This window comes from Lipophrys pholis (genome assembly GCF_963383615.2).
Source record: "Lipophrys pholis genome assembly, chromosome: 20".
Classification (NCBI taxonomy): Eukaryota; Metazoa; Chordata; class Actinopteri; order Blenniiformes; family Blenniidae; genus Lipophrys; species Lipophrys pholis.
Window position 1 is genome coordinate 9783768 of NC_137648.1, and position 117399 is coordinate 9901166.

Sequence of the window (117399 nt, forward strand, 5' to 3'; positions counted from 1 at the left end):
TCTTTTTAGTAAGATGAAAGGGCAAGCTCTCCCTTCTATTAAAGGTGTTTTTATAAGAGGTTTTTTTATCACTGGACTGTAAACCAGAAGGGCACCTGAGCAACAAGACTGTGGTCAGGAGACGGTCTGAGCAATGAGCCGTGGGCTCAGCAGTCCCTGTAATCATCATACTCACTTAAACAGCAAGAGTGACTTTGATATTAAAATTTGTTTGGTAAAGTCAAGAACGCTGGGAGTGTTGAGAAAAACATGAGCTCAATCCACAGGGGAAAAGCTGTCCAATTATTTAGAGACAGTTTAGTGAGAAGTACTTGTCCTGTGCTTTTAACAGACCACAACTGGAAAAGCAAATGATCAATTAACGAATCTGCTACCAGGAAGAATGTATTCATCTGATTGTGATTCTGTGAAATGCCTCCCCAGACGCATCTCCCTGCTACGGAAATGCACCTTTTCATTTTTGCTTTTGCTATTTGCACATAAAGGTCAAAATCAAAGGTCATATTAAGTAGCAACATCCCAATTTCCCAGGAACAATCATTAAAGTATTATCTAATCTAATCATATGAAGGATTCGCTTTAATTGAGGAAACAAAGGGATGATAATTTAAGCCCAAGTCTTTTCCGGTGTGGCAGCACAGAAGAGGATTTGTCTCCCACTGATGAGTGCAGGGACAGTGATTTGAAAATGAGGTGACGGGAGTTGACCACGAGCAGTCACCCTTTAATCTGGCGGTGTTTTCTATTTGTGTCAGGCAACATGTGTTTCTCATGATGGGACCTGACACCTCCCCTGCAGCAGCATGGAGCGCAAAGAGCGACAAAGTGGCGAAGCTACAGGCGAAACAATTTCACACAGACTGCAAAGGACGCACTAATCCAGAGAAATATTTTAAAATAATATGCACCTTTGGGAAAAAGGTGCATATCGAGAGGAAAAACTCACTCTTGACTACATTTGTAAAATCAAATTTTCTCCCCTGCTCTCACTCAGTTTGGCTATTTTGATTTCAGTGCTCAGTATCTGCTAAGTCACTTTGACCAATGCATACACTGCGTGTTGGGAACTTACTTTTCCCCAGGCTGAATGTCTGGGTGAAATGGATTTACTGTTAAGGATTAATGAGAAGGGTATTTACCACATTGTTAAAAGGTGACTCAAAAAATATGCTGACTTCATGTGAAAGTAGAAAAGTCCCAGCTTCTGCTAACCATCAACATATTTCACTGCATTTGTATAAGTAATCAGTTACTTTCTGGCACTTACACAATAGCTGAAGTAAGAGTGAAACAGACAAGTCAAAAACTGAAACTGTTTAATATTCTAATGGCTTGTCAGATATTGAATTGAGCTCCGGTCTTTGCTTGGCGGTGGGCCCCTCCAGAATGGTCGAAACACCCAATGGCAGAGGTAGTGACGTACATATGTGCAGCAGCAATGAATCACTTGCAGACAATGTCTCGCTCACAGCCTGATATGTTTGCAAATGCTCATTCACTGAATACACCACTCGTCTGGTGTTAAACTGATGTTGAATAATTAGTGTGGGTGTGCACAATAATGCAGAATATGAGCCAGTTGTGCAGGATTCACCAAAATGTACCTCTACTTTTGGAATGCATCAGCAACACGTTTTACCTTTTTAATTTTGCTTATTTCTACATCATGAAAACATATTTTCAACAACAAAAAAATCACAACAGTTTTTGTGACTGAGGGTTTATTTTGCATGCAAAGTACATTATTGTGTGAAGAATTTGTGCCTCAGAATCTGAAAACGCAATCATTTACAACTTATCCCGACTAAAATTTCAATTTTGAATAATTGTCTGTTAGCATCCACGAGGCTCTGCAATTATTTTTATCCAACTCAGTCAAGTCAAAAATGCCGGCAGGTGTGGCACCTAATGGGCCTGTTCTGGAAGCACACAAGTAGACGCTCGGGCACGCGCGCACACTCACATATGACTCATCTCATCTAAACTAAAGCACTTTGTCAGAGGCGTCCATTCACGTTACACCCATGCAAGAACGCGCAGACTCAATCGGAGCTTGGAGCGCGACACTTATAGTGAGGGTGGCTATATAAATCCATTCAGCATCTAACCCTTAAGTAACTATATACTTGTTTCTTTCAAGAGGTGAAGGAGGGCGGCATCTCGCCAACTACCTGGCAACCTAAGAGGCTCTACTGGACCTCCTCTAAAGTCTAAAGGTATGAAAAGCTTCATCAGTTTTACTCTTTTTTACCACTCTGTCTACATTCTTTCTTTACTATATCCTCTTTATTTCTGACAGATTTAAAATCTATTCTGTTTTTTTTTGATCAAAGCAATCTATATTTGAGATTCAAGGATTTTAATTATTCAGAGAAAGGTGCTTACGGTTCATGAAATGCATCTGTGTTCTGCTTTGGTCTTGTTTTTATGACCAATGAGCACATATGAGGATCCATACTTAAACTTTCATCCGTACTAAAACATAAATCCGAGTTTTCTTTACGCGCAAATATTCCTCATTAGTATCAAATCACGCAATATCTACTGACAGTACCCCTTTAGAAATACATTAAGTCCTTCACAAAAACATCCCAAACCATATTTAAGCTTTATCATTGACAGTGGTGGTTATTAAAAAATATTATCTCTGTCAATCTTTCGTGCGTAAAAGTGTTTTTACGCAGCACATTTTATGGCAGATTAAAAAAAAATCGCACATTCAATTCATCCCATAATCTCTCTTTTTTTTTTCTTTTCAGATTCCTGTTGACATCCTGACATGAAGCTCAATTTACTTGGTACCACCGTGATTCTGCTAGTTGCCTTCTTACCGCGCTACGAATGTCGGGCTATTGAAAGCCCTGGCGGTACCCTGCGCGTCCCAGCCCCCCAAACCCAAAACTCCCAGCAGCAGCAACAGCAGCAGTCTGGTCCGATTCTGGAGCGGCTTGGAGAGGAGTATTTCATCCGACTGGGCAACGGGGACTCTAACTCTTTCCCATCAGCATCCATGTATCCCGGCGGATCTCCTGCCATCTACAACAGAGCGCTACAACTCCAGCTGACGCGGCGTCTTTTGCAGGGGAAAGTTGGGAACATCAGGGCGCTTATAAGCGGGTTCGGAGACCGCGGAGATGACTCGATGGAGAGGGGAAGAAGATCCGAAGATCCACCGATATCCCTGGATCTGACCTTCCACCTGCTCCGGGAGATGATGGAGATGTCCAGGGCGGAACAGCTGGCCCAGCAAGCGCAAAATAACAGAAGGATGATGGAGCTCTTCGGGAAATGAAGAACTCTTCCCTGTCCGCCAAAGATCTCCCATCCATTTCTTTTTCTTTCTTCGTTCCTCTCTCTGTCTCTCTCTCTCTCGCTTTTTATTCTTATTTTTTTATTTTTTTGCATTTCTACCATCAGCACAAAACATGCTCTGTACAATATAGTGCTGCTTTATCACTTCTATTGTTTATAGCTTTAACCTCAAACTATGGAGCATAAACGGGCTCGACTTATACTGAGCCGATTGTACCTTGCCATTTTAATGTTGGTGTCAAACTGTAGAATTACACCATTTCTTCATTTTTGAGATGAATGCTTTTGGTTAATACATGAATTGCATTGACAAAAGTGGCATTTTGTTTTAGATTACAAATCACTGTATTCATGATATTTATGTTTGTTAATAAACTTATGTGCAACCAGTCAATTTTCTGTTGGGCAACAGAACGTCTTATATCTATATTTTTTAATAAAAAAAAAAATAAAAGCAATGTTTAAACTTCTCTGTGGAAATCCTTACATATCAGGTAATATATATAAAAATATTCACAGTCGCTAAATTTAATGAATTGATCAAAAATATGTGCTAATGGTTTTTGATACATGTATTTTTAAACTTAGACGGAAAACATTAGAAGCAGTATTACAGTTCAGGGTGAAAAAAAGCAAACGTGGTTATAGAGAGCCCAAATGGCCACAGCATCTTGAATCATGCCTACACAGATATTGATTGGATATCACAGAAGGGAGAGGGTTTTTTTTTTGGGTTTTTTTCTAAGTCAACCCAAAAATTGTATATGGTGTAACCATGGCATTGCTCTGGAGCCAAGTCGTGGGTTAACAGTGTGCCTCCTCTCTAACACTGACAAAAAAAGCTTTCAAAGCAACAATTTGCCAGAGATATGAACAAGCATGCTGCAGGGGCGCCTGGAGTCATGCAGGTAAACATTTGTACAGCATCCTTTCTTCTAAACCTTTAATCCTCAGGAGGCATTCCCCATTATACCAGCGGAGGCAACCACAGATGCTACACTGATCGCTAATGAGTGCAAAAGACACAGTGTGTGTGTGTGTGTGTGTATGTGGATGTTGATCCCTGACCCACTGTATCAGGGTAAACTAAACAAGAGCTGTGGCTGTGAGTCATCCTGTTTGGCCTACGTAACAACTTGGGGCTCAGTGCTGCATTGAGCCCACTTGTAAACTCACAGTGAGCGCAATAATTACTGAAGACTCACTGGCAAAGCACCTCAGTAGTGGATTTATAAAATGCTAGGAAACATTGCAGGGCAACAAATAAGATAAGACTGACGATGTACGCCTCGATGTAGCCTCTATAGCGAACAGTATGCATCAGGGCTTTTATTAACCCACAGCAGGAGTGGGTTCCAGGACTGTGAGAGCCGCCTCTAAGCAGGGTGCTAATCTCCCAGCTGTAGTTCCTTTGACGGTGGATAGAGAGACAAGGAGAAACGAAAAAATTATTGAAGCCATCGTAACACCAAAAGATTAAACTATATATGTTGCATTTCATAAAAAACAGTACTCTATGCATTTACTCAAATCGCTTTTAATGTCACATAATGTGTCATATATACAATAAATCTGCATTAGTTGATTTGTCTGTAATAGGAAAATATATCTGTTATACAACAATGAATAGGACAGAAAACATAAGCAGTTACGTGTAGGAAATATTGAAATGTCACAGCAGTAGTTTTTCACACTGATGCTGGACCTATAAAGTTAGATCAGTCATAAAAAAGTATATGGCAGGGAGAAAAACCCGAGGCCCTCCTGTCATGCACTCTAATTATCTCGTCTAAGCGGTGAGTCGCAAAAGGTCAGCCACATAAAAAAAATAAAAAAATGGATGAATTTGTCAAAATTCAGGAAATAACCAACGGGTTCTCATTGCTAGTCGGTCAATAAATCTCAGAAGGAAAAAGAAGACCCCAAACACATGTTTAATGAGAGAAAACAGAAACAGGATGTGTCAGGAAGCAGTGATGCACGATGACACAACAAATGAGAGATAAGGAAATTGAAACTTCTGCCTCTTCCTTCAGATCTACCTCCCAACTCGGGGTTTCCCTTCGGCACAGATCTAAACTTGTCTCACAGTTCCCCAGTCTGTGAGGAAATATATCGCAACTGACCTGAAATCAACATCTCGGAGCTACAATTATCATGCTCCTGGTTTAGGTGTTGTCTGGGCTGCGGGCTGACGGCTAAGTGGAGGCAGCACTCTTGGCTACGCCGGGGGAGGAGCTGATCTGCTGGGGGGCAGGAGACTGAACAGAGGTGGCTGAAACGCCACCACTCCCTGAGACGGTTGGAGCCCCCTCCCCTTCCTCGGCACCTGCCTCTGCATCCTCGTCCTCCTCATCTTCGTCCTCATCGTCTGTACAAGGAGAGAGGTGCTCTGAGTTAAAACCTACAAGGCTGAGGTCCATGTAGTCATTTGCAGCCATGATGAAACTCTGTCCCATCACCTTGGATGAAGTCGAGGCTACGCAGGGCCGTGCGCTCTTTTTTAAACTCGACAGTGTAGTGGTCCATGCTCTCGTAGCCGCGCTCGACTTTATCCAAGTGTGCTGTGGTGGATGCGTCTGCAATCCTGCGCACACGAGGTGCAAACAGCATTATTTATAGTCGACAAGGTGGTGCTTCTCAAATATGTCCCATCTGTGACGTTTGGCACATTTACAGCAGTCATTTTAGTATGCGAAGGTTAAAGATAGGGATTAGCAACACTTCACAGATTTACTTTCCACAGCTACCGAGCGAAGGTGTGACTTTGATGAACGAGTGCTGAGGATAACAAAACATGCAAACCATAAAATGAGGAAAGTGATGTTTTCCATGACAAATCAGTGCATAAAAACATATACTCACTTTTTAAGGAGAGGCTTTGTGTTCTAAAAGAGAAAAGAGACCATTTTCTTTTTGTGCATAAATAGCACACTTGTAATGAAATCATGTATTGTCTATCTCAACATTTTTTCAACTGTATTTGATAAAGGCCTTGACCTGAAGAAATAACGCCATTTCAGATTCCTCCATAGTCTGGATGCCCATCTCCACAATTTTACAGCTCTCATCCAGGTGATCTCCATATTTCCTGGTCAGGCCCCGGATATAATTCACCTTCTCCTCCTGTTCGACTGTCACCTTCTGACTCATTTCCCTCTTCTTCTCCTCCAGGATTGAGTAAAGTTGGTCAAACTTTTCACACACCAGCGTTTTCTGTCGGCGACCATTTTCCTGGATGAAAAGAGACAGAGACGTCTTAAACTCCAAAAGTGATAATAAATCAAAACAGTTGTAGAGAGGAATGTATATGAATGCATCTTCAGGGTGGCACAGAATTTGAAAACAAGGGAAAGTAAGTCAATAGTTAATGTTCGATGGTTGTGCTCTACAAAAATCCTGTCTTGTATTTGAGTGGCGGTGGAGCCAATTGTCAAGAAGGGGCAGCAAAGCTCAATCAGCATGTCTGTTCTGAGTGACGCCACTTAAGGAGGACACGATGGGGGGACTTGGGCCACTCCAGCTTCCTCTCTGCATATCCAACTGTGGCGCCTGAATCACAGGGACGCTGTCTGTTCTCCTGCCATCAATTACACAGGCCCTTTTTATTGTCGGTGTTCGTGCGCCAGACACAGGATTGACAGTTACATGTTGGAAATACGAAGGAAAAAAACTGAAAAAAGTGGCGCTTGAAGCAGGCAGTGGCACCAAATCGTACATTTTCCCCTCTTTACTTGTCTGTCTATATCTCACAGACTGTTAAAAGCAGCGAGAGTGGTGGCGACAAGGACACTTTATATCAGTTTGTACGTCTGTACAGGTGCATTAGTGAGTGTACATTAGTGAGTGTGCAGAGTGACGCTCGCTGAGTGAGCGGCCAGGCAGTGCAGCAGTCGGACACTGACCTCTATAGCACGACAGGCTTCCTCCAGCTGACTAATGATGCCTTGCATCCTGTCGTTGTGGCCGACCATCATGGCAATCCCGTCACCCAGCTCTGTCTGGGGGACAAGGACACGGCAGACCGATTACTGACTTAAATCTTGGATACATTAGCAAAAAAAAAAAAATGGAATAACATCAGAAAGTCAGTCAAAAAATTTTACTTTTTTAAACGCTCACAATATAAGAACATTAATTTAAGTGTGATGAATTAGAAAAAAATCTGATCTTTTAAAATAGCAAACGATTTTGGGATGTATTATATGACTTATCATATCACAACCCTGGTGTTTAGCATTGCATTCTGTCTTGTCTTATGTCTTCACGGTTAGGTTTGTCATTGTTATGAGATGTTTATTCCCATTTTGTTTCCTTCTTTTTTTGTCACATTCTTGTCCTTGATATCATGTCTTTCAATTCCCAATTAACCAACATGTGGTTCATTAATGTCCGGTTCATTTCTTCTTCGTGGAGCGCTGGAGCTGATCCCAGGTACATCCTGGACAGATCCATCACAGGACAAACACAGAGAGACACACAGGGACGCACCTGCATATGCAGATAACAACAAACGATGTTCATCTCATACAATTTCAGTAGTAGAAATCGTTTTCCCTGTGATCTCGCAGCTCGCAGTATTCAGAGCCTCCACAGAAAAACCAGCCCTCACCTTCTTTGTCTGGTAGATGCTGGTGATCGGCGCCACCTCACAGTCTTTGTGGGCTCCGAAAACCTTACACATGGAGCATGTGGGCACACCGTGGGTTACGCAGAAAATGTTGATCTTCTCTTCTTCGTGAACATCGCACATGGGCGTTTCTTCGTTCTTCACCGGCGCCGGCTTGCTGCTGTTGAGGTATAATGAAAACAGTTGTATTTTCCCGTCACGCCACACATTTGGCTGCATACTGATGTGACATGTCATGCCAGTTTGATAATGTCACCGTTACACATCTCAGCAGTTTATTGGCGATCTATCAGTCAACGTCGCCCTACACACGGACTACCGGCACTGTAATCAATACTCCTTTTTGCTGCGTAGTACACAACTGTGGGTGCAAGTCGACAATGATTCCTGCACTATTTCTCTTTTATTAACAGCTCAAACTCACAGTGTCATGTATATTCATCCCATAAGAATTACCACTAAGTCTGACTATCCATAAAAGAGCCTCAAAGACCTGATTCAGAGGGATGTGGAGCACCCTGAGTGCACAAGTGGAAGTGTTGTGGATCTTATGTCATACAGGCCTCTTGGCTGTTCAGTCAGATCCTGGATACATCATGTTTGCAGATGACTTCTACTGAAGCATCTCGTCATCCACTCCAGCCCTCTGACTCAAAAGCCACTGGCATTCGGGCCACACCACGAACTAGTCACAACAGAGACTATCCATTCCCTCGTTCACTACAGCCGTTCACTTGCCCCGAGGGCAACTCTGAGTAGTAAACAAACCCCAATGCCGTGGCAATTTTCTTTTGTGTTTGTGTAAAACGAGGATAAACCAAGTGTTCGTCTGGTCTGTCTCACCTGCTGGACTCCTGTTTGAACATGTCAATGATGTTCTCCACCAGCAGGTTCCTCTGCAGGCCGTAGACGCCGTGCCTGTCCAGAACCACCTCATGTCTGCAGGACGGGCATCTGAAACGGCCACCAGACGTGAGTGAGCCACTTCTCGTTGGAAGGTATGGGTTTGAAGCCTGCAAACAATGACAGTTCAGATCCTAAACAAACAGCACCGGTTGATTGATCTCTGTCAGAAAAAATAAACAGTTTTATTGCAGAGCTATGAAATGTTAATTTGGTGGATTAACAGCCCATGAAAATATCCTCATTACCAAAGCTCTGATTGATGATTCACAAGGCTTTTAATGCAGCGACAAACACATTTAAATGAGTAACTCCAAGGTCTGAACATTTTCCAATTTGTCTTGTAAACTAGTTGTTAACTCAGCCAATAGATATTGAATTGTTCTAAATTGTGACAACACTTCAGACCATGACCCAAACAGTGACTGTTTTGCTCTTTAATAAATCAGAAATGTAGGCCAGGCCATGTGATATAAATATCAACAGTGGAACTACCTGATCAATGGACAGTAATATATATAACTCATTCAGTTAAAAGACAGTTTTCTCTAAATATAAATGCCATAGAAAGATGTGAGTTGCTTACCTGGAAAACATCATTAGCACATTTTCTGCAGAGATTATGCTGGCACGGTAGGATGACCACAGGCTTTGTAAACATTTCCAGGCATATTGGACAAATCAGCTGTTTCTCCAAGTTGTCCATGGTCTCCGATTTTGGCAAACAATTCTAAACACAACAACAAGAAAAAAAAAAAAAAAAAGACAAAGGAAAAGTGTGTTTGTTGCTGAAAGCAATCGACTGTGGACCCGCTGTCTGGCTGAAAAGTAGGCCTGCTGTCGTGTCCTCGAGGGTGTAGGCTCCTATCTCGCTGGTGTCACGTCTGTTTTTAGCAGCTTCTGCTGTCACGTCAAAGGTTGCCATTTTTACCCTGCCCATATTTGAAACGGAGCAGGGTAGTACCGAACAGCTGCCTGTCGGCCACAGCTTCCTCTGTGCTGCCCTCAGGAGTGACCTGATGTCTGGGCGGTGTGGACATTCAGTGATTCCGGCTTCTACATTGGGAGGATGTTAAAAAGATCCTCTTCAAATATTTAGCCATTTAACAAGGTTTATCCACATATACAATATCTAGGTCATTGCCCCTTTTTAATCTTTAAGTAGCCTGCACTATGTAACAAAGTAATGCAAGTAACTATAGATGATAGATAATAGTTAGATTAATAGATTATAGATAATAGTTAGATTATAGATAAAAGATTATAGAAAACTATAGATATATTGCATTCCATACAGTATTGATGTGCTTGACTCAGTATCACTTGACTCAGCTCAACTTTACATACTGTAAATAAGAGCCAAAAAAACCAGATTGTGTTTTCCCCTTTTAACAAAAAGGCTGAGGACCTGTTTCAGGTAGGAATGTCTAGATATCATTTTATGGCATTTCTATACAAATGTAAGTATACAGTTGTCCTCAGTGGTGACTTTCATTTGTAGTTAAAGTCGGATATTGTTAAAACTAACTGTAACGCCAAGTTTCTCGGGCGCACGTGCTCACCTCGTGATAGGTGAGTGGATGTTCGGATTTTCGCTCTTTGAAAGGAGTCGAATTTTTTTTTTTTTTTTTTTGGGTCAAACAGCTGTTCAGAAGACTTTCTTATTTTATGCATATTGACCACTCGATTTATTTATTTATTTTCTTTTTACATTTTTAGACCAAATTTAGGCTAGTTTTAATTAAAAAAGTATATATCAAGAAATAAGGAAAAGCTTGCTTCTACCGATTAGTTCCCTATCGTTTATGTAAAAGAGTCGTTCCTTAGGCTCGACTCATTCATGGGCTCAGAACTACACATCTCCTGGAGAGCGTGGGAGATGATGTGGACTTATTTACTTTGATAATAATGCCGATTATACCCGAATGTGTCACCCATCAACTTAAAGATGAAAAGGTAAATTATTTCACGTTCAACTTTGTAATGTATGATATTGTACAAGGGAAAATGCTGGCTAGCATTATGCGCATGGAGTTTATCCCGTTCGCACGTGAAACCTATGTGGTGCTCGCGAGTCACCGCCACCATTGACTATCTCGTGCTTTAGAGAAACTTGGCGTCTTCTTTTTCTTTTCTTTCTCCGTCATGTTGGGCAGGGTAAGTTTTCTTTATATTCGTGCACCTAACTTTTTAGAGCGTTTGTGGGCCTGCTAGCTTGTACCTTTGCTTTTCAACACACACTCCAACGCAGCTAAGAGACATTAACAATACTCAGGTGAAGCATTGTTTCCTAATTAATACAGTAAGCACAGGATGCATCTCTTTCTCGTGATGAATAGATGGTAAACAAGCTGTAAACAAGTTTTCACTTGTGCAATTGAGCGTCTAAGTTTCTTACAGTTATCTTAAAGTCGTATGTTGTGTGTACCATTCATCTTGTTCGCTGCAAATAAACAAGTAGTTAAAAGAAGAAATGAAAAATAAATGTAAATGTAACGTTTGCGACGTCATTTTGAAGAAAAAGAGAAAAAGTGTACTGGAGAATGCGGGCATCGATCCCGCTACCTCTCGCATGCTAAGCGAGCGCTCTACCATTTGAGCTAATTCCCCATACTTCACTTCAATGACGTCATCCGTTTATAAAGTCGTCCGATGCACCGCTTTCTCGTTATGTTTTTATGCATTGCAGCTGCACGCGCATTCTGATGAGTTCTGAGATAATTAAACAGGCATGAATCTAAAAACGCTGACTTTAATCAGCTTGTTAGGTCTTGGTGTTTTTATTTAGCATTATAAACACCAAGTTGAGCCGCTGCCTCAGCTGTTATTTGAAGCTCAGAGTTCATGTCTCAACATGAACAACTTGGATAAGGCAAGAAAAAAAACACAGAAAACCACTTGTTTGGTGGAAGTGAGCAGGCTCGCTATAAATAAATAGGCATGACGTCATACCTGTGCCATATCTCCCTTCGATAGCTCAGTTGGTAGAGCGGAGGACTGTAGAGGTTGTATGGGTATCCTTAGGTCGCTGGTTCGAATCCGGCTCGAAGGAGAGTCATTTTTTTCCCCCCTTAGTTTTTTAATTTTGCCTTTTGAAATCTTTTTTTTATTATTTATTTTTTATTTTTTTATACAGCACAATGACTGACATTGAGGACTAATTGTGTGTTCAGTCATCCGACATTTAAAAGATTGGCTTAACAATTGATCATTTTTAGCTTTTCAAACATGAATTATTGTGACGTTTTGGTTTATTTGGTGAAAATTCTCACAGATTTAATGTCAAACCATGTTCTTGCATTTTTTTCACAGTTCAGTACTACTGGGCAGACTGGTGAGGAGAGCTGGAGCAAAGGTCGACACAGACCTGGACTTTATGGTTTCAGTAGCCGAGAGAAGGACCCTGGAGACGATTCTCTTCATCCTGGACAACACTCAAGTCCCTGTCTGTGAGGATCCGGTGTCCTCTGCATGTTAAATGGAAAAAAGACGACAATTGCAAGCACTCATGTTCAAAAGGGAGATCATTTAAGATGATTGCTTTGGTGTCTGATTTGCTCGCCACTCGTCATGAAAGCAAACAGCATAATTTGATTTGACTGTCAAATGAATTACAACTGCGCCGCTCTAAACACGTCTCTGTGGAGGACTCAAAAAGGAAAATTAGCAGTTGTGTGGAGGACTCTAACACACGTCACACTTTAATGAAATGTTTTCATTTATAATGGAATATTTTTTTTTTGGGATGTATGTGCAGCGGTTCCATTTTACAGTATTCATTTAAAAAGACGTAATTAAACAAGATTCTCTGCTGATAGGGTGCTTATATTAATGCATGAGTGCTTTTATGTAAGTGAAGGCGTTTGCATTTTCTGAATGTCCCCACAAGAATAGATACTTGAGGCAAATCCAAAAAGGTGATTGGATTTTACATAATTGATAAAAGCATTATCAGAAGCGTTTTAGTCAGATTGTGGAAGATGGATCCACAATTTTTTTTCTCTCTACAGTTTTATAGTTTTCTAACCAATCCTATTTTTATTTGAGTAAATATGGTTATTATTTATTTTTTGTGCAAGTCAGAGTTAATTATTTTTTTACATTTTAGATCAAATTGAAGTTGGGTCACTAGTGTGTCAAATTGAATATGTGAGATACCTGGTAGATTGTGTTCAACTTTGTGTAATAATTTAATTTATTCCAGAGGAAAAGAGGCATAAAACCAATCCCGACACACCTTGTGTGTTTTTTTTTCCATCAGCCTTCCTGCCAACTCTGTTCTCGCTATAGTGAGGCTCCATGGATATACACACCGTCCACAAGTGCATCAGGAGCAGTGAGTCATATTTAAACATCTTTAGACAGATGATTTCAGTGTGAATGGATAAGTGTCTCTATTGAGCTCCAATATGTCTCTTCTCTTCCTTTTTAAGAGTCCAATCAGGTACATGAAGACTGCAAGTTTTCAAATCCCAGCGGTAAGCACACGCATTTCTACTTTAAAGGTTAAAATTAAACGTGGAATGGAAGCTGTTCAATTTGTACCTGTGAAGTTGGGCGATTACGTGATGTTTAAATTCATGCAAATGCGTACAGACAGACTCATCCATTTTGTCACAAGTGTCACATGTGTTTTACAGTTTTTCCACTTATGCTGATGTGCTTTAATGTGATGCACTACAAATGATCATGTTTTTTTTAGAGACTTTGCAGCCTGTGGGCACAGCATTTTTTTTTTTTCAGTTTAATTAGTAATCTTTAAAAGACTGAACTAGTATGATTACATATTCATTGACAAAAAGCAAGTGCTCTTCCTAAATGCTCAAGCATTTGGAAAACGCCTAAAAGTAAATTCAAATGACATCAATTAAGATGTTCTTTTTGTTTGAAATGTATTCATAATTTTTAAGCCATTACTGTCTGACTCATAATATTGGAGTGCCTGTTGGTAAAAATTCAATAAAGGTCGACAAATTAAGAGCGCCATGGAGATTCTTTGGAGATGAAAGCCCACCATGAATGAGAGACAGTGCTGCTTTTGACGCGAAAAGCTGCTATTTTAAAAGAGCACAGTGTGAAACTCCTGCTCCCCTATTTTGCTGCGCGGTGCGATGCGGTGCCTCATGTATATAGTAAAAGGGTGTGCGAACACAGCCGAGGCCACATAATACACTAGGGGGGGTATTACACACGTGCACACACAGATTTTAACACACACACATGGACGTCTACGAGCTCGAAAGCAAGATAAAAGTGTATGTGAAACTGAAAAAAGGATGCCATCTGCTCACTTTATGAATATTTCAGTTAGGTGGAAGTCATGTTGTATTCATGCAGATGGTAAGCAGTCACAGTGTAGAACGTAAGAAGGCCCGTTATGCAGAGTTTGTCAGAAATATCTATTTCTGCATTTCCATGTTTGTCCTGACGTGACCGGCTAAGACTTTGAGGCAAAAACTCTGATGGCGTTCCATAGGATCAGATCCAGGTGAGAAGTAGCACAGATGTAAGTTTGTTCTTACATATAAATGATTGAAAATGACGACCATTAATCTGTATTTGTACTGATAGGAATACCTGGCTGTGGAGTCATGTGTTATAAATGAAAACTTAGAATTAATTGAAGTAAATAAAATGGAAAAAAAGGTAAAGATGTTTGTGTGTAGATTATTCCCTTTTCTTTTTTTTTATAAACTGCTTTTTGGCAATAATTCTTAAATCAAATTAATTTGTCTTTTAAATGTTGATTTGATAAAGACATTTGTAGGATGGGCAGCAGAGCTACTACGTTGGTTGTGCTCATGAAATTCCTCTTGGTCGTTGCAATGCTTCCGACTGGTTGTCTGCATCAGCCCAGCTTGGAACCTCCGACACTGACATTGTCTTATTCTAACAAATGGGCCATAATTTTGGGACAGAAGATGTGAATGAAAACAGGACGGTCATAGAACAGTGTTGATGTTGCCCAGAATAAGTTTCACTTTGGCTGAAACAATTTATCAGCACTCATTTTATTGACGCACCTCCCAGGAAGAGCTTGTAACGTTTATATCAATTTTGTTTCTGGAGGAAAGACCAAGTGGTTGAATGAAGATGAGCGTTTTCCTGCCGCCTTATTTAAGAAATGAAATAAAATAAGTATTCTGGTCACAACAACCACATGAAGCCTCATTCCTCACTGGAAGCCCAAGCTGTGGTGTATTATAAGGCAAGACTGTACAGCCATGTATTAAAACACATCAACCCACAACAATCAGCTCACTATAATCCAGCTGAAGAAGAATAGCCACTGTGAAAGCCTGTCACAGATTTAAAGTAGCCTAAAGTATTGCCGCAGGCAGATCTGTGATGAATTCACAACGAATTCAACTTGAATCCTCACACCTTTCCAAGGAGTTCATTCATTATGATATACTCGACATATTGTCGAGTTGATTAGAAGAAAGATTGAAAAGCCACATTTCCGCACAGGACTTTATGTAACGCCTTCTCCCATCCCGTGACGTAAAAGAGACGTCAGCCTGCTTGAACAGACGCCACTGCAGCTCGTGGTCATGGGAAACTGAGAGGTGCTCAGCATTCATGTGCTTGTCTCAGCCTGGTTTAAACCTCGTACCCTCTAAATCACAAGAAGCAGTGTTCTCCATCTACACCCTGCCTAGGAGCAGAAAGAAGCAGGTAGTTTCAGCAAATAGAAATTCAACATTTACACTTCAAGAACTGACTGTGTAAATGAGAATGTACTGAAACTACAGAGTCGTGGCATTAATATGAATTAATGGCCCTGTTAAGCTCTATTTCACTTGTTCAATAACTTGAGGACTGGGAGCCTAAAAGAAGAGTATAGACTAGAGAGATGATAGAAGTATCATTGAGACATCGTCATCATCATCATCATCATCATCATCATCATCATCATCATCATCATCATCATCATCATCATCATCATCATCATCATCATCATCTTTTATGCAGTCAGTGGTTCTTGCCATCATTTTATGCCTCATTTTATAACTTGTGTGTGCAGCAATTGACTTATCCTGCAAATCTTGACATGTGTGTCATGCAAAAGAAAAGAAAAAAAAAAACAACCTCCACAACAAGAGGTATTTGTCCCTTATAAAAAGCAGTATTACTGTAAGTGTGTCTTGGAGCTTTTATTTAAACTGAGAGACCAGAAAGCAGGATCGCCAGTTTTAAAAGGCATCGCATTGGCTCCCTGTGTGTTTTAGAGTGGATTTTAAGATTATTTTAATGGGGTTTTTTGGTTGTTGTTTTTTTAAGTCTAAATAGTGTTGCCTTCTTATCTTACAGATTTACTTTTATCTTATGAATCATCGCAAACCCCTCAGGTCCTCCTGCACCGGCCTTTAATGGTTCCTTTCGTTAATAGAAGAACCTGCGGTGATGCTGGTTTTCAGCATTACAGCCTGTCGGAGAGCCGAGGGCTGCAGAGGATGTTCATGTTTTTAAAAGCAGGCTCAAGATCTTCCTTTTTAATAAGGCTTTTAACTAATGTCCATTTTACCTGTTGCAGTATTTTAAAAAAAAAATTATTCTTTGATATGTGTATACATTGGCAGGGGGTGGGTAGATGTGTGGGTATCACTCAGTGTTTATTTTGTTTTAAACCTCTAAAGCACGTTGTGCTGCATTTTATTGTACTAAAATTGCTATATAAATAAAGTTTGATTGGTTGATTTAAAGCTAAAATATTTCAGCACATAGTTCACAATTTAACCCTAAAGACGCTCCAAACTGGCAAATTGTATTATTTGTTAGACAGTAAAACGTTAGGGTCCTCAAATGAAACGCGATAACAGATTTCAATCACTGAACAATGTGCAGATCAGTGGAGATGCAGCTCTCTCTGTGAGGCTGGACGGCCGACTGGTCTTTAACATGATGGAATGCTGCCATCTAGCGGTTCAAAGAGGGAACTATATCCGTCACGTTCCCCGCCGCATACTGACGTTATTACAGACGTCACTACGGGAAGAAACCGGCTGCGTTTTAATTCATGCTAATTTCAGTAAGTCGATTGTGGATCATGGTGATGGAAGGGAGAATAAACACTCCAGCAACACATTAAAATAATAATAAAAAATTCTAGGTGTAAATACTTGGAGATCAATTTGTAAAATGTTGTAGTTCGTAAATTTGTTAAAAGATAAAAATAAAGAAATAAAATAAATAAAGAAAGAAATTAAAAAAATTTAAATTAAAATAAATATATATATATATGTACACACACACACACACACACACACACACACACACACACACACACACACACACACACACACACACACACACACACACACACACACACAATACCTGTTCACCTTTGCAAAAACAATATTCTCTTGATTTGCACGCACACGCGGTTCTGATCCTCCATTGCAGGAACCCTTTTCCCCACAAGGTGGCGCTACGTACACGCAACAACACACTGCAGGGGCCACATCCAGTTCTTTGACGCCAATTGTAACAAGAAAGCATAATAACCTGAACTATACCCATAACTACAGTTTATTTTGTGTCTTTTAGGGCAGAGAAATGTGACTACATTCTGACAACATTTACTTTTGCATCAGTGACGACCTGAAACTTTGTTTTCAAAAACAGGCATCTGATTTTCCCTTTACCGCATCACTTCTCAAGTCTTAAGATTTCATCAATTCACCCTCACAGCATGGATTTCACATGGACGCATTCAATTAACAGAAAGGCTGTTAGGTTTCACTGCTGTTTTGCTGCAGTTGGGTGGTTAAGTGTAAGTCTCAGTGTGAATATATATCTGTTAATCTTAGTACAACATGTGCAGTGGATACATTCGAATAGGCTTTAAAATATGCAATTAGTATCTTTTTTTATATCATTAAACTTTTCACTATCATGAAAAGGCCAAATTTAGGCCTGTGTTGGTCAACATGCTGTATGTATTATAACCCTTCTTGTAATGGTGTGTCATAAGAAATAATTATTTGCTATTGTTCAGTCTCAAGCTTAAAAAAAAAACAAGAACAGAAACTCTGTTTAAATACATCAAACACGTACGCAGGCATGCACATATGCGCATTATGGTGCGTCTGTCTGTCTTTCTGTTTATGAATATGCACAGTTAATCAGTTTGAAGATAAGTACAGGTGGAAAATTGCTTCACGGCTAATGAAGGAAAACATAATGACCTGCTCTCAGTGGCGTCAGAGGGTAAAAGATAAAACAATTAGGCGCACCGTGGTGGATTGTGGAGTCTACTGTGAGTTTTCAGAAAGAGCGGTGGAGGGCTGGGGGCCTCTCCAGCATCCACAGCACCTGTCACCCCAAGGGGAATCAGCAGGTATCCTGCTCACCTGTTCCACCAAAGACTCCCGAGGATGACGCGCGAACACTGAAACACACCTGCTGCAGAGACGCGCACGTGCTCAGGGGTGTGTGCTACTTTTGTGTATGTGGCAACAAAAATTTTTTTTAAAAAATGGCTGCAGGAGAAATTAATTAGTGGAACTGCCTCCCAAATCATTTCCCCTGACGTGTACTTAGATGAGTAGGTGTAAAATATGTGCTGTGGTGTGCACGCACATGTGATACGCCACTGACACAGTTATATGCCAGATCAAGCAGTTTCAGGGTTGTCTGGCAACAGCAGGTTTGTAAACTGAATGTAAAGACAGAACCACCCTTGTGTGTGTAGCTGACTCTGAAGTGTCTGTGGCAGATACCTTTAAAAAGCCGTTTGTGTCGGGTTAGTCATTTACACAGAGTTAAAGTAGCTGTTAATATTAAATTAAAAGGTTTTCAATGTACTCTCAGCCATAAGGTGTTTCAACATTACAGAATTAAAAGTTTATAAGTAATAGTTGTTGTTTTCCCACTTTTGACTGTTTAATTTAGTATGAGAAGCTGTAAGCTACAGTCAGCAGGGTACTTTTTTTTTTTATAAATGATCTTCCTCTTCTGAACAAATCCCCTCAACAATCACTGAAAAATGTTCAGTACTATGGGAGTTTTCAATTGCTGCAGGTTTGTGTGTTGATGACACGCACAAACGGAGAACATTGAAACTCCACAGAGAAAGGCAGTCTCAAGCTGGCTGTACTCTTGAGACACTTAAAAATATCTTAAAACACAATCTCTTCATAATACTAAATCAAACGATATTACAACCAGCTAAAGTTTGCCGCGGTGATACTCTTTCCATTCCTATCAGTCTACCACTCGTTTGTTATAATGTGAGACACTGTTGCCTGAGTTGCTTGGGAAGGAGGCAGGATCTCTTTGTGGGGGGCATCATCGTGGGCAACTACAATCAACCCCATGGAAGTGGGGAGGGAGGGGATTATGCCTGCATTGCCACAGGGCCTGACTGTTGCCATGGCACATCACTTGTTCTCCTGTTCTCTGGCAAGTCAGAGACTGTGAAAGTGTCCTGGATGGATGTTGGCAGTTTCTTTCAAATTGAGGGGCTTATTGGGGATAGTTAGAATGCAGCTGGAGCTCAGCTGCCCTTCATCATATGAAAACATGTGTAATGTGTAGACCTATGGTGCAGGAGTAAGAAATCCAAACACTATCTGAATATCTCAAAGTCAACTTTACAAGTGTCTGGATCAACCACAAGCGGTCCCTTGTGGCAAATCGCCACCGCTTGACTTGGATACATCATTTTGCTGTTATTCCCTATGCTGTGTTTCAAACTACTGGTAAGTCTCAGTTCCCAAGTAGTATGAGTCATGAGAGGAAGGTAATCACAGGCAATGATGTGGACCGCTGCAGGGCAAGCCCCGTTGTGGAGGAATACCCTTGAGAAAGTCCACGCCGTCTGCAAACGACTGCTCACATAGGTCTTGGGATCGCCCTGGCCTCACAGCCACTCAGAAAGGCGCTTTCGTCAGCTGACTCTGGATCATCCAATCAGCGCCCGTCTTGCAATAGCTCCCTCCACGCTATTGGTCGACCGGGGACAAGGACTTTTTTTTTTTTTTCTTTTTCACGCTCGCTCCAACAGCACCATCTCTGGCAGGTGGTGTGCGCTTAAAAAGCATACAGTAGGCTAATGTTTAGGACGGTAGGTAGGTAGTAGTAGGGAGATAAAAACACTTTCCATTGTTGGTTTGGCATTTTTAATTTAATTTTTAATTTATTTCTATTTTTGGTTCGGTCGCGGTGCGTTGCGTGCCATGAGGCTTCCTGTGAGCCGAGCGGAGTCGCAGTGAATGGGATGAACGTCGGGGTTCCCCTCTCAGAGACTGACACCCTGGGCTTCACGGTGAATTAAACTGCTCCTTCGCCATGCAGCTGTAGAGGAAGAGGGGCAAAAACAGACGGAAAAGCCCTACATGTTGATTATATTTCGCCTCCGTTTGGCTGCGAACGAGCGAGAAACCACCCGGCCACGGTCCCACATCCTGGAGCTGCCTCGCTCCGTTCAAATGATATGTTGGTGACATTTTTTGGAAGTGATCGTGCCTTTTGTTTTCACGCCGGGATGTGCTTCTCATATGCGGATTTGTAAAAAGACCAAAAAAAAGAAAACAACCAACAAACGCCACGGAGCCCCAAATGAGCGGACGCGTTTCTCTGCTCCGAAAATGAGGAAGCGATTTCATAAAGACCCAGAAAATGGCAAGAAGGTCTCGTCGTCCGTGGGCCCGGATCTGAGTAAAATGAGAAGGAAAGGGGCAAAAGCAGCAGCAGCAGTATGATTATTTTTTCTTCTTCTCCCCCTCACAGAATGACACCAAAGGAGGTGAAACGGAGGAGGTAGAAGAGACGCAGCAGCATCCATGAAGGCGATCTGGAAGTTTTTGAGTCGCTCATAATGAACAGAAATACTTTGCAGCTCAATATCAGATCGTTTCCACAATTTTGAAAGATAATTTTTTTTCTGCTTTACAAAGGTTTTTTTCCCCCCCGTTCTCTACTCATCAATTTTTTTTTTGCATCATTTATCTCTTTATATATATATACACACACGCATATATAAAAAAAATTTTCCCCCTATATTTTTGATCTGGATCCAGCCCTGACTATTCAATGGAAGTATGTTATCAGCTACCGGTTTTGCCTCTAGACAGGCCGGTTCCCAAGCATGTCCTCAGCCGGAGGGGAGCCATTAGTTTCAGCTCCAGCTCTTCTCTCTTCGGGGCCCCTGATCCGAGGCAGCTGTCACAGGTAAAAACAACAACAACAAAAATTCATTTAAAAACAACATTACGCTCGTCTTGGTTGTGTATGTTTCAGCCACACTGTTGGTTGACTGTGGGGGATTCACACTGGCTATGAATACCTGTTTCTTCTCAACAAATCTATGAATAATTCAGTGAAATCTTGCAGGTGGTCGCTGGATACCCCCCCCCCCCCCCCACACACACACACACTGAGCACAGCATATTCTTATCTCTGAGACCTTAAAACACACAGTAAAATATCTCGCCCAAAACCAACTTTGTGTTTGTGCATGTTGCTTCCATATATATATATATATATATATAAAAAAAAGCCCTTCCTGGCTTACACTTTCGCCAGCACTACCAATGTGGTGCTGGAGTGTATCAGCTCACTTCTGGGATTTGTGAGAATGAACGTGCCACAATGTTATTTATGTTAACTTCCCTTGACACATTGACAGAAACGTCAATCATTGAGTCACTCTTAAGCTTCCTGCATTTCTGGAGTCCTGAACGTGCAGCTTTCATAAGCCGGCCTTTTCTGTATTTCACCTGCTATGTGGTAAAAGGGCAGAAAGGGTTGGCTGCAAGACTACATTTCATGTCATGAGTTCATGTGCTGCTCCACTCTTGTTTGCACAAAATAACTGGCATTGTGCTACAGTCCGCCTCTAATGCGTTGCAGTAATTTTTGAGCGTGTGTCTCAGGTGATGTCCTCACTATTAGGTTTTTGTTCCCTGTGCACGCACCAGCTGTGAGAAGAGGTCTTCCAGCATCAGAGAAAAGTTGCACACCAAGTCAATGGACTTCTTTTCCGCAGTGTTACACTTTTTACATGGCAAAACATCTTTTCTGCTGCTTAAGTATTTTTGCACCAAAGCCGCAGGGTGCATTACTGTGTCTTTTGATCACTTCCTGCGAGTTGCTCATGAACAGACACTCCCACAGTGTTGCATGGCATTTCTCAACCCATTAACGAGGCATTAAGTCACTGTGTTGGACTGGTTGAGCATCCTCTTCAATGGGTTCTCCATTAGGCCTTTGTATAGGACCCTGCTCCACATAACCACCCATGTGTGTCTGCTTTCAACCCACCACCCATCCTGACAGACGGGCTGCTCAAAGACTTAACACATCCTCTGGTCCATCAGAGGTGCATTCTCAGTGGTCTTTCACTTTGGTGTCAGTGTTTCTCAAATGATGTCATTGCGTGTTGGATACAGTTTCCACATATCCTCTTGATCATCAATTCCTCTTTTTCGCCCCCTTAGTTGTAGCCACTCTATTGTTAAAATATGTGTCAGTTAAGAAGATGTGTAGAACAGTTTCCAAGTACCTGAAACCATCCTTGTTTTTTGCCCTGTGCTTCTCATCAAGAAGGGTTTACTGTAGAGCTCCCAAAACTAAAGCAAAAACGGCATCTAAGGTGAATTGTTCATTGTATGCAGGCAGACACAAGTTCAAAGGTCTTATGACTTATGGTCGGGTTCAAGACTTGATTTAATTGGCCAAATAATTCCTTCTCATTCACCACTTTGAGGTGTGCTTTTATTGTTTACTGCTGTGAAGATGGGAATTGCGGTATAGGACAATTTCCAGTAAATAATCATGATCTCAAGATGTTTTATGGAAACCTTGTGAAATCACACACTTTCACATTCTATATGTTGTGCAAATAAAAAGCAACAACGAACAGGAAGTGACAAATTCAACATGTACAACTGCATACCGTGTTCTATCTGCTTTTTCCTCCCGAGTATTGGCAGAATTGGGCAAACACACTTGCAGGCATACAGTGCTGTCACTCAGCCTTTGTCGCTGAGCAATTACACTTCTACAAATATTGTGTTTTGGGCCCTATTTATGACCATAAGGGTGCATTTGTCCTTGGTGGCTGCTGTGTTTTTGTGTGTGGTTCTGCAGGCCTGTTGTTTGTGGAAGCAGAGCTGGACTACCATTGCAGAAAGAGGCAGTTAGGCATGTGCCTGGGCTCTGTGGGCAGTGGTTTGGATCACTGCCAGACTCGCAGATGGCCGGAGTCTCAGTCTCTTTTCTTTCTCTGGCTATCTTGTTCCGCTCACTCACGAGCTCTCCCTCTCTCTTTCTTTCTCTTTCTCCTCTACACTCCCCCTCCCCTTCCCTTGCAGATGAAGACATTTCCTCTTGTAAACAGAGAACGAAAGAGTAGGGTTGAAGACACAACGGAGTCTCAGAAGAATATGCCACTCAGTGGTTGTGGAATGCTTATGATTGGGTGTAAATATGTTGTTGAAGAGGCGTTTGAAAACAGCATCAAATAAATGGGCTCATTTATCCATGACAATGCCTCTATTGTTTCGAATACAATGCACGTTGGTTGTTGATTAATTCCCAAAAGTGAGGTGGAAGATGAGTTTTGCATAAATATAGTGATGTGTGCTGGTTCACTTTGACTTCTCATGAGAAAGAGAAGTGTAAACAGAGGACAGAGGCAGATTAGACTGGTGCAGCATGAACGGGAAAGGAGTAGGACACAGTGAAGAGTCATGCGGTTCTCATTTAAACGACAAAATATATGTGTAACATACAGAGTGGTCGGCAATACTGCACACAGAGAGAGATGATACACATTGCAGGACTGAGTGTGTCTTTGTGCTTTGGTAGTCTGTCTTGATGTGGTACTGTTTGGACACAGTTGGGCACAGTCACATGGTTGTGATGAGGCCGTGTCATTTTATAGGTTAAAAAAAAACCCCAGTAGAGATCTAACCATCAATAAACAGATGCACAGTATTGACGAGCATTGTGCCGTCACGTGGCTGTTTGTGATAACGAGAGGAAAACGACATCAAGTGGAAACACCAATCTGCTGTCGGCTCAGTCCCTCATATCACAGCCGGAGATGTCATCAACTCACCTCACATCCACTTATTTACCTCTTACATGATTTGCTGTATGAAAATAAGTGTTTGCTTAGGGATGCAACCTGGCACCGCCATCCACACTGTAGATGTTTCTGTGTAGGGCTTGATACAGCAATACAGTACAGTGCCTCTTTCTTAGGGAGTTACTCTGTTGATTTTAACTGAACCGATAAGGTTTTTTTTTTTTTTTCCTTCTGTGTGTTGCGATCGGATTGACGTAGTTTCAGGATGTGGTAAGAATGCTGAAGGAGCCGCTCAGACTCTGAGCCTGGTGTTTCACAATCTTTCACAAAAACTTTAACCCCTGCGCTACCTAAACACAGGTTTTCTGCTGATTGAGCTGCAACACATGGTGCTGAATATCACTTAGTGGAGAAACAGAAGCCAAACCCTACATGCCGTCTTCTTTCAAACGTAAGCAATGCCCTTGTTTCTGGGCTTGTCTGTCCCTCTGCGAGGGGGGCCCCCTCTTATCACATGACCATTCTGTTTTTGTGCTGCGGTGTCGAGTGCAATCGGCCATGAGAATGCACTTACGCATATCAACACACCGACAGACACGATGTTAACTCCCCTAGATGAATATTGGTCATATTTAGTCTGGGTCTTTACACGTGTGACTCTAAACTGCAAGCGGGAGAGTGTGACTGGTTTCAAACTCCAGACAGAATGAACTGGTGACCTGGGCTTTGTTTGCCTTCCGAAGAAGGTTTTTTTTGGGGGGGCTAGAAGCAATTAGAGCCTGGGGATGATGTTCGAAATGAATGAAATTCCTGTGCAGGGTAGACGGCCTGTGAGAGCATGAAGCTAAAATCCTTCCCTTCCTCCACTCCTCAGCTCTACTTGTTTCATAGTCCACTGTTAAAAGCCCATGTATACAAGGCCCTTTAAAGCACTCAGTATTAAAAAAAAAAAAATAGGCTCAATCATTTTATGACACTCTACCCACCAATAAAAAAAACAAACACTGGTGGTAGGTATATTGCTGCTTGACGAGCTTGCTGCTTTGCTCAGTGACAAAACTCGCCGTCATTTTCTGCCTTGAGGCACCGGGCCAGTTCACCCCGGGCCTCTCCTCAAACCAGCAGCCCTCTCTGAAAACCTTGGTGCAGCTGGAGTGTGTCACACTGGACAGCGTACTTATAAAACACTCTTCCAAAAGTGTGTGTGTGTGTGTGTGTGTGTGTGTGTGTGTGTGTGTGTGTGTGTCAGACAGCTGGTTGCACACGAATGCATACACACACTTTCACTCCAAACCGACCCGTGTTTATGGCCTAGCACTCAGTTACTGGAATGTGCCGTCCCACACAGCACAGCGCTGCAAGAGGTCGTAACTCAGAAGGAAGCTTTCAGTTTATGAAACTTCGATTGGTCCAGCTGCTTTTATCTTGGGAATTTACATGCACGTGTGTACCGTTTTGTTGATGATACCTCAGTTTACAGGAATACTGTTCACTTCTTCTTTTGCTTGACCTCAGTTGACGTGCAGAAGGAAACCGGCCGGTCTTCGGTTATGACCCGACGTTTAAACCTAATAAGATAATAAAGGCCTCCTGTGTTTGAAACGAGGAAGTGTGAGAATGCATTTCTGTCCAGCCGACCGTTGAATTCCATTAAAAAGTCTTTGACCGACAATATCAGCTCAATCTCAAACGTCATGTTTAAAAAAAAAAAAAAAAACTCCACTGAAGAGTTTGACTTGACGTCTTTGCAGCCCGTCTAAAACTAGTCCTTCAGCAAGCTTTAGGAATAAAGGAGCTGAGGTGGGGACAAAAATGCCGACATTCGTAACACCTCAACTAGCAGAGTTTATCCAGTTTCCAGAAAGGTCCCTGGAGCACACATTTGTGAAGCCTTTGTGAAATTGTTAGCATCTATTTGACTAAAGTAGCCAGAAAACGAGAAACATTGAAGCCCCGCGGTTAGTCAAATAGTTAGGACATCAGGTCCTGACCTCAAAAACCCAACTCCGGTGACCTCAGGCGGTGAGACGAAGCTAAGATAAGGAACCAGAGCCTTATGTAAACGAGCTTACGGGGAATTGCAGGGAGCACAATGGGTAGACTGTTATGCTCGTGGTAAACTCCAAACAAAACCAATTTGAAACTGAGTTTGCTCTCGGACTGCTGCAAGCAAAAACCAACAGCCCGCAACTCAAGGTGTTTGCTTAAAGAGTCCTGATGCAAAAGAGGTTTTGTTGAATTTGAAAGCTTTCACCAAGTAAATGAAGAGAATCAACATCGGTTGGAGTCATTCCTTTAAACCAGTTAAATGTTATTGAATAGCCTGTATATCTAAGTCATTGTGAGTCCAGTTTTATTTTCTGTTAAATACGTGCTTTCATGTTATCGTGGTTACCCAAGCTTTGCACTAGTTTGCTTGAAAATGTATCCGTGTGTTCATATACACACTATAAACTTCACTTCAGCTTGGTCAGTTGTCGAAATAGCCCCTCCCAAAAAACATAAGCGAGGCAGACTATTGGAAATGCCTCCAGCTTGGTAGCACTGCAGACTACAACTATAACAATGACAATATAGGTAAAAATGAACAGCACCTTTTGATGAGGCCGTACTGTTGTACGATATCACGTTAGATTGTATGACTCGTGAGCGTATTATTATACATTCAATCTTCACTGTTATAACAATTACAGTTGCACAATATATAAATTCTGAATCTTAATGTTACTATGAACCAAAATGGATAATGGCCAACAAAGAGGAGATTGGAAGAAATTTGAATCTCAAGGTTGCGGGTCAAATGGTCCCCATCAGTGAGGCTGAAGAAAGAAGTTCCTCTGTCTAATGGTCGCTAGATCCTAATTTTTATAATAATAAAGTTGATGGAAAAATTGAGCATATTCACCTGTTAGATAAAGAAAGAAAAAAACTTTATCTGTACACCCTTGTCATTGTTACACATGTAGAGAGAGTTGAGCTTGATTGTTAAACCAATGTTATAGAAAGGCCTTAGCTGGTAGCGGGTGAACACTGTCTGCAGCTTCGTGGTTGGCTTGAAGCAAGTTGGTTAGAAAGAGTTTTTGTGTGGCTGTGTAAGTTTAGAATATGTTTGTAACTGTCGGCCTTGGTTTATTAAAAAAAAAAAATAAAATCCAAGGTGCCTTCGAATTCTTCAGTAACGTCTGATGCCAAGTGATGCTTATGAACAAAATACAATAAAATGTGGTTCACCATTATTGTTGATACAGAATGTCTTGTGTTTGAGTAGCAGCCACTCAGGACAACAAATAAAAGCATGTTTCTGTCCCACTCGGCTGTGAAGCATTTAATGTCAAAAACACAACGCACGAGGTGGCTCAGGTTCTTGTTGGACCATGACCAGAACCATGAGCACAAGGTTTGTGTGTGTGTGTGTGTGTTGGTGGTGCAAGGCGTGGCAGGGGTGTGTGTTGTGGGCTCGCCGTTTCAAGGGTGAAACATGACTTTCCCCACCGTTTGCAGCAGGAATGTGACATTGACAAAGTGCACTGCTTCTTCCTTACAAGCTCACAAGGGAGTGCATGCCAACTGGTGGTATGAGTGTGAGTGTGTGTGTGTGTGTGTGTGTGTATACGTGTGTGTGTTTTCAGCAAACTGGTCAAAAGATTTTGCCCGGGCAAGTGTTGGCAGGGCTGGTCACTCTTCGCTCCCAACAACAGAGCCAGCATTATAGTTCCCACGCACGTTACAGCCAATACTATCTCCCTTACAAACACACAGTCCCTGCATACATACACACAATCTATAACGCTCACACTAAACACCGGTGCCGTGTGTAAACACAGACTCTTGTTGACACTAAAATACAGCCTTCCACGTTACCCACCCTGAGTCAAGCTGTTTGCTGGCCGGTAAAATATTAGCTTTGGATTGGTGGCTGTCAGGAGCTTAGAGGACAGACACTGTCAGGTGTGTGTGTGTGTGTGTGTGTGGATGGGTGTGTGTGTGTGTGTGTGAAGCAGATTCACTTTAATCCAAACAATATCAAGTACTAAGTATACAAGCGGGTACATTTGTGTTTGTGGTGTGACCAAACTAGGTTGTGATCATGTGGTCCCAGACGCTGGCTTATGGATAGTTCTATCAACGCCGTGAACTGGACTTTATTTAGATGTGAAAACCTTTTTTAATCCTAGAAGAGGAGTTGGAGGAACCTTAACGGCCGAGTGAAGGACCGTTGGTGTTGCGCAGAGGTGAACTATGTTGGCCATCAGTGAGCCAAACATAAGTCTTTGTTTCCTAGCAGTCTGGCGTAACGGCCGGTCGGTCTGATAGCGAGTCCATCAGTGAACCGACCCACCAGTTATTGCGGCTCCCCGCGGACTGGGTAACCTTAGACGAGGGTAACCCCAGAAGAGAGAGTGAAGAGTTGGCCAGGAGGAGAGCCAGGATGTGTGGAGTGCACAGAGAGGTGAGCCAACACCTCAGTGTAGCCCAGAGCAGCTGTTTGTCGGCAGAGCAAATATGTAGTTACCACAGTCATAACCGCGGCGGCTACTACTGAGCTTGTGACGCCACCAGTGCAGCTGCCTCCCGCTCCAGGATACAAACTGGATATTCTGGCAGATGCAAAGTTTTGCCGATACTTCCTTTCACATTTGGGAAATATTTTTGCCATTTTGTGGTCAAAAATGGTCTTTACTGAAACAGAATATATTAAAAGTCGGTTTATATTTTATTGTTGATTGCCAAATCTCATTTGTTGTAAAAAGTTATTGAAGGTTTAATACACATTGAATGTTTTTAGTGCATGGTGACTGATGATAAAGCAGAACATTTCTGTGACTTATTGAGAACAAATGTCTTTTTTTTTCTCTCTCTATTTGCATAACATCATGTGAACAGCGATATCTGTATATACATTTAATCTCAGTGGCGAGCAAAGTGGTACAGCAGAAACGTGTTCTCATTGAAGATACATTTTATAACTCAAAATATGAGAGAGAAAGGAGAAAGGAGAAATAAAAGTATCATCTCCAAAATGCATTTTGCTTCAAATATCCACAGACTCTAGCAGACTTTCTGAAATTGTTCCATTCATACATAAAAAATGTCTCAAATACACTGTAGTTATTGTACCGTCTAATCTGTCTTTCAACTCATTGTAACATGAAGCAGTTGGCTGTGATACCGGCAGTAAATAAAACAATGGCGACCATTATAACAATTATTTGTTGGCATTATGACCTGAGGCACATCTGCAAAGATTGGAATCATGATCCTTCTGTGAAGATAAATGATCTGGAGGGGAGCATATCCTGTTCTCAAACCTCTGCGTACTTGTCAGCATTGATCGGGTCTTTCTAGATGTCTAACCTATCTGCCTAGAATGCTGTCTTTTTATACTATGTGCTGATAACGCAGCCACATGGTTGCGTATCACAAAGACATTAGAAATTTTTGGATTGCAAGAAGATGTTTATCTGATTTGCTGAACATTGCATGCTGGTTTGTTCAGTTTTTAGATTTATCTTTTCAGCGTTTTTGGAATTGGTTGTACCATGTCAAACTCGCCGAGTGGTTTGTGTGTTATCATTCTCCAACTGAGCGCAAGTGTGTGTCTTTTGCATTAAGAAAAGCCAAACGGTGAATCCCAGCACAACTGCACATTGACGATATTTACAAAACTGTGATAAGTGCTCTCTAAGGTTGGCTCATCATGCTTGCTCTGCTTTCCTCTAACATTTATCTTTTTGTGCTTCTTCAGTGTGCACTGTCGGTTAAAAAACATCTAAATCAAGTGTCCAAACCTCGATTTAGATCAACTTTTACTGAATAAACAGTCAGCAGATGGTCACTGAACTTGGCAGAGTGAACATTTCCTGAAGAGGTTTTTTTGGAGAATTAATTTTAAGAAACATTTAATCTAATACAAATCTTCAGGAAGGGCATTGACTTGTAATTCAAACAAATTAGTTTAATTCAAAGCCTAAACATTTATATAGGGATTCATTATTAGTCATGTCAATATAATCCATTGTGTTCCTCCAGTCAATGTGTTGAATACAGTTGTGTGAAAGGGAAGATTTAATGTCACAAACAACCTCTCGGGTGGGAGCTCATTGATTTGGATGGGATTCAAAATACATTCTATTTATGGGAAACCGTGTGTGTATCCACATGGCACATGTGTTTCTCACATGACTGATGGCAGAGCCGTATCGGGCCGATGATACAGAGCTGGAACATGTTTATCAGTATACCAGCAGCGTCAAACGGTCACACACACACATACGCAAACACTGCAGATTAGGACCAACAGTAGCAGCATGACACCACCCTGCACTTACCAACTTCTGTGTATACTTTCAAATGTAAAAACCAGGCCTGTGTTTTTCAGGCCTCTTTGGAGGGAGATGGGGCTGTTTTCGCACACATCAATTTTGAGCTCAACAATCACCAGAAATACCTCATTATGCTGCTGTAATGATATAATTCCAACATGGTATTGACCCTTGAATGTCTGTTGACGATGTCTCTTTCTGTTCAGAGGCGAGGGGCCATCTCCTACGACAGCTCTGACCAGACAGCGCTGTACATTCGTATGCTAGGTAAGTGTTTCCCCATCCTCAGTGCATACACACGTGCATTTCCAGTAGACTCGCATGCATCAGGAGGTTTATCTGCTCCATGATCATGTCCATTTCTTAATATGCACAGGCTTAAAAAAAAAAAAAAAAAAAAAAAGCAGTGAGATGGAAAATGGATGGATCAGAAGTGGACTGATGGATGTAGATTATAAAGAGATGGGGGCACACTAAAGTGCACGCCCAGAATCCACTCAATCCCTGGCTTTTTCTTTACATTTCTGGGTCACATTAGGTTTATGATGTTCATATCTGCATTGTTGAGTCCTTGAAGTTTCATCAGATTTGTTAGGAGTGCCGGATTTCATTTGAACCCTGAGCAGGCAAAGGAGTCTTTCGCTGTGTGTATTGTTCATCTACATGTCTCTGTGTACATACTGCATGTATTCGTTTGCTGGTAGTGACACTAAGCAGGATAAGCAGTTTAGAAAATGGATGATGAAGAGCTCATTGCCCTGCAGGGCAGATGGAGTCAGATGCATCGAGGAAGCAGCCAGATCAGCTTTGGCTTTCTAATCAATGAGGTTTTTGGCGATAATGTTGCGATTAGATTCTCTCTGTGGACCTGATGTTAGTCCAACAACATTCACTGCTTTACGTCACAATTTTTATGGTTTAGACCAGTGTCGGGAGATTCAGTTGTAAAAATGCTGTGTAGTAAAACAATATAGTTTCTCTTTGCTCTTTATTATTGACGGGAAGAAAAATCAGACCAGGAAATTTGGCCCCCAGGGTTTTTCTGCTTCCTTGGTGCTCTCGGAGCTTCCCTGCACTTCAAAAACCACTGATGTAGAAGTTACCCAGATGTTATTCGGTCTTTGTCAGATATCTGATCTGATCTGACTGTCAGTAACTTATTGTGGCTTAAAATCTGTGGATTTCTGTCATAGACGACTGTTTTCATGCCACCACTTACATTGCATCATGTGACCTCTGCTACTACTCTGCTATCAAATAACAAATGATACAACGATCAAAGAGACACTGCAACTGCGCCAAAACAATGATTAACTTATCGCCATATTTCAGTTTTGCATAAATGCTACGAGAACAAATACTCCATTCAGTGGGAGCTTTGTTTATTGGTTCCCTAAAGGCACCAGCAGTGTATGTAGATGACAGGATAGTGTTGTTGTTCTTGCGTATAGCCGCGTGCAGTCAAACTGTCAAACTCAAGTTTGTGAATTCAACTTTGCACAGTGCAGCAGAGAATAAACTTAAACAACTGATAAAAACATTCGTTGGAGCATTAAAGCGAAGAGATTTGAGCAGACAGGTAAAAGGACAAATTACTTTTCAAACTGACTGTTGGTTATTCCCAGTTTAGCCTGATCATTATTGGTCTGCTGCCACACCTGTATCCTCTCACAGTAGCAGCAGTTTATCACTGAAGGAGCTTTATTTATATATAAAAAAAAAAAATAATAATTTTTACTTCACTAAGTATGATGGCAGTCTCATACGTCACTGGCAAAAAGCATCTGTCTCCGTAGATTTTATATTAAATTGAGTGTGAGGAGAAGCACGCTAATGCAGACTGGTGTTTGCCTGAGCCAGGGTTCAGTCTGCCAAGTTAATGCCGATGTGCTTTCAAATAGCGGGACTCGGAGCTTTCGCCACATCAGTTATAATGACATGACCTACATCCACCCCAGAGCGCCAGCACTAATGCACTGTAGGGGAAACATGGACCCTGTGACACTCAAAACACACTAATCACATAAGCGCGCACACATGTGCCGAGCACCAGCACATGCATCTGCAGATGTGACAGATGCATACAGACAGATGTGGGCTCACGCTGCAGAGGGTGGATTATTGGGATTTTTATGTCATCATTTCTGTTTTTGCACGTGACACGCCGCAGATTCAGTTCCACTGTCCACATTCAAACACTCCTCAAACATGCAGCATGTTTAAAATGAATAGTAATTCTTAGTTTTTGGTCTATTGATAGGAGCAATATTCAAACAGCTGTCTGCAAGCAAGTAACACGCTGGCCGTGGGAAGACACCTGTGTGACTGCTTTTTAATCTTGATGCACACATGACGCAATCTGGCGTGCCATGCTGGAAACGTATCATTGCACCGTTCAGCACCTTCATCAGCACACGCGCAAAATAGCTTGCCTTATTTTAGACTGTTGCCTTGAACGACACAATAGCATTTTACTGTATCGGTGTCACGTCATTCGGCTCTCACTGCTCCTGACCGCAGTCTATAACCAGGCCGGCCGCCGTCTTTCGGCAGCCTGGAGCGCTCTTCCTCTGCCTGACTACTAAAATCAGTCATAGATGGATTATAGATTTCACTCATTGGTTCAGAGTACTAATTGTAGACCAGACTGTCCTGACATGGCACTGCATGCTCACCCATTTGATTGACTGGTCTGTTGAATTTCCTCTTCTGGGACTGTGTGTTTGTGTTTGACTTTGCTTGATTGTGGAGAGTACACTCCCGGCCTGGGTTCAATAAAATTTTCAAAACACATCTTTTGCTTGATTTGGGAGTAACAAGACGATGGCTTTTACCACAGCAGAGAGTTTAAGTCCTGTTTAGTGTTTGTAAAAGCTGAGACACAATTCAAGGGTTTTCCGCAAATCTGTGCACAGTGAGCGTGTATTCACGATGGTATTGTGTTGGATTGACTGATTTTTTTTTATTATTTTTTATTTTTGTTTTGTTTTTGTTTTTGTCAGCAGTCAACATCTACTGTTTCGTTGGAAAAACTTGCCAGATTTCTAGAAGCATTCACATGAGTTGCAGCACTTTTCAGTTGAAAAATTAAAACATGAAACAGGACAAACTGTAACAAAAAAACCCAAAAAAGTTGTTAATTCTCACTGTGTTTGAATAGTGGCAGAAAACCAGAAGTAGTCTCGGCTTAGAAGGACTGATGAAAGAAACTCTCTGTGACGAAAAACACACCATCTGCCTAAGACTCTTGGAAAAAGGTTCTGTTGGTGCTTTGAAAGTCATTTGCGTTAATCGTCATGTGGTGAAGCCCGTCTTCATGGGACTCTGGCAACATAAACTACCAGATGTAATCAAGTTTTGTAAATACTACTTGGCCGAGGAATGTATGAATCTTGAGGAAATAAGTGCTGATTTCTTCCAGGAGATGTGAGAGTGAGAAGTCAGGTTGGGTTTGAACCGGAACGAAGAAGCTCCCACCCGTACCTGTGCATCGACTTCCGAACTCTTCACAGTAAGTAGGACTCGCTGACCTTGCGCCATACCAGGAGACTTCAAGCATCGACAGAGGCCGGTCTTCTTTATCAATTGGTTTGCGTGCAAAACAGCCGCTCACACATTGAAAGGAAGCTTCTCAGAAAACGTGAAACATTTACAAAGAAGCAGAGTGAGTGTGTGTGTGTGTGTGTGTCGACATTTTGACCTAAAAGTAATCCTACCTCACGCTGACGTGTTTCCGGATCGCGGCCACAATTTGTTCGGACACCGTGCCTTTGTTGTGTGTGCGTGCGTGTGTGTGTGTGTGTGTGTGTGTGTGTGTGTGTGTGTGTGTGTGTGTGTGTGTGTGTGTGTGTGAGAGACCACTGACAAAGCATGTCTGCAGTGCGATCCCAGACGAAAGGCTTATGAGTGGGCGGCTGTGTCAGCAGCGACTGTTTGTATATCGCTGTGTTGGTGTCAGATCCCCACCGAGCTTGTCCGAACCAAATGGTTCTCAGAGGCTAATGAGCCTTTTTGAAACGATGCATCCTAGAAATTGTTGCCTCGCTCATGTGTTGCAACTTCTGTAAAAAAAAAAAACGAAACGGCAAAAAAAAGAACAACCCCGATCTGTGTTGTCTGTGTGTTTAGCACGGCTGGGATGGGGATCCACACCGGCCAGTTCTGGTCCTGAGCGGCGGGTCCACAGACTGCTCAGCTTCCAGAGATACCTGCACTCGTCCCGCCTGCTGAGTGGACTCCCCCAGCAGATCCCCCTCCACATCCTCGATGAAGATTACACTGGACAGGCCAGAGTACGTCGGCTATATCTTATACAGCGACGCCACGAGAACACAGAAGTGGACCATCTGTTCAAATTCGACTTTGCAGACGCCGCTTCTCAAACTCTCCTCTTTCCCCTCTCTCTCGCAGTGCATGCTGGAAAAAGTCGGGAACTGGAATTTTGACATTTTCCTCTTTGACAGATTGACAAATGGTTGGTAAAATATGATCTTGGATTGTAGTTTTAAATGTCATGGTACCATAGGGTATGCACTGATAATAGAGGAGTGCAGCTCCGACTCTGCTTCAGATTCAAAGTTTTACCACTAGTGCCATCTGTTGGAAGGCGAAGAAGAGTATTAGAAATCACTTCCAGGGAAACGCTTCCACTGAAGCAGCGAAATAGATCGGAAAACGACACCAAATGCAATTAAAGTTTGACAAAAGTGGAGGAGTTGTGAATATGATGTGGCGGTCTTCATATTTTTCTGATAGGATACAGTTTGAAACATACTATTACATACTTTAGTCTATATATTTAATTTGCCCTTCAACGATAAGGGTCCAACGACAAGCAGATGGTACACTTGTATACAGATGCAGAAAAAAAACTGCTTAGCTGAAAGTGTCAAAGCGAACCCTCAAGGAAAGAATAACAGGGGCTACATTACTGCTTAAAGCTAAATTCTCTTTTGCTAAGACAGTACACAACTTACCAGGGTTATCATGTGATTGTTCCCCTTAAGTGGATTGAGTAGCCACAAAAAGATAAAATGCAACTTAGTCAAATTAAATAAGTTAGAATTCTGTGAGTGGTTTCAGGATAAATAAATATTCTTTAAACCTCATGAATTTAATACCACAAGTATACTCTGTAAATAACCACAGAATAAAATGATATTTTCTTGTTTTTCCTGTTTTTGGAGGATTTCGGGTCCTATTGAAATGTTTAATATTCTAAATTGTAAATGGCTCTTCCCCGAATGAAAGGGGAAAAATAATATTGTGCATTCAAATGTACACCTATGATTTACTACCCTCAATAAACATGTACTTGCTTTAACTTTGAACTATTTACTGTAGTTTAGGAAGAAACAAAAACTAAACAAGTGTGTTCAATACGGATCGTATGAATTCAATGAAGTAAAATAGATGGATGGTATTTTAAAATGTGTCTTCTCCCGCTCAGGAAACAGCCTCATCACCCTGACCTCCCATCTGCTGAACCAGTACGGCCTGATAGAGCTCTTCCAGCTGGACATGGTCAAACTCTGGAGGTTTCTGGTCATGGTTCAGGAAGACTATCACAGTGGCAACCCATATCACAACGCTGTCCATGCTGCAGATGTCACCCAGGCCATGTACTGCTACATGCAGGAGCCCATGGTGAGGCCGGCAGGCGAGGTGTTTTTGCAGCGTTCCGCTCCAGGTTTCTAGCAAGAGCCGACTCACAGTGCAACCTTCTTAAATCCCCAATCTAACCAGTGAAGAGTAATGTTTCATACCTGAATGCATGAATCGGCAGTTCTGAAATGACTCCAAGAAGCCATGTTCGGAATTTGATCAGCTTCGTTCTATTGCTTTGTTCTGAATGCAGCTTGCAAAGTCTCTGACCTCCTACGACATCATACTGGGACTCCTGGCAGCTGCAACACATGACCTGGACCATCCCGGGGTCAACCAGCCATTCCTCATCAAGACTGACCACTATCTCGCCAAACTCTATAGAGTAAGACCACAAACTGTCCTGTGTTACGGCCCCATAAAGTACTGTACTGCAGTCAATGCCTAAGTGGCATTTCTTTTAAAATTGTTTATTTTTCATCCACAGAATACCTCAGTACTGGAAAACCACCACTGGAAGTCGGCAGTGGGTCTGCTCAGAGAGACTGGACTCTTCTCCCATTTGCCTGCTGAGGACAGGTCAGTCTGACGTGCAAATGTTTCACACGTCGCCTAAAAAACGCAAACTGTGTCGCACATTGTTCTGGAGAGCTCATGTTATAGAGTTATTCTGATAGAGCTTTATGGGTCATATTTTGTAAAAAAAAAAAATATATATATATATATATCATTTTGTTAACTGTATGATTCTCTGTCCTCAGCCTGAACTTGGAGAGGGAATTGGGCTCCTTAATCCTGGCCACGGACATCAGCAGACAGAATGATTACCTGTCCAGGTTCCGCATGCACCTGGACCAGGACAACCTGTGTTTGAGCAACGCCAGCCACCGTCACTTCATCCTGCAGGTCGGTCACCTGCTCTGCTGTGCAAACACACGAGGCCAGCGTCTCAACAGAACAGAGGGTTTCTCATTGTCGTTCTCACTGCCGCCCCCTACAGATGGCTCTGAAGTGTGCAGACATCTGTAACCCCTGCAGGCCCTGGGAGCTCAGCAAACAGTGGAGTGAGAAAGTGACGGCAGAGTTCTTCCACCAAGGTGATCCATCCACTGTTTACTCCCTGTCCTTTTGTCAAACACTCAATGTTTCTTCCCCTTTTGTTTATGTTGCGAACATTTTAACTGAACAAATAACAGTGAACATGCAAATTAATTTCTTTGATTCTGGTCCGTTCATGCAGGAGACATTGAGAAGAAGCACAAACTTGAAGTCAGCCCAGTCTGCGACAGAGAGACAAACTCGGTTGGAAACATTCAAATCGGTGAGTGCGACAGCTGCGCTTGGACGTTTGTTGCATTCGCTAATTATTTATAGCCGGTATTTTGAACTCCGCCTATTCTGTGTCTGGCACCTTCTCGCCCCCTTCAGGCTTCATGACCTACGTGGCGGAGCCGCTGTTCGCAGAGTGGGGCCGTTTCTCCGACACGCGTCTGTCCCAGACCATGCTGGGCCACATGGGGCTGAACAAAGCCAGCTGGGGCGGCCTACAGCGCGAACAAACGGCCGCCTCCGAGGAGGCGGAGCCCGGCGTAGCTGGCACCGCCACGGAAGACGCCGCCGTGGCTGCGCGTGGGAATGGTGACACGGCTGCAGGCGCGGGAGGAACCAGCTCCAAAGAAATACCTCAGGGAAGCAGAGAATCCTGACACTCCTCGTGTGCCCTTTCACCTCGACCTCCTGACCCCTGACTCGCGGCCTCGGGGCCTCGTGGACACTGAGGGCCTGCAGCCCCGCCCCGTCTGATCCTAACACCTTGTTTATGTTTTGTTTGCTTTGGCCTCCCATCTTGATAAACCACTGATTTTATTTAATTTATTTAATTTTAATTCCTCTTTTTGGCATAGAGCAATACATAGATACCTCATTTGGCTACTGCTGTATTTTCTTTTATTTGCTTTATTTGTTTTATTTATTGGTCCACTGTAGTTTTGGCATTACTGACTGAAAACACACATCTTTGTTGTGGGCGAACCTAAAGGGGAAAGCAGTATGAGAACTGAAGAAGACATTTATTATTATTTTTTTTCCCTGGTATTTTGAAGTGCCATTTGAAAACAAAGATTTGAAGAATGATCTGAACTGACCGAGACAACTGGAGTATTCAGACCTGACGCCCTCCTCGGACTCTTTGAGTAATGCCGCGTTGCATTTGTATTGAAGATTCTTCCTCATGTAAAAACAAACAAACAAACAAAAAAAAAATGTGACAAGCCCAGTCCTTTTGCTGCCTCTACGAAGACTGTTTACGCATCTTCTCGTTTGTTGTATCTTTTCCCTCGAACTGAAGCGAATCACGTCGGCTCCACGGTTTGCCTTTCGAAGCACAGATGTGAAGAACCACTCGTATGAACTGTCATCCCACTGTTGAAGCCATGAGCAGAACCTTATTCAAACACACCAGATGCCATAAAACGACTCCACCTGTGCAACAACGTGTTCTTGCACTCCCGAATAACGGCGGTGTCGGACATGCAGCTCTTGCCTCGGCGACCTGTCCGAGACACCCTGAGAAGGTATTACTAGGGACGATTACTTATTTTCTAGTGGCGTTTCCGCTTCACCCGGTCCCGGTTGAACTTTGGGTTCCAGCCTCCCTCACCAGACTCGAGACTGTCCAGTCACTGCACATGCATCTCACCTGCAACTCCACTCCACGCAACTCCACTCGCTCAGGGTTTTGCCAGTCTCTTTGTAGAGGGAGGTGGGATAAAGGAAGTGACTGCGGATAACGCAAGGGTGGTTTTTTTTTTTTTTGTTTTTGTCTTTGTTCTTTTTTTTGTTTTGTCAGCTCGGATCTACTGAAGGAGTCTCCCTCCCCACAGAATGTCTCTCACAGCCACATGAAACCTAAAGGACTGCTCAACTGATGCCTTATAACTATGCACAAACTATGCTAAGTGACCAAACCAACTCCTTTTCCCATCAAGTGCATGGTGTGCTTGTCTTTGAATGCACTGTCCGATCCCTTTGCCTTTCTGTCGTGAGGAACAACTCCAGCTGTCCTTTCTTATTTTTTCCTTTCTTTCCTTTCTTTTCTTTTTGTATGGAAACAAAACGATCGAATGAATTTGAACATTCCATTTCTTTGTGTTTGGTTTGTCGACTTTTGATTCTGTATAGTGGCACAAATTGTGTTTTGTGTTTGAAAGATAACAGGTGCTTTTCTTACTTTAGCTGATTTGTATTTTGCTGTAAGTGCTGTAAGACTGTTGATAAAACTGTTTACAATTTGTTGCGACAGCCATTTTTGGGAAGACTTCAGTGTCGAGCCAGATTTTGTAAAGGCTTTGCTGTATTGACCCTTTTTGATACATGCCTGTTGCAGTTACGATTTGAATAATAAAACCTGTTGTTGATGAATGTTTGACTTCTGCATGGGTCAAATATGCAGCGGAGGTGAGAAAAGTCTACATTTAGTAGTTTTTCCACCTCATTTTTTAATTTTTTTATATTCCTTGATGACCTGCTTTGTCCCTGTAAGTCCCTCAATGTGAGCGCGCAAAAAGATTTTTCACTATCAACAACAGTAGTTAAGTCCACATATACACTCTTAAAGTGGTTCATTCAAATAAATCAAGAATAGAGCAAGATAAAAAAGCTAAGCTGTGTGTATGTGTGACTGTTTAAGTCGGTGAGAAACGGTTGAAACAAACCAAAACTATGGTAGAAAGAAAAAGGAGCGGAGTGGTGAGTTTCAGGGCAGCAGCTTTGTGAGTCCTGCTGAAAATCAGTTGATAAGTTAACGGCTCTGCTCAGGTCGAAATGTGGCTATGGGAGGAAATATTTCCCCTTTTAAGGTGATAACTTCATACATCTCACTGAAATATGACGTTGATGGCTGTGTTGATGCTTTTAATCTAGTCCATCACCTGGTTCATTCTCCTTATGCCTAAACCTTCCAATTCTTACCATGTATTCGGCAGGCCTTCCCTGGGCGCCAACAAGCTTAAAATAAATTTTAAAACAATTTATTGTAATCGTTATGAAGACTAAGATGTAAAACATGCTTTTATTGCAAAGCCATAGGTGTAACTGTTACAAGGCTATATATAAAGACTTACTAGATTATTGAAATAAAAATTATTTACCTGGAACAAGAAGAATTCTACATGTTAACTATTACGGATCCCAGCAGTTAATGAAAAGGTACTTTGTGAAAAACAAAGTATAAGTGTGGACATTGGGGGGGTAGAATCTCAGCGAGGTGAGGCTCACTTAACATAATGAACGTGACTCATTTTGGAAAAGGAGTTCAGACGATCATGTTAAAGGGCTCAGATTCAATGGAATGTAGCTTTGTGACTAAAAACATTGTAAGATTTGATAAACTTCTGTACCAGGATTTCCTTTGATTAGTTCCCCCCCCCCCTCCCAAAAAAACACTCGGGTTATCAGATAAACCTTTAGCAGAACACAATAATTATGTTACTAAGACAAATGGAGAAATTCTTATTCTGATGTTTGATTTTTGTTCAGGCAACTTAGAAAATACAAACATGCCCTTAAAGGGACAAATAACTCCAGTTAAAAACAACAAACTGCCAGTGATTCAGCTGAAAGCTGCATCAAATCAGATCAGAACAATGACACACACTAATCCAATGAGAGCAAAGAAACTTTTATTGAAAGATTTGACATATCAAGTTTTTTGTGTAAAACAAGTCTAAAAACTAAATTTGACTAGTGACACACCCAGTCCACCTTCCCTTGAAATTCACAGTCACCTCATAGCAGCAGCTACACGCACAGAAATGACAAACGGGCAGTCGACCACTAAAACCTAAATATTGCCTTCAAATTCATGATTCAAAGGAATCCACGCAGGCTTCTAGATTGAGGCACGGTAACTGAGATGGCTACTGGCACAAATAAAAACACCTTGTATTCCTTTGGGAAAGGGATTATTCCGGGTACCTTAGGACCCATTACGCCTGTTTAAATACAGTTAATGCAGTGTTAACCGACAATGACGCCACACAAGACGTGGTTTTCAACAGAAGGAAACGGAGGTAGGCACTGATAAAGTAACAAAAACATCACCCCCGTACCATCAACAACCTGCAAAATTTGAGTTCATGTTTCTGTGGGGACTCGTAACAAGCAAAAACTTGCAGGATCGTAGTGGAATGTCTTTGGCTTTGAAAAGTGAACCACAGACGAGGAAATCATTAATGAATCACACTTGGATGCATCTTTTTGAACCAGAAAAAGAAAAACGGGGTATGGGGGGGGGGGGAGAGAGACTGGATCTGGGACAACAGGTAAAATACTGTGGGAACGATAATGACAAAAACTAAGAAATAATTAAATCTGTTAAAACTAAATATTCCACTTAAACTTCAACATAAATAGACGGGTCCTCATCATTAACTGGTCTCCCGAGTTCATATATTGCAGCTCATTGGTCCACATGTCAAAGTGCGCTTATCTTCAGAAAGTCTTCGGCTTTAAACATTTAAAAAGGAACAGATGAATGACACAAGTCTAAACTCCCAACTAACGCCTGAATGCAGTAATGACATTAAATAATTATGTAGTGTTCATCAGGGCTGCGATCGGTTCTGAATCACAAACATGAACAACAGAGTTCAGGTTTAGGCAACAAAAATATTATCTCATGCACGTAAAACAGAAAAGCTGATATAAGTTATGAAAGTGCAAAAAAAAAAAAGAGAGACTGGCAGCATGATCGCCACACGAAACGCTGCGAGATGACTGATGATTGGGGCAGCCGGTCGAAATCAGGCAAAATATCCTTCGTTCCTCCACACAAACGAGTCAAAACGGCGCCAGGAGAGCGTCTGCGGACCTCCTTGACCTCGAGTGTGAATTCACCAGCTCACAGCAACTTTCTCTTTCCAGCTGGCTTCAACATGTGCTGCCCAAACTGGAAGAAACAGTGACAGTTTTAAAAACAGGTCAAAAGTAACTGACAAAAACAGACGTAATTTAATGATATTGTATTGTTGTTGTTTTTTTAGATGCACCGGTAGGTTTTAATCTAGAATAATTCATCAAGCATCTCTCACCAGAGGCGTCTCAGCTCCGGGTTTGGCTTCTGGCTCAGGAAGTGTGAAGTCGTCCTGGTCCTCTTGTCCGCTGTCGTGTCGATAGCGGTGAGCAAACTTGCGTTTCAGAGCTTCAGCTATGAGCGCTGCAGCGTCTGCCGGCTCTTTGGACTTCACTTTGGCGTTGTCTTCAACTGGACGGCTGCAAAAATACACACAGAACAAAGGATTTCATTTGCATTTTATTTACACGAGGCCCAAGCAAGTATTTATTGATTGATTGTTTTGGTACTGTGTAATACTGTGTCTGTCGGGAACTTAAATCTGGTCAATTAAACTTGTAAAGTTTGCTGTAGTTAAGTTGGAACAGTCTTTACAGCAGTATCTGATGTAACTAAATGAGCCTCCTTCACGTCTGATCTTGAGGCCTACCTCTTCACTGATCGCAGTTTAACTTTGCCTATGTCCTTCAGGACATCAAGCATGTTGGGAATCTCCGCTGGCTTCGGATCCACAACCGTTTGGCCCCCGGCCTTTTTCCCTTTGCGCTCTTTGATCAAATCAATGGCTGAAAATGTCCGCTGCAGACTCGGAGGTGGTGGCAGCGGGGGAGGGGGCGGTGGCGGTGGGGGAGGGGGCAGGTTGCCACCGGGTGGAGGAGGAGGAGGCACCCCTGTGGTCGATGTGATGGCAGGTGGTGAAACAAAGAAAGAACAAGCTCAGTAGCTGCGACTCCAAACCACTGCTGCCCTCTAGAGGACACAGTCTATTACTACAGCAAAACGAAAAGGCTGTTTTGCAATATCAAACAGGACAAATATATACATCTCGAAACCTTTTGTTAAAAACGTACCTGGTTGAGCATTCCGTTCCTGAGTGAGTACAATTTGTGCTATTTGAGCTCTGAGTTTTGCAAGTTCAGTCTCCAGTGCGCTGATCTTCTGAATGGCCTCGTCGTTGGCTGCCGTCGGTCCCTGTGGATCCGGAGCCGCCTGATGCAGGCTGGGCAGTGACCGTCGGCGTGTCAGAGGTTTTCTCTGAGAATCAGTTTGTGTCCGAAACATGAGCCCAGGTTGAATTCTGGACCTGTTGTAGAGGAAACATTTAGCAGAGATAAGAAACATGATCACCTCGGTTAGAAACTGTTTTTTTCTTTTGGATTATTTTCTGGTCTTACCTCGGCCTGCCAAACAAGATTCCATCATCATCATCGCCATCGTCCTCATCTCTGTCAATCCAGGCGACATCGGCTAAAGAGGCCACCAGGCCGCCCGGCCTCCTGGTGCTGATTAGGACTCCAGCATCCTCAGTGTATGGAAACAGCTAACATGGAGGGGGAGAAGCCAACATTCAGGACAGATCACACAACACATCAACACGTGTTACAACGTATAAAGTGAGAGCTAGTAGGTAAAACTCAGCAGTTGAGAAGAGAGCAGTCGACACCAAGAAAGGCTACACATCGTTTTAGAAGTGTTCAGGTGACTCAGATCGTCTGTCATGAGCAACAAGCTGTGGAGAGTAGCTGAAAAAAACAAAACTGACCTAAAGCAGACACACTGCATTCCTCATAGCGAGGGAGGGCAGCTGGATATGGAGGAAGAAAAGAGAAGAGACAGCAGAGTGATAAATAGAGAAGGAAGAATAAGGAAAGCAACTGAGTTTATACAATTACATTCCAGTGAAATCAAATATCTCGGATTCCAATTAATACAGAACATGCAAGACACTGGCTGCAGTTACATGGAGCACATGCGATCAGCTTGAAGAGATTAATGATCTGAATGACATAGCATCATGGAAACACTTCTGATTGGATTGTTCCCACGATCAGATGAGGTGGTGTAACCCCGTTACTGATGGGATCAGAACAACACAGACATTTGCAGCTTTGTGCACGTCTTTCTTTGAGGCCCCCTGCCACCATTCCTCTTGTGGGTTGGTCGATGTCAATGAATGTGTGTGTCTGCGTTGTTCTCCATGCTTGCACTACTCCACGTTCTGTTCTATTCAAACAAATGACACCAATGATGATCAATCCCTGATCGGAGATCTTTTTTTTTGAAAATGCTAAATATCAGAAATAATAAACACAGCCTTCAAAGTGCAAAGCATTATGGGATTGTTCCACTGACCAACTCAGATTAGATTCTGTACGTGGAAACGTGCACATCAGCCTGATTACTTCAATAATTCAGACGGCGGCAGTGACTTTCTTCACCGTGTTTATGGTTGAGGAGTGAAAACAGGAGAAGCAAAAGGAAAACAAAAGATGAGGAGTTCACGTGAGCTGTCACATCGCAGTGGCTCCAACGGTGAACGAGCAGAAAAAGAGGAGACGGGACTAAAATCATGCAAGTATTATATATACATTTAAGAAGACAAAGCCGACTTTATGGCATCTTCTCCAAGCATCCAAAACAACACAGTGGTTTGTTATGAATAGAAACAGGCAGACTATAAGTGACGATTGTTTCATTCCCTTACCTGAAAATGAACCCGTGGGCAGGGCTTAATGGGAAGATTAGCAGCTATTCTCCTCACAATACTTCGTGAGGACCCATAGGGCTTCGCTGATCCGAAAGCCTGCCAAACAAGAGTGATCAGCAAACTTTCAAATGCACTTCAAATTCTGTCACTTAAACTTGAAATATTGTTTTCGTGAATAATGTTCACTCAATGGGTTTATGTGCCTTGTGCTTTCTCAAGTTCTCGTAAGGGAGATCAACAAGGCGCTGATATTCATTCAGAATGGCGGTGATAGCTTTCAAATGCAATTCATGTGACCACCTTTTCCAAGAACTCCTATCTCAGTAGAGGCAAGAGAGGTTTGCTCATACAGGAACATTCATACGCAGGTATGAGTCAATTGAAAGTGCTTTGTGAGAAGTTGTAAATATATTGAAAGGAACAGTAAAATCGGGTTTTTCATTAAAAACAAAAAACAAAAAAACCCTTGCATTTAAAAAGCAAACAAAGCAAAAGCTTAATATTGTAATAACAATACCTACAATCCTAGCAATAAGTTAGATATCTATGTCACGATGGCGTTGTAGTGCACAGAAGTGTTTTGGACCTCGGTGTGTGTCAAATGTCCAGAATAAGCAGACAACTAAAAATTGACTAAAGGCCTCGATGGTAAGGTACAGAAAACGCAACAGTAGTTTGCAGGATGTGCAAGAACACAGTGAGAGTTTGTACAATGTGCACACTTTGCAGGTAGCAACATAAAGGGCCAACGTACCAGGTCCATTTCGAGCCGGGCATTGTTTTCACTCATATCTGTCGATGTGTATCAGCAGGGAAGATGGGCAAATGCCTCAACATCATTACCAAATAAGAATCTAGAAAAAATATAAAAAAAAACACAAGTGAGAAAGTCATGTGTGACCAGCTTCTGATGCAAAACTATGATAAACGTGAGATTTACCCTCTAGAATATACCTGTGTAATTTTGCTCTTCGTGAACCATATGACATGGTAATATTGTTTGGAAAATGTGTCCTTCCTCTAATTCTAGGATTATTAATAAAAGATAAAGAGTTTTAGATTTAACCAGCAAAAGATGCATATTACAGACGTAAAAGACGAAACAATGGGACTATTTATTGTGATCATGACACGAGTAACAGAAAGTTAGGCCAAGTATGGTTAATTAAAAAAACAACAAAAGAAAACATATAAACTCGTAATATATTAGGTCAGATAACAGAGGCGGAGAAACTCTTTGTATCAGTAACCAATGTTAATGTTACGCTGTTTGTTTTGCACTTAGTAACTTTGCTACTGTTTCCAAACTAACGTTTAGAGCGGCTTCGGAGTTCGCCTTCCAACATTTACAGAAAATACGCGCAGTTGCGACTAGTTTAAGTCCAAACTTAAAGCTTGCTGACGGATAAACTGGTGAATTTAACCACTAATAACTAGTAACTTTAGATCAGCGCGCAGAGGCTAGCGGGTGCTAGCAACGGTTAGCATTCCAACGTAACCAAAACAAAGTTATTATATTAGTCTGAGGCAGACAATCTACGTGAACAATAATGTTTGATAGCCGGCCCACGCTTCACAAGTTTAAGTTATATTCATGTTCAATAAAAGGCTGTGAGTGACTTCAGAAGATAAACTTACCGGGCGGGCACTAAATGTTTCCACCTTGTCAAGCCGACGCATCCACAGCAGAAGGTGACCACTAAGTGGGCGGAGGCTTGGAATTGTGTTTTTGGGATTACGGCACCGTGTTTTGTGATTGACAAGCAATTTAACCAATTATATTTCGACATGAAAATAAATCTTTGATGTGGTTTGCTTTTCTAACTGTCAATCAAGTTTTCTGGTCCAATCAAATATCAGGAAATCTATGTACGTTTGTTATCTATCACTACACTTCCCGGTGGCGATTGTCACTCGTTTGCTGTCGGAACCCTCGTGGAAAGCCGGGATGTCCCGGATCACAAAACAGCTGCACCTACTGCTGTGCTCCAGAACCCAAACACGGCGCACGGCCGCTAGCTAACGGAGTGTAGTGAAGAAAGGGACACAGGCCCGGCTTTAGGGAGATTAATTGTCTTTAAAGTAATACATAACACGTCTGTTTGTCGTTGCGAAGCTGTTGTAAGTGCTGTCACTGAAGGCGGCCGGGGTTGTCCCGTCATCTTGGTGAAAAGTGCCAATAAGGTATGCCATAACAGTGAAGTAGCGCTCACTAGCCTAGCTTAGCTCCGGAGCGTCTGTACCGCAGGGCGTGATTTAAGGTGAGGCTGGGGGTCGTGGAAACTCTCTTTGTCACAATTCAACATGTTTTGCTTTGTTTACGTCTGTTTGACAGCGTTTGGAGTAAACTATCAGCGTGTTCAGGCATAACATTAACATTTACTAACTCTAGCATGCTAAAGCTATGTGTTAAATAGCCACACTGGTGAAATAAGCCAATTGAATAATAGATTGACATTGTCAGATTGTGCTGTGAATCTCCATATTCTGTGATAAAACATTGACTCTACTTCAAGAGAATGTTGGAATGTAGATGGTAGTAAAACTCCTTTATTGCACATGTCATTGACACCAATTATAGTAAGGTGAAACAGTTTTTTCCCCAGTTAGTTTAGAAAGACTATAGATAATAGATATGATCAGTAAAATTTGCCTCTTTAATTTCGGGTTGGACTACTTTTAACGGCTGTTTTTTAATCTTAAATTGTAATTTTGATTCACATTTTATTTGCATGAAAAAAATCTGACCGTCTTTATGTTTACTATTATTGTTCTTTTCAGTTTCATTTTGTATTTAGTGTACATTCTAACCCATGTCATATTGTTTCTTGCTTATTTCATAATTCTCAGACTTATCCAATCCTATGTTTATTTTTTAATTAAATATATTTCGGTTTATCTTGATATAATCAGACACTGTTATTGAACTTCTTAAGTTAAGTTTATAAATTATATGAGTTTATTTTTACTTGGTTTTGTGGTTACTGGTGTCATTTAAAGAGAAGTTTTCACTGTGTAAAATATGTTTTGGTATTTTTTCTGAATTTACTGATTGTGAGTTTGAATATATTCTACAAGTGCTGCAGGTTTGGTTAAAGCAGATGCCTTATTCAGAGTTTCTACCTTAAAATAAGCTACAGTTTATGTGTAGAAAAACACAAAACTAGACATTTGCTGGTTTCAGCCTGTGAAAATTTGATTTTGTCAAGAGTTTTAAATTTTACAGTGATGAGATTAAATATAGAGATTACTTGTCATGTTTAATTTTTTCTAATATTTCTGTTGAAGGAAGAGGTTGGTTTGATGAGTGTGGCCACAAGAGGAGCGGCACCATGAGTGCGGAGATGGATGCACTGACGGTGGTGAACCAGCTGCGGGATCTTGCCGCTGACCCTTTGAATCGAAGAGCCATCGTAGAAGACCAGGGCTGTCTGCCGGGTCTCATCCTGTTTTTTGACCATCCTAATCCACAGGTTGTCTACTCGGCACTATTGGTAAGCAGCATCTATTGAATTGTTTTTTTTTATGGGTTTTGCTCTTATAGGAGAACTATTCGCAAAATAAAGAGAGTACTTTTGGCTTGAAGACAAATAATCTGTAAATTTCCAACTCTTGTTATTCCGTGAAGACATTTTTCATTCAGTTTCTTTGTCCCTTCATTGCTGTCCAGCAGGATCACAGCAGGTTTTAGTGACAGCTTCAAGGCCATTCTTTTACCTCAACTGACAGGTGGTGCCAGCCACCACATTTTTAAAAAGCACAGTACAATGGTGACATCTGCTGTCTGTTGTGGTACGAACACAATGCATAGTCTTCATATAACTTCCTCTACCGGCTTTCTCCACAGTCACTCTTTTGTCCCGTACACGACTTGTTTTGTCCGTGCACTTTGAAGTGGCTTTATGTAATACTCGCTCCTTGACAGTAATCTATGAAGTGCAAACACCAAGTCACTCCGTGTGTATTTATACTTGTTACGTAATATTTTGCCGTCGCACACACGCGCCCATTTTGAAAGTACTCTCATTTTTAATATCGCAAGGTGTCTTTCAGCTATTAGCAATGGGTAGATAACAGTTACCCTTGTCCTTGCAGGCCGTGCGCTACCTGGCAGAATGTCGAGCCAACAGGGAGAAGATGAAGGGCGAGCTGGGCATGATGCTGAGTTTGCAGAATGTCATGCAGAAGCAAGTTCTTGTTGCACACACACACACGCACACGATGCATTTTTCTTCATATAAAGCCTTAACCTACAGTTTCTATCATTTGCCAGTCTGCAAAATGTCCAGGCCTGATGGCATCTTGTTGGCCCTGTCAGGGTGAATGATATCACTTATTTACAATCCAGTGGCAAGGCCTAAATACCGTTCATGCATGCTGTAGATATTAATGGATGACATTAGCTTCTAATACTCCCAATGAGTTTACTCTTACACTGATTGGCCATAACATTATGACCAACACAATAGGAAGCATCTTATGTTTTTTGGATTCCTCTCACACCTGTAGGGTAATCTATAAAGGAAGAGCAGCGTCATCGTTTGCTTTGTCTTTGTTTCTTTTGACAATCAAGTCAGAAGTCTTCAAAATGATTAATGAAAGAATGAGTTCAACCTTCCAAAACATCACAGACACACAGGAAATCATGTCGCAAACGTAACTGTTAAAAGCTTTGCCTTCTGACCAGTTTGTTCCCTTTCAAGCAAACCTGTCATTGTTTATGGAAGATCCTACGAGCTTAGTAAAATCCTCAAATGGAATAACTTCTCGGTGTCACCTTTCTGACCGGTTGGTTATTAGTGAAGCCACGACTTTATTCAGTGTGTGCGTGCCCATCATAAGACACTGCCATTTCTCTTGGTTTATAAAACGTGGCGCTTTGCAACCAGCAGGTTGTTCCATGTCTGGGATTGGTCAGATATTTATGACGAGCAGAGGGACAGTCTATGTATAAAAACAAAACATTTAACGGCACACTGGTTGTTTCCTTTGCTGAAATGAGTCATGACGGTGTTGATTGTTTTTCTTTCACATGTCTTTTTTCCCCTCTGTAACTCAGAATGTGAGACAACTTTGACTAGAATTTCAGATAACATCCAAACCCTTTGTCAACGGCGAAAGAACAAAAATCACAGACAAGAAAACATTTTTAAGGATGTAAATCAATGTGCGTGTCAAATTTATCAAATCAGATATGTAGAAGTTAAACATGTACTCTGTACTTAAAACACCTTGCTGTATTTTTTTATGCTTGGTGTTTTAACTCTATTATATCATATTAAACATTGCTAATAATTCACACATTCTGCGTCACCCTTAAAGACTCGTACTTGAGACAGCTAATTTCACCAGCAGGTCTTTGTTAAAACTCTTCCTCCTGCGGTGGCTCTTTTTCCAGCGCTGCAGTCAGTCCGTCACTCCAGCCTGTCAGACTTGCTCCTAAGTGGAGCCCTATGGAAGTGGAAACAACTTTTTTTGGCTCACAGTTCAGCCGCCGTGTCTTTGTGTGGAGGTCAAATATAGCTGGACAAAGTGGGAACACATGGCTGAGGGGAAGTGTTTAGTGAAGTTGCACAGAATAGGTGTGAATGTAATTTAGTATCCTTCAAGTGATTAAAAGTATGACAGTTGACGAGCTGCTGCCAGCCTTTCAGCGCACACAGTGTGAAATAATTGGATAAATCAGCCGATTACAGTATTTAGTTTGTCGAAAGGCTGACGAGCTTTCAGTGAGGTGCTGTAGGAAGGTTTCCTGTGGCGCTGTGGTCATTCCGCTCCCAGAGGGCAGCTATGCCAAGCAGCCAATGTCGAATATGTTTAGTAAAGGAGGAGTGACATATAAAACGGTACAGGCCTGCACTAGTAACCCAGATCCCTCTTGAAATATACAATCTTGCAGAACAAATGCAGACGATGTTTTGTAGCTTCTATTGAGAAAAACTGCTGCTGGGATTGTTGCACACAGAAAAAAAAAAAAAACTTGACAGAAGTGAATAGAATTATATTTCTGTTATTTTAATTGGTAGCATATATGTTGAGTTCCACTCAATAGTTTCAGATAATTATTTGCACGTCGAACAGACAGAGAGAGTTGGAGAATAGATGCAGGTGAGGGCAGGGAGGACAAGGCCGGTCAAACTTGTCGATTCAGGTCAAATCCCACAGTTTGACAACATGGAGGCCCAATGAATTCACAGGCAGCGTTCACACCATCTCCTTGTGAGGTCTGCAAGCTGCAGGATGTCCTTCACTTGTTTTTTCTGTCAGATATCCTAACAAGACAAAGTTACAGTTTACAAGCATAAATTGACCTATTTCTGGCTTCACTAGGTTTATGTATGACAATTACAGCGTGTCAGCATTACCAGGTGCTATCGAGAATATTCAGTTGAGTGGCACTGAGAGCCTGCGGGCATAAATCACTTTTTGCAAAAATATGCTGAAGTGTAGGACGTTTCCTTTCTTATGACGGGTTTTAATTTCTTTTCCCCTCACCCACAGGAGCACTTCACCTGGGGAGACCAAACTGCTGGCCTCTGAAATCTATGAGATCTTGCAGTCGGCCGGTAAAGAAGAGGCGGAACAAGCCGAAGCGGCGGCCGCCTCCTGCCGACGTAAAGCCCAGTTTTTCTTGGGATCCAATAACAAGAGGGCCAAAACTGTGGTGCTGCACATCGACGGGCTGGACGACTCGGTAAGCGTTTGCCGGGTTTTGGCACGGGCCTGTCGCTCCTGGACGCACGGCGGACGCCTGTTGATGCAGGAGAATTTCTTTACAGTTGAGCGTGTTTGCAGCTGTCATGATCCAACTGTTGCCAAAGCTTCTTCGGGGTGTCTGTCTGGCATATGATTGGAAGGCAGAGGGGTCAGCTTGTAAATGTCAGCCATTGAACAGCAGGACGCTCAGATTGAACCTGAATGCTGCTCGGCAGGAAGCTTGCACCTAGCCAGATTACATTACAGCAGACAGACGGCCTCTGGTGGGCTGCATCCCCATCACTGTAGGTGAAACACGTAACACTGGCAGCTGGAGACCCTATTTATGTCAACACTGCTTTTCAAAAACATGTAGGTAGAAGGTAAATGTTATGGTGTACGTTTTCTCCCCTTTCAACACTTAATGTTCTCTGCAGTTTCAAACACGGCCTGAACCGTTTCCTACTCCTGACTTACCACTGCTTTTCGTCTGTTGTTAGACCCGAAGGAGCCTGTGTGAGGAGGCTTTGCTAAAGATTCGAGGAGTCATCAGTTTCACCTTCCAGATGGCTGTCAAGAGATGCGTGGTCAGGATCCGCTCGGACCTCAAAGCCGAGGTATGAGTTTACAGATCCAATATTTTTAATCAAGATTCTTTGTAAAAAAAAAAAAAAAGACAATAAATGACATCTGTAATGTTGTATGTAGGTCTTGGTTGTTATCAGCTTATACAGTAAGTTGTGTTTCATTGTTATTTGCACTGATGGTTGTTTTTACTATTGTTTCAACTGTTTTTCATAAATAGAACTTGTATCTTATTTATCAATTTATTATTATTTTTTTTTTAATGTATGTTTCCTATTTACTATTTATTACAAACCACTTCAAGTGTACATGTATTATTTCTGGTAAATATATATAATTTGTCTATAAATCATCTTGTGCCTCAGGGAATGTTTCCTGATTCAAGGTTTTTTGTTGCTTGACCAACAGTAAAAGGCCAAAAACTTCAAACTGAGATTGTTTATGAAGGTTTTAGAACGTACACTGATCTATGCTGTCAGTTCAATATGTAGGCTTTGTTACTCATGTAATCAAAGCACCAATGTCCAGATTGAAAAACATTAAATATTAGTGTTGGTACCAGAGGCACAATATCTGAAGCCAGATATTGTCCAGTACAGAACAGTTGAATGAGTAGAAATACTGTTAAGCATTGCAAGACAATTTTCCCAGAGTTCATGTTTGATATAAAGATACAAACTCAAATAAAAAACAAACTAATTCTTTCCCCACAGGCACTGGGAACGGCAATCAATTCCACCAAAGTAATGACGGCTCAGCAGGTGGTGAAGACAGAGAATGGAGGAGAGGTAAGTGCAGCTTGAAGCAGTGACGGAAGAAAGAGGTGGTCAGATCATTTATGATGGCTGAGAGATGTTAGAAATGCAGGGCAGTGGTTCTTGAGGTGCAGTGTTGTTCACCACTGAGCTGAAGGGAGGCTGTTAATAGGTCAGTGTGCTGCCTGTGTGTTGTGTGTATCTCTATACAACGCTGGCCCCCTGCCTGTGGCTGAGACTTATTCACACTGACGTGATTAGCTAGTCACATCTCTGCCTTCGCCCGCGGGCTAACTGTGTTTGTCAAAGACAAGATCAGGCTTTGCCGCATCTTTTTAACAGCTTCGCCACTGTGGAGCACTTTGCTCAGTTTAAACAGTGGCTTCATTTGTAGAAATTGTACTTGAACTAATATTTGAAGTCCCATACAGGTTGCGTCAATGCTTTCAAGAGACAAAGGGAACATTACTAGTTGTAATGCAATTTGTAGCCAGCAGGGGGCAGGCCTGACTCAGTCATTTATTTTACAAGAAACTGGCCATGATTACAGTAGTGTGAAAAAGCTTTACAATGATGACAGATTCTATTCCTTTATGACAAATTCTATAAGTTTATATTAATAAAGTTTTTTTTTATTATTAATTCCTTGTTTTCATACAGCTGATAGTGCCATTCCAGGAGGGCTCAGCAGTACTGGTAGAGGAGAACACAGACATCCCGGACTACCTGCCTGAGGACGAGAGTCCGTCTCAGGAGCCGGATAAGGCTGTCACACGCGTAGGATCTATCACAGACGGCATGGGTTGGCTCAGCACGGCCGCCAACTTCCTGACACGCTCTTTCTACTGGTGACGACTTTCCACCTTCCTCTCTGTGCTCCCGTTTTGTCAACGATACAATCCAGCTGCAGCCTTAGCTTCTCACAGCCTAGTCCTGGACTAAACCCAGCCTCACGGGGCGACACTAGCCTAGAGCCCTCCACTCTGTGAGGCACACAGAGCACGGTGTGCAACAAGTGCTGGACTGCTGAGCGAAACCTGCAATAACCTCAAACTGTGTGTGTATATATATCTCTCTATATATATATATATATATATATCGAACAACGAATCCACTGCTGGCTGTATGTGCACAACCATATACTAGCTACACTAGTGTCTCCACAGACATAAACAGGGGAGTCAAACAACTGAAACCAAATAGCTTGCCACAAATGTGTACGACTGTTCAGACTGAGCTTTCACGTGGAAGGCGCATTAATTGTGAAGCCCATGAAAATGACAAGATTCTTATTTTGGTGCATGATTTTGGTTTCTTTTTCTTTTTTTTTTCTTCATCATTTGATTTTAATTGATTTTTGACTTGAAATTTTATAATTTCATAATTTGTCTTTGCCCATTCTTTTTCCCTTTTCCCCTCCCTACTTATATTTTTTTTAGCATGCCGTTAATGCTTTTTGTGCCAATTTGCCCAATGCCTACGTCTGTGATTATTGTGCGTGCCTTTTTGACATTTCACCATAATTATTTATTCATTAATCATTCAAATGATTTTGTAGCGAGCTCCAAGCATGTTTGATGTCTGTCCTCAGTTTTTAGCTCAGTGAAGGTTTAGTCGAAATAGTAAATAGACACCAGCAAGAGGCCGCAGCTCACCCACCCACAGGGTCACGTGTGTTGGGACTGCATTGAAATCTAAAAAAACACGACAACTAATAATTGGCTTGTTATCTGATTTATACACAATTCTGCAGTGTGTATAGTTGATTTTGTTGACCATCTTCATGCCTACAATGTAATAACCATGCAGTAATAATCTAATGTGAGCTCTGTCGTGGTTGCGACTGGTCGGGCGGCTCCCTTTGTCGATTGCACAGATTTTAGGCTACCTCTGCTTCCAGCGTCCCGCCTCACATCAGCATTACTGTAGTTTTAGTGAAAGCTCTAGGTCAGCATGGGAAAGACGAAACCAGTTAGCAGCCTGCTTTGTCCAGTGGTTCCCAGTGTTACAAGGAATCTCAATGACATTTCTACGTTGTTGCTGCTGCTGCTGATTCCGTAGGTTAAATTTCAGTTTATCCTGCAGTGTCCTTAAAGCATTTCCTGTTCATTTGGTGCACGCACACACGCATAGAGGACTCACGGATGAGCAGTATTGATTATACTGTAAAAAAGGATGTGGTTATGTACAGCTTGTAAATGGTGCCTGGTTCCCTGAAATGTCACACGTGAAGGATGTTTTCTTTTGCTCTTTTACTGGTTTGCATCGTAGGTCCCAAATTAGAATATGAAGTCGTAGCAGCTGACGCCAAGTCTCTCTGTGAGGGATTTTCTTTTACTTTAGAACTTAATCCTGTGACTCAATCCAGGTTTAATTATTGTGACCCACGTGAGTGTCAGACAATTATTCCACACACTGCTGACCAGGCGACCTTTATTCCTTTGATGGGGCGGAGACGTCACTCTTGGTTGGAGTCAAACAGAGGAATGGCCCAGAATAGCCTGAACAACATGAACTGGTTGTGGTCGTCCCCTCAGAACACCAATAATAATTTTTTAATGTTGTCATCATAGCTCAGCAACAGCGAATGAAATGGAGTTTCTAAACAAAAAGGTATTCTAATTATTCTAGTATTATAATTTCTTTGTGACTTTTTTTTTTTCCATTTGTCAGAGTGAGGAGTCTTTGTGTTGCAGCCTGATTTTAATATTTGTTTTCTCAGCGCATACTGGGAAGAAATACTTGAATATTGTTCAGGCTTATCCTCATGTATTAATCATTGTGTAAATGCCCATGACTTTTAGATTTACCACATCTTTACAACACACACACAGCCGAGGTCTTTAGGCTAGAGCCTCAAAAAATGTAACTTCATATGTACAGCGTGTCAGCAGATGTAAAATAATGTATGCAAATGTTAAAACTGTAGATTCCCTTACACTCTTAAAGCAAATGATCATAAAACTTCAAATTGAAATTGGTTGTGTTTTTTTTTTTTTTTTTTTTCCCTTTTCTTTTTTCCCCTCCCTCTCCTGATTCCTTCATCTTCCTGACGTGTGCAGCGCTCCGGACCTCACTTTGTCAAATCAAATCGCTGAGGGCAGCAAACATTCCTAACAGGGCAGAGAAGAGGGAGAGGCCAAATTCAGTTTTCTTTACTGGTGCATAAGTGAGGTGCCCCAGGGCGATCCTGTGGCCTGCACACCACTTCCCCCAGCCTGGGTGCTGGTAGGCAGGCAGAGGCAGCAGCCAGCCCCAGCTGGAGGCCCTGAAGCCACTGCTGCTGCTGCTGCTGCTGCTGCTGATGCTGAGCCTCCACTGAAATGCTGTGCCAAGCTGAAGAGAGGGGCCTTCACTTAGCTGCTCCATCAGCCAGATGGGTGGTGACAAGAAATTATGTTTAGTGTTTACAGACCACTTTTGATTTTCCCGAGGCCGATTTTACTCCAAGCGGTTGTCCATACTGACAAAGTTCTCCAGAATGAAGGGAAGATTCATTTTAAGATGCCGAAAGTATATGTATAAATAAAATACATTTTAGTGTTTTAATGTTAAATCAACTGAACAAAAGTCATAGAATCTTTGTAGTGAGGTAACCAATGGCAAACGTATTTATTTAGTTTTGTGAAACTTTTCATGATCAGTGTAGTTTTTCACTCATTTGTCATGCAGCGTTTGGCTTTATCATCATCCAGGAGTATGTTTTGGTTGGCATGCAGAGGCTCTACAAATACACGACAATGGCCCTGAACAGTTTTTACTCGGGGACATAAAGTTAAAAGAACATACTATAATTATTATCCATTTTCTGCATTTTCAGGTGACGGCGCTGGAACTGATCACATGTAAATATAGGCGAAGGCGCAGAGCATACCCCTGGCATGCCTGGGACAATGATGTGGGGGTAACTGATGTGCAGACCAGTTTAACCAGCATTTCCTTATCAGAATATTAGATAAAGTCATGAAACAACTGTTTGTCTTCATGAGTACATTAAAAAAAAGTTTGCTTTAGTTTCTTAAATTTATCCCATGAAGGGAATTACAACTGCATAGTTCTGATAAGCATGTTTGTAAAATTCTATTTCTGGATGATGCTCTTGTCCTTTTTATCCTGCAGATGGAGCATTTTGGCAGGTAGTGAAACGTTTTTCTTTTCTTTGTAAAGGTGTTGAATATGTATTATAAATATAAATTTTGAAAAATATAAACAAAATATATACATACCTTTAACCAATACCCAAAATGTACAATAACTGAACAGAATGAAGGTTAGTATTTGGTGACTGTTTGATTTACAAGCTGCCATTTTTTTTTCTCTCTTTAGAATTTTTGATCTTACAGAGACCTTGCTCCATACATATTAAAGAATGAACTGCTCATCCTCTCGAGATAAAATCCTGATGAAATCCCTCCCTCTCTTCCTGTGCCCCAGACACAATCCACCCTATTGGGAGAGACACACACTCCGAGGGCCCACAATCTTTCCCCGAAGTCTTAATTTTACATTTAACAAAATAGACAAAAATGAAGAATGCTGCAGTAGACCGGGGGAAACAAAGCGTATTTGTTTTTAACATTTAATGACAATCTATTCAAAACAAGTATGTAAATGTGTAAAATGCAACAAATGTAAGATCTTAATGCTCTGATATGTCAACATGATTATCATAAATACTGAACGGTCTCCACACTATATATCCTCAAACAAAAATTGTTGACGTTTTAGTATGAAAGTTATTCCTTCTAATGACATATTTGTCTCTTTTGCCCATTAGGTAATAGTTTATGAGAAACTTTCTGCAAATACATTAGCATGCAATAAACTGAGGTCTGTACATATTCTTTCATGTTTATCACAGTTATGCTTGCCTGGGCCGAGCTAATTGCTCACGATGAAGATTGTTTCTAAGAACAATGTTTGGAGTTGTAGAAATCATGAAAGAAGCCAGTGACTGACTCCTCAAGTTCACATTTCTCCCACGTCGCCACTAGAGAGAGACAGTAAGCCTGACAAAGACAACAGATTCTAAAGTGTGCAGTCCACAGTGTAATCTCATCACATCTGATGGAAACACTTGTTTGTAATTAGATGACCTAAGATGATTATTGAGAGCTCGTACTGAAGCCACGTTTCCATCTGGTCGGTTTGAACTTGAACAGCAACCGTCATAACCATCATCAGACCACCGCCATTAACATGCTTTATTCACCTCAGCCTAATCTCTGCAGACCTAACGCGACTAATGCAGCCATAAGGTTGTTTTTACTACTTAATATTGTGTATCCTTCCTTTCAGTGCCCGGACACCAATGTTAAGTGGTTTTCCCTTTTAAATGATTTTCTTCAAGGGTTCATGTGCTGCCCTGTAATGATATTTCGCCTCCATGAAGTAGTTTTGGCACATAAAGGGATATCAACCAGAGAATATACGTGGCATACACGCTTCTCATTTTCAAATTAAAGCTTGAGATAATTTTGCTCTTCTTTCCCTTTTTGATAAGCTGTATTGCAATTGCTCCCTTTTCTCATCTCCACCCATCAGATAGAACATAATCAGACTGTCCTGTGCACACGTCTCTTCCGCATATCAGCCCAGTTGCATATATGTGTATAAATGTGTTGTCACTATCACCCTCCCACCTGTGTGTATTTGCATGGTTAATCTCCATTGGGGGAGGGGCCGCTGATAGAGGGGGGGAGATAGGTGCATCTCGCGGCCCTATAGGCCCTTGAGGAATTTTATTGGAGGTTCGGCTCCTAGTCAATGGGATCAGCAGTAAATCCCGCTCAGAGTGTGGCAGGAAATGATGTGACTCCGGCAATTTATGTCAAATAACTTTTGAGGATGTGTGAGTGTAGCGATCAGCGCTACCGGGATAACAATAACTCTTCTGCAGGGGGCCCCAGTGAAGATTTAATTGAGACATTTTTCTTTATCTGGAGCGAAGCGCTGGAGCCGTGTTGTTGTGTAACGAGATGTAATGTCTCTCTTTATACGGGGGTCAACATCCAGGATGAGGGAAGGTCACGGACTGACTGTTTGAGCATCCAATTTGCTCACGTAATACCCGCCCCACAGGGAGCTGGGTAAAGACACAGAGTATTAACTTACACAGTTCACATATCACAGACACTACGAGTCCCCGTGTGCCAAAGGTATATAATGCATCTGTGTTAGTTCACATGTGTCCTTTGTGAGTGTGTGGGGCAACAAACATATATAGAGAGAGAGAGGTACATCTTCATCATAGGAGCCTCTTTTTATGTTTCATAAAACCTTTGTTTTTATAGATGGAATAAATACTTTACTTCTTTAGACATCAGCTGGAGCAGACTATTAGTGTGAACAAATATGTGGTTAATGATGTCATTTTGCTTTCCGTAAATACCAATTTACACCAATTTACAACTTCACATGTGAGTTACAACCCGGCAGCTCTTGTCGTTCAAAGCTTGTAGGGAAGTGATAGCACGGAAACACTGTAGATAAAGATATTTAGCTGTTACACATTAATTTGCAAGTTGTCTTATTACAAGTGTCTGGATCATTTCCTGAAATAAAATTACAATCAGACCAAATGTTTTCCAGGAAAAGAAAGCAGCACAATCAGACCTTATTAAACCCACTTGTGATCACAAGACAGACTGACCACAGAAAACATACAGCCAATAATTTTTTGTTTATTACTGCAGAAGCAAGCACAAAAAGGTCATAGGATTAAAATGTTCCTGTAAACAGCACAATCACATTATGCAAGTCACCATATTAAAAGTGTATTTCCATGCACAGATATAAGAAATGCTCTGATCTTATTTCATATAAGAATAAAAAAAAATTACATAGTGAATTCACATTTTTTTTCAACAATTTAAAATGACATACACATCCCCAGTATGTACCTCATGCAACAAAGAGACAGATGAACCATAGTGATGCTCAAGTGTTATTATTATTATTATATTGATAGTTGAATTGCATATGATGCATTCATTATCATTAATTATCATGTTATCACAGTGTTACTTGGCCTAATGTATAACAATGTAACAAATTTCAAACCGACATCAGGTTTTGCATGTGACATTAATTCACACAAATAGTCTTAGCAGTTTTGAATGTGGTGGATCTTAAATGTTATATTTAAACTACAAAACAGTATGCTATTAAGACAGTGGAGACTGTATTTTACTGCATGTAATGGATCACCTCTGTACACTTGCTGCAGTCAATGTGTAGAATCATTTGATTATATTCAATCTGTGGAAAAAAACACAAGTGCTGATCACTTTATCTTTGACTATGTTCTGCTTTGATTTGGACATATTCCATGCGCAGTGTATAGGATGTGCATTGTGTCCCTTTGCGTGCCTCCTCTCCTGCAGCAGCTTGCATGGGGCCCTTGATGAGATGCATGCACACACAGGCGGCTCATAATTGTGGCCATAGCTCATTATTGTCCCCCGGATGATTTGGATCTGCCGGGGGGAGGCTCGTCCTCTGACACTGCCGCGTCCGCCCGACCACAGCCACTCCAACCGCTGATTGGTGGGATGAAATATTGCCGGCGAAAATTAAAAGGTCCCAGTGTCAAAATAATTCATGATATGCATATCTTCCCGGCTTGATGAAATCGCTGATATCTGGATTAGACGGATAATAAAAGCGATCGGGGCTACAGTGGGACTGTATGAGGTGTCAGGGGATTCTGGATTAAAGGGTCAAGACACAACAAGTGTGGGCGTGCGTGCGTGCGTGTGCACGCGCAGCCACCCCTGTCAGGTTGTGCACGGTGCAGTTCACACAACCCAGACCTGTGATTTGAATATCCGCTGTAATTGTCCCAAAACGGCTCATCAGTGGATCTGCCTGCTGCCATTAGGGCCCAACAAAATGGTGTGACATTCAAATTCCCCTCAATGACAGGTTATTAGAAGCCCCAAGCAGCAGGCACATAATTAAGCACCGTAACGTTGACCTGTAATATGAAGTGATGGCTCAGTGGTGGAGTGGGCAAAGAAAGAAAAAAGGTGCTTTGTTCAATCACAAGAGATCTGGCATTTTTTGTGTTTTTTTTTCCACGTGTGGAGCAAAGTAATCGTAAAAAGAAGACAGCTGTCAGTGTAAAACCCAACTCAAGATTATAGAAGCAAATAACACAGACTATGATTTTACAACAAGGGACAAAAAAACTGTAAGCCAGATGCCATGGCAACTGCTGTCACACATTAGAAACTGTGGCATTACTCATCAAAACTGATCAAAAGAAGTGATGAATCCCATCATTTCTGCCTGAAAGTCCCCTCTCCTGTGAGATCATAGTGGTTGTACAATTTACTTATATTTTTTTTGTGATGTTAGGCAGTGTGAACAAGTCGCTCGGTCCAAAAAAGGGAAAAACAAACAACCTGACAAAAAAAAAAAAAAAAAAAGCAAATGTGTGACTTTCATTAGTGACACCAAAAGCCTATTACACAACTTAAGACATGCTGTCTGAGGCCCCCGCTTTCCCCTTTAGAACAAGTGGACGTTGTGATGAGCAATTGGACCCATCTGCTCTGCCCTCTCCTCCAACTGGTGTGTGAATATGATGTAGTCTGTAGGTGCCACTTCCAAGGCGTAATATAATACCAGTGGTACCTGGAAGATTTCGCAGCAAGGGATAAAGTAAATTTTTTTTGCATATCTGACTGTGCTTCTGAGGTCAGTAGTTATCATGTGTCTTTATAACACCTCAGAGCTTTCTCCTCTGCTGTTATAATTATGCATTTAATGAGCTGTTGAATCTTGTAAAACAATAAGTGCACAAGTTTTATGACCCACTTCTGCTTCTTTAATTGAACTCACCTTCACTGCTGAGGCAAAGCGAGTCTTCATGTTAAAGTGTAGGCCAGAGGCCTGTGTAATAGTGGGTCTGTGGCAGGGTTGTTGAACAGAAGGTCTGCACTTCCCTCCCTCCTGCCTCCCTCTATCTCGCTGCCTTTCTCTCTCTCTATCTCTCTGCGAGCCCCCCTACATGCCCCCCTTCATAACGGTGGCAGATGGCTGCAGATGAATCCCTCATAATCATGTCAGGACGGCTCCTCCGATCCCAATTCATCTCTTTAAACACATTTCATCAGACGGAGAATTACACAAAGATAAAGGCGGCCGGCAGACAACAAAAGCACACAAAGATTGTCCTTGCAAACAAGTGTTCCTAGTCCCTAACACCACTTAATCATTTGTGCTCCTGTTATTGCTCCTCACCCTGTGTGCATTCAACTCTACCCCATTTTCCTCCTCCGTCTCTTCACTCTTTATTTATGTTTTTCCATACTGTTAATTGTCTCCATTCCCAGCAACTGTCTGTCCTTATTAAGTGTAAATCTCTGCTCTCATCCCTGTCGCTGTCATTTTTTAAAAAAGAGACAGGTGTGTAAAATCCGTTTCTCTCCTCATTGAGTCTCGGTTTCTGATGGCTGCCCCTTTTGGAGGAGTGATAATTTGCCACAAAGTGAATTGTGCTCCCCCCCCTCTCCCTTCCCTCCCCTGCTGTGACTCTTTGTCACCCATCCGCATGATGCCGTTAATTGTGGATCAGGTGAAGTTTGTCTCACCTCATTTCAGGGCCATGCTCTGCTAGGGCCATTCTCCCCACTCAAAGGCCACATAATTTCACAGCCTCCTACTTCTCATTAATCCCTCCTGAGTGGCTGCTCTCCGAGTTCCAGATCACAGATTTGTTTTGCTCTTGTTTTCTGACTCGCTGCCCTCTCCGCCCCACCCTCTCCTCTCCTCCGCCTTCATATTAACCCCTTTAGAGCGACCCCCTCCTCGACGGCGTGCCAGGATCTTCACTGTTCACTCCTTCCTCCCAAAAATTCTTGCGTTTGTCAAACATTCGAGAGCCAATTGTACATTTGTCTACTCTCTCATGCCAGGTTGCCTGGATTTTTTCTCTATACAACACTCTTCTTCTGTACCTTTTGGGATAGACTGTGCTTTTTGAATAAAGTGCATGAACAGGCGTCTGATTGCGATGCCAATATCACCTCTTCTTCCAAACAACTCGACACCCGTCTGCATGGTAATTCAACTGACAAAAACCTGCCATCTCCAACCTAATAAATATCCAGTGACAATTTGAAGAAAACAATAGGAACTGTAGGAAAAGCTGTGTGTTTGTGTGTCTCGGCACATGTGCATGTGTGTGATCAACACGACTTCCTCATTCTTTTCCCGCTAAACTTTTTTTTTGTTGGTTTATAAATTATTCATGAGAAAAAGCTGAAGATCTCTCATTATCATAAAATAACAATTTGCTAATTTATGGAAACTCCTAATTACTTGCCTTATTTGCCATGACCATATTAAATATTCATAAATATGTGATTATTTCTTTGATTTGACTGTCGTTCAGTTTAATCTACTATTTTTCCCCAACAATAGCCGTGTGCCGGCTTGTGCTGTGCGTACCAACCAAAACAAAAACCCAGGAGGGAACAATGAGTAATATTCTGCATTCATACCAGGAGCCTTTTTTTTTTCACACTCTTTAATTTCAGTACACCTTAATGATACATTATCCATATGCTAATTTCATAGCTTTACAGTTGATAATGAATTCAATCTCTTTATATATGGAAAAGGTTTCTGGATATTGATGTTTTATGTCACATTGTGAAGTGATCCTTTAGGGACCGATGGTGCCAAAATTAAAAGTTTCAGCAATGAATTATGATTGAAACCTAAGAAAAGGAAATGCTTCCAACTGGTGTGTTTGCCTGAAAGTGCCGGAAAAAAACACGTAACACAAAAATGAACAACAGGGTATAATGTGAAATGACAAAAATGCCTCGTAATGCACAAAACATTGCCTATAGCAAGCATTCTTGCTGAGTACAAAGAGCTGAAGCACAGACTATACAAGTTCATAAATGATTTTGTGGATGCAGCTTCATTTTGTTGCAAGTCAAAATCAGAAATGCATTCATTCATTTGGCTCCCATCCAGAACTAATCATTTCATTTTCCATTCTGTTGCCTGGAAAGCCAACGTTCACTCCAATTCATTTTGATTCACTCAAAACTGAAAAAGACTGAGAGATTCTATCTGTGGTTATCTCCTCTTTTCATTGCAGCAAACAGTTGTCAGAGGAAGTCTCAGCCAAGTTCTTGGGAGAAAGCAGAGTCTTGGATCCCATCTGGGACGACTAGATGAGGTCTCTCGCTGTCATCGCGTCTGTTGTCAAGGCTGGATTTAACCTCAAATTTATGGCTTTGTTATATCAGAATTAATTACAGATATTTCCCCCCAAAGTGAGTGACGTTGACAAAAACGCTAAGCACAGGCAATTTAGCTCTATTTGCAGATTAATTTGGGCCCACCTGTGATGCTTGGTGTGCTAAGTAGGTACATCAGTTTTAATTACAGACCTCACAGAGTGGGTTTAGTTAAATTACAGTATTAATTATCACATTTACCAGATATCAGAGTGACAAACGGTTTAGGAGGCACACTTCCCTCGAACCTCCTGTTTCTCCAGACAATAGCTTCACTTTTGTCCTTCAAGCAACCTTCACACAGGTGGATGTGATGAGCGGCTTTGTTTCTGAGAGACAAGTGTTTGCATCGAATTACCACAAGTGGATGGAACGTCTGGAGAGCCAAAATAAAACGTCACGCTGTCTCACCATGTGCTTAAAATTAGGCTCAATATTTGGAAAACGAGGCGAATGCCTCGCAGCTATCAAAGTACTTACTCCCATTATAAAAAGAGAATAAGTGGCCTTTGTCCACATCATTACCCTCTTCATTCACTCGGCTACATTAATCTCTTCAAGGATAATATGATTCATGCTTGACTGCCACTTCACCAGTCTACGTCTAAAAGAGAAAATGGTAACCTTTGACCCTTGGGATCATTACAAAAAGAAGATATATAGAATATGACTGAACCGTTTGAGACATAAATCTGCGTGTTTATATGAGGCTGACATTATAGCTCAAACAACGAAATAAAACTGGAAGCGGCTTTTTCCATTGGCTACATCGCCTCGGCAGGAAATATCTCACCTCGTAACCTCTTTCAACACCACTATAAACCTTGTTTGGCTCATTTTAAAGTACAGAATAAATGATGATGTGTTCTTAACAAAATACAAGTCAAATTCATACAGGTATTTGACACTGTGTGTACATTGTATATATTACTGCTCGACGCTTCAGTTCTTAGTTGCGTAGTAGAGCTTTATAATGTCTTTGAACTTGTCTGGTTTTGTTTGGTTGTCAGTAACAGATTCTTCTTGTCTCTGACCTTGCTGACATTTTCTTGAACTGCAAAAACTCAGCTCTATTCGAGCATCAAATGGTAGAGAAAGTGAAAAAATGGTTAAAGCATCCAACGATACATTACGTTGCCCTTCAGGTGGCAAATTTCTAGAAAAGGAAGTGAGTTGACAACTGATTAAGCTTCTACATATCTGCTAATAATGAGTGGTGTGCCATAAGGCGACCCTAAAAAAAAGGTAATATGAGAAAATCTGTGCTCCCCGGACTTACATGGGTTTGAGCCTACCACGTACAACTTGCAATTATTTTCAAGCTTTAGATGAGTTTGTTGGTAATTGATGGTTTTTAAGTAAAGTCAGCCTCATAATATTCTGCCAACAGATTTGCACTAAAATGCAATAACAGATATGAGCGATATTGATAAATCCATCAAATTGCCACCATGAAACTTGAGAAAACAGTAAAGCATAGCGTGTTCATTAAAATCTGGAGTCACTTCCTCTGCTCAGTGACACCAGCGCTGTACAGAGGTTCAGGGGAGAGCTGAAACGGGTCCAAGACTGGAACTGGAGAGAGAAGGTCCTCATTTAGCCCTTGGCTGATGTTCTCTTCCACCACAGCACTATATTAATCATAATCACGCAACACCATTAGACTATGTCATTCTATTAAAGAAATCACATTATCATACATTTCATTAATTAAACTCAAACCCGGTCCATCTACAGGCAGAGACGGAGGTGGGAGCTATGTGGGGGAGTCAGAGGGCAGGACACTTCACCACCCCTCTCACCATCTCTCCAAAGTGAAATCAAGGGGACAGATTTGCATGTCACGGGTTCCTTGGGAGGGGTGCGATATGGGCTCAGACAATAGCAGCTGATGATGGAGGCGGAGGCAGAGTGGGGAGTCCTGGAAATGGCAAGATCCTTCTGACAAGTGTCTCCACATTGAAAGAAAGCAAGAGGAGGAGATGGAGGAGAGGAGAGGGATGACCTACTCTCTCCTCAGATGATAATCACTGCCCGGGTCACAAGGCGATCTTGAATGATGCGATGAGGATGCAGGCGATTTGTTGCCTCGGTGCTAATACAAACACACTTTGAGTGGCTCTGAAGAGACACTGGCGCATCTGATACCTCTTGGAAAAAGTAATGCAGACTCTTTTCCATATCTAGATCATGCACAGACTCACTATTGTTCATCCTCTGTAAGCAATGAGACACATATCTGTTGTTTAATGTGTATTTAATGCGTCACGCACATAAGTACACACACCACATGGGCTTTTAAGACAGCGGCAACACAGCTGGGATGGTGAAACAACTCAATGATAAAAACTGTTTATTATACGGCCTCTTGTGAGGGTCACCTGACAACTTCAGGTAGGAGGCGGCAGATATTTCAAATTGAAATCATCTGTTTTTAAATGCTCACTGATCAAAAGACAAGTTAGCGGCAATGTGTTATTATTATTAAAAAAACACATACGAGGAAGTCAGACATTCAACCAAAAATGACTCCTTGAAGCAAGATGAAGCAGTTGAAGCTCTGTGAGTGGGGCTTTCATTGTCACACACGTTAAGATCCTCTGCTTAAAAAACTTCTTTGCTTCAATTTGTTATGAAATTGTACGTTTTTCGAGCAGACTAAGCCAGTTAAATGAAATGTTTAGTGCAGCTTTCCAGATTTGTTTTAACAGTTCACCTTAAATCTGTAGCTAATTAAAAAAAAAACCCAACACTCTTTAACTTCATTCTGTTTTTTTCCTTTTTGTTGTTTCTGCCTTTTATTCTCGAGAACCCTCTTCCCTCTTTTTTACTCCATCTCTTCCACCCTTCCTCCATCTGCCCGTCTCTCCCTCTGCCTCTCCCTCTCTCCGTCTCTCCGGGTCTGATTAGCATGTGTAGTGTATGTTCCGTCACGCTGTAGTGTTGACCTGTGCTGTCATCTCCCTGATTACCTCCCTGATTCACTTTCCTTGTTTAGTAATGTGCAATCAATCATAATCAATTAGCCAAAATGTTGAATCATTAAAACCATTATCATTAATTAAAATAATTATCACTTTCTGCCAATGCTTCATTACCAGTGTTGTCTAACGTGTCTGCCACACACCAGACTTTTCAGCTCCAGCTTTTATTTTCTTCTTTCAGAAGTCAGATTTATAAAGTTCTTTTTAAAGCTCTGTTGATGATGTGTGCAAACAACTACTGATTGCTTTCATTTGTTAATAATAATTGGACAGTTTCTATTATTCTGGAAAAGCTGAAAATGATATGGCTAATAATACAATGCAAAATTGTTAGTTTTACACTTTTTGAACAGCTTTTAGGGTTTTCCTGAAAGTTGGAACGTCAAGTCAGTCTGAAAACTTTCTAACAGCACAGAAGCAGCTCCTCCTGACATGAACTGAAGTGTTTTCTCACTGTCTGCAGGAATGTGCTGTCTCTTCTGCAGCATTTTTTTTTTCTTCCTCTCATGCTTGACCAGAAACTGTCTTTCCTTGAACCTCAAACTGACTGCAGCCCTGCTCTTTAAAGGACAGAGCAGAGATGAGACAGGGAAGCCTTAATGATGTGTAAACATCCTGGGAGTAGCACTGAGCTCGTCTAAAAAGCCCTGAGGGGGAGAGAGAGAGCGAGAGAGAGATAGTCAGACAGACACGCAGCTCACTTAGTTCAGCACAATGCTGCTACCCGAGCGGTAATTCCAGACGATTGTCAGCCTGCTTCTCCTCCGCGTGCCTGTTGAAACCTGGAATAGACCTGTCACTTACTAACCCTCAATAATTGCTCATGTCGAGAATTCCTTGAAAGCGGGCTGAAGACCCTGAGGGTGTGAAGGGTGCAAGTGAGTGTATGTGTGCGTAAGGGGATGTGCAAGTCCGTGTGGGCGTCTGTTTTTTTCCAGCCCAACCCACTGGGCAAAGGAGGGTCTCCTCGCTCCCCTGCCCCTACACTGTGGAGGAGCATCGCTCACTGCCACCTGGGGAAAGCAGGCGTCTCATTGGGGTCATGCCACCCACAGTGGAATGTGAGTCAAAAGGAAATGGGCCTGAACATTGCACAGTATCCCCAGTCTGAGCTCCATTAAGCTAGGCACGCTCACTCTGGGATGGATGTCCATTATTACGCGGAGCACAAGGACCATCCATTGAGCCTGTAGTTACACTGCCTCATGTCCTACATCACTACACAGGAGAGGAGAATAATGAACTTTTAGGGGCCATAAAGAAGTTTTGTATTCCGTGTGCATATTTCAGTGGTTAAATAAGGCTTGACTCCTTGGTCAATTAAAATAATCAGAAGAAATCATGCAACGATCCTTCAAAGCTTCACCCTGAACCGATGTCACTCTCAGTAGAGATGTCAGTCTTTCTCGGCTCTGTCGATGCCCATGGCACTGCCCATGGCACTGCCTGGCGTGAAGCGGGTCCTGCAGAGAGGAACCAAGGAAAACAGGCTGCGAGTCAGGAGGGGTCTCAGAACATGTGGCATCCATTTTTTTTTTCTCCACCAAAAGGATCCATGATCCTTCAGCGAGGCCCATCATGCCCACCTGATTACATTATTCGCAAATGGTCTCCAGGAATGAAAGTAATTGTGTCTCATTAGGAGCCATGTGGTGTGACAGGAAGCAATGGAATCAGGTTCACTAAAGGAGGGCGGAAGAAATATCTTCAAAAGCAACACATGTAGTGAGTTTATTAGCACATACTCATAGAATTAACCCCAGAATGATATTCAGGATTGAAAATATTTGAAGAATTTCTGTCTGTTACAGTAAAAAGGCATACAAGTGATACAGTATCCCTGCAGTGTAACAACAGCACTCACTACATGGCTTCTTGAGAAATAGTTTAACAAGAACAAGCAGACAGAAAAAGACAAAAAGACATCCTACTCGGTCCTGGTTGCCTCCATCTCAGCCTGTTTATGATGAAGGGCTCTTTTTGGTGTGAGAGTGAAAGAGACAGGCTGGGCTGGCTGTCATGTCATAAAGGATGCAGTCAGAGAGAGCAGACATGATTTCATGGCTAATGATTCCTGCACTAATATCAGTGTGGGCTGCAGAGGGGATAACCAAGTTGAGCTGTCTTAGCTCAAATGATTCAATTAGGCCAGCTGTCCCTATTTGTCATGGCTCAACTGGCTTCTAGATTACCTTTCCAGAGTGCAAACGTGCCTCTGCATTGAACTTACCAGCTCGACAGTTTCACTGAAAAAAAAAGAGCAAGAGAAATAGAGAAAGGGGGGAAAAGAGCAATGGAGGGGAAGAAATGAAACAAAGAATGCAGTAATAACCACATTATCCACTTAAATGCTGAGGCCAATTACAGAGATAAATGTGACTTTTTGTTTTGAGGAGGAATCCTGTGAAATCAGAGTCTCAGGGCATGCTAGAGTGACCGGAGAGACGCTGCATATGGATATATGATCCACTAAAAGCCCAACGGCACAGACAACGTGAAGGTCAACAGAGCAAGAGGCATGGCTGAAGGGTGGTAAAAATACACCGCTGAACTTCTCAAGTAGCAACAACCACACAATTTCTCTTTCCCTGTTTGTCCAGAAGACTTCGCTGTCATTAATTTGACAATATTCTTGGCCTGACTCCATGACGGAAATGTTCAACGACACTGAAAACTGCAGCTGAAATCACGCAGCGCTGCTTCCTCTCGACATCTCTGATTTTTGTGGCTCGGGTCTCAATTAGGACTGTGATAAGTATTAAATTCAAAGAAGCATTAGAGTCATTAGTGTTGATTGAGCTGATGACTCCAAGGGCCATGTCTTCTTCCTCTCACTTTCATGTAGTTAATTTTAAATTTGTGTCAACTAACCTCATCAGATGTAATTAACACAATTGTCAGTTTGGGGTCAGGGAATAGAAGACAAGGTTCAGTGTACTAAAATGGTAAAATATCTCATTTATTAAAGGTAATTAGTTATGTTATCTTTATTAGTGCTGTCACTTTTGCCTTATTATGGCACCTATAAAGCAAAAGAGCCACTGTATCTCAGCACCGCTCGCAGCGTAATGATAGGTAGAGTTCAATTAGACATGCCTATTTACAATTCAAATAAATATCATCCCATTAAAAGCACAGGCATTACATGCTTTGCGGAGAGTGTGCTCAATGCTTATGTGACCATGAAAGCACAAATGATGTTTCATTTTCCAGTCTGTCATGGCTAAACAACAATAACACATTACTGCTCTTCACAGAGGCAACAGTAATACAAGAAAGAAAAGGTTTTATCTATGTGGGAGACGCCTCAGCAGCCTAATGGGACAATACTCCTTAAAGATGCTCTGTGTACTTCCACTCTACTTATGCTCTGATAACAGTGACAGTGGAGATAATGAGATAGCACTGCTGTGTACATCAGAGCAGCTTCCTATCCAAGAAACTAAGAAATATGAGGAAAACAACATTCTTCATTTGTTAAGCTTCCCATTAGTTGAGTATGATTTTAAATTCCCTGTGAAAACTGATACAAAAAATATTTATTTTACTTTTTGTCAGTGATGTACAAACCACAAAAAACCACAATATGAAATTTGCATAATGTGGGAACAAACTACTAAAAAAGATTAAGCATCCACTTCTGAGTTTTTGAGTTTCTATCATTAAATGAGACTAAAAAGCTTTTAAGACACCTATTACATCTGTCTTCTATACTGCTTTATGTAGTTCAGGGTACTAGTTCACTGTACCTGGAGAAAAATATGTAAAATTCACACATGAAAGCCCCAAAGCCCAACCTGAACTTGGACTGAGAAACGTTCCCTATGAACTGAGAGCGCCAACCACTTCACCACTGTGTGTCACACGCAAGTCACAGTTTTCTTTTCTGTAAAATCATTTAAAATTTGACACACAGAAAACATTGTAGCTGCAACTTCTTGCTATGCTACACAGGCGAGAAAACCATCTGACCTTTTTTTTTTTATTTTTTTTTTTTAACATCCATCTACATTTTACTTTTAAATGTTTATATCTTTCCTTGTGATATTTTCTGTCATCTCTAAAATCTGAACGGTGAGTTGGTTCCTCTTATAATTAGTTTTTTGCATTTTGACTATGTGTTACGCCTGCATATCTGAATCTGAATCTACCTGATGAGTTTCAGCCCTCAGACTTCTGCATTATATTAATGACACATTTTATTTTTTTTTTAATTAGGGGAAAAGACAAAAATTGAGGTGATTTTGAAATACACTATTCCAGGGATCCCAGAGAATGCATTGCTGTTCACAGTTTGCTGTGCATTTATAGAGAGACGGCAGTTTGTTAGTCCAATCATTTTTGTCTCTTCTTGAACGAAGGCGGCCTCATCTCCGAACTGTCACGGCTCTGACTGGGATCAGCCTTATTACTGTGATTGAGAGAACAGGCCTTTGTGGCAAAAAGACCATCCAAAGGGTGTAGAACGATCACATTCATACAAGCCAGTTCACACATTTGTCTTCGTTAATCCAATTCGGTCGTCTTTTGTCAGTTTTTCAGCTGAACAGTTACACTGTTGTACAGTCAGTGAAGACATAAAAGGACCAGAAATAGCCAGAGGTCACAGAAGTGATGCAGTAAATAGGAAAGCTTTATGTTGGTAGCGACAGAAGTCACCGGGGTGCTGGTGCTTTTGACCCTGTTTACACCAAGAAAGTGACAATAGTGGCATTTATTTAATGAATTATAAATTCCTGCAGCCACAATCACAAGAGTTATTTATTTGAACATTTGTGGGTTGTTGTTTTTTCCCTTAATGTAATTTAATGAGAAAATCTAATTTTCACTTTTTGGTTTTCCAATTTAACCTTTTTACCTCTTTTATATAAAAGGTAGATTGCTCAGAAATTACCGATTTCAGATTAATTTAGCATATGCTGTCAGCATGCTATTTTGCTGTTTAGATCTTTACCACTTGGGCCAAATAGTGACTAACACCCAGACTTGTCAAGCCCAAGAATACAGAACGTCATTACTGCCTTATCTTTAGAGATGGAGCGAGGTGTCGATGACACTTCTGCTGCAGGCAGGCAGCAGCTGAGCTGTGAGATGTCCTGGCACGCTGCACAGTCTTCCTGGCCAGAGCTGTGGAGCCGAACACCCAGAATCTTTACCTTTTAATTGCAGGAAAATTTGTCATTATACTGATTTCTCCAGTTGCACTTAGAGAGGAAAAAAACCATCACATATATTTTTGACTTTCTTGTTTGAATGCATGATAGTTTCTCATTCAGCTAACCTTTCAGGAAAAATATTTATTTGCTTTCTTGCCAAGAGTTTGAACTAATATTGAACTCTTCAGGTGTGTTCAGTGAGAAAGCAAAACAAATTTCCTCCTCGTATCATTTGAATGATTGCTTGATTGGAGGTGTCGTCGGTGTTGATTCACCCTCTAACATCTCCATGTGTACTTGAAGCTGATTTATTTCTCCAGGGGACACTGCAACATTTTCAGATGGGTCTTTTTGTCAGTCCGAGCCTCGCTGAGCAAATATGCATCCAGCTACTGATTTATTTCAATCAAACTGCCACTAGATTTTGTGATTTGCCTGAGCCCACAGCCAGAAACATTGGAAAACATGTAGACCAAAGTCTCTATATGCAAGAATGTGCAAATTTTAATCATTGTGACCGCCACAAAAATGCCCTCATCACTATCTGAGAGACGTACTATAACGTAGCAGTCCTAATAAAACGCTGTAAAACGAAGAAAACTTTAAAGAAAGACATTTCTTTATTATCACATAAAAGTATAGTGAGATTTCTCTTTTGCATTTAGGGCATCCCAAAAGAGCAGCGGCTACCCACTGAATTCAAAGGTTCAGGGGCCATTTGATATTTTACATCTTAAAACACAATGTCAAATATTTGGAAAATATTCATCCTCCACTAATTTATCTTGGTTCACAGGCTGGAAAGAATGAGAACGAGAGCCACAAGTAAACTTGCAGACTTCAAATAATTTATTTCCCTTTAAAGTGCTGTATGACCACCTTGGACTATTTTGATTCAAACTGAGTTTTTAAAGCAGGGCGGTCAAAGTCATTTGACTGTAGTAGCTGCATTCAGCTTAATTCAATCTGGAACATAAGAATGCAATAACAATACACACAACTGCCTCATTTTCTTAATTTCAGTGCGACAAATAATAGTCTATGTCCTTCTGCATGCAATTTAAAAAAACAACTAAATCTATTATGATCAACCTAAAAAAAACCTTGAATATTTCCCGGCTGGTTTTTTTCAGTAAGATTCATTGTTGACCTTTGACCTTTGATGCTTATTTGAAACCATTCATATTCAGAATCATTTTGAAATTCAAGCACTGAATATATTTTGTTATAAAATAATATATTATGTAAAATAATCACACTTTATGAATTTAGAATTTTCAAACTAAAATATTAGATTTATTCCTTTGCTCCTATAGTCCTCAAATACTGTTTGGAAGGAGTAAATCATACGATGTTATAAAATCACTGCATCCCGCTCTTCACAAAAAATGTTCTCATATTTTATTCTCGTCTTTGTACCGTTCTTCCAGAAATCATCCACCATCCCGTTTGCTCTGCCCGGCTGGAGAGCAGAGAGACAGAGAGCTCGCTGAAACCTCTTCACCTGCTTCCTTCACCCCTCCTTCTCTCCTCCATGTGTACCTGCAATACGGGGCTGCACTGCATCATGGGTGCAGCTGAGGCCATGCCAAAACCCAATTTGGAACGTGTCCAGCACTTCATTGGAAAGTAATGGTTTTCACTGAACTGAGTTATGACCAGCTGTTTGCAGACAGTCTGTGACATACTGATGGAGCAGAACACCGTATGTTGCTTTCCAAATCAAATGATACAAGGAGTGTGACAGTGTGGAGAAACATCTGTCATTAGCAATTTTCAGCACGCTCCACTAATTCTGGACAAAATACGCCTAATGAAGTTACTGCAGGAAACTTCAAATATTGTCAACGCAACAAGGCCACAAGAAGCCAGTGCTCACCAAGGCCTGTAATCTGATTCATTTGTGGTGAGAAAAATACAGAAGGAGGAGGGTAATTGTTTTTGATCATGACATTTTAAAATGCAAATCGCAAATGTTCTTCTTTAATCCCAGAACAAAAACCACAGAAATCAAGGACGAGAGGGTGGCTGGCTCTTCCTTATTGATGTCGCCTCCCTTGTACTGGCACTTTATAGATGGAGTTTTTGTACTGGGAGACACAAAGGCTTTGATGAGCCTGGTTATTAAGTTCAGTCACCATATATACATGAAACCAATGCGGTTCTGTATCTTCTCATTTGCACAATGGAAGTCAGTGGTCATAACAAGGATCAGATATCATTCCAAGTTATCTCACAGGTTGTTCCTTGGATCTCCAAATTAAAAAAAAAAAAAATATATATATATATATATAAATTGTGTACATTTCAATCATATGTTAACGATAATACATTTGGGCGCTGAGACAAAACATTAAATAGGATTTAATCTCCAGTGCCTAAATGGTTCAATATTGAGTTGAAATATAGACGATAAGCATAGCACTAACAATATTCATTTGGCTTCTGTGTGTTTGTAATTTGCCAGTTTCCAAGAACTGTTCTCAATTTATGCAGACTTTGCTGTGAGGATGAGAGGGTTTGTGACAGGCAGCTCTGCTGAAAGTGGTCCTCTCCTACAGAACAGTTGTTGTAGTGAGAAGTGTTAGAGACGGGTGGGCGTCTGGACCCAAGTATGCTGCTCAAACACGAGGCCTGTGTCTATCTGGCAGCCATCTCCTGGCGGCAGAAGGGCCATAAACCCGCCTGTGTTAATTCTGCCGTAATTATCATGGGTGCCACATGTTATGCAGGATGTCCTACCACTGCAGATCCACTCAAAAGTTTGCAGTCAAATCCTTCCACACTGCTGCTTAAAGCCGTGGCAGACAAGCGGATGCAGAGGGTGACAGTTGGCCATTGTGATTAGAAAGGGCTGCTCCTGGAGCCCTGCCCCACATCTCATTTCCTGCCGTGGCCCTTTGTAATGATGTGTTTTATGCGGTGCATGTTGGTGAATAACTGGCTGCATTGAGATGACAATAATCACCCATAATGCCCCCAGGGAGGAGGTGGCCTCTCTCAGGGACAACATTAGTCATAAATATGCAAAACGGCTGCTGTCCTTTACTGTGTGCAATCTCACAAACACACTCTGTTTCAATTCAAGGTTGCTTTCATTCTATACTTTATAAAACTGCTATTTACTCAAAGGTTGATCTTTGAGATACGAGATGTATTTTTTCCACTGCTAAAGAGACTGAGACACATAACCAGATAACGAAATGTCTTCAATTGATTGAGCATTTAAACATTTCTTAAATAACCCAACTATTGGTAATGTTACTATTACCCATACTCACAACCCCAGTTCTCCTCTTCCTGTCAGAGCCTATACATAGACCTCTCCAATGCCTCATCATGAGTCTCTGTCTCCCCCAGGAGAGCCACAAGCGGCCCCTCTCAGGCTGCCTGGGCCGTGCTTTGGCAGGACTGCGTGCTTTAGCACCCTGAGAAATCGCACACTCTCTCTCAGTCAGTGCAGAAGGCTTTGTGTGTCTCCCATCTTGACCTTCTCCCACTCCTGCACTCCTATCGTCCATCTGTCATAGAAGGCTCTCTTCCTGTTGTCCTGTGATTCTGACAAGATCACCCACATGCTTGCATCTCGTTGTCTCTTCACAGGAGGACGAACGGCACGCAAACAACGCACTCAGCCATTGTTTCAAAATCTATCCAGTGAACTGAATATCAACATTAAACAGGCACATAATCATACTGTATAGGCTTCTGTCGGGGCAGTAATAGCGTGCACTTTGCATCATCTGTTGGAGTCAAATACATCGCTTTGTTTTAACCTCTCATTGCTGTAATCAGTGTTAACACACTGTTGTGTTTTCTAGGCTTGAAGCGGTTACAACAGAGCAGTGACACCCAGACATGTCTGTCAGGTTAGTGGATGTCTCCTTGCCTAAATCTGCTGACGTTGATTTGTGAGCATAATGCCTGATTATAGGATGGTTGACAGATAAATTTTATCAAAATTAAGGCACAATTAAACATTTCATCTCTGCTAATTACTGGCTGTAGATTTGGCGAGATGACCATGTGCTGTAGGAAATCAGCAACCATAACACATTTTAATGGGGCACAGCTGTCTTACAGCTTGGTAATATTTGCACAGTGCACCAGAACTGTAATTTATGACACACAAAGAGGGAGAAAATCTGCATTGGATTGAGTGCCAGAATAGATTTTGAATTTATATTCTTTAATGAGATTTGGATTTGTTGCTGATGGTAGCTCTGCATTGGAGATGGACGAGGATTCGGTGGAGTTCCGAAATAGAGATTGCTGTTGTTTGTGCAGACAGAGGCAATGTTAATTTTGTATCTTACAACTATACACTGACGGCATTTACATTTTCTTGAGGTGCTCTCTGCAAGAAGCGGAAGGTAGGTAGTCATTGAGCATGGAGACTGGACAGATTTGATGGGTTCACGCTAAAGTAATCAGCCCCAGTACACACTTCTGCCAAGGAATAAGCCTGGGAAATTCACCAAAATGTGGGAACAGCTTGGGAACAGATTGATGCAGAAGGGTGAAAAAGGCTGAGAGTGAGAGTGTGCTGAAATGGGTGTGTATGTGTGTCTGTGCTCTCGAAGCTAATTCCAACGCAAACAAGGAGAAGCTTCTTCTAAGTAACTCAGCTCTGGTGTGCTCCGATGGTATGTCTCCAGTGGGGTCTAGCAATGCCTCTTCAATTACATGGAAGTTTGGCCACCAAATCCCCTATAAAACATGGCTGATGCATTGTGAGGAATATAAATTATTAGTTTCACAATGACTCGATCTCTCTGTGAAAATGTCTATTTTATGTAGGAATTTTTACTTTAACAGTGCCTGGGGGTTAGAGGTTCACAAACAATGCTTAAAGAAATAAACAAAACGCAGATTGTATCTAGTTTCATAACTTTTTCTCTATCGTGGCGTCCAACACCTATTAGGCCTAATATATAAAAAACTAAACAAAATACTCTTTGTCGGAGAGGTATAGCTTCTCTAATCACATTTGTCTGACGAATGTCCTTCCAAAGCAAAACATCGTCACCTCATTCTACCCCTCCTGCAGGTTTATTGGGCAAAAAAAAAAAAAAAAGGCTCGGTTGGAACGCACTGGCATGCTGCAGGCTGTTTTTGGTTGGAGCCCATAGAGGTTAATTTAACTGCTGTTTTCTGGGTGACACCTTCAGTCTGTGACAGACCCACAAGGCTGTGTGCTTGTGGCACTTTCCATGATGCCCCACTGGTCAGCATTTGGGTCCCGTTCAGGTGAGGCTCAGTAAAGTCCAACCCCTGAAGGCCTCACTGACCTTCTTTCATGGTCCTGTTTAAATTTAGTGTAGTAACGTGATGGTGCAACGTTTAAGCCTGTCAGGCACTCTCTCGTTTTGATGAATTTGTGGCGTGCAGTGGCAGCAGTCCGTGATCTAAACTTTCTTTGGGTATGGCATTGCAGTAGATAACGTTGTAGTACATTGAGATGTAATACTTCTGTATGCAAATGGATGTAGAAATGGGACATACGAGTTTGAACATTATTGCAATTGGATTTGTTCTCCATCAATGGATATTGAAATACATATACGAGGCTTCTTCAGCCTGCCTGGTCTGTGTTGTAGTCTGTGTTGATATAATGTTTCTGCTTTGCTCTGAGCCGAAATATGACCACAGGCTGGCATACAGTATGTCAGTTTGTGCACCGTGCTGGAGACTGACGAGGAGGCTCACCCTCACAGATAGCCGGCTGTCGTCCTAAAAGTACAGCACATTGCTGCATTGCTCCAGGACAGGAAATCAGGGGCAGCAAAGGACAATAAAGAGCATACAGCAAGTTCTCCTGACATCAGCTGGCTTTGCTTTTAACAAACAGCAATTTCAAGTTTTTCTTTAACTGTGAAAGAAACATGAAGATTTTCTGTGTCTGTGGCTTTCCTACAATGATGGTTTTGAGAGATTATCTATGCAAGTTAGTGTTATTTTCACTCATTAGGTCAGCTATGTGCCCGAATAGTGCATCTTTACTGAGGGAACCCAAACATTAGATTAGATGTAATTGAGAGAAATGAAGCCATACTTCGAGCAGTTAAGCCTTTTGCATTAAAGCGCACAGTGAAATGCTCTTTGTTAATCTCTGATCAAGTGGGATATTACCTCTCATGAAGAGCTTAGTAATGCCCATTAAGGCATTACACAGTAAATGCTTGAATCATTGTGAGTTCCATTGTGCCTCTCAATAAAATCACACAGTTTACCAAACGGGGAATAGCTTTATAGTGAATGAACTTTGGGCATGACAAATGTGTGGTGACGTTACACATGTCAGTTTTTAATCCTGAACATACTCTTCACCCTCCTGGTCATGCAGTACATATGTCAGGGATAGGGACAACAGCCTCTTGCCAATGTCTCATACCAGGCTGAATCTGTTTGAATCAGACTCACGCATGAACAGACATTTGTGCACACAGACTCTATTGCACAGCATAGTGCTCTGATTATTTTATTATGACAATTTCCAGGCACACACTGATGCCTCTTTAGAGGCACTTATTAGTGTTGATCATTGGCCCATGTGGTCACACAGCCTTTGCCATGATCCCGCACCAGGCTGTCAACATATTATGTAAAGGTGTGACATTGACGGCATATGTCAATAATCCTAGATGTCACACATCAAATGGCAATCTCCATTAAATGACAGCGTGTTACCATGACAACAAATGTCACCAATGCACATCCCCACCTAACATTTTGCCACGTGCCATATTTCCCCATTATTCAGGATTAGAAACAGGTGTGTGTGTGTGTGTGTGTGTGTGTGTGTGTGTGTGTGTGTGTGTGTGTGTGTGTGTGTGTGTGTGTGTGTGTGTGTGTGTGTGTGTGTGTGTGTGTGTGTGTGTGTGTGTGTGTGTGTGTGTGTGTGTGTGTGTTTGTGCAGGAGCACTAACCCTCACATGCCCCGAGAATATCCATGTTTGTTTTTTGACAAGTGGTCGTGTGTGCCGTGTGTGTGCGTGTGCGTGCGTCTGTGTATTGTCGTAGGCCAGTGACAGCTGAAGAAGAGGACTGTATTTGTGGAGGAACAGCATGGCTGCAGAGAGGAGTGGAGATCCTGAGGGAGGCCTAATGGTTCCACTCCTTCCTGCACAGAGATAAAGACTCATAATAAGCGTGTATGCTCACCATCTGGCCCTGTGCATGTGGCCCTTATGGAGGCGAAAGCAGCACAATCTGTAAACGATCAGGAGCCATGGCGCTCCCCCTAGAGAGGCCGCCATGCAATCAAGGTGACAGATGGCAGCACCACTGCTGTGGCCTCATGGAGGAGATCAAAATCACCTTCAATAAACTCTGACTGGAATGGGCACAGGCCCCTCAAAAAGTCAGTTTGTCAGTCAAACTGTGGCAGCTTGCTGAAACAGGGGGAACACACAGCGGTCCGTCCGTCCACCGCCTGATTTCCATATTTTCCATCTGACTGAGCCTGAACTGTGATCTTTCTCCAGTTGTCCTCTCGACTCGTGCCGGCGTGGGCAAGCTGGCTGCCAGGACGAGCAATGGTACTGGGGGAAAATTGGAAACATGATGCTGCTAATGTGGGGCAATATCAGTGGAGGGTGGTAGAAAGACATTAGATAACTGACTGGTTCTCTGTTTTTGATGCGACAGGACCCCCATGATTTGCATCTCTTTGTTTATTTAATTACACATTTACATGCACGTGTGCAGTCACACAAACCCAGCATCGTTGTACAGCATACAATATAGCTCATTACTATAAAAGAGCTCTACATTCAGAGGATGGTTTGTACTGATTTTGCTGCCTCTGTTATTTTTTTGTTTTAACATCTGATAGAGCAGCATGGTCCGGCCTCCGCACCGTGTCTGTGTCTGAGTGTTTGTGTCCTGAGCATGGAGACAGAAATGCTTGGGAATGCTATTTCACACATCCCCTTCATCTGATGCGCAGCTTCTGTCAATGATGTGAGAAAAACAGCCTGACTCTCCAAGCTTTTTTTGCACCAGTGCAAAAGTTCAAAATTGAAATGCCATCTGTTCAATAAAACCAATCTAGGCAGGGAGAGCTGCTTCCAAGGCTGTCCTGATTGGATGTCTTTCTTGTCTTTGAACTCCCTGCCACAAGGTTCAGAATCAGCCCAGGATATTGTCATTTACAAAAGACGGCACATTTATGTTGATGTTGGACAGAAATCGAGCCAGCCAACATGCTTTCCTAACATTTGAATGTTTCATTTGCTTTTAAGGTGCAGATATGAACATTTCTATCACACTTTCGATTTTCCTTTTATAATAAAAATTCAGCTGTAGGCACTTTTATTGTTCACTGTATATGTGGATTAAGCCTCTTGACCATCTTCAGTCCGTATTGCCAATAAAATGAGCGACCCTGAGTACTTTCACAGAAAATCAATTGTCCCCTCTTCCACTGCAGCCCTTAAGCACTCACTTAGTTAATTGCCACACTTATTTGATTAATTGGACAAGTTCCATTGTAGTCTCGCTTTACTTCTCATGTTTTATAGAGGTGTTACAGAGTGCTCTTAATCATCCACTTTTAAACATTTTTACAAATGTTAAATATGTGCACTTTAACTAATAATTAGATCAATTACACTAATTAGTTTCATAGGTTGAATTGAAAACCACTAAAGTGGCTTTTAGGTGTGATATCCAGGGTGTGCTGTCTCTGTGACTCCTGTCTTAAATCTGTGCATTGAAGCCGCCTGCATGTTCTGCAAAGACAGCAGTACCATTACCGGCCATTACATTTAAGGTTAAAAGAAATGTGCTTAAAATTCACCCAAATAAAATTGGCTTTATTTTGCCAATAGATTTATGGCTTTTAACACCGGGGAGCATAACACTAGATCTGAATCATAGAGGGTTTTTAACTATTAGATTAAGTTGTATATCACCCATATCTGTGTGGTTATTTTAACATGTTCATTTCTTTCCAAATATTATCTATCAGAAAACCACACGGAACATAATGTAATTTGCAAGGCAAGCTCCTTCTATTTAGGAACATTAGTATTCCTCTTTTTTGTTTTAAAAGTAAAAGCCATTCATAATTCTCATAACAAAGATGTGCGATAACTATCACTGAGTTATATACAGTACTGTGAACGCTTCTTCTTGTTTCACGCTGAGTAAAAAATGATGGGTGTGCCATTATTAAACATGTAAAGAATCAGTTACATCTCGTATCTCACTGTATTTCTAATTAGGTGGTCTATATTAATTCAAAACAAATGCTACCGCGACAAGACGTTATCAGACTACATCAACATTATTGTCTTCGAGGCCACAGTGTTAACATTTTGTTCATGGTTGTTTATGGTTTTAACTAATATTGTATACCAGTTAGATGATTTCAATTGTGTTATTTTACAATGAAAGCTGTTCTATAACTTAACAACCATTCTAAAGTAGTGTGATTGAAAATTTTTTTTAAACTTTCACTCCAACCTTTTTCTTTTTTTCAAGTCTTTCTTTCAATTCATGGAAAAAGGAAGATCCATTGCCCTCAGATTATTCTTGCTCTCTGGAGCCCCTGAGGATAAACTGGCCACACAGGTAGGTTAACCTTAATGCAGGCTCACAGGTAGCACTCTGACCTCAGAGCAAGAAGGTCGTGACCTTGAGTCTGTGTGAAATTGGCGCGTTCGTCCCCGGGGTTGCTTAAATCGGTATAGAAGATGGATCGATGGATTCACCACTACTCTTTTCAAGTAGAAGACACTGTGATGAGTGAAGTCCAATTTCCATCTGAGAGCTTTGCAATATCTGCAGCTTTTGGACACATTTCTCAACACTCAAAACTGAAAGATTTCCTAGTTTCCAATTACTCGTGAACGCATCAGTTTAAAATAAGGCGGGGCGGAAAGTGGGAGGGGCTTGGTGCGTGCACGCAGTGACGCTTTGAGGGAAGCTGCAGTGATATTTGGCGGATGTTTACAAACTTAAAGCGTCTACATCGTGACACTTCAATAACAAAACAACAAATATCTCCTGTGGTAGGTTTCCAATTACACCTATATGCTGTTTTCCTACCGAAGCTGTACTTTCTTTGCCTTGGAACCTCTGGACACTGTTTTCCTCTGTGACATGAAAATCATCAGGCCTAAAAATGAGAAAATATCAATTTTAGAAGTCAGGGCTGTGTTAAGGAGTTGCTGAAGCAATATTGAAAGTGTCTTCAGCATGTAGGCCCACGCCACAGCAGCAGATATATGCATCCTATTCAAACTCCACAGAAAGTTAAAGTAACAGTGAGTATGCCACAGTTAGGCCTGACACGGCTGGATTATGTAATATCTACACTTCACTTACTGTATTCCCTATAATTTATTGTATTATAGCATGTAAGATTGGCACAATATTTTCCAAAAGAGATCATTTGTTTGGGTAAGATGACATGACATAATGATTTCTTTGTGACTGCCTTTGAACTCAGCTGAACTTTAAGAACAAATATTCCCCCTAAGACCCGGTGATAGCAGGTGAAGAAGGACACTTCAGTGATCTTTAGTGGGAATTTTGGCTTTAGGGTCTTACAAGATTGGATTAAATCACACTGATTCATGAGTGAGCTCACACATTTCACATTGCTTTGTCAGATGAGGATTTTAATTTGAGCCCCACCTGATGGATGCTGGTAATTTATGCTGATTAGAAAAAAAGCATCATATTTTCCTTTATCTCCCCCCCCTTCCCATCTGAACAGAAGATTTTTTTTTCTGGAAGGGTATGGGGAGAGGAGTTGATTAGTTGTAATGTGACCGCTGTACCCCACAGGCTGGAATTTATGTCCTCCATTTGAACTGTGGCTGCGTGTGCTGTATACATCAGGTTTGTTAATGAAATTTGTCGCCAGGAGGGAATCAGTGACTGCGGTGACACATAATTGTGTGGAATCTAACCTTTCAAACTTCAAGTCAGCACAACTTTAATTGTAGTATTAATATTATCCGGACCAAAACATTTTGGTTTGTATTACTTTGTATTCTGCAAATTAAATTGCTACACCTTTATTTACTTATCTCCTGAGTGGCTGCAAGCGAGTTCACTGTTGTTCTGGTCTAACATGTGGACCTGTGTACGCTGCTGTCCTCTCCATCCTGTTTGTGAGTGTATGACTGACAGGTGTCAGGCTTGTCAAAGCTTCCCAGGCTGCTGTGGGTGAGATGTTTGGGGACAGGAAGAGAGATGGAGGCAGTGGAGGAGAGCAATGGTGGGAGAGTCTGTCATTTCATTCAGCTTTTTCTCTCCGTGACATGCATCCTCACCCACGTATTGTCTATCAGTATGAACACATGACTGACAAAGGAGCCGCTCAGCTACAGACAGATCAGGACTGTGTGCGTGCGTGCATGCATGCATGTTTTTTTTTTGCACTTGCATAAATGAATGCATGACTTGACACACTAGCCAATGCCACGCTTCCACTTTGCAAGATCAGCATTTACTCACACTTACGATCAGGCCTTGCAGTATGCCGCAACTGAGCCTGCTGCCTCTTTTCTCGCCCTCTCCCCTCTACACTCTCTCAGTCACTTCACTTGGACCATCAAAATGCTGACTGCTTTCCAAAAACTTGATTTCACAAATGGAGAAACAGCATCTGCTTTCCTACAGCTTCACATATGGTGGCCATAGCTGCTCATATGAACTGATGCAGGTAAGCAGGGGAGGGGGTTGGCCCCCGAGGACCTCAAACAGAGGGTTTGGCCTTGGGGACTTGGTCGGGCCACTCTGCAGCAAGGCCTCGTCATCTCGATCCAGATGAACCTGCATACGAAATAAGGCCACAGAGAGCTGGGGACCATGAACATGTACACAAGTAGTGGAGAGGCATCTGTTATGTGACTGTTTTTAAAAGATAAACACTTATTAGAACAGGTTGATTATAGTCAGTGGTTGCAGTGTGTGTGAGTTCACTCTGTGGGGCACCAGCATGGAACACAGTGGCTTGGTTACATCAAGAGATCTGATTCACACATCATACTAGTGCCTGTATAAGTAAAGTGAAAAGTTAAACTGACAAATATTATTGTGTAGTAAAAGAAAGGCTCTTGAATATCATTAAGCTCTGAGACAGGAGGGGATAGTTTATTTTTTTACCACTGTCAATAAAGCTTTTGCTTATGTTTGTCTGTCAATAGTTGCGTGAATCTTCAGGAGTATTTTTCAAATTCGATATTAGGTTTGGCTGACCATCAAGAAACAAATAATAATGAGTGACTTACTTGAATGTGTTCTTACTAGTTTTCTTCTTTAAAAAAAATAAAATAAAAAATTGTATTATTCAGGTCTCTCATGTCACTTAGTGTTTTTATTTTAATTTCAAGTGTCAGTTAGTGCAGCTTGTCAATATTTTTCAGATGTGGCGATAGAAATGGGCGAGCCGATTCCAGTCCATTCCACGCACGCACGCACCTATGGACAGTTTAGAGAGACCAATTCGCCTCAAACACATATTTTTGGATTGTGGGAGTAAAGCGATGCACACATCTAATTCAAGATAGACTAGTCAGTATTTAGTGCTTGTGCCTCATAGTGAGAAGGTCTTGGGTTCAAATACGACCCTGGACATCCTGTATGGAGTTTACATTTTCTCTCTATTCATGCGTGAGTTCTCTCCGGATATTCTGGTCATTCTACACAGTCTGAAACCATGCAAGCAACTTCAATCTGTTAGCCTAAATTAAGTGTAATGGACTGGCAAGCTGTCAAGTCAAAATTTTAAAGTAGTTTAAAGAAATGTATTTTGTTTAGCCATAAGAGCGATAGATGTTTTCAAACTCAATACTTAACAGTCAGTGTGTTCTCACATGCATGTGAGTGCAATGCAGGTCGAACTCGAATTTTTTTTGTGAGTTGCCATAAAGCCTTACTGTCTCAGCTGTGACCAAGGTTTAAGTTGTAGTTTTATTATCCCTTTTTTCCTCTCCTCTCGTTCCCTCAGTCCTCTGATAGTGACACACTGTCCTTGGGGAGACAGGAGTACTGTTTACAGCTCCTTTGGTGTCAATGCCTCCTGTCTGCTGTAATTTCTACCTCCCTGTTTTTACCTCCTGTACTTGCCCCATGCTCGTTGTGACTCAGGCTATCCACATATGCTACGCAAAGAGTAACAAGTGGAGAGTGAGTGAAAAACAAATGCATATAGTCAGGGTAAAAACCTTTCATGTATTTTTCACTCTCTTTCTAACAAGCGTACAGATTTACACATGCATAAATTGGAGAATAAATTCATTTGATAAATCATTACCATTATCTGCCTGTGGGCAACCCACAGTCGAAATTTGTAATGATTGCTAATTGCCTTGTTAGTATGAAAACAAAGCAGGATTTTTTTTTTTCGGCGTGCTGAAGGGCTAAATTACCAGGAAACAAACAAGTGGAGGGGAACATGTGAATAAGGATGTTTTTACATGAGCATCTGTGGATACAGCTGCTGCTTGCTCTGACCATGCTGCCTTCTCCTCTCTGTTTCTCTCAGGCTCAAACAAACAAAGCCAAACAAGACAGCATCCTCATGTGCCTGTTCCGGGTAAGTGTTGTAATCTAGAGGCCGGGTTGTTTATGCCATCAGCTCATGTCTTCTTTTTTTTTTTGTTCTACTGAGTGTATTTTTCCACCTTTGAGGATTTTGGAGCTGCTTTCCTCTTTGTCAGTAGTTTGTTGTTATGTTGCCTCGAGCAATAAGCAACAGCAACTTTGCACATATGCAAGTGTGTTAAGGTGACATTGCCCCTCGTGTATCCTCTGGTTATAATAGAGACAAATAGCACCCCAGGGTTCTTGTGCCTTCGACAGTGGAACAGAAGTTTAGGAGCAGCTGCAGCGATGAGATGCGTTCTCAGTTGCCTTTACGGTCTATCTTTTACCCCGTCTCGTGTTCGCACCTTACCTCATCCCCAGAGACGTGTGTTTACCTTGGAAGTCACCTGCCACCGCGGGAGCCAGAATGAGATTCAGGAGCCTTTTGTCCCAATCAGCTTTTCCTATCAGGCTAAATGCTCTCTGGAGATGCGGCTTATTACCTGACATGATTCTCAGAGTAGATAAATGGCCGCCCGTGTCATGAGCCGGACCCTGTTTGTGGGGGCTTGCGGTGGTGGTTGTGGGGGCGAGGAGACGGACAGCTTGGGTCCCAAGAGATGAAAGGAGCCCACAGCCTTATTGACGTTTTAATCAAAAACAGTTAGCAGTGAATCAGTCCGCTTTCCGGCAGCAATGCAGGGAGGCTTCTCATCTGTCTATTGGAAATATGCAAGGATTGAAATGCAGACCTTCCTGACATACAATCTACCTGCTGTCAGACTGTATGGGCCTGTTTTGTCACATGAGTGCTTGTTACGATGCCCCCCCCCCCCCCCCCCCCCAACTTCAACTCACCCCCACCAACAGAAAAACCCTGCCTCCCCTCCACTGCGTTGTGTCGGCCACCTGTTTCAGTCTCAGCTCAGTGAGGCTGCAGTTTTGTGAGTATACTACTGACAAATTGTCTTTAAGGCTGATGAGTTATCAGCGAAGCCGAGATGAGCGAGTGTGAATGCGATACGCAGAAATGTCTCGGCACAGTTTCATTGTCCGGCTGGAGATGGCTTTGTCGCATTGATTTGTTCTTGTGGCGACACAATAGGATTTGGTTTATTGAAATAGCAATTCAGCTGATCACACACATGCCTAAATTAAAGTTGGGTGGATTTCTGCTGTGTCTGACTTGATATCATGTTATTAATCCCTGGAGGAATTTCATGTAGTAGTGAACAATGGCAGTATTCCCTTGGTGGATAGCATTTTAAGTTCAACGTATTTTGGTCTGACACTGGTAACCAAATATTTGTGTGTTTCTGTCTCACTGTGTGAAATGTACATAAATGAGATGTAACTGGATGCCACAGTGCTGCTGTAAAATTTGTAGTGAAAAAAACAAAACATGTTCCCACTATTTGGCTGGACTATCAGATAATTCAGTGTGCTGAAAGATGAGTTCTAAAATGATATGATACTATTACAATTCACTTAATCTGCACTTTAGGTTCAGAATAATCAAACTAAGGTAATTTAGGAGACGATGATTATAATGCAGGTGAAAGACTTCAAGTCATTTCAACTTGATTAAAATTAATTTTATAATTATTTGTTCATCGCTAGATTTACTGTTACTTTTATTATTTCAACAGCCTATTATCACCACAGTAACTAACTTGTCTCAAGACAGTTAAACCTTCTTAAATCTCATATTTCTTCACGCTGCAGTTCCGCCCAGACTGACGTCTGCTTCACAATGATCAAGCCAACATCCACAACTGAGGGATTGGAAAATTTAAGTGTAAATGGTTTTCACTTATATAGTGTATTATTACCACTCCAGTAGTTTCAAAGTGAGCCTCTCAAGTTCTCTTTTGCAGAGCTTGTATGTTCTACTTCTGCTTAAACAGGTTTTTGTTTGGATATTCTGGTTTTCTCAGTCCAAAAACATGTACAGTATGTGAGGTTAATTCGGGACCCTAAATTGCCCCCAAGTGTGAATGGATGAAGTGCTATAGAAGATGGATGGCAGGATGGATATACTATAATCTACTAAGTTTGCTATAGTTTATTTATAAGTTTCATTTTTTTTTTTTCCTTTCACAGCTTTGAGTGAATGCAATATTAATGTACGATCGGTTGTTGTTTTAAATAAACGTAGTTTTCAAAGCTGTTACAGTTAGCAGTGTTCCTCTTCGAACAATAGAACTGTTTGCAAAATTTATATCCAGTGTATGTACAATTCGAGTATTTCTACTGCAACACAGCATGAAATATGTATTATAACATGTTGGTGTTGACTGAGTCAAGTCACCTTCCAGTAGTTATGAAGGTTACCTCTGTTTGCCTCCGTCACATCCGATTTCTCCCGCAGGATTTCAATGTTTAGAGAACGTTATACACGGAGAATCTCAAACGCTTGCATTTCTGCTAAATTATTTATTTTGCATGCTTTAATCTGAGTCAGAGAATGCAGCAAGCAATTTTCCCCACGCAGAACTACACAACTAATTGTTAAACACACTCCACTGGGTTTTAAAGATGTTGTCACAGACATTTCATCAAACATTAACACGTGGCACCAACGATTTCATGCAGGTCGCTCTTAACATCTCCCTTTTAATGATGCTCAAAAAAAAAAAAAAAGAAAAAAAGAAAAAAAAAAACGAAGCCTTAAAACTAATCATAAATTACAAAACGATAATGTGTGGAGGGAGAGTAGGCAAAGGCTCTGCTCCCCGACCGGTCATAAGTTGATCATCTTAAGCTCCGAGCTGCAGGTAGGCGGTGACAGCTGCTTAATTTGGTTTTGTCACCGGGGTGACTTAATCCTGTAGCGGGCCCCTGTGACAGCGGCCTCACAGACGGCTGAGAGACGGAACGGCACTCTGGTTGCCCGTTTACAGATGCAGCAATAGAAACCAAGGTCACTTTAATTAACTGCCAAATTACAATTTAAACGATAATACTAATCACTCACTTTTGCGGTAGCAAGAAGCCACTGGCTGTCATGTTAATTTAAGGCTGCGGGGGAAAATGGACATTTCCACCTCTGCCTCTCAGTAGGGTCTGAGTCTTTGCTGCCCTGTTTTCATTTGCTCTGTCTGTGTTGCCACTTTTCCGGATGAGGAGCAGGGTGACCTCACTTGTCTCTACAGCTTTCTCTCACTTTAATGTCCGTCCCAACATCAAATCCTCTGTCTGTCTCTGTTAGTTTTTCCTTCTCTATTGTATTCAGTTCTTTTTTTTTCCCCTTTCCACCCTCCCTGGAGGATTTCAATTACAAGCCACTGCCACTGTTATCTGTGTTTTCTCTGTCATTGGGATAGGGATTTAAAGATCTGCTTCCTTTATTTTTATTCCCACATGTACCTTATATCAAATCTAGTGGTGCACATTGGACTTTGAAGGGACTTCCTCTTTATAGAACTGTGAGACATTTTCTAAATTTGTCCCGGTTTTCTTTAAAAAGAGAAGTCATATAATACAATATTATCCCAGTGGAATAGCTCCATCATATTAAGCTTACCTCTCCAGAGGGATGGCTTCCAGTTTCAGTTTGAGAAGATGCTACTCTTCAGATGAGGGTTTTGGTCTGTCCGGAGAAACCGGGGTACCCAAACCTCACAGCCTTCTGTGACTGGATTTGACCTCATTGTGAGGCTCGAGTGCTCACCACTGCACCGCTGTGCAGCCCCAACTTTATGAAGTCAGATGAGAACTAACTCACTTGACATGTCCTTCAACAGTTTTTGTTTTTTCTTCAACATTCAAGGATTTTAATGTCCAAGGCTAATGTTTAAGGCTAATACATGCACTGAACACTTCTCCAATGTTCGTCCTTGATTCACACTGTTGCCACTACTAGAATGCCACTACTTCTTCACTGTGCAGAAGTTTGTGCTTCTTTCTTTCTTTGGTCTCTCTATTTATGTGGAGGTCTATTTGTTTTATCCGAACCTCGTCATGTGCTTGCTGGCTACTCCAACCTGCCCAGTGTTTATATTGTATTCATGTAATATTCTGGGGGAGAAAAAAAAAAATGTTTCTCAACAAAATCTTTTTTCCACCTCAGCTCTGTTTATGTAGTCAGAATATAGAAACAAGATGGACGCTATAAAAAATTTAAACATTTGCATTACAAGATAGTCTCATTTGTACACTACCAATTGGTCTCAGTTGGTTCTGAGAGAAGAATAAGCTATTTCTTCCTCATCCAGGTTGTTGCACATGGTCTACACAACTGACTGTTACTGTTCCATGTCTGCAAGTGATATAAAATCGATCATTTCTTTTGCACTGTTCAAACATTTTTTAACCATCAGCCAAACTTTTACTGTCATCTGCTGCGCTCTGGCATGTAGTGCTACAACAGCTTGGTAAAAATGTTTCTGATTTTATGAGTTATTGTTTCAAATTGAAGAATTGTCCATGTGAATTTCAATTTTTCTGATTATTTTGAAACCAAATCAAGCCTATGTTATTGTGGTTTTGCAGTGCTCAGGTTTCTACAGATCCCTTATCTTCACTGCTGAGGTAGACTGTTGCGACTATTTGATCTTTTTTACCGTTCAAAGGAATTTTTCCTGCTCAGAGCAGCTGAGGAGGGAGCAAGTCGGTTTCTCTCTGTAATGATGTAATGTCTCCACTTTACTAGGGGCCTGACATTGACTTTGTTGTGATTGGGTGTCTTATAAATTCAATTTAATTGAATTAGAGGTGCAGCTTTAAGCAAATCTTCTCCATTTTGTAAAATTGGGCCTATTTCCTTTATGACTGAGACTTGATGAGAATAATGATATCGTTGTAATGTGTCTTAGTTAAATACGAAGCAGCAGCCAGCAGCCACATAGCTTAGCTTACACAAAGACTTTAAATAGGGAAGATGATTGCTTGGTTTTGTCCAAAGGCAACTGTCTTTTAGCACCTTTAAAGCTGGCAATTTAACACATTATATCTCATTAGATACTTTCATCTATCTATCTATCTATCTATCTATCTATCTATCTATCTATCTATCTATCTATCTATCTATCTATCTATCTATCTATCTATCTATCTATCTATCTATCTATCTATCTATCTATCTATCTATCTATCTATCTATCTATCTATCTATCTATCTGTCTGTCTGTCTGTCTGTCTGTCTGTCTGTCTGTCTGTCTGTCTGTCTGTCTGTCTGTCTGTCTGTCTGTCTGTCTGTCTGTCTGTCTGTCTGTCTGTCTGTCTGTCTGTCTGTCTGTCTGTCTGTCTGTCTGTCTGTCTGTCTGTCTGTCTGTCTGTCTGTCTATCTATCTATCTATCTATCTATCTATCTATCTATCTATCTATCTATCTATCTATCTATCTATCTATCTATCTATCTATCTATCTATCTATCTATCTATCTATCTATCTATCTATCTATCTATCTATCTATCTATCTATCTATCTATCTATGCCAATCTCAGAAACTGAATCCATGATTTTGATTGTTTTGATTTACTTTTTTGGGAACGCATGAAACAAATACTGGCCATTTATTTTCAGTTGTACTTTCTCAGTGACTTTGGATTCAGCAGTTGTAACCTTTCTTTTGTGGTGGACTCTGTCATGAAGCCTAGTTGGGCACTGTAGACAGTAGGTAAGCTCCAGACTATGGGATATTTATTCAAGCCAACCTCCAACCCATTACAGTTACTGCCCATCTGCCACTGCTGCCACTCGGAGCCCTCCTAAAGGTTACTCATTTACATACGGGGAGGGTGGAAGGGTGAGGGTGGGAGTGGGGGCGTCCACTGATAACAGTGTTTCGATCAATCAATGCTTCATGATTAGTCCCATGTATAAAATCCCGGCAGTTGGTTAAAACTCTGTCTGCTTGTCTCATTGCCACTTTTCAAATGAGGTCCCGGAAAGCCACAACAACTGACTGGAAACAACTGAATAGAAAAAAAAAAAATCATAATTTCTTAGATAAATTATGACTGGGTGCTGAAATTGATTTATTATTGTGATCGTTAGCCATATGGCACAGACTGCTTTCCCCCCTCCTAACACACAACACTCTGCGATTACGGGGCTAGGTCAGTTCAACCTTTACCATTGCAGAAATGAATCTCAGTCTAATCAAAGGCGAAGGACAACAGAGAAATTTATGTGTACTTCTTAAAAATGCATTCACGTCAAACAGTGGAGACACAGGCTGTAGACGGCGGCCTGCTGGATTATAAGATGCAAACAAAATGTTATTTCTTTTATTCAATGGAGTCTGACCTATTATCTTAGTTAAGTCTAAATTATTGTTTACATCATCCCATGGCTGATTTTGGGATCAATAAATTACAGCAACTCTGATATTTTATCTCCTTTCAAAGTGGAATATACTTGATTGCTGTCACAATTGTCCATATGCTGTGCAGATCTATCTAATAAGGGTTCACTTTTAAGAGTTGAAATTTAGAAAATGTCATTTTCTACGCATTAATACTCAACGGGGGGTTTTAAGGGATTCTGACGGGATCATATTCTCAAACTGTATGAGTGCAATAAACCACAAAGCAATTTTAATTTTGTATTTGGAAATTACTTAAACATCCACTTTTATTCAAAAAGACATCCATCTGTGAGTAAATGCAACACAAAGTGAAATCCAGTGTGACTGCAATCAGAGTATCATGGTGCTCCACAGAAGTATGTTCCTTAGCTCAAACCCATTTAAAAAAAGCTTACAATATAAACAATTGAACCTACATTGGACAGACAAATTATACAAGGTGTACCCTGCATTTCACTGTTTTAAGTTGGAGAGACTCCTGCCGCAACCCCGGAGTTGATAATGCAAGTAAAGAAGATTAATGAGTAATAATTAATTGAAGCAAATACACATTTTATGTTGATAAACCAGGATGTACAATGTTGTGAGTAATTGGTTACTTATACACTATGTAGCCCTTAGGTTATTTTAACTTGTAGAAAGAATATACCAATATAAAGAACATATAATTCTAAAATGAAGACACATCTTGTTCCTAAGGCAACCAAAGCCAACCTTAGATGATGTCTTCTATTCAGTCAATACCATTACTTCATACTAGACAAGCAATCGTTCCAAAAGCTACACCTTTAGGAAGAAATACTCCATGTTTAATCATTTGGATGTGGCCTAACAACGATTACATTATCATCTCTGTCTCATAATAATTGCCTAGTCCTCTGATTTGCTCAGGGCATTGTTGCATTAGATTGTAATCTTCAACACTGTTTCCTGACACAAACTTGATGTGTCACTGTGATTGGCATGGAGGAGATGACATGACAGAGCTGGTTTTGGGGGACTGACAGATAGTTGGCAGGTTAAGGCTCCCCTGTTGGGTGCTGTGCTGCCTCAGGACAGTCACCTGTCAACTCAGGTGAAGGCTCGTCATAGCTGATGACTGGGAGCAGCAGAGTGGATATAATGGGATGAGCAGACTGACGCAGACGTAGTGCAGGACTCCCTTTGTCTGCTGGCGAAGGAGTAGACCTTGCTTCAGTCAAGTGTGCCACCATGCTGAATAAAGAGTATAAAGAGTTATGGCCCAGCCAGTGATGTGTTGGCAGTTATGCTCTGAATGCACAATTGACCCAAGTTATGTTCAGCCATTTGATGATAAACGCTTAGTTTGCTGTAGACTGACTGTTATAACAAACACGATTATGAATTTGCAGTAAATATCACATTATTCATCGTGAAGTGTTGTAGCAGTCTATAAACAACTCATTTTTTGTTATTTTTTATAGCATCTACAGATTTATTTTGCTTCATTTTTGGCTGTTAACTTAAAGTAACCTTGGCTGTTACCTTAAACGCAACCTCAAGAAGACTAATTTAAATTTCTATCACAACAACCTCTGTTTTAACGAGCAGAATCAAGGTTTTGACCAAATAACTTTTGGGTGTTAATGTGTGTGTCGACCCCATCACTGGTGCCATTTTTTGTTGAGTTTCCTCAAAAGACCGTCCTGCCATGCACGGAGGGAGCATGTGTCTATCAAAGTCAGGCTGATATGAGCCGTGAGGGCTGAGGCCTGCTCCAGAGATGGAAGGGTGGGACTGACTCATGCAGACGCTCAGGAATCAGGATGTCACTGTCAGCGCAGCACACTGACATAGCGCACCGGCCCATACTGACTCTATGGAGAAACTTCTGGATCGCAGTCAGATGCAGTATGTAAGAGCAGCTAGTCATGAGCAGGAAAATATAGAGCTGCATATTATTTAAACTCTTACAGACTGTCTTGGATAGAATTAAGTTTTTCTTTCTTCTTTTTTTTTGACAGATGTAAAAGTTCCCTATATAAGTATTTTTGACCTTGTACTCAGAATTACAATTGGCTGATATGTTTTTGTGTCGTATGTGCATTACTGTGCGATAACAAACAATCTTCTCCCGAAGCAATTGCTTTAAAACCCAAAAAACTCAATTTCCCTGTCTACTGAAGATTGATATCTCATTCATTAATGTCTGACTGGCTATGTTAAGGGTTTGGCTAAGTCTAATATACAGTAATGCAATGTGTGATGTTGAGTCTTAAGACCCAGAGTCCCTGGAGCTGTTTTAACAGCAGATAATCTGTGTGCCAAGTCCAGTGAAGGTTTAAATGTGTTTCATTTGATCGAGTGATGATTCACGTGTGCATTTAGTCAAGCACCAGAACCCCTACTTTTATTCTCTTAAAAGGCTTGAGTTTGATTTGACTTTATTGTGTATTATAAGGTCTGACTTTCTAAACAGTGGGAGTTTTTCAGCTGGATCCCAAGACAGCAGCTGCGTATCGGTTTTATTGAGACACAATATCAGCCTGAAACAATACAAAGTCTATCATATAATTTGCTGCCAGACCTGAGCCAATTCAGTTAACAGTAGGCAAATGATTTTACCGCTTCCATGTACACAAATGTACAGTCTCATTTTCTCCTGCACATTTTAATTAAAGTCATAGGAGATACTCCTACAAGCAGCTGTTGGTAAACACAACTTAAGCTCATGATAACATCTTGCAAAACCCACATAATGGATGTGGTGAACCATCCAAGGCCTGCTTGCACTTTATTCTTTATCCTTAAAACAACAAGAAACCACTCACCCATTATTTTAGACACACCTTCAATGTTATCCTCACCTATGGTATTGGCATTGATCAATTAGCAGTTTTCCCCCACAACAATCTGTTGTCAGATCACTTCCTGATGTCATTTGAATTTACATTATCTGACTTTACAGCACATTAGAAAAATGTTTTTATTTACAAGATGCCTGTCAGACAATGCTATGTCGAAAGGTAATTTGGAAATAATCCCATCAGTTAATACTTCAGTTCCATCTATGGATCCAATGGAAAGCACTTGTCATAGCATTAGCCCCACTCCAGTTGATTTTGTTGTAGATGGTGCAGCAGCCTCTCTTTGCTCCACTCTTGCTTCTATTGTCCCCTGCAGAGAAAAGCAACAACTCAGAGGAGCAAAGTTCCATGGTATAATCATGTTTGATCAATTGTGAACATTAAAGATATCGGCATGAAAACCAGTGAAGGAATGACATGTAACTCAATTATAAGTGTCTCTTACTGCTTGGAGAGATAGTTTGTTAATCTATAGAAAAACAGTCTGCAGAAGTCGAACTACTATTCCTCGTTAAAAGAAGAAAACAAGAACAACCCTTTGGTTTCTCTTGAGCACTATAGCCAAGCTGACAAAAAGTCACAGCTCTGTCGAACCTCATGTCCTTTTAACTTTCAGCAGTGATGAATTTAGTGAACTTTTTATAAGGGATTAAATTAAAGACACTGTCCATAGCTGTCGCAGACCAATTTACCACACCTTCAGACCTGTCAATAGAAACTGAATTACAGTTTTCCAGCTTCTATCCTATAGAGCTCTCTGAGTTGTCCTCAGTTGTTGCTTCATTCAAACCAACAATATGTCTATTAGGTCCAATCCAGTTTAGACTGTTTAAATACATTTCCCCCCGATTAGTACATCAATATGAGATAGATCAACCTCTCTTTAGTAACAGGTTATGTACTATAGGCCTTTACAGTTGCTGTTATCAAATAATATAGGTTGGTATAAGTGCCTACAGTCTGATTTTCCATATACTGGATTTAGATGGGACATAAATTAGATTTGTCAGACTGGTAAATACAACCGTAGACTAATACTAACAGATCAATATTTTGATCATCACATTAGAGGAACCCTCACCTTATCCCCCTGTTTATACACAGACTGCACAACACAATTGTCTGACACTCACCTGTCCACTGCCCACCTTTTCCTCTTGCTGCAGCCTCATATCTGTCATTTCATCAGACCCAGAGGCCCTTGGCATCCGTCATCGAAGCCTGTCAGTTATGAGGACAAATCTGTATTCGTATCTCCTGTCAAAGCAGAGCCACTCACTCTGCGCCGCCAGCCACCACAAGCAACTGCAGTAGCAACTTCACAGATTTTGCGGCTTCATAGTCAGATACCGAGATGTGTCATTTGTGGGTCGCTGCTTGACCAAACCATCCTGAGTCAAGAATTGCATTAATGTTTTGGCCTAACTTACGAAATATCCCAATAACATTGTCACTTTGAAGGGAAGATACAGTTCGGGTGTCCCCTTTTGGGAAGAGAGTTCTTACCAGACCAATGATAAATGCAGGGGTCACTCAAATGCGGTATGATAATAACAACAAAATGGTGGATTATGTCACACGTTTGCTTTCATCATGTTTCTTTCAACCTGCGTTGATATAGGTCAATTTCCTGTCCTGTTGTCCAAAAAAAAAAGAAGAATAAATAAAAATAAATAAATTAAAAAAAATCATGATTCTCTTTATAAAAGAGCAATCCATATTTTACATTTTCCTCTGAGAGGTGCATTTCATCAGTGTGCGGTCAACAAACCTCTTGTTAATTAATGAGACCTTCATGAGACGTCCACATCGAACACGCCAAAGCCTTGCAGATTAAGAACGGGAAAACATAACAGTTTGGAGGAGAGCGGTCAAAAGTAGATGCCTCCAGGCTGTACAGAGGACTTATTTGGCATTTTATTCATTGTCTTTTTTCCCCCTCCTCATTGCAATCCCAACTGGGGGCATCTTAATTCACTAAATGACTTTTTAAGTAGTGCCCCTGCTCTGCGTGACCCTGCTGAGTGACAGGCCATTCTAATCCTTTTTCACGAGGGGGGGAACAGCCTTTATTGCTGCCTCTGGTCAGTTTGTTGTGCCCCAGCCCACAACATACGGCATTTAACACTCTCATAATTAAGTAGCTGAAGCCAGAGTGCCCTGTCTAATTTGAGGCCGTCAACTGGCACTCAATGACATGAACTGGGGATTGTTGAGGTCTTGGTAATGTTTTAAACTCACCTTTTTGATAGTACAAATTAAAAATAGCAGCAACAGCGGTGAACAGGTCTGAAATAACTGGGAATGTGGCTCAACTCGTCCTATAAATAACAAAATGATTTTATAAATGATGTTTGCAGGCCAGTTTTCATCAGACATAGCTGAATAACATAACTCACGATATTACATGGAATATCTGGGATTCTAGTCAGTGTCCCGGCTTGCCGTTTATCCTCGTCTTTTCTAGCCAACTGGGTGAAGGATACTCTGCCTGTTTCCCCACCCAAACTCTAGGTCCCATCTGCTCACCGAAAGGCACAACATTTGTCAAAGTAGACTGGATAATGGCTTTGGCATCCTTATTATAATCTCAGCATAATCTTCATTTGTCCACTTTTGGCATGGGGACACTTCTGTGTTTGGGAAATCGGTCAGGACTCTTAAGTGTCCTCGTTTCTTTTTCATTAGCTCAAATCTCGGCTTGAAAGCTCATTTAATTCCAGTTTAAAACATGGTGGACCTGTGTTTTCAGAGGCTCACAAGGAGCTCAAGTTGTTTTCCACTCTACTGTGATAAGCCTGAGTAAAACTCTCCAAATTAAAGTTATTATATAAATCAAGCTTCATCAGTCTGTAGCTGTGATTGTCAGGGTTCTCCTGACCGAGGCGACTTTCTTCACACATTTTAGGCATCAACCGTAGCATCATGAGTCAGACATTAGATTGAAATTGAGATTCCCATAGTAACAATTATGATTAAAAACCAACAGGCATCCATTTTGATGGTATAGGCTACTATCAGTGAATCATTGCAATAGTGGAAAAAAACCCAACAAGCAACACTGCTTAAAATGGCTCCAACAAACTTAATTTCGACTTCATGGTTGTAAAGACAATAGAGGGACAAACTTCATATTATGTCTTGCTATTCTCCATTAAGGTTGTGGCTCTCGGTTGACTACTGCTCCCCCTGTATGTGGGTCACACATACCGTTCCCAGCTGTGAGGCCCAGTCAGCTGTGCCTTTTGCCATGCCCGCCAACATCTGCTCCACAAAAACAATATCCAGCTTTTAGCACTCAAATGGAGGTTACACCATATGCCAGCAAGCCACTTAGTTTCTGCCAGGGGAGCTGGGGCCTGGCCGCTCTCGTCGAGGTAACAATGAAGGAGAGTGGTGCCGGGATGTGAAGGAGAACTCATCTTCTTTTTTCTTCTCTTTACTTTACCTTAGGCTCTATTTCTTTTAATTTTTTTTAACCTCTGATTTAAAAAAAAAAAAGCCATCCTCCCTTTCGATTGTACTTTTTTTTTTTAATCAAACATTTTTGTTCTTCTTTGCTTTTTTTTTCCCCCTGCAGCTTTGCACTCAGGCCATCAATGTGTGCCAGTGTGCATCTGCTCAAGGTGCTTTGGCAGCATCACCTTTTGAATATTAATGCACCACCTAAACAACAGTTTGCCTGCAAGGTCTGCCACAAGGTCTATAGCAGTGTGTGTGTGTGTGTGTGTGTGTGTGTGTGTGTGTGTGTGTGTGTGTGTGTGTGTGTGTGTGTGTGTGTGTGTGTGTGTGTGTGTGTGTGTGTGTGTGTGTGTGTGTGTGTGTGTGTGTGTGTGTGTGTGTGTGTGTGTGTGTGTGTACACTCAAATGGGTAAGAATCATTTGTTGCAACACTGATTACTCTTTAGTGTACACTTTGCAGATGGTGGAGATTATTTTTAACAAGAACCCAAACTGCTTCCAACTCTTTCTTAACTTCTCTTTTTGCGAAACCTAGAAGACGGATTGCACAAAAAGCAGTCGAGCCATTTAAGACCAATTAGGAGTGCAGATCTGGATAGTATGGGCTGAAGTGCTGCTCACTATGCTGAGAGGTGATAATGGATTTTTAATTAAATGTGGGAACCAAAGGTCCCAAAATGGAGCTTACAGCTAACCAAGCAGTAGCCATTTGGTGACTGTACAGACAAGGTCCATTATTGTCTCTCTTTCCTTGAGTTTCCTCATGTGTTTTTTTGCGGTCAAGCCGAGGTCCAGTCCTTCACGGCTTCTTTGTAATGAGCAAAACTATGCAGTGAAAAATGAAGGGACAGCTTGTAGGATAAATGATGTCAGTGTGAAGTAAACAGTTTGAAGGTGTTGTTTTGTTAACGATGACATTGCATTTTTTATTCTCACAACCGCTGAATATGCTATTGTTTACCATAATGTATATCAATTTAGTCTAACGGTCTATTTTTGTGCTGACATCCTTACAAACAAACCCACACTTTAACATATCGTGCCAGTGATTATCTTCTTCATCTTGAGTGAGATTGTGTCCTTGCCGAGTCTTCAGGGGGTGGGAAGACGAGGGGAAGGCAGACAGAGCCATGTGCACAGGGGGTGGATCCAGAGAGAGGCTGCGGGACAGCAGGTCGGGGCTGCCTTCTGCAGGTCACGGTTTCACTTGTGGGTATTAATTTTGGAGGGAGAAGCACACGGCAGCTGTGTGTGAGTGTGTGTGTGTGATGGCCATCGTGAGAGGTGTTGGAGGGGCTGGTGATCAGTGAGAAATCACCTTGACAGGCCCTGTACTGTATATCATAACTTAGAGCTGCCGCCACTCATGAATGCTGATTAGAGTCGACTTGAGGTTTAATTACTTTCTGCGGAAATGCTGAAGAGCAGTTTGTACAATCTTTTAAAAAGATGGAAAATGTATCTTCTTTTTGGCGAGAATGCAACTTTGAGTATCATCAAGTTACCAGCTGGTTGAGCTTAAAATTACAACAACACCAATAAAAGTTGAACCAAAAGGCTTCGCTGGCAACAAGGGTGTATTTCTTACTGTAGAGAGATAAATTTGTTCCTCAAGTAACAACATACTGTGCTGTACTTATTTTCCAAGTTGTTTATACCCACCTCTAACTTGTATTTATTTAATCCGATTGCTATTTTTTATCCAAATTCACACATTTATCACATTTATTTGATCAAATCACTTCCGTCTCAGAGTCACTGCTTGTGTCCTAGAAATGCCAGTGCTTTTGGCAACGGCGGCAGATTTCTGTCAGTGTCTATCTTTAAACACCTCCCACATCATGTTCGGAGGAATTGGTGCCAAAGGGGTGCAGTCCAACAACAAATGGCACTGGATGGGGGGCTACAGCGAGACGGGGAGGGGTCTTCTCCACACCTACCAAACTCTACACAGGCTATGTAATTATTTTGAAGATATTCTTTTCTTTTGAGATGGGACTGACATAGAGCAGTGGTGAGGAGTTGTGTCTGTGTTGAGTGTATGCACTTCCTTGGACAGTCAGAGGAGGGCAGTGCTTAAGTGGAAACAAAGCACAAGCTGTCATGGCACAACCATGTGTGAAGTTGTGAGTGCTTACTGGGAGATGTGGCATGTATCCTTTATGTTCTGTGAGTAGTGTGGGTCTCTCACAGGTCAATGGGAATGTGTGCTTTGCTATTATCTCCAGTGTAACATGCTGTTGGGTGTCTCTGTTGCACTATACATTACAGTAAGTAACACCGACAAAGTAGCACAGAAATTATGCTAATGATGACAATAATTATGTTAATTTGACTCTACCAGTCCAGTGTAATGCTGCTGTGCCTACATGATTATTAATAGGATCACAACATGTTAGATCACAAAATGGTTAAGATATGCTTGAAGTCTTCATATAAATTGTCTCTGACGCACAACACACACACACACACACACACACACACACACACACACACACACACACACACACACACACACACACACACACACACACACATTTTATGGTTTCATATATGAGGTTAATATTTTATTGTGGCTATTTTTGAAATTCATTTTGATTTCACAAATACAGCTGATAAATGCCATTATTATATCATATATTTAAATGGCCCTGCACTCGCAATCCCATGCTCAAATACCATTTGAGATCTTTTTTTTTCTTCTTCTTTTTTTTTTAAAGCAAACTTCACCTTTGATCCAATTACAGCGTGACATGATGTCTCTGTCACTTTCAAGGTAAGACGCTCAGAAGCGAGGGGCTTTTATCCCTGCTCCAGCTGGAGCTTCTCTCCCAGACAACTTTTAAGGCCATCGCATGACTACAAGGAGTGAGAGTGATACCTCAACAAATGTGGTCAGTCAGCAACCACATCTGGGTGTGATGCATCACGAAGACACGTCAAAAAACTGTGATCCTGATCAGTGTAAAAAGTGTAGACAAGGATGTAATATTGAACGTCCAGATGGTTTCCAGGCGGAGACAGACGTGCGGTGGCTTGGCATTATCTTTAATTCATATCTGCTCAGCCGTTCTCCGTGCGTTGTTAGGTCCTGTCTCTGGGCGCTGGGAGATGTGCAACTAATTTAATACGGAGGAACAAACAAACTAAGTTTAGTCAGTGTCACTTTGGCTGGCACTTTGGCTAATTTGTGTAAATAGTGTTGCGTATGATATAGTGCAACATGCTGAATGCTTTCTCTTACAATTGAAGATGACTTTTTGGGGTGTGTTGCCAAGAGGTTGATGATGATGCTCAGAAGCCCAGTATGGCTCACGCCTCACTGCTTTAAAGCAATTGTTAAGCTCTTTTTAATGATATGACACACACCATTATTGTGGTTGACTTAGTCTCATATACCTGTTTATGTCTTGTCATTTCATTTCTTGCTCATTTGTACGTTAACCAAAAATAAAGTTGTGAAAAAATATCAAAGATTAAAGTTTTTTATTTTCTGATTTATCTTGTCTGAATTTAATAGACCCTCTTGAGGGCGTGAAATGCATATAAACTGCAGCTGTCTGGTCATATTTTATACCTTCAAACAAAGGGTTTCGGGACAGAGAAACAAAGCTTTATGTACCCAGGACGGAGACACTCAGGGCAGAAAATGCCAGAGTCAAGTGCCCCTTTTCTTTGGGCTATGATTTGTTTATCTGGCTCTCAATGAGCTTAGGAAAGAAGAGATTCTGAGCTTGGTCACAGTCTTCTGCAGCTGATTAAGGTGCAGATGTGCCTGTATGTGTTGTACAGTGAGCGACAGAAGAAAAGAGAGTCCAGTCACAGCCAGAGCACATTGTATTTAATGCAATAAGGTGAAATTACCGAAATAAATGCATTCACAGTGCAGGCTGTACATGTCTTGAATATCTACCAGCGTTAGAGAGAATTTCACTGAGATATAACAGTCTCAATGTCAATATTGATCAGATGTTGAGATGATGAACTTTCTCTCCTTGGAGGATAGTTGGCTTTCAAAATTCAATGCATCTGCTTTTCAGAAGCAACTGACAAATGTATGTTAATGTGCTGGCAGGATTTAAAAAGTGAAATGAGGCAGCCCATCTTTTCAGATCAGTCATGTGTCACAAAGCCAGAGCCCCAGCTCTTTCCTCTCTTCTCCATGGGGCCGCGATGACCTCAATAATTAAGGGACAATTTTAAAATGCATTTCTAATTTTCTACCAGACTGAAAAGCTTTATCATGGAATGGCTGACAAAAACCCTCCCCTTGAATGGGGGTGACTCCTGGGCTTCCACTAAACTGGTCATGAATGCACAAACCATCTGTTTTTCTGGCCGTTTGTCAGTGTGAGCGTGGCGGAGGCAGCTGTCGGAGTGGCCCCGGTTTGAATGATGGAGCACACAACCTTTGTTTCACTCGGTAGTGGCTTTGTGAGCTCTGGCTCGTCCCGCTCGCGCTGCCCTGCACTGGAGCAAGGCGGGAGACGGTCTCTGTTGTCGGCCCACCAGTCACTACCAAGTTGCCAAAAAGACTGAGTCGGAGCACAAGAAACAGACTTGGAGAGAACTTGGGGAAAATAAATGAACGAGGAGAATGAATGAGAATGATGGGGGGAAAATGAGTAAATTGACAAAAGGAATGTGGGGAGGGAGAGAGTTAAAGAGAAGGGAAGGTGTATGGCCGGTGAGCGCATTGTGTTGGTGAATGAGGATCTGGGGCATTGTGTGCAGGCCAATCTGTAGCTCAGTGGGAGAGGTTGTCAGGAGCCAGAGCCAAGGATGAGGGCCAGAGGGCCAGGAGAGAGAGGTGAGAGCATCCAGCAGGGCTGAGGCAGGAGAAAGTGCAAGTATGGAAGAAAAAAAAAAATGTTTGCAAAGAAAAAGCAAGAAATATTGGCTCATGGAATTGAAACAAGAAGAAAAAATGTAGATTTGTGTTTTCTCCTGGCAATGGCAGTGGAAAAAAGCAGCGAAGTCTGCTTGAAAAAGAGGCTGTGCTCATTGTTACATAATTAAAACATAAAACCAAATTAAAGACAAACACGAGGCAAGCATAGTACATTAGGATCTATCAAGTCATATTAATGCACAGGTAGAACACAGCTCTCCTCGTTTTATTTATCTGGTTGTTTTTATTACAGTGATTCCCTTGTACAATTGCCTCACTCCACAATGATAGGTTATTACCTCAATATTAAATTGACACTGACTGTTATCCCCTGTGCGGGTCACACTGGCCAGCATGACCTAATTGCATATATTGGCCTGGCTGATGCATTTGACCGGAACAGAGAGGCTGTGATTTTTAGGATACAGGGTCAATCCTCATTGAGTGAGTAAACGATGCGCAATATGTGTGTCTTATATAACTCAACATTACACCAACATATGTCAGTAATGTAAGAATATTAGCATGAATGTCTTGTGCAGAGATAGACTTTGACATTATTTATGATATTCTACCAAACTTGTGAAACTTGTGGTCAACGTGGATGACAGAGTCAATGACAGAAGTTGCCTTGAGGCTCCAAAGGGAAAATTTGGCCTGCTCTGCATTTGTGTGGGTGACAGATGAATGAACAAGGAGCTGATGGGGTCTGCTCTTTGTGTCACAGTGGAAAGCTTATTTCACATGATTTACTGATGGTCACGGGCTTATTGTGTCTGCTTGCTTAAAAAAAAAATCTATCCTTATGCACTAAATACTTTGAAGTGGCATGTGTTGTCCTGTGGACGTTCCTCTCATTGGGAGGACTTCGAAAGCTCAATTGATATTCAGGAATTTTGTGAGAGTTTATGAACAACAATAGAGTAGTTTTTTTAATTTCATAGGTTTACGTGTGATACTTTAGGCCGCATGTATATATATATAAGTGTAATCCATAATATTACATGTGTTTGTCTGATTGTGCCCCGTTCCTTTGTGGAGGTCCAGTGACGTGGGCTGTGCGCTGGTAGAACTTATGGTGGTGAAGCTGGGTTTAGCAGGAAGCAGTTGTGTTCTCTCACACGCCAGTCTGAGCATGGCGTTTTTCTGTAGCCCCGGGGCAGACAGGCACCCAGCGCTAGCACTGCCCGTGCCCGGCCCCTCCCCATCTGTGTGTCACGAGTCAGATCTAGTTAGAGATGACGGCTCTCTGATGTGGACAAATTGTCACTAAGGGGGGACCTGGAGACTGAGAGACACCGCTTTGGGTATGTTGAAGGGAAAAAGTGTTGGGGAAATGTGTGTTCGCTGAAGCCCTCTAGGTTTGGTAGAAGGGTAAATCTGGAGCCTTCTCCCCCGATGTGAGGTGTAGAGGGTCTCTAGGGTTTCATCCAGCTCCTCTTGTAGCTTGTCTGTCCGGGTGCCCACAGTCGCCAGGAGATCTGGTTAGGTATTTAGCTGCAGTTAGTACAAGACAGTAAGAGAGAAACCATATGCAAATCCCGCATGCTCATGGCACTGCCCATATGGGCTTGTCCTTTGCAAGGATGTTGATAGTCAATGTGCCAGTTGCTTGAAAACAACGAAATGCTCCTCTTTATTTAATGGGGCACTCTAGCAATCAAAGTAAACCCTTGAATTGTGTCAGGTGCAGATTCTCATTTTGCTTGTGTGGCAACCTCCAATAGACTGCCAGGCACTCATTCATGATCTCACACTTTTGTCCCTTAACCTCGAAGGCCCACAATAGGCAGTGTGGTGACAGAATGGCCCCTCTTTTAATGGTTAACGGGCCAAGAGGGGCCAAGCATCAACACCGTGCTTTGAGAGAAGGCTGGAGAAGCATATGGAGCTCTAAATAAAATTCAGATCAAGCACAATGATAGCCAAGCTCTGCTTTGTGCCTGGACAGACTGGTGAAAAAAAGGGGGTGGAGTGGAAAGTTAGATCCTCATAATAAGATCGTCAAGCATGAGCAAATGAATGTATGGCTCTGTAAAGCGGCATGCTTCTGAGTCTGGAGGAAAATTGCAGCCGCCCTATTATTGTTGGGGGCCAGATCTTCAAACTCTGCCCTTTACAGCTTTTCAACGGTTGGCTTCAATGAAACCTCATCACCCGCCCAGAGTTCTGCTCCTAATCAATGAAACTGACAGTTGACAGATTTTCCAGGCTTGCAGGCTTTGTCAGAGGCTGACGACCTGAAAGAGCTTGAGTGGTAGGCCAATGAATAAGATGTTTAAAGCCAATAAATAAACCCTGCAAAAGCTACTGTGGTGTGTGTTTCTATGTCTATCTGCTCGCAGACCAAACGGTGTGTGTGTGTGTGTGTGTGTGTGTGTGTGTGTGTGTGTGTGTGTGTGTGTGTGTGTGTGTGTGTGTGTGTGTGTGTGTGTGTGTGTGTGTGTGTGTGTGTGTGTGTGTGTGTGTGTGTGTGTGTGTGTGTGTGTGTGTGTGTGTGTGTGTGTGTGTGTGTGTGTTTGTGTGTGCGCGTGCGTGCGGGTTTTCTCTTTTCCTTTTTTCCTCCCTCTTTTTTTCACACTTGCAAAATCTGCGGCCTTTGAAGGACTTGTGAAGCCGAAGGCGTCCCGTTGCTCAATCAAACAGATTAAGTCAGTCAGACAAGCAGCGATCTGTCCCATTCAATAAAGTTACTTTTGTCATGCTGGATCTCAGAGGCCCTCATATATGCATAACACTGAGCTTGTACATGTCACTGCTTCATCACAGTGTTCTTGTGGTCTTTGAATGGATTTTAGCTTTTTTGTTTTTCTCTTTCTGTCTTTTATAAAATGTTTAGGAAATGAGGCAGTTTATGGTAAGCACTGTGAGTCTGTTTTGATAAGTCACTGTTTTCATGAATTAATTCCAGATATTTCACTGCAGATTAAATTAGAAATGAAGCAGCCGAAGCGCGAGACTTTTCTTAATTTGCTCATCAATAAAAAAGTTGAGAATGTGTTATTTTTAAAGCACGGGCGACCCAGTAATGAGGACATCTGTTTTCATATGGTCCTTGACACGTAGCACCAGAAATTTGATGTCATCCTGTCCAAACTGGTACATTGCTGGCAGACAGCATGGCATCCTGTGATTGGTTCTGACAAGCCAGTGACAGCTCTGGAGGTGAGGAGGGTGCATGACAAAGGGCAAGCAGAGGAAGAGGGAGAAAGGCGTCAGGCTACAGGCCTGGTTGTCTCTCTGTGTATTTCCTGCTTTTTCTAACTCCCACCTCATAACCTTCATTACTCCATACATTCCCAGTCTCAACCTTCTACAGCAGGTTACTGATACCATATTTATGTTGCCTCATTTGGCCTTTTTTTTTTTTTTTTTTAACTTTTTACTATTTTGTTAGTATTTGGAACCCAAGAGGATGCAAATCTGTTAGAATGTTCTGTTATCAGCTACACTGGTAAATATGCCACCCGCTGTGGTTTATGGCTGGTATTATATGTAGATCTCTTATTTAAAGATGGCCACCTGTCATAATGAAAATCAGAGGCTGCTCTGCTTTTGCACACAGCTGAGCTCTGTGGGAGCCAGCGAAGCCTCCTTGACACAGAGTGTACAACAGATTTTTGGCAGAGACATCCCCTTATCTTTTTTTCTCCTCTTCCAGACATAAAAGGGAATCCTCTATTTCATCCAAGTGTCATTTATTAGAGCTGCTAATGTAAAAAGGGTCCTGTTTAACACACTGACATTTCATTGTAGGGCATGATGACTACATCAGGAGTTTGTGTCTGCTGGGCTCACAAAGCAAATTGGATGGCTGTTTTCTCCTCATGTGGCCAGTCTCCAGTGTGACCTTGCATTAGTGCATATGCTCACAGCAGGGTCACTGGTTGAGGGCATGATCTGTCAGCCTTTGTTTATGAAACGCAGACAGCATAAGCCTGTAAGATAACATATTTCATGCAATTAGTGCTCTGCTGCTCTGCATTTCTGTACACAGACCACAGTAAACAACACGTATTAAAGTGTAAGTATAGACTTTATTTATGCTGCATTTGTTGATGTAAAATCATATTTCATATTTTAATGTTAGAATGAATTTGACTTTGAACAATCCAGGGCACACACGGACTATAAAAGGCTCTGATGGCTGGTTTAGGAAGAGTAAGTGTAGCCTGCACAATCTTCTGATAAAGACACTTCTAGGAGAGCCCGGCGCTCACATGATTGAGACGGTTTCGATATGATAGAGATAGGTTGACAGACTCTGTCAGTGCAGAGTTGGCAGCAGCTCTGACAACAGGCGCCCTCTGACAGTCGCTCTATACGGCTTGGTAACCAGCCTTTTTCCTGGGAGGTGTTCACTGTCACTGTGCATTGTGGGTGCCTGGCAGCAGTTTTTCTCCAGGCTGTCAATCTCCACAGACACTAACCTGCCATGTTAGATTTGACCTCCACAGGGGAGATTACTGTCTCCAAGCTTTGGAGGGATCCTTCATTTTTGCCCCCCCCCCCCCCCCCCCCCCGCTCTGTAGGGATACCTAGGAGAGATGAGACGGGAATGCACGCAATATTTAAAACGCTGAGATTCAAACAGAACATCCGTTTTTAAAATTGGTGCCACTTTTAAAAGAGTGAGGGAAAATGATATTAATTTCAAAGTTGTCATTTGACAACGTTAGAAACCTCGTTATATTTCATTTATTGATTCCAAGAATGTTGTTCTTTAGTATGCAGTGTTACAAATATGCTAAGTTGCATAGTAGCGCTGCATATTCTAGTATTTTTTTCGAGCCGGGATGAGTTTTGGATAAGGACATTGGCTGTGACTTTGATGCAGTTTGTGTGTGGGTGGCCTTACAAATGTCTGCTAATTAATGGCGTTGCACGATTACTCTCAGGGTAACTAGTACGAGGACTAGAATGAATGAGCCATCACTAGGTATATTTTTGGATGTGATATGTTTCGTAACTCTTCTATGTGTGCACACATGAGATGTGGGGGCTTCTGAAGATGGCGTCTTATTTTTAAGTTTGGCCACGGAAGAAACCCCCATTGGTTGTACAAAATAGGTTTTCAAACATGTGCGTTCATACTGTGATTTGATTCCAAACCAACAGACGTTCTTTAGTGTAGATTAAACGGACAGTGTACCGTTTAAATGTCTTGCTATTCATTATGATTAAATGAGTAGTTCTTCTATACATCAAATCTGCCCCAGGAAACATTTTTATGGCTACTCTATTCATACAAATTCATGCAAGATACTGTTCAATTAGTTTAGTCAAAAATGTTAAGGTTATTAGAAATAGCATGTAATGGGGGCACAAGACTCCTGTTGACTTCTATCATGTAAAACAGTTGTAAACAAAGGCCTGATTCTGATTAACTAAGACATTATGGGTTCCTTATGGGTGTATTGGATGCTTAAATTGTTGTGTTACATTCATTCTTTCTGAAATTATTTTAAAATTTTTGGACTGATTTTAACAATGTTGGGTTCTTCCATTTAATGCTGGATAGTCTTTTTTTTTTTAACAAATACAAAGGTGTAGTCTTCAAAACTTACACCAAAACACAAATTCATCTCATTTCCACAAACCATGACTGTCTCCCTTTGAAACACTTACATTTGTTTTGAATAGGAAAAAAACATAATCCAATATATATATTAACATTTTATATGCATGTTGGGATGATGTAATGTTCATACAGCAAACTTGTAGTTTAAGTTGAAGTAAATGCAGACGTTCAGATTGAGCTGCCGGCTAGATTTTTTTTCCTCAAAGACACAAGTGACTCGAAAATCTGCCGCATGGTGACTGTGTCAATGTTGAAACTCCTCACTCCCCTCTCCTCTGTAAATAATTACATATAGACATGATGAGCTACAAGTCAGTGATTCATACAGTCTGCTATTACTCTTAATTTGAGTAATTTGCTTGAGATTGGAGTTTTTCACTCTCATTCTCAAAGCCATTTTTTTTCCACAAACTTCATTTGATTCCGAAGTAAAATTTGATATTGTGGGTTAATGTTTGGAATACTGAAACTCGGATATCCTCTTTAAGCAGGTTCAGCTGTGCTATCAAATACTAGTTCAGAACATAATCATGTTGTTTGAGATGGGCCATCACACATAAATTTACTGCTCTCTCTATTCTTATCATAAATTGACTGGTGCAGTGTGAACGGGCGGTTATACAGTCACATAAAACCTCCAGTTATGGCCTGTGTTCTGTTTAGCTCTTGATAGAAACGTGCCGTTGCTTTGTGGTGTATTTCTGACCATGAAAATTATAATATGGAACAAAGATTAGAATGAAATTATCGTGGCCGGAAGGCATTTACTCGCCTTGTTGAGGCACACCGTACAGGGTTAGAGGAGGGGGAAAAAACCCTGGTCCCCAAGAATAATGATAATACATTAGGCTGTGAGCGTGCTGGTATTATTGCTGTACATTATGTATGTTCCATTTATACTACCTCACACAGCCCAACCACTGCTGACGGATAGGTCATTACTCCCCGCACCGATGAACACTTATCAGGCCCCACTGCTGTTTATGGCCAGAATGAAGAGCACTTGTCAGTCAAGGTCACTGCTTTGTGTGTCCTCTTTAATAGTTCCTTCTTCACAGTTGTTGAACTTTGTATGCGAGCTCGGGCCCCCTTCTAAGTGGTGAGGGAGATGGCCCAGCTTTAACGGGGAGATTTGTTCTTTTATGTTGTGTGGAGGGACGTCTCCGCCGCCAGTGTTAACAGCCTGTGCGTGTGTGTGTGTGTGTGTGTGTGTGTGTGTGTGTGTGTGTGTGTGTGTGTGTGTGTGTGTGTGTGTGTGTGTGTGTGTGTGTGTGTGTGTGTGTGTGTGTGTGTGTGTGTGTGTGTGTGTGTGTGTGTGTGTGTGTGTGTGTGTGTGTGTGTGTGTGTGTGTGTGTGTGTGTGTGTGTGTGTGTGTGTGTGTGTGCGTGCGTGGTCAGAGTAGATTTCTGGGAAGAATTCACTGACCTGAGCAGGTTCAAATACTGTTTGATATAGGAACAAAAAAAAACCCACCAAACATATCTGAGCATCTGAAAAAGAATGGGATGCTATAAGGACACTCCGTGTTCTATGAAGCAGACCTTCAGCAGCAAACACGCTGCTCCTCTGTGTTTGCATGCGTGTGTGTGTGTCTGGCCTGTGTGTGTATGCGTGTGAGAGTGTATGATAAGTTTGGGTGACAGGATCCTAAGAGCCTACTCTAACTGGAGGGCCAATGCTAATGCATGGCTGGTTGCGTTACACCAGCTAGCACAGAAATCAGAAGTGGCCCACAGTGCAGCGGAGAGTTTGGCCCGGGGACAACAACAGATTTCGGTTGCCTTGGTTTTCCTTTAGCCTGAAGTCTCGCATATTTGTCATCCCCGCACAAGTTGTATCTGTGTATCTTGTAGCAGTGTGAATCTCCACAAGCAAAGACACTCACTTGTTTATTCAGACTGCTTAGGTAAAAAGGCTTGCCCCATGGTAACTGTCAATGTTATTTTGTGTTTAGCTCTGATCGTGTTTTTTTTTTTGTTGTTTTTTTCTGCTGATGTTGCTCTCCTCCTCAGAAAATTCGCCGCCATCCATCTTTTACACCTAAAAAATATCAGTATTTCAGGATGTTGTAAAATTTACAGCACACACATTACAAGTAGTGTCAGTTAACCCTGGGATTTTTGCTATACATATATTTATTGAGTCAAATTTCTAATCAGAACGCACAGAAGGAAATACACAGAAGGAAAAGAAAGCAAAAACCAAATAGCAAATTTTGATTGCCTCGAGCAATGAATGAGCTGAAATCACAGGTGTTTCCACTGTGTTGCATCATGCAGGCAACACATCTACGATCACATTTCACATGGATGCTGGAGCCCTTTGACATAACATGACCAGATCTCTGAAAATCACTCTGAATCTTTGTTTCTAAAGGGAAAGTTAACCCTCATGTCACCGCCTTACTTTCACTCCGCTGTCATAAATCTGAATGGCTGATGGGTGACAAGGTGCTTTTCATTGTCATCATTTTTCCTGTAAGTCACCTGGGATAATTTACGGCACTCACCTTCCCATCCCCCTTTCTTCAGAAGCCCCTCCACGATCCCACTCTTAGCTGCAAAAATGAACAGTTCCTGTTTCTCTGCTTTGATGCAATGCTGACAGGAGTCACTTTGATATACTTGGGAGTATGAAATTTAGATCTGTCCTGTTTTTTTTTTTTGTTTTTTTTTCCTCCTCCCGAGGCTTCATCTTTGCAGACATTGGGAGCTGTCATTTCACAACACCCTGTGATGTGGGTGACACTCAGCTGTTATGACAGGTGCTGGACAGCAGACGCACTCCTAGGAGAGCTGGCAATATTTCTTCAGGTAAAGTGCCCAAATGTGTAAAGGAATTATTGATAAATTTGTCACACTGGGAGCGTTTTCGAAACACATTTACCATGAAACAACCACCTATAAAACCATGTCATTGTGAGAAGGCTGGTTTTGAATTGACATTTCTGTAGATTTTATTTCTTCCTGCTTGTTAATGTTGGTAAAAAACAGGAAAAAAAAAAAGTTTTGTACAGGCATCGGCGTCTTTCACAGATATTATTCTAAGAATCACCACTTTGAAAATACATACAGAATCTATTTATCAATGGTTATCTCCTAAGTGTAGTTCTTATAAATATCGCTTTGAATGACAAAATAATAATAATGATTCATAGATATTGCTTCATATACAAGTGATGATAGCTGCTAATATATCTTATATTTGATACCTTATTAGCGAGATATTTTCTAACGATTTGGCAAGAAGTAAAGTGGCAGCTTTTAGTCAAGAAAACCCTTTTCTGTATATTCTTCATTCCACTCAAAGATTCAACACTTAAGTGCACAAGCTAACTGAGATGAGAGATTTGTTGCATTTGTACACTTGAGAGTCTGGGCTATGTAGTGCACAGTGGGAGCCCACAGGGTGTGTGTTCACAGTGTTTCCTGGATTAGACACCTTGGTATGGCCTGTGGAGAGATGTTCATAGTCTGCTGTTCACACAATCTGCCTTCTACAGCTGAGCTGCCCTTTGCCAACAGGCCTGGAGACAGGACGGACAGATTTAGATCCACATGTCGCAGTTCTCTTTTAGTCATCATTATTTTCTTCTTAGTTTAGGGTGTGATATAGTAGATTAGGATGATTTCTCGCTGCACGGATAAGCTTTTTGTCAGCCGAGAGAGAATTTGTGAAAAGTTTCAATGTTTATACTTTTTGTTTTTTTTGTTAGTATTATCAAATGGAAGATGTAGTCATTTGCACCGAGAGGTAATTGTATTGTAATTGTAATTCCACTCACATTATTAGAAATTATACTTACCAGGGTGCATTTACATTCACTTATTGAATTGAATATAAAAATGTTGGTCATCAACACAATCATACGTGAGTCGGGCAAAATATTACAAACACCTATTAATACAATCTAGACCAGCATCACGTCTACGCAACTTAAAATACAAACACGAAGTTGAATTACGACCTCCTTAATGATGGCAAGCAAAAACTGACCGATATTAGCTTTGTAAAGTCTGGATTACTGGCCATGCTCCTGCAGTGAATCACATTTGAATGTGCCAACGGATCTAATAAAGTGTCCAGCGTGTGTGTATTCGACATATCGTCGGGTACTGCACATAGTCCGGCAGCTCGGTTCACAATCATGCAGTTCACAGCTTAGCAGACCTATTGTTTCAACACGCACGCACGCACGCACGCACGCACGCACGCACGCACGCACGCACGCACGCACGCACGCACGCACGCACGCACGCACGCTCATCCGCGTACGCGTGCGCGCTGACATGCTCATCTGTCAGTAGGAAAAACTGCCACAGGCTGCGGCCTTGGCACAAAGACATTCTCTGAGCTGAGTGAAGATGCTTGGAGCCAAGATGCACCCAGTCAAAATGTTAAGAATCTGAGATGCCAGAATCGACAAGCGCAAGCATTGATTTGAGGAGAAATGATGTTGAAGCAATTGCAACACCAGAGATGCATTTTACTGAGATGCCGCGTTGGTTTGTGACGACTACATATCCTCACAACTTTTAGGAAAAAAAAAAGAATAAAATTCATTCCTGTTTTGTTTAATATTTTTTTTTTGAAGTAGTATAATAAGCTTTCTAATAATACTGTTGGAAAACATGAAGTCTTTTTAAATGGTTTCTTTCCTCTGACCGTGCCTGCCAAAAACACTTCCTGCCTCTTAAAATAAATCCGCCAAAAGAGCCACAGCAACGCAGAGCTAATGAGACACCATGTGCACTGGGTGTGGTCAAGGAGGATTGTTTACGTCCAAGCAGGAGCTGTAAGTAGGGATTATTATCATTATTTTGCATCTGCATTCGTTCAAGAAACAGCTGTTGAATTTTGAATGAGATTTAAAGTGGCAGGGCCTGGAGTTGTTCTTGTTCATTCAGCTAACTTAGCTTTGACATGATGGCTTCTGGCAGAGTTTTGTGCTGAACTCAACATCTGTGACAACCGTCAGCACCACTGACCAGTCCGCTCTCCGTCTCTCTCTCCCTCTCTGTTTACATATTTCCTTTCCTCTGTCCTCCATCTTTCCCTGCCTTCCAGGATTGCCCAGTTTGGGGGGTAAAGACCATTGCAGAAAAAGTGGGAAAAATGGGAACCTTTGATGCCACTAGATCAGTTTCTTCTGCCAGTACTCATCTCCATCACTGCCACATCAGCTGGTCCCAAGGTTGTGAGGTCGTCCAAACATCTGGCCCCTCCGCCATGTTTTCTAAGGTCAGTGGGTAGCATCTGTTATAGACCCCACCACCTTCAGTGTCTCTGACAACGAACATCACGCTGAGCAAACCAGACAAAACACTTTGATCACTTATAATTGTTGACAGGCTGGAGATCTCCTGTAAGTAAACCTCCCACAGTCTCTACAACCCTTCTGCCTGTTACGTGTTCATTGTTTTAAGCAGAAATCGACAAATGTATAACAATCACTTATTTAGTTCAAACAAAAAAACATTTGACTTAATGTGTTGCCAATATATATATTTCTTATCATATATATTATTATAAGAAAAGATCTAAACCAACAAATAATCTATGCCGTTTTAAATTATTTGTTGTTCAAGACATCCCATTCACCATAATGTAGGAACACTCGTCATTTAAATGTTGGTTCATAGTTTGTTACAATGGCCTGGTTTCTTTTAAACAGCTTATTATTATTTGCATTTGTTTGACAATGTACATTATGGTGCTGGGAATAAGAATATAGAACTGAATAAAGGTTCATACTCAATCCACAAGAACAGACATTTCTTACCTCTCCCAGGGCTGCGAGAAAAGAATAACATCATTCTTTCAAGGCAGCCCCGGTTTGGGAGTTTTCACAAGTTTTTCTTGACACAAAGTGACCACGCCACCAAAATGCTGTCATTTTGAATTTCTTGTGAAGTATGAAATATCCTGAACAGGACAAACTTTTCTTGCTCATCACCTTAAGACAAAAAATAAAAAATAAAGTCTCTAGTCTTGCGGACAATTGATCCAAATTATTCAATCAGCATACTGACTGATGTGTTTGAGGCTTAACAAAAATAAGTCTAACGATGAAAACTGTCGACGTGTGGCCAAAATGATCAGTCCTGCTAATAAATGCATTGCTTTATCTGAACTAGGTTGAAACTGAAAAGCTGTTTGGTATCCAGTAATTTAGATGCACGAGTCCAACTGCAATATAATCTGATGCAATATTCCAACTTTATATACAGTAGATTGTTCATTGAACGTTATAGCAAAAGTAATTGTCTGGATCAAAGTACATGAAAGCCAAATCTTTTTTGATTTCGTGAAATTGCTACAATCCAGCTGATTTCATATTGTCCCAGACGTCTCTACCAGATGCAGCAAAGCCTCCCGATGAAAAAACTGACTTTCCTCTGTTTTCACAGTGGAGCCGCGACGCTATGAAAGCCTCCTTTTTATTATAATCTGAAGAAACAAAGCAAGCAAAGTGTTTTCTGCAGTTATTCATGTGACATGTGTGACACAATTTTGCACATCACGGTTTAGATTTTTTTAGATTTTACTTGCAGGATGGAGGTCTTAGAAAATAAAAGATTTTATTGTAGGTGAACGTGATGAAAAAAAGTTTTTATCTAATTCATTTTTTTTAAATTAGGGGCTTTGTAATTAATTAAAATTAAATGCACTTTAATCACATCTTAGTATTTGACACAACAAACCATTTTTTTCAAGTCACACTGAGTTTAGTAAATTAGTAAATCACACTGTGTGTCTGTGTGTGTGTGTGTGTGTGTGTGTGTGTGTACACATATAGACATATATATAGACATAAATAGGTAGATGTCTCATTGACAGGCGGTCAGTGTGTCGCCATCTTGGATGAGGACCTGCTTCACTTCCAGTGCATTCACTGTGATTGAGGAAGGAGCTCTTCACTCAGTTAAAATAGTCACACGTCCCTGAATATCCAACCAATTTTGTCATGATCTGGTTTATCCCAAGCAGCAGACCAGATATGTAGTTATGGTCCAGGAGGTTTTTATACATTAAAATGTGGCTTTTCATGCTCAAATTGATTAACAGTAATCATACTCAGAAATGTTCCCATTTGCATTGTGACAGTAAGGCACGTTTAAAAGTGTCATTTTTTTCTGTAACTGATTAATCAAAACAAACTCAATGAAATGCCTGAAATACATTGCATATTATCATATTATATATGGTATTGCGAATTGCCATTTTGCATGGTGAATTAAAACAAGTCAGTTTAAAACAACATTATATGCACAAAACTCTCTCTCTCTCTCTCTCTCTTCTCTCTCGCTCACACACACACAAACTCAAATATCATGTTTGTATAGATAATAAAACACAATAACGTGAATATTATGGCACTTGCTGTGTTATGGAACTCTGTGCATTATTACGATTAGTTCAGAAATGTGTACTAACAATGAATTAGAGAGTTCTTATTTATTAGGTTCAGTTTAATTATTAAAATACCACAAAGTGATTCCTGACAGTGTTGTGCTTGATATTGGACATCAGATACATTTTTTGTATCAATTTTTTCTCCTTTTTTTTTTTTTTTTTTCAATCTTTCTCTTCAAATGTGATCGGGTTTCTTCATCCAGGCTACAGTCCTTCCAAATACTTTTAACAGCTGTGATCACATGAACATCGGGCTCCTTGGAGAAGCTTTTTTAACCTTGTTTGGTAATTATTTTTCTCCTGTTTACCTTTTCATCCTCCATATGGTGCGGAGAGTGATACCAAACATTTAAACAGGCTGAATGAGTGATGCAATAAAACCTTCCTCTTTATGTCCCCATTCAGCCGTTACAGTGAGGACAGAAAGAAGAGCTCGGAGTTCACTTGTTTTGCTCTCAGGTACCAGAGCCACTGATCTTCACAGGTGAAGCAGGTTTTGAGCCAGATGATGTGGTAGCATGTAGCACCTGTCCCTTTGTGTCTGGTTTCAGTGAAGTTTTGAACAGCAGCCGGTCCTGTGATGTCAGGTGCTCTTAGGGGTCAGGACAGAAATTATTGAACAGAGGGTGGCTGACAGAGGGAGCTGGCACTGGGAGCAAACAGATGTTGCAATCATAAAGAAATACACAACCGCTGAATTAAATATGAAGAGTGGGGGCAGCAAGAATGGAGGATGGTCTTGACTTTTTCTCTGCTTCTCACCCAGTAACAATGAGCTTGTTATTGAGTTTGAGGAACAGCGTTTGGTTCCTGGTGAGAACCAGGTGAATCACTCAAATGAAGCCGGTTCCTGTGGAAGAAAATCGAGAGATGTGACCAAACATCTTGAAAACTACAAAAAAAAAAACGAAAGAAGTCTTGCAAGAAGACAGCTGTTCAGAACATACTGCAGATTCATTATTCACAAGCAGAGGGTCTCTGGACACAGCATGTTATGTCAAAGTGTTTTAAAGCATTTACGCTACAGCAGCTCAGTGATGAAATCTGTAAAAAAGAGAGGAATCTGACAGACTGTCCTCAGAACATTGTTCCACCATGAGTGTTTTGTTTCCCAGTCACTTTTACAGGGCTTCACACTCACAAGGAATCACAACTCTGTCTGAATATTTGATGGCAGGAGAGGCCTGTTTTCACTGAGAGAATGAGGCTTCGGCCAGATACCACCATGTCCCTCTATCAAACAAATACTGTGCTTTATTTGTTTAGTGCAGCTATTTGATACAATTTAAAGTAAGTCAGAAGGTTTGTCTGACGACATTTGAACGATCAGACTAAAAATTTACAGAACTCTCTGAGCCATATATTAATTATAAATAATAATATTAAAGTATTCTGATATGTTGCACTTGAGTCACATCAGTCAAAAAATGGGTTATGAAAATGAAAAAAAAAAAAATAGAATTCAAACTGGTATAAAGGATTGTTACATCATTTTTGATGACTAATGTCGAGCTTATCTTTGACCGCGGCTTGAAATCTGTGGTTCTGTG

At 41.4% G+C, this 117399-nt stretch overlaps 5 protein-coding genes across 8 annotated transcripts; 3 read left to right on the forward strand and 2 right to left on the reverse strand.

Annotated features, from left to right (window-relative positions):
- Positions 1-2779: 2779 nt before the first annotated feature.
- On the forward strand, positions 2780-3292 carry crhb (corticotropin releasing hormone b; the record flags this gene model as incomplete). The annotated part of the gene is made up of 1 exon (XM_080489603.1): positions 2780-3292. One exon carries the CDS (start codon positions 2780-2782, stop codon positions 3290-3292), a length of 513 nt encoding a protein of 170 aa, XP_080345729.1.
- Positions 3293-4830: 1538 nt separating this feature from the next.
- trim55b (tripartite motif containing 55b) lies at positions 4831-9768 on the reverse strand. The gene is made up of 8 exons (XM_080489591.1): positions 9432-9768; positions 8786-8955; positions 7925-8102; positions 7218-7313; positions 6313-6546; positions 6178-6200; positions 5775-5899; positions 4831-5683 (listed from the first exon to the last, which is right to left on the reverse strand). Exons 1-8 carry the CDS (start codon positions 9549-9551, stop codon positions 5511-5513), a joined length of 1119 nt encoding a protein of 372 aa, XP_080345717.1. The 5' UTR covers positions 9552-9768; the 3' UTR covers positions 4831-5510.
- A 10095-nt stretch (positions 9769-19863) lies between these two features.
- On the forward strand, positions 19864-39231 carry pde7a (phosphodiesterase 7A). Of its 4 annotated transcripts, none has more exons than XM_080489581.1 (13): positions 19864-20473; positions 20582-21022; positions 30415-30475; positions 33630-33719; positions 34337-34500; positions 34619-34682; positions 35658-35854; positions 36066-36197; positions 36300-36391; positions 36574-36718; positions 36813-36909; positions 37053-37133; positions 37241-39231. In XM_080489581.1, the coding sequence occupies exons 2-13, from the start codon at positions 20885-20887 to the stop codon at positions 37516-37518; spliced, it is 1539 nt and encodes a 512-aa protein (XP_080345707.1). In that variant the 5' UTR covers positions 19864-20473; positions 20582-20884; the 3' UTR covers positions 37519-39231. The 4 variants fall into 4 exon arrangements, with proteins under 4 accessions (XP_080345707.1, XP_080345706.1, XP_080345708.1 ...); XM_080489580.1 differs by having other exon boundaries at positions 19870-20481; XM_080489582.1 differs by having other exon boundaries at positions 19870-20481; positions 33633-33719.
- A 1243-nt stretch (positions 39232-40474) lies between these two features.
- mtfr1 (mitochondrial fission regulator 1) lies at positions 40475-46064 on the reverse strand. Its single transcript, XM_080489593.1, has 8 exons — positions 46009-46064; positions 45125-45224; positions 44368-44466; positions 43058-43203; positions 42734-42966; positions 42313-42553; positions 41902-42082; positions 40475-41759 (listed from the first exon to the last, which is right to left on the reverse strand). The coding sequence occupies exons 2-8, from the start codon at positions 45158-45160 to the stop codon at positions 41712-41714; spliced, it is 984 nt and encodes a 327-aa protein (XP_080345719.1). The 5' UTR covers positions 45161-45224; positions 46009-46064; the 3' UTR covers positions 40475-41711.
- Positions 46065-46353: 289 nt separating this feature from the next.
- Positions 46354-53369, forward strand: armc1 (armadillo repeat containing 1). Its single transcript, XM_080489594.1, has 7 exons — positions 46354-46631; positions 47659-47864; positions 48466-48557; positions 50872-51064; positions 51567-51683; positions 52365-52439; positions 53067-53369. Exons 2-7 carry the CDS (start codon positions 47703-47705, stop codon positions 53256-53258), a joined length of 831 nt encoding a protein of 276 aa, XP_080345720.1. The 5' UTR covers positions 46354-46631; positions 47659-47702; the 3' UTR covers positions 53259-53369.
- Positions 53370-117399: the final 64030 nt, after the last annotated feature.

Coding starts and splice junctions, on each gene's coding strand:
- armc1 (XM_080489594.1), top strand. CDS start 47,703: ATGAGTGCGGAGATGGATGCACTGACGGTGGTGAACCAGCTGCGGGAT. Junction 51,684..52,364: donor GCTCGGACCTCAAAGCCGAG/GTATGAGTTTAC, acceptor CTTTCCCCACAG/GCACTGGGAACGGCAATCAA. Junction 52,440..53,066: donor AGACAGAGAATGGAGGAGAG/GTAAGTGCAGCT, acceptor GTTTTCATACAG/CTGATAGTGCCATTCCAGGA.
- pde7a (XM_080489581.1), top strand. CDS start 20,885: ATGGAAGTATGTTATCAGCTACCGGTTTTGCCTCTAGACAGGCCGGTT. Junction 36,392..36,573: donor CATTTGCCTGCTGAGGACAG/GTCAGTCTGACG, acceptor CTCTGTCCTCAG/CCTGAACTTGGAGAGGGAAT. Junction 37,134..37,240: donor GGTTGGAAACATTCAAATCG/GTGAGTGCGACA, acceptor CGCCCCCTTCAG/GCTTCATGACCTACGTGGCG.
- mtfr1 (XM_080489593.1), bottom strand. CDS start 45,160: ATGAGTGAAAACAATGCCCGGCTCGAAATGGACCTG. Junction 42,967..43,057: donor ATCTTGTTTGGCAGGCCGAG/GTAAGACCAGAA, acceptor CCTCTACAACAG/GTCCAGAATTCAACCTGGGC. Junction 42,083..42,312: donor AAACTGCGATCAGTGAAGAG/GTAGGCCTCAAG, acceptor GTATTTTTGCAG/CCGTCCAGTTGAAGACAACG.
- trim55b (XM_080489591.1), bottom strand. CDS start 9,551: ATGGACAACTTGGAGAAACAGCTGATTTGTCCAATATGCCTGGAAATG. Junction 8,103..8,785: donor TTCAAACAGGAGTCCAGCAG/GTGAGACAGACC, acceptor ATACCTCAACAG/CAGCAAGCCGGCGCCGGTGA. Junction 5,684..5,774: donor TAGCCTCGACTTCATCCAAG/GTGATGGGACAG, acceptor CTCCTTGTACAG/ACGATGAGGACGAAGATGAG.